Source organism: Equus quagga, chromosome 1, assembly GCF_021613505.1.
Source record: "Equus quagga isolate Etosha38 chromosome 1, UCLA_HA_Equagga_1.0, whole genome shotgun sequence".
Lineage (NCBI taxonomy): Eukaryota > Metazoa > Chordata > Mammalia > Perissodactyla > Equidae > Equus > Equus quagga.
Window position 1 is genome coordinate 152,546,833 of NC_060267.1, and position 144,179 is coordinate 152,691,011.

The window sequence follows — 144,179 nt, forward strand, 5'->3', positions numbered from 1 at the left end:
TTGGAAAAATTGCAGGGAAAAAGAGAAAGGCATTACTGAATCTAGGGATATGATTTGGTTTTAAAACACCTCATGGGCTAACAATGGGAGCTACTGAACAGGCCAGAGGGCACTGGAGTGGAATTTAGCAAATGGAAGAGTTATTTCAGGAAGAAGGAAACAGGGTCCAAAGTTTGGGCTAGGAAAATTCATTACAAACATGTCACTCATTATAAATGAAGAGAAACCTTGCAATCCTCTACCAGCCAAGCCCAAAGCAGGCTTATCTCTCACCTCTGTTCACACGCACATAAGGTACATGCCCAGATTTTTTTTTTATGCCAAACAGACCTCCTCTTTTCATCATATCCCCTGAAGACTTATTTTATAGACCTTTATTTACTGCCCACAATTATATTGTATTTAAGGAGGCAGAGAAGAATCCAAGTTTTGAACGATGTACAACTGCCCCTCCTATAAGCTCCTCACCTCCATCTGAAAGGAGCCTCAGAAAACTAGATGAAGCCAGAAAGACCTCTACCCTTCCCACTTCTCTACCATTCACAGCCTCAGGAGACCACCAGAAACAATACAAATGTGCCCTCTGTACCAGTTTCCTTCAAGCAGCGTAAGATTCCCAGGACCCCCAGGCCAACTGTCAGGTTCAGGCCTAAATGCTAAAGGGCTCTGTGGGTAGGGAAGCATCTCAGCTCCTGGCCTCCAGCATTTTCTACCACCTTCCATGCCTCACTGTTTCCAAAGCACTTATCACCAACTGTCATACATATTTTACTAAGTTTTATTTACTGAACTTTGTGTTTAATGTGTTTATTTTCTCTCCCTGTGAGAATATAAGCTCAATGAAGATTGGGATGTCCATTTTGGTTTTTGCTATATTCCTAGTGGCTCATAGGAGGCACTCAATACATATTTCTTGAGCCAGCAAATATCAGTGTGCCCCTGTGTATATTTAGAGTCTGGGCGAAAAACACCTATGAGGCACACCGTAATATTAATATGGACATATTATACAACTATGAATGCTGGAAGATAGATAATGGGTATTGGAGTCAGAAGTGGGTTCCAATCCTGATAATAAAATGTGAGTGAAAATGATTTGTGTCACTTCTAGATGAAGCACATTATAGATAGTAGGAGATGCTGCCATAGTCTTTCCAATTTATGGTGGTCAAAATGGATCCCCTGGCAGCTTGGGTCTCTGAGTGACTACAGAAGGCAGAGACCACTGCTGACCCACACTGAACATGTAACATGAACAAGAAATAAACAAATGTTGTGTTAAGTCATTGGGATGTGGGAGTTGTTTGTTACTGAAGCATAACCTAGCCTCTGACTGACTCATACACTGTGTGGCTTAGGAAGTTACTATGAAGATAACAATGCTATATGATAGAAATAATGAGGCTTCCTGCACAAAACTGTAATCAAATTAAATAATGTGTATAAAGCACTTAGTGTGACCCTTTAGTTCGTAGTATGTTTTCAATAAAATTTGAAATGGTAACAATTACATACAACAGAGATCAAATATCTGCCACCAAGTTTTTCAGACATCAGAGGTAAGGTGTGTCTTGCTGTGTCTACCAGAAATCTTGTGATAGTATTAAGCACATGGCAAGCATTCAGTAATTACTTGTTGCTTACTTATTTGTGTGCTACATTCTTTTTTTCACTGAAGTCAGGGGTTAGTAATTTTTTTTTCTATCAAGGGCCAGGAATTAAATATTGTTGACTTTGTGGCCTAACTGCTGTTGTGGTGTGAAAGTGGTCATAGACATTATGTAAACAAGGAGCATGACTATGTTTCAATAAAACTTTATTAAAAACATAAGCAGCTACTGGATTTGGTCCTCAGGTTGTAGTTTACTGACCCCTGATTTAAGTTATTCAATTGCCTTCATCTTACCAGAGAACATGTACATTTAAGACATTTCCAGAGATATTTTCTTCAACTTTCCTGCATATTTCTTTATTCAACAACTTTATAGGCCATCTGCTATGCCCTACCTCTGTGTAACATTCTGACCTTATGAGACAAGTAATCAACAGTCTAGCCCTCTGGGATCTCAGTGCAGGGGGAGAATAGAGATGGAAACACCAATAGAAATACAATTTGGTGTGACAAGCTCTATAAAAAAATGCTCTTTCTCAAGACACAGAAACACGGGTATTGTCCTGGAGAGTTTGTGCTACTCTTCAAAGCTCTTGGCAAAACTGACACACGTCAGGCTGCTGGTCTCACAAGGATATTCCCTCTGGCAGGAATTCTGGAAGCTATCATTTCTGTCTTAGGTAGAAACTGAGATTTTTTTTTCTTTTAATTACTTTTAATTTCTTACCTTAGAAAAACAGGAAGTAAAAAGAATCAAGAAATATTTCCAAACAGAATTCCTTTCAATACTTAGAGGCTACATTTAAGTGACAAAACCTAGGGATGGAAGTATCTCTCAGAAATTATGGCTGTGATATGAGATTTAAGCAGACCAGTGTCAGCCCTGAGTGATCCATGCAGCTATCACACTATTACCTTATTAGAGATTTTAACCTAAGCAATTTATAAACATGAAAGGCTTTTTATAGTACTCCCTCCTTTTATTTCCCATTTGTAGAAACAATAGCAAGCACTTCAAAAGGGTGAAGAAAATGCATACTGTTCTTCATTCTTAGAGAGGCTCTGATAAGCCCTAGGAAGATGTGGAATCAGCTGAGAAGGGAACAAGAACTGGAATCCTGCCAGCCCATGGCATTGCTTCTTGATGATCCTACCAGATGTCGGAACGAACCTCAGCAGAAGGGCCAGGTGTTCTTTTAAATTTGAAATTACAAGCAGAAACATAAGACAGTTCTTCATCTTCTTTGAAGGCAAGGGAATTGAGAAGGAAGGCGTTTAGAGGACAAAGAAGTAGAGGTCATGGACAGACCTGACTCGGATTGAAACTTTTCAGCCAAATCCCCATTAGGAAGCCATTTCCTTTCCTACTCAGAGATAGTAATGGCCCCACAGTCTCAACCTCTGCCCTCTTTTCCTGACTGCAGAGAAGTCCTCAGCAGATCAAAGTGGACAAGCACTCCAAAGAGACAGCTTCGCCTCCCTGAGTAGAGGATGTTTGCACCTCACTGAGGGACTGTTTCTCTTGGGCTTTCTCTAGAGGCATGACAGCATCTTAAAAAACTGTCTGGACTTAAAAAGGCAAAAAGGCAACCTTCAGATTTGTGTTAAGGGAGGAAGAAGACAAGTTAAGCAAAATTATAGCCACTAGACATGCAGTCAGTGGGCCAGCGTGCTCTCCATAAGCCAACAGACGTCAAGAACAAGATGTGATGGTGTCCATTGGCTGGATTAGAAACAGAGTCAGGGCAAAAGGATTTTCCAAAGACAAGTTTGAATGGGTCCGCTCTCCTTCCAACAGATTGCTCTGTCTGTTAAACACATTCTTCAGAGGATCAAGTGTTCTAAGTTTTCTATTATTTTAATGGGCCTTAGGCAGACAAATTCTTTTGGCCCCAGTGAATGTTCTGCAGCTGAAATACTGCAGGGATTGGCAAAAGTCTGTAAAACACACCTCCTGGAAGTGGCACTTCATCATCCACCTGCCTATAACAGTGATTCTGCTTGTGAGTAGAGAATTTCTGTAACCTTATTGCTTTCACCTTCAAGAAGAGATGAGCAGCAGGGAGCTGTACAGAAAGGCTGCCTAGTGACTTAGACCACAGACCTCAGGATGAAGTCACCAAAGAAGTTTGGATTAGTCTTGGCCGTGGATTCCTCTTTGTCCAAATCAGCACAGTGACCTTAACCACCCTCATCCTACCCACAGGCTTGACCTCAAACACTACACAAAAAAACCTTCTTCCCATGTGTCCCGTGGGCTGCCTCCAGCCCCCACCTGCCATTTCTTACTTGTCCTGTGCTGTCAGCCCTGGCTTTTGTCATAATTCTTGCTCTCTGTCCGTATGTTTAGACCTGACCTTTTGGAATCTCTCTTGCTTTCACTGTCCATCAACAGGGTTGTAAAAATTAGTTCCCCTTTCTCCACGCCCCACACATGGTAGTTGGCTCTTTCTACTTGCTTGGCCAGATTGTGATACTGGCGGGAAAAACAGCCCAGCAAGTACAGAGATTCCCACTTGCTCTGCATAAGAGGTGGGGGGTCTATTTGCCACCTTGACAGTTCTGGAGAGTCTAAGGACTGAGTTTGTTGGGTTTGGGTGATTGCAATTACAATAGCACAGAGCGGAGGGTGGGTCCTGAGGCCCAGGAGAAGAGGGTAGACTCCTATCCCAGGGGGTTCAATGCTTACATGGCTGAGAAAGCCATTTCAGTCAGAGACTCGAGAAAAATGAAAGAAAGCAGAGCCACATGGAGATCGAGCAGAAATACCCAGTGCAGGCACACCCCCTAGGAGTATCCACACCTTTACCGGCAGGAGAAACACGGGGCAGTGGTACACAGGATTCCACTGGGTTAAGAGTTGGAAAGTTTAATTTATGTCTACAGAGACAAAGAGCCAGGACAAACCCAGACTGCTCAAATTAGAGCCTGTTTCTATTCTCAGACATAAAATTAGCTGATTTGTCATTTATTTGCTTTTCTCCCAGCCATGTGATGGCCAATTATCACCCATTTTGCATGACTGGGTACTAATTTGAACATAGAGTTACAGAGGCCCAGGGAAAGGAGCTAATAGTATTCTAATTATCTGAGCCAACTTGATACCACGGTCCTGCCAACACCTGGATTTTAGACTTATAACCTCCAGAATGGTGAAAGGATAAATTTCTGTTGTTTTAAGTACTCAGTAATTTGTTACAACAGTCACAGGAAACTAATACACCATTTTAAGGGTCAGGACAAAGAATCTGGAAATAGAAACCAAAAGAATAGGTAATACAAATGGTAAACAAATCTCAATGGCCATTTATAATCCAAGAGGTTAGGTTAAAAAATTGTTAGGCACACCTAGAAAGAGGATGCTGGGGTGAGCCTGATTCTGGACAGAATGTGAAAGACCAGAGAAGGGGACATCTTCTATGTCCTGACAATGCAGGAGTGAGTGAATCTGAACCTTTCAGCATGTGAGAAATGAAAAAGGGAGCTGACTGTGGAAAGAGTTAGGATTCAGCAACTTACAGATGTGTCCTGATTGATGCCTTGAGACCCTTAGAAAAAGGGCTATGAAAACCGAGGGTTTATTACCCCATGGATGACTAAAACATTCCACTTGCAATGCCAAGCAGACTGATTACACAGGAAGAGTAAGGATGGTTGATATAACTCTGAATATTCTGAAAAAATGATTTACCAGACCCATAAACATTTCTCCTAGTTACTACTTTTCTGGATGAGAAGAATCTCTTCAAAAAGAAAATGGAGCTTCCCTCAGCTAGTGAAGGATGTGCCATGACTGGATAGCAAAGGGCAAGCGTCAACAGAGTGAGCACAGGACAAAGGGAAGTTGCACGAACACGGCCGGTGCAGGAGAGCTCTGATTCTAAGGATTTGCTAAACATTTGAAACATCCAGCTCTCTGTTAAAATATTTATTACCATCCCTGGTTGCTCTGAGGTCTTTAATAGGCCTGAATAAATCTGTGAGTACTGAAAATTTGTCAGCAAAGGTACTAGATGGTGGATAGCAAAAACTCAAGTTGTAGAGGTAAATCCATTTACTTTTTTGCAATCTCTTCCTAGCATCACCAGTTTAAATGAGTTTGCCTCTCCATTTAATTAATCAGGGGATCCCTTTTTAATTACATGATAAAATATGTTGCTAAGATGATCCTTCTGTCCACTGAGCAAAGTGCTAGAGAAAGTTTCCATTGCAACCTTTCTTCTTAATTCTTCATGTGTGTTTCGTATCTTTAATTGCTTCAGATGGCAACTTGAAATTAAGATTACAGGTAGCATATTTGGATTTGTGAACCTTCTTACACCAATGAACACAAAATTAACCCTGCAAACAAGCAACATATATAATGCAGTGTGTCTCAGACATCATTCACTCATGTACCACTTTCACAATTGTTGTCATATCTGAGTAGCATCTATATAACTTATTGCTTATTTTTTCTTTGAATCAACTTTTGTTTTGCTTGAAACCATTTATCTAAGAAGGAAACTATATATTAGCAGCATAAATGGAAAGCCAGTGTCCTGGGCCACTAGCATATAGCAACTATAAACATAAATGCATAATTATTGAAATAAAAGTCTTAATCTGTAAAAAATCTCAAATCATTTGACATATTCCCAGTGGTAGAAGGGACGTAATTTTCGAAACAGTGATCAGTTGTAAGTATCCCTAGATTAAAAGCAAAAGGGTTTCTTGCTAGTTACCTGAATGACAGGCGAGTGCCTTCCTACCTCTGGGCCACAGTTTCATCTAAAAAATGAAGGGACTGGGTTAGAATCAGTTATACCCGTTCATCTCTCTCCATTTCGCCTAGTGTCCATGGCAAGAAGGGCCGATTCACCAGAACAGTCTTTCCTGGATGAGAAACAAGGACACTTCTCCATGGTTCTCTCATGGCTCCCTCTCAACTTTGTCCTTTCATTCAATACTCTTCCCTGGGTAAGATTTTGCTCAACTTGCAGGAAAGATATTCTTCTTCAACTCCATATTGTCTTTCAGCTACTGCCCTGTTTCTCTTTTCCCATGACAAGCAAACTGAAAGAAGAGTTTTCTTGTCCGCACTGCGCTGCACTGCCACTGGTATCCTTCCTTCTTTAAACTATTCCAGTCCTGCTTCATCTCTCACCATTACATCTAAGCAGCACTGGCTTAGTTCACCAAGAACCTCCTTTTCTTAAAAATAATGAATACCTCTTAGTACTTACCTTACTTGACCTCTCAGCAGCATTTGAAATATGAACTCATCTGTCTTCTTGACATACTCTTTGCCCTTTGCTTGGAAGGCATTGTGGTTTTTGCTTATATCTCTCTAGCAGGGTGTGCTGGACATTTCCTGCTTGCCCCAGACTCATTTTCCATCCATTTTCATCCTGATTTTGCTCTAGGAGTCTGACTTGTATGGGTTGTGATCTAATCCCTTCCTTTTTGTAGATGAAAGTATGGCCCAGAGGTGGGAAGTCCTTTGCCTGTCATTCAGGTAACTAGTGAGAAGCCTTTTTTCTTGAGTCGAGGGATACTTACAATTGGTCACTATTTCCAAAATTATGTCACTCCCACGGCATCAGTGTGTTTCCTTGCCAAGTGGCTTCCCACCGGTTTGTCCACTGTAAGGCATCTGCTCTCTTTCTCCAGGGTGTCAGTTGACAGTGGCTGTATTCTCTAACAAAGACTATAGCTCTTGTCCAGCAGCGTTCTCCTGAAGCTCTAGTTACAGCCTTAGCTCTCTCCATGTTTTGATAAGCCCTCCCTTCCCTTGTCCTTTCAGCCCTAGGGGTGGTATAATTTCTCCCACTCTTATTATCATTATCCATTTTTGTTTTCACTAAATTCTTCCTTTCATTAATCTCTCTAATTACTCCATTTGATTGCATCATCCATTTCCTCCTAAAAATATGATCATCTCTTCTCCGGTTAGATTCATGAACTTTGTAAATGAGAAGCTTTGAAATACTTCCTTTCGTTATTCATAGAATTTTGAAGTGATGCATGCTTCATTTTGAAACTTGAAATGTGTTATTAAACTTACTCTCTGCTATTGTTTTAATCAATACAATCAAGTGTGTGTTTCCAATACATACAAACGCAAATCAATAATTTTGTCAAATTTAGGGTGGAATTCTTATTTTTAGAACAGCATATTGTGGTAGGCTAACAGATGTCTCCCTATCAGGTTCAAATCCTGGAAATCTGTAAATGTTACCTTGTGTGGAAAAAGGGTCTTTGCAGCTGGGATTGAGTTAAGCATCTTGAGATGAGGAGAGTATGCTGGATTATCCTGGACTCTAAATGTAATCACAAGTGTCCATGTAAGAGAGAGGGAGAAGGAGATTGTTACTACAGACAGAAAAGGAATAGACAATGTGACCTTGGAGACAGAGTTGTGGCCACAAGCCAAGGAAGGCTGGCAGCCACCAGAAACTGGAAGAGGCAAGAAATGAATTCCCCTCTAGAACTTCAGGAGGGAGTCCAGCCCTGTGCATACCTAGTATTTGGCCCAGTGATACTGATTTTGGACTTCTGGCCTCAGAAACTGTGAGAGAATAAATTTATGTTGCTTTAAGCCAGTAAGTTTGTGATAACTTGTTACAGTAACCATAGGAAACTAATACCTGTGCTATTTCTGTAACTATGACACAAATAAGGCTAGTCCAACTTTCTGTATCTGCACAAAGCATATTTGAGTGTTTTATACATTCAAGTGTCTTTTCCTCACTATAAAACACGAGTGTCAGTCTGCCTCAATTGGGGGTAAAGTGTGCCCATGAAGTAGAAGAAAATAAACATTGATTCTTGTGTAAGAAGAGATATTTTATTTCTAAAAAAAAAAAAAACCTGATTATAAATAAAATGTATGGAAGATTATATTGATAATATAAAATAAAGATGAAAACAAAAATAAGACATAATCTCATCTCCCAGAGATAATCTCCATTTTTTGGAATGACATATACCCTTTCAAACTTCTTTCTCTGGCTCCACACACACCCACATACACATATGCATGCATACCTACTCACATGCATATACTCACACTAAATTATGAAAATTAGATCATTGTATATATTTTATTCTTGTTTTTCCTACTTAATATTTTATGGAGTTCTTTTCTAGTTAGTAAATATGTATATAGCATCATTTTTAGTGGCTGTATACTATTCTCTTACATTGTTATATCCTAATTTTTTCAAATAATAACCATTTTCCTTGACATGTAGTTTCCAGATGCTTATTTTCATAAGCATCTTACACATATCTGAACTTATCTCAATATTTTTTCTGGTATAAATTACTAGAAGTAAAATTGCTGAGCCAAATATACAACATTTGTAATACTGATACACATTGACACCTTGGCATTTCAAAATTTGTACCACTTTATACTCCAAACAATATAGCCTTGCCAATAGAGATTTAAGAGTTAAGATTCTTTGGTTGCAAGCAACAGTAAAGAATGCTAACTATAGGAGATAAAGAATGTATTGAGATGATATGGAAGTAGCTCATAAATACAAAGAAAGGACTACATGGCCAAGGCAGGGGCTAGGGCCCTCATAAACTTTCTCTCTGGGGGTCTTCCAGAAGAAGATGCTGATCCATCTTCCTTCTCTTTGTGAGTTAAATTTCCAGAAAACAAAATCTGAATTGGTAGAGCCCAGCACAAATGCCTACTCTCTAGACCAATCATTGCCCACAGAGCAATGCAGTGCTGTATTTTGATTGGCCATTTCTCATCATAGCCTAGAGCAAAGAGAAAACAGCAGGCCTCCATAATGTGCACATCATGCAGAGGCCATCCCATGGATACAGACTACTTTATGTTCAACCTTCCAGTGACCAAGTTAATAACAATAGCTAAATCTGCAGAAAGAGAGTTGTTAAAAATTTACTTCTCAGAATGTAAATCACCTGAGGAGATTAAAAAAAGGACATCAAGATTCCTGAGAAAACCAGCTAATAATGTGGAAGCTGAAGAGTGAAGGCAGATGACCAACGTTTCTCTGAGTCACACCTGTTAGGAGTTTCCCAAACCACATTCTGTGTTCTACGTAGTCTCTTAACGTGATCATGCTTATGTTATATACTGGGCAAACCACATGGACTAGAGATTTCATCACTTGGACGAAAAAGGCACCTCAAATTTTACTGACCCCATCCTTTACAAACCCATCTTTCTATCTCAGTGGATACCAATGTCATCTACCAGGTAACCTAAGCCCAAGTTCTGATCCTTTTTTCACCTCCACATTCTATACATCTCTAGATTCTACTTATTAATAATGGCTAACACATTCACAGCATTTACCATACACTGACTACAGTTCTGTTTGTTACAAACGTTCTTTATTTTTCACTACCTCTCTAGGAAGTGCTATTATTATCTTCATTTTGCAGACAAGAGAACTGAGACACAGCATCCCAAGTCACAAAGCTAATAAGTGGTGGAGCTGAGACACAGCCTCGGGCAGGCTGGCTCCAGAATTGAACTATTTAGAGTTTAGGTTCTAAATATTTATTGAATCTCTCCTTTTTCTCCATTTTTTTGTTCAAGTCCTTATCAAAACTCACTTGGATTTTATCTTGATTGTGGTGGTCATTACAAGAATCTCTATATTATATGATAAACTTGCATACAACTATAGATATGTAAAAGCTGATAACATTTGAGTAAGGTCTATAATCTAGTAAATAGTATTGTGTTAGTGTCAGTTGCCTGATTTTGATAACCCGTTATAGTTATGTAAGTTGTTAGTATTAGAGGAAGCTGACTTAAGGATACATGAGATCTCTTTTTACTATTTTTGCTGTGCCTTTTGAACCTATAATTATTTCAAAATAAAAAGTTAAAAAAATTAATTAGGGTTATTACAGCAGCTCCATGGGAATCTTGTTTTTGATCTCCGTGTCCTGCTCTCCAGCTCCTTACCTCATTGTGGCAGAGAGATTTTTCTGATTTCATCCTGTCATCTATCTGTGGGGGCTTCCACATCCCGCACAGCCTCAAAGGATGAAGTTTACATTCCTTAGCATTTTTCAGGATCTGGTCCCAGGCTAGATCTCCAGTTCCACTCCTGGCCATGCCCTACATTTCACACTGCATTCCCATACTGCAGTATTCGGAGACATCCTTTTTTTCCTGAATGCACCATGAATTCATTGCTCTAGGACTTTGCTCCTGCTTCTCCTCATGCCTGGAGACCCTTCCCTGCACCCTCCATCTTCCCATGCTACTTCATCCTTCAAGATGAGGAGGAGTTCAGCATTACCTTCTCCGGTACTCTTCTCCTGACAACCTTTCCTCTTCACCTGAGTCGAGTTAGATCCCTCTAAGGTCCCCGTAGCATCTGATACAAGCTTCCGTCTTGGCATTTCCTAAACCGTGTCATATCCGTGTATTCAGTCATCTGTTTCCTGGCACATGCCTTGAGGATGGAAATAAATCTACATCGTATATAAAACCCTACCACATGGTGGGCCTTGAATAAATGTGCTTACTGAGTCACACCATAATGGATGGAGCCCTGGGAGGCCCACTTTCTATCTTGTCAAAGCTCTTCATTCACAGAACACTAACTCTAACCTCCTTTTCTTCATCATAAAACAATTAAATCACTTCTATGCTGCCACACTTTAGTTTTTATTTTTAAATGTTTTTAAGTAATGTTTGAGAGAATTCATAAATGTACGGAAATAATTTAAAAGGCTATCAGTTTATGGGAAAATAAAACGTTTATGGCATTGCTTTGATTTTGAACCTTTCCACAGGGAAGTAAGTTGAATTCATATTTATTCTATCATCCCAGGACTGAACACTTTACACTGTTCCATCTCTTACCAAGGCTGCCTTTTATGCCCAACAGAGCAGTGTTTTCAGTTCTCTCAATTCCAATGTAAACTCAAGGTTTTAAATATTTGGAATTTTCAGTTTATTTTGTCATGTTTAAATTTACAGAAATATAAGGCAGCTTCAACTTTCGGGACACTCTCCTTTTGCTCTTTCAAGGATCAGATGGCACAGAGTCTGTCCAGGAAAAGAGAACTCACCAATTTGAGGTTTGCCGTTTTCTTGATACATAAGGGACAGCTTTTTGCTGGTTGGATGTGACTAGAAATCACAGTAATTCATGATGGTCTGAAATTCTTGAATATACAGATGGAGTAATAATTAATGGTGAATAAATCCAGCCAGCCACTTTTCCCTTTCAGCGAGTGTGTCAAACAGCGCGAGACAGTGGCCTGTTCCAGAAGGTTCCAAGCCCTGGTAGAGCACCGCCTACCTTCATTCTGAGCCCAGGTGCCATCCAGGGAGACCGGGGACACATGTTCCAGATGTTTTACACTGAAATAACTAACACTTTGGTTGAGAACGCTTCCTCCAAGACTAGGATCATTCTTGGGGTGAATTCTGAGATGATTTCATAGTATTTGTTTAAAATAGAAAGTACCGATTTCTTTAAAGAGTAAGGAAGAGAACTTGAGGCAAAGAATTTTGGGTTGAAACTTAGAACTTAGAGTTGGCAATTCAAAATTTGGAAATGCCTTGTGGTGTTGTTAAGAGGTTTGAAAAAGAAGTCTGATTTCTGCACCTGTGTGCCCTCAAAAATGCAAATCTAATGCCACATCTCTGAAAAGTCTCTGGGTAGAATTAGTCGTGAATTCATATGGACCCCTGTAGCATTGATAATAAGAACCAACCCTACTAGACACAGGTACTCTTCTAAGCACAATATATATATATATAACATAATTTAATCATCAAAGCAACCCTTGAGGTAGATACAGTATTATCATCATCCTCATTTTTCAGGTGAGGAAACTAAGGCCCAGAGAGGATAAGTAACTTGTTAATGGTCACACAGCTAGTAAGTGACAGAATAGGACTAAACCCAGGCAGCATGGCTCCAGAACACCTGTTCTTAACCACCATATTATGATGCTTCCCACTCCATATGTGCCTCTGTCAGAGTGCTGATCTTGCTGGAATAGTGTTTGAGTCTGTAGATGTGTTCTTTGCTGGCTGTAAAGCCTTCATCTTGTTCATTCCTATATTCTAAATGCTAACAAAGTACTGTCCATTATTGGCTGCATAAATAGTTGTTGAATTCAATCCTTTGAATTATTGGTAAGACTTATATATAGGTACAAGAAAAGAGATAAAGAAAAGATGAACTTGAGTAAAGCATTATTCTGTGCAATAGAGGACAGCGTATGCAAAGACCCTGTGGCAGGAAGGAGCAGGGTGAACAAGAAGAAGGAAGTGAAATAAAGATTCATATTATCCTGGAATTTCACTGGTTGTGGTCTCTCTGTCCCCAGTGTTCACAATTAATTTGGAATTGACTGCAATTGAAAGGTTTTGGGGTGAATATGTTCTTTGGAATAGATTACATTATATTCTCTTCATAATACTAAAATCATGTTCCAAATGATTTCCAGTTTCTCTCCTCAGAAGGAGACTACTCCACATAAGCAGGCAATAGAAGGAATTTGAAAAGTGAAATATCTTGTTTTTCTTTTTTAATTTTCAAAACATTCTGAATTTAACACTTTCAGAAAATTAAGGAATCTGGGAAATATAGTGACCTTACCGATAGTACTCGAGTCTAAGGTTTGACAGCTGTTGCCATCCCTGAGCTACCAAAAGAGAATATTTTTTGAGAGGTAAAGAGTAATTATAGTCATGTCTCTTGTAAATTTAAAAAGCCGAACTTCTGTACCAGGAATCAAGAGAGCTCCTTTACGCTCCGCATGAAACCTCCGCACTGAGAGAATTCCCAGGGAATTACTTAGGAGGGCGAACAGAACTTGTTCTTTCTCTAGCTTTTAAAAATAGGTCAGGATAACAGAATTGCAGTACATGTTCATCGCGGTGTCCCAATTTATCCTTTTCCATTTTATAGTCTTCCTGTTTGTGTGTGTCTCTCTCAGGGAATCGCAAATGTCTAGTGAGCAGTTTTTCCTCAGAAATAAAAATGTAAAGGTAAAACGTATTCCTCAGTAAACCAGTTGCCAGGGGAAATGGAGAAGGGGGGCGACTTGCAAACAGATTTTTCCAGAAACCTAGATAAACTGTGAGGATAATTGGAATTGCCTCTTGAGGGAAGCCATAAAATGCCATGATGTTGAAATGAAGAAAGGATAAGAGCCTTTGCAGGGGGCACACCCACTTCCCCTGCACGTTTTTGTGGGACGCCATGTTTACCATTGCACATGGCCCTGTTCTCAAGGGAGAGTTGTGAGCGCACGGAGGGACACAGGCTGTGCAGGCTGGTAGGTTTCCCAGAGACAACTGAGATGATTAAAATGCCCAATAACTAGAAAAAAAGCACATTGATCATAAGTACGACACGGATGAGATTGCCATGTCATCACAAAGTGGGTTGCTTCTCTTTGGAAATGGTAAGCAAGGATATTTGATATTGGCTGGAATTGTGTTCAAAGCAAAATTTATTTGAAAGCTGTCATATTTTATTTTCTTTGTATTTCATCTTATTTTGCTGGTGGTGGCGACTTGGAAGACCAGTGTTGGATTTTGAAATCACTTTTTTTTTTTCTCTCCAAAAGCCCTGGTGCATGGTTGTATATTCTATTTGTAGGTGCTTCTAGGGATTCTATGTGAGCCACTGCCACAGCATGGCTACTGACAGACAAGTTGTGTTGTTCCATGCCCGGGAACCAAACCCAGGTTGCTGAAGTGGAGCATGCCAAACTTTAACCACTACACCAACAGGGCTGGCTCAGAATTTAAAATTATTTAAATCTTAACCAGGGTTTACTACACTGAGATGAACGTGTTTTAAAGATGACTGAGCTTCAGTGTGGGGTGTTATTGAATGGATTCATATTGAATACTTTATCTGTGAGTCTCATTAGTCACCCCCATTCCTCAAAATCACGCCACATAGTCACTGTCTTAAATGATCATGAGTCACCATTTAAAATCTTACCTGGCTTATTTTTAAAAACTGTTTTTATTTTAAAATAAGTTCAGACTAACAACAAAACTTCAATAATAGTCCAAAGAATTACTATTCACTCTCTACTCAAGTTCCCCCAAATGTTAACCCTTATTAAGTTTACTATTTATTTTCCCTCTCTCACTGAATTACAAATACTCTCTGTTGATATCTCATACCACTTTAATATTAGCTTTTTAAGCTGCTTCTAAAAATCTTAGTTGCCATTTAATTTTTGTGGTTTAAGATATCATGCCAAGAATGAAGTAATTTATCAGTTTTCAGAGAACTAAATATAATGCAATCATCATTGGCTTATACAGCAAATGTAAATAAAAAGCCAGAGTAGACCAAAGAATTTCAGGAGCAGGTCTAATGAGAAACAGGGCTGGGAAAAAATGAACTTAATTCCAGTTGCTTTGTATTTGGGTTCTTAGACATCTTATTTCAAAGGAGAACCTTGACCATATTTGTGGGATGCAGATATATATGTACTCTTAGCCCAGAGAAGTGAGAGGCAGGCAATTAAAGAGGCAGATTGTAAATTTGGTAAGTGTGGGTGAAATCAATACTGATGTAGGAGAATAAATAGAGTTTTGATTAATGTAATTATTTTTTGAAACCCATTTGCAAAATAACTGCTTGTGGAGTTAGGGCTGAAATATGAAGTACCAGCCCCACATCCTACCCCCTTTCTATTTTGTATGCTCTGATACCTGCACACAAGCAGTGTGTGTGTGTGTGTCCCTGTGTATGTGTGTCTGTGAGATAAACTTCTTCATTTTATGGAAAATGAGGGTATGATAAAATATATTTTTAAATAAGAACAGTTGTAATATTTGCTGAAGTATGAAAAGTTAGGTGGACATTTCTATGTGTGTAGTCGATATCCCTTCCTGGATTGAGTATATTTTGCATTTTTTAAGACCAGTTGATGTTCAAGGCACTTCATGAATAGGGACAATTCGTTATATCTTTTCCTATTGTTGAAGATGAGCAGGGAGCTCCTATCCATTGAATTGTCATTATTATTTGGTCATAATTAAGTATTCAAGAAAATGTTACTTAATTATTTGAAATGTTGATATATTGCCACCAATTGTTGAAGTTGTGTAGGGCATGGCTTGATCTGTGTGGTTTTACTCAGATCAAGATAAGCATTCTTCCTATTAAAAAGCCTTCTTATTAAATTTACCATAAAAAGACCCCCAAACTAGGAGCTGGCCCTGTGGCCGAGTGGTTAAGTTTGAGCTCTCCGCCCAGGTGTTCCCTGGTTTGGATCCTGGGTGTGGACATGACACCGCTCATCAGGCCATGCCGATGTCCCACATAGCACAGCCAGAAGGACCTACAACTAGAATACACAACTAGGTACTGGGGGGCTTTGGGGAGGAGGAGAAGGAGCAGAAGAACAAAAGAAGAAGAAGAAGGAAAAAAGAAGATGGGCAACAGATGTTAGCTCAGGTGCCAATCTTAAAACAACAACAACGGCAAAAAACTCAAACTAACTAACCAATATAGCAGTAACTGTCATTTCCCAGGCAACTACTACATACCAAAGAGCGTGCTAGGCACAATCCACATCTCATTTTATTTAATCCTTGCAACAGGTTGCTAATGAAGACACTATCATTTCAATATTGTAGTTGAGGTCATCCAGACTCAGAGAGGAGAGTAAATAATCACAGAACCAGTGGGTGATAAATTCAGGATTTAAATGTAGCTCTCCCTTACGTCAAAGCCCATGTTTTTAATAATTTTGTTAAATTGCCTCTCAAGCTAATTAAAAGAGAATAAATGTGTAAAGAGAGTATCAAGGTACAATAGGGATCCTTCCCAGTCAACTTTATCAATTTATTTAATATCTTGCTAAAGCTGGAAGCAGAGCTACAGCTTACGGTGGGATGGTTTGTGCACTGCACAAAAGTGCCTGCCCAAGGGGGAAGAGCGAGAGTGATGACTATGCACAGTTAACTTCTATGGCTCGTATGTTAAAAAAAAAAAAAAAAAAAAATTAGAACGTATTCTAAAAGATCTTATATCCCTATAGATTTCAACAAGATTTAACCAAATTTGAAAACCAATATTTAAAGTGGTTCCTCCATAGTCACAAAAATGAGTGGCTTATTTCTTTCAGTTATAGAACATTTAAATAAATACTTGATGGGGAATTAAAATCCACCTTTGGAGATAAGGATCAAGAGAAGACAGTAAGAGGAGATTCAGGAGCACATAATGTCGAGGCCTAGAGCTAGTAAGGAATTCAGAGTTGGAATGCTCTTTTGTCTCCTCCATTCCCCATCTCTTCTCCCCTTTTTACCCTTTCATTCATTTGGTAAATATTTATTGAGCACCTATTATGTTCTAAGCAGTGAGAATAAAGCAATGAACAAGAAAGACAGTACAAAACCTCCTGAAATGTACAGACTACTAGGAGGAAACAACATCAAAGAAATAATTAGAAAAATAAATATTTAATTATGGGAATACCACTAATAAGGAAAGTATGGGCTGTGTGGTAGACAGGAAATTGTAGATTGAGGTCAGTTTTCGCCACAGCAGAGTCTTCCTTCCTCTTATCTGCTCACAGGACTCTGGAACATCACCAGGCGTGATTCAGAAACGGTGTGAAAATGTCATTTGTGAGTATGGAAGATTAAAAAGCTGAAATATGTTTGTATTCATCAGAATACACACACACACGCACACACACTCTTCACCTCTGTAAACTATTGAAAATAATGACAGAAGGGCATTGGCTAAAAATGCTAAGATTAAATTGGACTAAGAGTGTGCCCAGAGGCATCACCGCTAACAGTGAGGAGCGCAGCACTCAGAAGCTGTAGGAAGACCTCGAAGATGGCAGGGACTGATAATTGCCCAGACAGAGTAGTTTCAAGGACTGCTTCCCTGCTGTGTCTTCACGAAGGGCACCTCACTCATCTGATTCACAGACTAGCCCAGGAAAGCTGTTGGATTTGTAGGCTCATCTGTGGTGACTCCACCCTGGGAGGCCTTGCCTTCTTCAATTCCTGTTTCCTTGACCTTGTCCTCTGGGGAACCAGGAAGGGAAAAAGAATACAAATAGCATTTAAGGAATCCAAATGTTCCTGCTCTTCTGCTCTTTATTCTTGGTTCCCGCTAGCCTTGGGACAAAACTGTCCATTTCTAAGGGAACAATTATAGGCCCTAATTAGACTTTTAGAAATTTAAACCTAAAACACATAGCCCTTTGAAAATACTCACATGGTCTGGGAGGTCAGGATGAAATGCTGCTTAAGCAGAAATTTATGGGTTGGTGAGAGTTAGCCAGGTGAAAGAGAGGATGGAGCGAGCCTTCCAAGCAGCAGGAGTAGATATAGGAACATATTTTGTGTTAAGTAGTGGGAAGCATGGCGCATTCATTAGAGGAACTGAAGGAGAACTGGGCTGGAGCATGGCAGCAATGGGGGAGAGTGACACAAGATGAGGCCAGGGAGTCAGGCAGAGGCTGGAATCTGCAGGTCCTTGAGGGCAATCTTAAGGAGTTTGGACTATATTCTACAGTAATGGGAAGCTCTTCAAAGGCTTAACTGAAAAGTAATAGGAAGAAAAGGGACTCAAGCCAACTGGAACACAATCAGCAATGCAAGGAAGGAGACTCATGCCTTCCATTTTCACATAAAAGAAATGTTGACATCCAAATGAATGTTCCAGCACCTTTAACACTTGAACGTCCTACACTCACAGTGCAGATCAAAGCTAGGTACCCTTCAGTGCTCACCCACAGTTCACAGCATTCACAGAGAGTTTTCAACCCACTGACAAAAGGACAAGGAACAGTATCTCGTGTTTTAAGCCATGATTAATTGGGGAAGACACCAGTAATTTCAGCTCAAATAATGATGGGCTTATTTTTTATCAGACAAAATATAAAATTCAATTAGAATTTCAAAATCAGAGTCTATTTAGGGAAATGTCTTTAACAGCCATTACAAATCTGTTTTAGAAAGGTAAATGTAAATTGTCATTTGGATTTAAGTGCTTTTCCATCAAAATATGTAATGAGCTTGGCTAAGGTTATTTTAGAACATCAGTGTGAACATAATTAATACATGGAAATGTATGAAAACTGATCATGAGAAGAACAGAATTAAACTCCTAATGCAGGGTAGGTTGTAAGTGCTTAACATTCATAATATTCCTCATTTTCAAGGCAACAATATTATTGAACGTGAAAATGATTTAACATAACCTTGCAACTTTAAGCCAAAAAAATTGATAAAATGTCACTCGTTTGCACCTTTTAGATAAAAGTGAACATTAACAGTCTGAATACCTATTCTCAGATATACTTATTTGTTCAGGACCTAGAGCACTAGTGCAAGCGGTGCTAAATTTGAGTGCAGACTTCCGATGTGATGAAGCTGTAAATCTTTTCAATGATATAAGTTAACAAGTACTTTTTTTTTGGTGAGGAAGAGTGGCCCCAAGCTAACATCTGTTGCCAATCTTCCTCTTTTTGCTTGAGGAAGATTGTCACTGAGCTAACATCTATGCCAGTCTTCTTCTACTTTGTACTTGGGATGTGGTCTCAGCATGGCTTGACGGGCAGTGTGTAGGTCCGTGCTCAGGATCTGAACCTGCAAATCCTCGGCCACTGGAGCAGAGCACACAAACTTAACCACTACACCACCGGGCTGGCCCCAACAAGTACCTTTTAAACAAGTGCTGTTAACACAGGGCTATGCCCAACCCTTTGCTAGGAGTTCTGGGACTACAAAAGATGCAGAAAATACTGTCCTTGCTTTCCAGGAGCTTATAATCTACTTGAACACAGAGCCTGAGGAAAGTAGGCACAGTGAGGGAGTGAGGGGGATGGGGGAAGTTCTGAAATTATAAGTCCACATAAGGAAAATTTAAAGATCAAAGTTATACTAATATTAGAAACTTGCATTTACCCAGCACTTTATTATCCTTCCATTTAGCAACTACTTATTAGCATTGACCACGCTCGGATTTATTACTTCATATCTCACTTACCATTGTGACTCAAATTCAATGCCAAACATCCAGGAAGCAGCAGAATGGAGTTAAAACTTGTTTCTACCCACCTCCAAAGTCCATGTTTTTTCCCGACCTAGAGAGTGGTCATTTGTTGTTTTACCTGGCCCCAAACAACAATTCTTTTCTTTTTGGGCTGTCGCTTCTCCTCCAGTGTTGTGATTCTGCAAGGGGTTTCCAATTCCAATGTCACAGACCCCAGGTCCCAAATGCAGGCACGTGACCCAGCCTGAACCAGTCATTGTAGCCATCTCCACATATACTCTTATTGTTTCCGAAATGGAAAGGCAACTGAACCAGAACAATAATAGCCCTTTCCTAAACAGTGTGAAAAGTTGACATAAGCGGAGCCATTTTAAAATAGAGCCGGAGCAGCCATTTCAGAGGAACTGCCTGTATGTCTTACCCCTTGTACCTCTGGACTGTTTGAACTGGGCCAGACCTTTGGACTGGGTCAAACCAACACGGTCTTCCAAACAACTGTTTGTAAGGCTAACAGGAAAGCAGACATCCTGACCACAAAGATGATGATTATGGACTTTCTTTCTGAAGACAGAATTTGTAACCAGCCATATATAGCTAAAGAATAAACTAGCTTATTAACACCTGTAGAAGACTTTTTTTCCCTCTTCCTCCTCTTTTCATATAATTACCTCTTTCCTTTCCCCATAAAAGTCCTCCTCTTTTACCCTGTAATTGGGACACTATTTGGGTTTCTACCTAAATCTGTGCTCCCTGAGTTGCAATTCTTTGATCTCAAATAAACACTTTGCCTCTTAAACTGGTTTCTGGTTTTGAAGGTTGACTACAGTTTATCTCAGGAGAAGGCAGGGAAGCCTTCCATTTCCCCTGTCATGTAGTTGTAAGATATGACACTGAAGCTGCCTGTGGCCATGGGTTCCAACTGTGGGAAATAGAGAGAGATGGAAGTGAGAGGGAAGAAGGGAGGGGGTGTGGAATGAGGGAGGTAAAGAAGGCGTGCAGGCAAGCCAACGGTGTATATATCCACTGGAACTAGTTATTTCTGGGACTGGTTCTTATGAGAATTAATATATTCCCCATTTTTGCTTAAACTAGTTTGAATTATACATCCTGGCTCATATATCACTTGGAATCAGTCTGTAAAATGGACCACCTTTGGATCCTCCAGATGGGCTTGGAATCTTGGCCGAGACACCAACTAGCTGATTAAACTTGGGGAAGTTACTTAGCTTCTGAGAACCTCAGTTCTCTCATCTGCAAAATGGGGTTAATATGCTTCTGTCCTAAATTATCGAAAGGATTATATAATGTAATGCACATGATATATTTGATAAATGCCTCCCAATAAAAAAAGAGTTAAAGAAATGATTTTTTTTATTTATTTATAACCCTTGGTATCTTTTTTCTGTGTCCCTCACAGCCTTCCATCATCCTTCCCAGCTGGCATTCTTGAGAAATATCTGTTCAACTAGAACTTGCAGAGTGACTTTAAAAGTTCCGGTTTTGGGGTGACTGTGCAGCTTTTCTTAATTCGGACCACAAGCAGCAGGGGTCAGCTGTACACACAAAACCACACCGTGATATTTCCTCCACACCTTCTTTCCTGTTTGCCTCTGTTCTCTGATTACCTGTGAAAATTTTACAGGAAACTCAACCAGGAAAGCCAAGGAGTATAAAAAATATCTCTGACGACGTGAATTAACTAACATAGAACTACAAAGTGGGAAGAAACGTTAGAGAAAATATTGCCAACCGAATTACTTTACAACTGTAGAAGGTAGGACAAGAAGGAAGGGAAAAAAATATTGAGCTGACCCTTTATATATACTTCCTCGCTCAACTCATCACTACCCGTGGAAGTATATATTATTGCCCAATTTGGTAGGTGTGGAAACTGAGGGTCAGAGAGGGTAAGTCATCTGCCCATGAACACAGTGGTAGTAAGCCTTACTCCAGACCATACCTTCAACTAGACTGTTTGTCTTCCAGTAACAAAACAGCGGAAAAATAGGAGTAAACCAGCATCACTGATAAGTCTTAGAAAATCAGTTTTTGTTCACAAAATCTTCCTGGGCAGTAAGGAGTTTTCAGATAAGAATAAAATCTGAAATTTCATTTGGGAGACATTTCTTAGTGAAAGAGTTGAATTCTATTTTGCCTTTATCACCGTTCCCCTCTGTTTCAGAGCCATAATTTAAAAAAATTTATGCCACTTAAGTTTAAGGAGTACCATTCTCTTCCATATTGCTTTTAAAGCCTACAAAATGTGGCTGAATCGTTCAAAGGGACCAGGTGAAATGTTGCCACATGGAAAATGCAATGTCTCCTAGAAATGGAAAAGGTCTGTTCTAATTTAACTCTCTGAGCCATGAACTCACTTTCCACATTTGGGTTTTTCTTTTTCTTTTTTAGTCACTGATGTCCTATTGTGACGCCAACTTCTATGAAAAAAATTGATTGATGCTAGCAATCGGAGTGGGGGGTAGTGGAGGCTCAAAGGCAAAGAACTGAACCTTTTCTTTTAGTCTTTTCCTCCCTACTCTCTCGTCTCCTTTCACCAACCGCCCCCCCCCCACACTTTTCTATAAACAATAACTTCAAACAAGCTTCATTATGCAAATTCTTTAACACATTGCAATATTTTCCTTGGAATCTGTTTTTCAACTTCTGACCTTTGGGGACAGTCAATTTTCCACATATAGAACTGAAACTGGAATGCTGTGCACATATCCCAAGCCAAAATTTCATCTTGCTCTGCAGATTGAAATGTGCTGTCCATTTATTTCATCTTGTTAACAGTAATCATGATCACCATCATTTAGATGCTTTTAGAATGCAGCATTTTATTTATGTATTTTGAAACTTTCTGTTTTGTTTTGTTTTGTACTGGCATCGTGCTTTAAAACCTTAGGCTCTGGAGTCAGATTGTCCTGGGTTTGGATTCTAGCTTTCCCCCTTCTGGCTGTGGGTCCTTGGGAGGATTGCTTCATTGTCTTAATCCTCAGTTTCCTCATCTGTTGTTCAGGAAAACAGTAACACCAGTCTCATAGGACTATTGGGAGAGTTAAATGAGGGTACGGATGGACAATACTTAGCAAAATGGATGGGACATAGTACATGCTCCATAGAGTTGGCTATCTTCCGTCATTATCTTATGCTGCTTCATCATCATTTTAATGCAGGATATTGATAAAAGAGCTACATAAAATAAAAGAATGATATGTACAAATCATTTTAAGGAGAGTTTTCCAATACTGACTTTCAAGTAATCTAAAGCAGTCACAGGGATCTGTGCCGCTGCTACAGAAAGCTACAAATATGGCTGCAAATTGGTACCCAGTACTTCTGAATCAACTAATGTTACAGTGAAAATGCTGTCCTTGACGGAGACATGGTTACCCAGGGGTACACCATGACTTTTGGAGATAGGGCATGTCAAACACCCTCACACGGCTGAGCTTTAAAAGCACCCACTGGATATTTGAACAGGACACATCCCCACTCTATGTTCAAATTTGAGTCAGTCCTTTGGCTATTGCAGATGGAATAAAAATTCATGGAACTTCATCACATCAAATCATAGGTGCTGAAAGAGTGAGAAAGGACCGACGCCTCCTGTATAGAGCACGATGTGTGTAAAAGTCCTGAGCAGGCCTGAGAAGCCACGATCTTGTCAAAGCTGTCATGCAAACATCTCCTTAGTACCTGCTACCGCTACATTCCAGCACTCTGCCTGGTCCTGAGGGGGCAGTGGAGCGCAAGACAGTGTCCCAGCTCTCAAGAGAGTGGGAGGAGGAAGGCCTTTGAAAAAGGGGTATCAGTCAGCCTTTGCTGCAATAATGCCGAGCAGCACACCATCCAAAATCAGTGACTTAAAACAAGCTAAGTAGGATGCTCAGGGGACACAAAGGAGCGTGTAACCCAGGGTTTCTCAAAACTGTTATCATTAATGCTCACTTAAGGAGCCTTTTTACATATTTTCTTCTAATCGCTACCCCCGAAATGAAATTGTCATACTACAGATAAATTGCATGTTTGTTTAGGTACTTTATGTATATCTGTGCTTTATACATTAAAGAAGTAGGATTTTTTACCTTTCAAGAGCCAATTTTCACCCCATTGTGGGCAATATCCCCCATTAAGAATGAGGTAGTTCTAACCTACCTTGGAGGGTTCTCGAGCAGCTTCAAGAGTCTGCAATATTTGGGTTGCACCCTGGCGGTGGCAGGAGGTTCTCAAACAAAGAAGAGGAAAGAACATTCCAGCCAGTGGTACCAATGGGTGGTGAAAGAACCTTCTGTATTTTGGAAACTGCCAGAGTGGTTGGAATGTTGGGCTAAAGTCTGGGTGTAGTGTGAGAGAAAGCTGAAGAGGTAAGCATGCTATGATTCAGAGCCATGGGGAGCACCTCACCACAAAATCAACATTTCAGTTTCTTCTCAACCTCTCTTGCCTGCTTACACTCCAGGCATGGAATTTGTTTCCAAGGGTAACTGCCCCTCGCTTAAGCCTTTCAAATACTCCCACAATTGAAGGGGAGGGCTCTTTGCAGCAATGAGGCTAGCAACTGCAGCTTGAAACCTGCTGTTCCCCTTCTGAATGGGTCAGCTGGGAAATCACGGGAAATGAATCATTGAAAACAGCTGTGTGGGTTGACCATACTTTGGCAGTTGGCCATTGTTTGCCAGTAAAAGTAGCAGAAATCAACCTGCACCGAATGTTACTCACACATTTGGCTCAAGCTATGGTGAATTTCTTAAAAGCTGATTTAAAGATTCTTCCCAAATTTCACTATTAACATGAAAGCCTTCTGCCACAGAGATCCTATTGGATTGCCTCTTGATTTACAGTATTTATATCAGCTTTTCTCTTTTACCTTTGCAGCTTTAGCAATTAAAAAACGATGCTAGGAAGTAAAGTACATATTCTCTTTAGCCAAATTTTTCTGTTTATATTTTCTAAACCAAAGATTTGGTCACCATGATGTGACAAACATAAGCCTCCCTGGGGTAGCTGGAGCAGGGGGTGGGGGGGTGCTGTGCGGGATGAGACAGCAAATTTGAAACCAGGACTGTTCCAAAAAATTCTGGACATAAAGTCACCACAATTTAGACTAATGTGGGACTTAGTAAAAACAATCATGTTACAAAACACTGACATAATTATTCCCTGACTGCCACCTAATTACTTTACTTCAATTTCCACTGAGACATTTTAAACTCCTCAAATAGCAAAAGTCCCTCCACTGAGTATTTACAAAACTGAATTCTAAAGCCTAACTTTAGGCTTGGTTTCTATAATCTAACATTGATTAAATTTGTGACATGCTCTGAGTTATCTATATTTCTGTAACATATGGAAAAACAGGAAGCCCAGAACTGCTACGTGCAGGGCATCATGCAGATATAATGTAATTGTGCTCAGATGTGATATTTGTTCTTCTGGGTCTTATTAGGGGCACTCTAATTAATTAAAGAATGACAGATGTCATTGCTGAATTCTTTGCTCTTTATAGTTAAGGCTTTATTTTCAGAGCATAGTACCATCTGAGTGAAAATGATCCATTAATACCATGTCAAACAGAGACAAATGATAAAAATAAAAAACAGGAAGAACTGAGCCTACCCATGATTCAGAGGTGAAACTAAGTGCAATCTAATTTGCGATGCAGAAGTTTCTCTGTGTTGGAGGCCCCAGTGTGTGTGCGTGGGGGTGGGTGCTCCAGCTTTCCCATCACAGCCACCCCTCCTGAAGCCATCACTACTAGCATGACTTAGACATTAGCCCTGTAGCCAACTTCCCCTTCACCATCAATGCTCTTTTGACAGTGGGAACCTTCCTCCAGTTCAGGTTCAAGTGGATAGCATAGAGTCTCCATCATCCTTTCTGAGACATTGAATGCACTCAAGATATTGTTTTTTAAGTTTTTAATTTTTCCTTTTTCTCCCCGAAGCCCCCCAGTACATAGCTGTGCATTTTTAGTTGTGTGCCGAGATATTTTTTAAGAAGAATCATGGAATCATGGGAACTGGAGAAGACTGGAGGGATAGAATGATCCATATCCTTGCTCTTTCTCTCAGCAAAGATGAAGCCACACAGTGACTACACTTCTTAATCAAGAGTAACTTCAAAATTTATTGAATTCTGAAAATTAGATCTGCTCTGTATAGTACCATGCAGTTCATGTGGGATTTTTTTTCTACCTCAGCTTGTTTTTGTCAAGAACAGAGGTGGCTTTGTGAAGAAACTAATGAAGTTCAAACTTTAAGACTGGTTTTGGAAAAGCCTCATCTTCATAGTCATGTTTTTAAAATTTCAAAAGTACTCTATTTTAACTAAAGTTAGACCACTGTCTCTCTCCACTCTGACATCCCCTCCATCATGCTGCCTCTTATATCAAGTGGCTACAGACATTTTGGGGTTCCAGCTAAAAGGAAGTTTAGTAAAACATATTCATGTAATTTATGACAGTTATATATTTATTGATATTTGTCCCATTGTAGGAATAGCTTCCAGAAATACATCTAATTCAACTCTGCCAACTTCCCCAGGGCTGGGACACACAGATGCACAGGTTCCAGAGGTTACATTATGAAATGAAGGTATCTCACAGCATCTGGCACAAGAAACATGTGATTAGTAGATGAGAAACATGGCTTAAAATGTCCAGAGCCAAAAACTAGTCTATATAAAGAAAAGTTTTCCTAATCTTATAACTCACACAAGAAAGTTCATAGACATTTTCTCAAATTTGACATTCTAAAATGTTATGACATTGCCAATAAAAAGTTGTAAAGCTGAGAAAAAACTTTTCTAACCTATAAAAAATAAAAATAAACAAATTTTAATCAACCATGCTGGATGAAAGATATTATTTTTACATTCTATCTATAAAAAGATATGCTATCAAATTGCTGTCATCAGAAGAAATGATCGAAGACTCTACTGTCAAAAATGTAGGTAAGAGTATTACAGAGACAGGTAAGAGTATTAAGAGTATTGTGACAGACAGTTAATTAATAAAATTCACTTCTTTTTCCAGATTTTGTCATGATTATAGTTGCCCATTTTATTAGATTTGTAGTTTGTGGTAATTTATTTTCTCATTCTAAATAAATACTTTTGTTCCTAATTTGTGTTTGTGATTTTGCATTCTTTTACTTTAAGAGGGCTCCAAATTGTGCTATAAGCTTCAGCAGGTGTGGAGGCTTTGAACCATGAAAGAAGTTGGGCATGATTAACAGCATCCAAAATGGAGCCCGAATGGTTCCTAGACCCTGAGATTCACGTCCCTTCGTAATTTCCTTCTCTGGAATGTGGGCTGGACTTGGTGACTCCCTTCTAACCAATAAGACAGGACAAAGGTGACGGGATGTCATTTCAGAAACGAGGTTATAACATGGAAAAAAGACTCTACCTTCTCTACTGGGGCTCTCGCTCTCACTCTGAAGGAAGCAGCTGCCATGTTGTGATCTGCCAGATGGAGAGGCACACATGGCCAAGAACTGATGTTTGGACTCTAGGCAGTTTGGACCTGAGGCCCGCCAACAACCATGTGGGTGTGCTTGGAATCAGATCCTCCGCCTCCTGTGAGCCTTGAGAGGCAGCCTGACTAACACCTTGGTCATCCAAGCCTCGTGGAAGACTTTGAGCCACAGGCATTCAGGTTAGGCTTGCCCACATTCCTAACCCACAGAAACTGAGATAATAAATGCTTGTGGTTTGGAGTAGCTAAGTTTTAGAACAATTTGTTAGGTGCCAATAGATGATTAATATATTGGGGAAAAGTAAAGATAATCTAATCAACTTGTTAAATCTTTCCTCTAGGATAACATAAAAGGCATATTGTCTTAATGAAATATCATTTCCAAATAATGTTGAACATTCATTTCTTTGTTTCTCTTTATGTTCCAATGTAGGATTCTGGCGATGCTCATGAATTAGCATAATTTTCACAACGGTTACCTTTAGTGATTGAAAACAGTTCATAATATTGAAGAATTTGCATTATTCTTAAATCTGTATGTATGTAGGTTTAGATGGAGCATATATGACATGTGATAAGCCTGTTTTCATTGAAAACTAGACAGATATTGAATGTTAGAATTATGAAGTTTTATTTTTCAAAAACTTTTAAAAAATATTTAGTTATATTTTCACTAAAATTTTTAAAATTCAGCTTCAAATAAATTTCAGTATAAAGTCCATATTCATGAATTATTTTTGTATTTTACTTTTTAAATTAGTATGTAATTTTGAATATTTTAGAATAAAATATCTTTTTGAAAACATATACATAATTTTATTTTTTAATCTTTTGTATTTATTTTGACTTACTTTTCTGATGAAATAATATTTAAATTTGTTTATTTGGAATACAATTACATTTTATTTTTGATCCTGTGGATGATTAGGACAAAATGATGTAAAAAATGTGATTATTTACATAGGGATTTTGCTGAAATAAAAACAGAATAAATTTCATGGAACAAACATATGAAATGTTATGAATTATATATTTGGTTATTCACATGAACGTGGCTGGCCCATCAACACGACACCCAGAAATACACATTAATAGTTAAATTCAGTATGTTTGATGTCTTCTGTCATATAAAAGCCATAGCTTTGTACCAGGTTTTCAAGTTTGTCATTTTGAAGATATATTTCAAAGTAAGAGGATGGAATGTGTTTTAATTTACAGTTTGTTGTTTTGACTTATAACTTTAGAATATTTAGAATATAGTATGCAGGCCCCATTGGTATTCTTGCTCCAGGTCTTGCAAATATTAGGGACAGTTGTGCCTTTTCTGAGAACACTTTTAAAATTTCAACGTCATCCACACCCTCCCTACACGCTTCTTCCCTTTCCCAGATTTGCTTTTCTTTAAAGTCCTTATCAATATTTCACATGCTATACGTTTCGCTGTACATTGTACTTTGGGTTCATTTATTGCCTTTTTCTCTTTATTGGAATGAAAGCTCAACAAGAGCAGGGATCTTTGTTTGTTGTGTTCACTGCCGTATTCTCAGTGCCTAAAACAAGGTCTGGCACATACTTTGTGCTCAATAAATTCATTTATTCATTCATTCTTCAATCACAAATATATTTCTTGAGCATCCTTTATGTTCCAGACACTGTTGAATTCTGTTAATTGGCACTTGAAAGGTAAAGATAAAAAAGGAAATGAGGTCTACTATATTTTTAATGAGAGAAAGGAATTAATAAGGTCGTCTCATCCCAGGTCTATGCAGTTTTCTTAACAGGAAATGATAGAGTCTAAGCCATCAACAATCTTATGTCCCATTGGGGGATCCCATTCAACCACTGGTTTCCATTAAAAAATCACATTATTTTTTTGTCACCTGTTTTAGAATATAAGAAGTGACTCATCAATGCTTTAGTCTCTCCTGGCAGCAACGTTGTCACCGGGTCTACATAGTTAATTGTTGCCTGAGGAATCATCCCAGAGTAAAGATGGATGGAAACCCACGTTAAACGGCAAGTCTCACTGTTTTAGACTGCAAAGACTTTTATGTGGCTAAATTCCTTTTCCCTTCCAAAGGGAATTCACACACACACACTGCAGACATCAAAGGCTATTTGCAATTAAGCAAGGTCTTATTGTAAGGTTGCTATGTACTTTTGTCAAACAATAAAAACTGAACTTGGTTCTGAAGCTAAGCACAATATTGACATCATCACCTCTCTTTGTCGCAATACAAGTAGTGTTACTTTGAGAATAACAAACAGATGACAAACCTGAGTTTTATTTCTGCTCTGCTGCTATTAGCCATGTGACCTTGGGAAAGTGACTAGAAATTATATACACAATCCGGCTCTATAAATGGCAGAGAAGTTTCAAGAGCTCTCAAAATTGAAACATGTATTTATAATTTAATACATTTATAATTTATATTGAATATATTTATAATTTATATTCAATATATTAATTTTACATATATATTTGCTTTTGTGGAGTTTTTATGTGGAGAAAGGAAAGAGGGAGGATACCAAGAAAGCAAAGTCTGCTGAAAAAATGAGAAGCGATTGTTTCATTCACAGTGATTGATAGTAAATCAAATAGATGAGAGGAAACACCAATCTAATTCTGCACTTAATTGGCCATTCAGTTTAGTCAAATAGCATTTGACCCCACGTATGGATACGTAAAAGACCATCTGCCATGAGGTCTGTTGGATTCCCTAATTGCCAGTAGTGCCAAGCAACAGCCCCTGCCTAAGGACGGAAATATGTGCAAAGAAGGGATCTGAGAGTCTGATCGTTAATCAAAGGCCCAGATGGATGTGCAAAGGTTTTTAACATAGATCGCTTATAATTGCAAGAAACAGGAAATAAAGTAAATACCTTAAAGAGAATTAGTTAAATACAATGTGATAATGAGATACATCCATATAGGGTAACTATTAAGAATGAAGTGGTAGAAATAAATTCGTTTACATGGAAGGATGCTTAACCACATAATAGATGAAAAATTAGAATTAGCAGGGGTATGGCTGACTTGATCCCATCTTCATAGTAAAAATCACGATCTATAAATGCATGCGGATATATTTTCTTTCTCTCTTCCTCTCTCTCTTTCTCCAGCCTCCTCTTTGCAGGCGTGTGCACATGCGCATATACAGAGATACGCCAAAATCATTTAGGTGGTGGAATTATGGGTGATTTTCACTTTCTCCCTTATGCCAATGCTTATTTTTCAATTTTTATATTATAAACATTATTATTTCTGCACTAATATTTAGTAGTAATTAAACAATAAAAGCAGTCAATTGCTCTGCCTTCAAGCCTTGAAACTTGAGAAATCTTTAGAGTTTTTCAGATCAAGACTTGCATTCCTAACAGAGAATAGATGACTCACCCTTTCCTGTCAATGGGGTGTGACCACTTAGAGATTCTCCTGGCAGTCCAGTTATTGGAGCTGTTCCATACTGGCTATATAGTAATTATCCCTTGGCTTGATATCTTGCTGAATAGTTCAAAACACTCATTCATGCCTCATTCCTTGAATCAGCTATTTGCTAAATATTTATTATCAAATATTATTAAACACCAAGCATGTATTTTATTTTTATCATTTTGTTATTATTTTCTATCACATATTAATGATATATTGTTTAATTATTATTTTATTATGTATTAAATACCAAGGACTTATTAAACACACGCCTGGCTCTGTGCTAGGCATTAGGGTTACAAGGGTTGAGTAAAAAGAAAAAAGAAGATAGCGAGACAAGGTCCTAATTAAGCTATAGCACAGAAAGTTTCGATGACTTGCTGCTAAGTTGCTGAGCGTCGACTAGATCACAGCTCTTCTAAATCTGGTGCCAGGGCACTTTCTCGTATACCACACTTAAATAAAACAAACACAACCAAGATAAAACCCAAATAGTCAATTGTCTCCTACTGTAAATCAGAACAAAATTAGGAAAGAGAAAAAAGAATTCTCATCCAGAAGATCACCACCCTAAGCCAACTACTGTTAACAAGGTGGCGTGCCAGCAATTTTTCTAACTAGTGGGTTTTATCTTGGTTGTGTTTTAAGTATGGTACACGAGAAAGTACCCTAGTTTCTTAAAGAAAAAAGATGTTTTGCCATGATGTTCTAAGATGTCTGTGAGCAGCACACACACATGGATCTGTGTCAGCTTTCAGTTGACGGTCACTTACACCTTTAATACATAGGGGAAACTGGCTCAAATCCCCTCCATTTCCCTTGGTTAAGGAGGTCCAGGGTCCTCACTGCATCGCTGCTGTGGCTTCTAGGGTGGAGCTTATATTCTTAGGGCCACTACTACCCCTGAGGTCCTTGGACCTCATTTGCTCTCTCTGTCCTCCTCCACATCCATCTTGACTTGAATCCCAGTTTATCTCCTTTTTTTCATCTCAAAGAAAAAATCATACACATCAAGCAATTCATGAGAATAATGGACTTTCCTGAACAGAGGAAGGAGAGCATAATTTAGAACACAAGAGTGAGGATTTGCTTTTTACCAATAAAAACAACTTTTCGAGGAACAAGCAGGCATCACTCCTCCACAGAGGAATTTTACTAGCCACACCCAGTCCCAGTCTCTCTTGTCTTTCCTTCTGCTTCTTTCAGCTTTGCTCTTCAATCTCTCCCTTCTGCATTGCTCAGGAGTTCAAACTGTGTCTGCTATACACTGAGCAACTCCAGCCCCATCCTCCCTCTGCGGTCTTGGTATCTGGCCACACCCACACCGACACCCAGTCTCCTCTTTCACTCAGGGTTATCAACGCATTTCCCAGATGAAGATAATTCTCTGCCGACAGTTTTCTGTTGCATGCTTATAAAAGAAAATTCTTTATCTCTTTGCATAGTTTTTTCCCTCCTTTTTATTCTAAAATGCTCAACTCTCCCCATATTCTAGCATTCCTGAAATCCAGATGATTGGGGAGAGAGATATATATATATATATATAGCAATAGTAATATAGTAATAGTGAACTAATTTGACAATCAAAGTGGGTCTGGGGCTGGAAGGTGGTAATGATGAGCCAAATAATATTTTTCAAAAAGAAAAATAAATTGGCTTTTGTCTTCTCGGTCCTAAATGGCCGATATGCTTTGTAACAGAACCAGGCTGGTTTCCTCTATCCCAGCAAGGCAGTTACTTATTATTTTAGAGGATTGTTAATGGCAATTTTGTCAACTGCTGGGTCTTCAGTTCCAATGAGTCTTTTGTCGCCATCGCATCTGCACACAAGTGCTCAAACACTATGGCTTGATGAAAATATGGGACCACTTGGACTACAGGTTCAGAGTTCCAGCTGCCTAATAACACAGGTTTCGACACTCACCTGAATGTGTCAGTTTCAGAGAATAAAAGTCAATAGGTGAATGAACCTCAGGGCAGTGAAGCTTTGTAAAACAACCAGAAATTAATGGTGCAGAAACTCATTTTGAAAATGCCAAAGTAGAATGTGCAATCCTGTTGGAAGAGGTCGTTGAGAGGACGTTGGCCACGATTGACCCGAGAGCTGGACCTCAGCAGTCGGAAACTTCTCACCCCCTCCCCTGTCCTTAGCATATGTGTTCTGCCCACTGTTCTCACAGTGGGAGCTGGTTTCAAGGATGCAGACTTGAGAGAGTAATGTGTTGTTGAGACATCTGGACTGTATCCGTGACTGAACCTCCTTAAGGTCTCTATATAAACTTCTAAGATTTTGGTGGGCGGATATGAAGATATACTCATCTTGCAGCTGCCCCAAACAAGCTTTGTAAGTAAGTTCCCTTGCTTATTAAACCTGCCACTTACTGGTCTGGAGTGGTCTGCCTCTTTCTTCGATCTCTCGCCCTCAATGTAACAGGGGCCATTTCGTGAACCAACAAATCCAAACATGTCTAGAGCTGCTGCAAAGAGATTTTGAATCTTTGTTGCCAGAAGTAGCTACCAGGCAACTAATGACACTGACTATAATACAGAAAACTAGCAGTGATGTGACCATTTGGAGTAAGGAGATGGAAAACCGAGAGATGAATGCTGTAAGAAAAGTTTATAAATCGTGAGAAGAAAAATTGCTACATTCTATAAGCTGAAGGTGAATGGATTGACTGTGGACCCATTGTGGCAAACACTATCAGCGCTCCAGCCGTATCCCTCAGACCTTTCAGTTTGCTCATGCCGAAGTCCATCAGCCAGTGTCTTCTGCTTCTTTGTGCTTGAGGGCTTATTTTCTCAAAACCACAGAAGACTGCTCTGTCCAGAATCATGAGTAGCAAGTGAAATGCCAGAAAATTAACAATCCCTGGGAGAAGTGCTGAACCAATAACTCTCTGGAGATGTACAAATACCCAGGCTCCCCACCTGTTCCTTGGGATAATTCCAAGGTTCTCCTCTGCTCCCCAAGGTTCTCCCCATGGAATTAAGCTCCAGCTACCCACATGACAGGTGTCTCAATAATTACCCCTTCCCTCTCTCACTTCCTCTGTCACCTGCTATTGTTTCCTGCAGCTCACAGACAACTAATTCATCCTTGTCTCAGGTCTGCTTCTGGGGAGCAAACCTGTAGCACCCACCATTAGATTCGGAAATTTTTAGTTTCCGTACATACAATACCATTTTTTTAAACAAACAAATATTATCATCATTGAGATTCTTAACTGATGATCTTAGCTGATAAAAGTGATTTGTCATTCATCTTTGCAATACCCATGTGCAACCCCAGACGGCCATGTTATGAAGAAGTGAAGTAGAAATTAGCTGATGATGGCAAATTTTTTTTTTGTCACTTTATTTGTACTTGGCATTTGGGTCGGTCTGTGAACATTGTTGAGAGACTTCAGAATTTAAAACATACTCATTTTTGTTTATTTCAGTGTTTGTGAATTTACAACTTTGGCAAGTGATTTGTGTTTATTTTTAATGGCAAATGTCCATCTTCATGTAAAAATTTTAAATTGTTGACACATCACATTGTGTGGAACATGATCATTAACTTGTAACTAAGGTATGATCTCATATTATTACTTCTCCCTTTTATTTAAAAAATACCTAAGTTTATTATTTTCCTCAAAGAACAAGGCAGATATTTGGTTGAGATAAAAAAAATATACGTAATAAAGTAATAATGAATTTTTTAAACTGAGAAGCTGTTAGTTCTGTGGTGTTCTTATAATCAATGAATGATGTCTTTTTTTTTTTTTAAGATCGGCCCTGAGCTAACATCTGTTGTCAATTTTTCTCTTCTTTTTCTTCTTCTGCTCTCCAAAGCTCCCCAGTACATAGCTGTATACACTCGTTGTAGGTCCTTCTGGCTCTGCTATGTGGGACGCCGCCTCAGCATGGCCTGATGAGCGATGCTAGGTCCTCGCCCAGGATCCGAACCGGTAAAACCCTGGGCCACCGAAGCTCAGCATGCAAACCTAACCACTAAGCCATGGGGCCAGCCCCCTGAACGGTGTCTTAAAATTGGAGAAATGCATGCATACATTATACTAGTAATATGTGTTTATTATGAAGTTTCCTAAAAAAAAGTATATAAAAACAATCAAGCTTAATCACAACGCTCAAATATAAATACTATTAACATTCAAAAAATATATTTATACACATCTCTTTCTCTGTGTTTTTACCTACATATATTGGCATAAATAGGATAATATGATACATACTCTTTTATAGACTATTTTTACTCGATAATGCTTCATGATATGTTTTCCACATTGCCTCCTCTTATTCAAAATGCCAGCATCTTCCTTGACTAGAACAGATGCTATGCAGAGGTTGAGTGTATAGTACTGATTGAAAGTATTTCTGCTTTGAAGTAGCATCTTCTGCCAACAACATCTGAAACGTCCATCATAATATTAATTATTTTTAGTCACTACCTTTTTGGAAAAGGAGAATATCCAAGGATGTTTATGCAAATAGTCCCAAAAAGGTGTATGAAATTGACTCTCTAACACATCTACTCTGATAAACAGAGCAGGATTGTAGAAAGGTGAAAAAAAAAAAAGAACTTGTTCTGAACTTTGGGATTTGTCTAAGCACGACAGGCTCAGGCAGGTCCCCAAAAGTGGAGCAGCTAGAACAATTAGGGAGAATTAAAGAAACAAAGGTGGTACCACCCTTCCCCTAACTTCCTGTGCGAGCCTGGGCAAGTTTCTTAGGTTCTCTGTGCATGTTTCATTCACTGCCCTGAGAAGAGGTTGCATCTTCTTTCTGATCATTTTGCTTGGCAAGAGCTTATAATTTGACCAGTCTATGGGTTCTGGCACACCGTAATGGCCGTGCATGGTTTTTCACTGCCCAGCTTTCCTTCTCCTATTAACACAACTCATCTCTTCCTTTTGGGGAAACCATGTCTTCCCCATTGTCCACCATGCAGCCTGTGTGGGGCTGACCTCACCTCTGGCTCCAGGGCTGGGCCTGTCAACAGGCCTGGCCAATCAGAATACCAAATCCCTTTGATCACCATGATTGGTTTGGGGTTGACATGTGATTCAAATCAGCCAATGAGACCCCTGCCTGGGAGAAAATCTCTCTCCACTCAGGTTGCAAATCTGGTAGAAGATAAGCCTGGAGCTGCTGCCTGGCTATCTTTGTCATTGCTTAGGGAAAGTCAATGGAGAATAAAGTGAAAATAAGGTAAACATACAGGTAAGTAGAGCCCCGTACATTCAGGTCCCTTCTGTCTGTCCTTATTTCTGAAAATTTTTCAAGGGAAAAAGATCTAAGAGTTCCAAGAACAACAGAGACTCATGACCCACACCGTGGCAGTTATACCAGGAGGTAACCAGTCTTCAGGGAGGTAGGACTCCGGGCGTGAAGTTTCCAGCTTCAGCGGTGTTTCCCATATTTCAAGCCTGTCATGGAAGCAGAGATCCACACTGTGGGCTTGGACAACGAGGCTGTCAGTGCATTTGAGAAGCGGCTATTGGAAGTCCTGCTCCTGCTTTCCAGTCACCACATAAACCTCCTGGATTCTAGTGTGAGCCTGAGAGGAAGGGAAGGCTCTAAAATGACTGCGTTTACATTTCCTCCCAACCCAGCTCAGTGAACGCATGACGTTAGAATTCAATTAAAATTTTAAAACTACAAAAATACAGAAATGTGACTTTTTTGTGTACCTGAATCATTTCACTGAGAACCATGCCAACTGCAGTGCATACTCTTTGCTCTTTTCCCTGCATTGCTTTGTCAACTCCACATGGCCCGACACATTGTCCTACGTAAAGTAAGTATCAGAGTAGGTTGTGGGGTTTTTTTTAAGGAAACTAGACGAGCTTTGCTATTAGGAGCAAATTGCTAAGAGATTAGAGCAATGAGTGTGACAAAACCAGGTTTTCTGCCAGGGAGGAAAAGAGAGGTGATGCTTGATCTGTTTCTTAAAACATTTCTAGGACTCAACTCAGGCAAGGGGAGGTGGAAGAAGACACTGCAAGGGAAGAGTCACAACACTGAAAAGTCACAACGTTCTGGGGAATCGCGGCAGCCTCGTAAGCGAGTGTGAGGGGAACTGAGGAAGGAGTGACGGGAAATGGGTCCATTTTGAATGGTCTTGAAAGTCAGGCTAAGATTACGAACTTTCTTCAGCAGGTAGCTGGGGTCCATGGAAGGTTCCTAAGAAGGGAGTCACATGAATATCTTTGGTTTAAAATGACTCTGATCATACTATTTATGATAATGTTCTTAAAGAGTGATCCTAGACCAGCAGCGTCAGCAGCACCTGCGAACTTGTCTGAAATATAAATTCCTGGCCACACCCCAGACCAACTAAACGAGAAACACAGCAATGTGTGTGTGTAATAAGCTCTCTGGGTGAGTATGATGCTCACTCAAGAACCAGTGGAAGAGAAGGGGAAAGTGCCTTTCCTATGAGTCACCTGATGAAACTTGAATTTATGGCCTTCAGATGGTTTAAGCCAAAGGTAATTTGGCCAGCAGTGTGTTAACAGGTTGCCCACCCCATAAACAGAGAAAGTAGAATTTATTCCTTCGTGCAAGGAACATATTAAAGTGCTGCTTTTTTTCCTTCTTTGCTGAATTCCACAAGAACTACAAAACATACCCTCAACCTCAACTATTTTCCAGAGAAATAAAGGAGGGGAAGGTGGCGTTGGGCTAAAATGAAACCACAGGCTCCTCCCATCCCTCAAACTGTTCTCATTTCTTACTGGTAAAAGACTTTCATTGTATGAGCTCCCGCCCCAGAGACAGGCAGGTACCTTTGCGATAGTGTTTTTCATGGGAATGTCACATACTGAGAGACATCAACTTTACTTTGGATTTCTTTGGGGCTGGTTTTGAAGCTATTTCTCAAAACATTCTTGATTTAATGCCCATGTGATATTGGCAAGGAGGTAGAGTGGTGTGTTCAGGAATGCTGGGGGCTCAGGTAGGCAGACAGGCAGGGTTAGCAGAAAACCCTTCTCTGAGTCCTGCCAAGCCTTAAACATGCTCGGTGGTGCACAGCGCTGCAGCTTTAGACCCAGAAGCCCAGAAGTTTCCTGTACTAGGATAGCATCCTATGCTGGGAGGGCAGGACTGAGGAAGAGAGGGCCTCTATTCCCCCAGCAAGAGTGAACCAACACTCTGGTCTCAGTAAAAAGCAGTGCCTCTGACCACTGGTTTTCCAGCTCACTGGAACATGCACGTTTTGTTTCATAGACTTCTTGTGAGCGCAGTCAGATACTCCTGGAATTTGGAGGGGGCTCCCCAGGCCATGAAGAACTCCCCTCACTTTCTTCCCCGATAGATGCTCCTGTGGTCTCTAAACTCCCAGAGACGGGCCACGCTTTATTTTGAAGATTGTAAAGCATCCGAGTGTGATTGTGTCAAATACTCCTATATTCTAAGTATGGTGTTAGACCACCAAAGCAGGACTGCAAAGGGGTTACCTGCGAGCCAGTTTTGAGACTCTTAACAGATCACCCACCTCACCCTATCAGAGGGGTCAGAGATGGCAAGAATGAGGTTAGAATGATGGAGAGCATTTCTGTGGAGAGAATTGGTGTGCGGGGCTATGAGTCCCACCTCCGTCTGTGAAACAACATAAAACAGTGTCCTTGTGGGTAGGGATTCTTTGCAGAGTCACTTATATACATCTAGGCCAGAGCTTCTGCACCTCAGCCCTAGTGACATTTTGGGCTGCACAGTTCTTTGTTGTGGAGGCCTATGTGTGCATTGTAGGATATCTAGCAGCATCCTTGGCCTCTACTGACTAGATGCCAATAGCACACTGCCCCCAGTTGTTACACTCAGAAACGTCTCTGGACATTGTCCATGTCCCTTGGTGGGCAAAACGACCCTTGTTCGAGAACCATTGGTCTAGACTCTATTGTCTCTGAAAATTATTGTGTGCATATGTGCAAGTGCATGTGTGTTTGTTACAATAGTTACCTGCTCACAGACCGGGAAAGTGAAGAGACCTATCTTGACCTCACATGATTGCAAGAACTTGAAAAACTAGTTGTTGGAATGGAATGTCAAAGGTCACTTTGCTTTGTCTTCTGTGATGCCCTCTTTGCCTCAAGCCCCACCCTCTACCCATGTGTTGTTCTAGCCTTAACTCAGATATTCAGAACCACTCTGTGGGGTGGAGGGTGGCTTTGTGATCTGTAGATTAGACTGGTGGGAGTGGGGGAGGGAAGGAGACAGATCATAGAGCCAGACTATTTCTGGTGGCGGGGACTGATTTTCTCTAAAGTGAGGACTGAGATTCACATTACAGAAATTTTTGTTTGTTTTTGGTAAGAGAGATTGTCCCTGAGCCAACATCTGAGCCAATCTTCCTCCATTTTTCATATGTGGGATACCGCCACAGCCTGGCCTGATGAGCCATGTGTCAGTGAGCACTGGAAACTAGAACCCACAAACCCTGGGCAGCCGAAGCAGAGCATGTGAACCCAACTACTATGCCACCAGGCTGGCCCTATGGAACTTTTTAAAAGGAGACATTCCATGAGGACAGAGTTGAAGGTTGGGCCCCTATTCTAGGACCAGGTATAGTAACCGGGGCCCTGGTGAAGAATTTAATTTTACTTGTTGCTGAATTACCAGGACTGTCAAATTCAATGTAAATAGTAAATGTTCTCTATACTTTAATTTTTGCTGATTACTTCATTCTCTTAGCTCGATTACCCTTGTATGGCCTGTGCGGTGGTGCTGTGGGGAATTAAGCAATGGAGCAGAAAGGGGTATGCTGGTTAGTGAAGCCATCATCTCTCAGCTCCGTACCCTCCCATCCTCTGTGACACTGGGCTGGGACACCTTATTTCTGCTTTGCCAGCTAGTTCCTTGTTAGGCTCTGACATTGGAGGGTCATAGAGGGAGTTAGGGACTGCAAGCTTGGAGGAGGAAGGAAAGGCTTGTTTCTTCCTGCTTTGCTCCCATTCCTCTGTGTCACCTGGGCAGTGGTTGGCCATCGGTGACAGTTGGTTTAAGCAGCGGCAGTTGGTTCCAGTCCATAATTTTTTCCTTCTTCCTCAACCCAGCCTTATGGTGAAAACCCCCTACCCCAGCCGAGCCATCAGTACCAGCTGCTGGTGCTGCCCCCTTGGAGATCTGTGCTTTGATTCTGTAGGGGACCTCTTCCAAGTTCCTAAGGCATTGGTGGCATCTGGCAGTGCCCCTCTTCAGAGCTCTGAGTCCCAGCTCAGCCAGCCCCAAGCTTCTAATAACCCAGCTCCCTCTCTTTATCCCTCACAATCCTAGGGGTGGCAGCTGCTTCCTACAGTTACCGTATCTGTATTACTTCAGTTTCCCTTTTGGCTTTTTAGTCCTTTAATACGTATGTAATCAACTCCCTATTTTACATTCTCTTTACTAAAATCACTGGTATAGTTTCTGTTTTGCTGGCTGGACCTCAACAGGAACCAGGAAATGGGTTTGTCTACAGCATCTCTCTGATGAGACCGGCATAGCGATAGGCGTTCTGCCTTGAGGCATTTGGTGACCCTGAGTGTTTCCAGCAAGACCAGCAGCAAAGCTAGCAAAGGACTTCTGAGAGGCTGGCACTGGCAAGAAGAAGCATGTGATGCCAAGAACCAACCGCCATGTGGACAAACTGGGAGCACCCATGAGAAAAACCCCCTTCCATGCCAAGTCTATGGATAATTATTCTTCTATTTTCTTCATAGCAAAATACAATCTAACCAGGTAGAGAAGAAAATAGAGTAAATCGCATATAGTAAGGAAAGATATTGTCTTACAAAACTTGGTTCAGTTTTATGCATGTGTTTGCACATGTATACTGGTATATAATATAAAATGCCTTTTTTACTGTGGGTCTGGAACAAAAGAAAAGAGACCAGGAGAAGGAAGGCTGAAATTTAGGATTCCTATAAAATCATGAGACTTCTGTGCTTTTCCTTAATTCCAAGAAGGTTAACCTGGGCCAATGGCTGTATAATCATTCTGTCTTAAGGGCTGTTCATTCACTGAGAGGGCTCTTAGTGGACTCCCCCAAACGTGGGAACTGGAGAGCCCAGGGAGGCCGGAGGGCCCATGGCCAGGCCTTGGCCCCCCAGCCCTGCTTACCATTTCTTGTGGGAGCTACTGGCTCTGTTGTTCTCTTCCCATCCTTGCTCGACATGTGAACCATCATGTGTTCCTGCTCATCATGGTGACCCCTCAGACACCAGCACCAGCCAGGCAGCACTCCCTCCCTCAGGAGTCTGGGTCTCATCTAAAATGACTGGCTACATTTGAGCAGGAAACTGAAAAGGAAGCCTCAGACCTGATTCAGAATGGTAGGACCTAGACACACCGTAAAAACTGAGAGTGAACCATTCTTCTGGAGCTTGTTTTAAATGAATACTCCTGACAAAAAGACTAGTGGTAAATTTATCTACTTCTCAGGATCCAGGTTTCTGCTGATGTGTAATTTTTAACAACAAGCTCCTCCCCCAGCCCACCTACTTCAGCTGACCAGCGTCTGACCCTGTGATTACACTGTGAATTCCTTGGAGTGCTTCACCAACTCCTTCGCATTCAATCACACATACCTCATGTTGGGGCTGAGCTGGACTGCATTGTTGAGATTTTAGAAGCTCTTTCATGCTCGGGATAAGAAAGGAACAGTTACCTTAAGTGAAATTAATGAAGGGCGCAGAGGATTCCATTCGTGAAAGAATACAGGAGGAAAGATAGTATTGGGTTGTGAATTCACTTTGTTCCTCCAGATTCTATAAGCTTTACAAAGTTTTAAAATTCCAGCTCTGTACTCAAACTTGGATGACATGCACAAAGAATACCTGATCTAACATTGTTGGCAAGAAAAATAAGAACCAAGGAATTTAAATGACTTATCTGAGCTCATTTACCTGGTTATCAGCAAAGCTATTGGACATAGCATTGATTTCCAATAGATAATTTGTCTTAGGAACATCAAATATAATCCATTGTTAGGCAGCACACCATATGGTGGGAAGGCTGCTATTTCACAAGCACTTACTCGACATTGAACATTTAATTTAAAAGTTTGCATCAACTAGAAAGCTCTTAATGGGATATCTGGCTCCAGCTTTAGATGGTTTACCCCCACAATCCACCATGCTAAAGTAAAGGGACATTGTTACCCACCAGGTAGAGACATACAGCATCATTTCCTTATTCAGGTTGGTGTATGTGCAATTGTGGATACAGTTGTATTTGTATCAAAAATGGTATTTTCAAGGGGCTGGCCTGGTGGCATAGTGGTTAAGTTCCTGCACTCTACTTTGGCAGCCCAGAGTTCACAAATTCAGATCCCAGGCACAGACCTACATACCACTCATCAAGCCATGCTGTGGCAGCATCCCACAAACAAAATAGAGGAAGATTGCCACAGATGATAGTTCAGGGACAATCTTCCTCAAACAAAAATAGGAAGATTGGCAACAGATGTTAGCTTAGGACCAATCTTCCTCACCAAAAATAAATAAATAAATAAAAAGGATTTTCAAGAAGTGAAGGTGAAATTATAGACCTTTAAGCCTCTGGAATATCTTAAGAAGTAGCATGGTCTCAGCTGCCTTGTTGGTATTTAATAGATAATTTCAAATGCCATTGCATGTTAGCATATTATTTAGCTGGAGAAAAGAGATACTATACTTGTGAATCACTAGTAGAATGCTCATCAAACTTTAATGTTGATTGGAGATCTTGTTAAAAACTCAGGTTCAGGAGCTGGCCCGTGGCTGAGTGGTAAAGTTTGCATACTCTGCTTCGGCGGCCCAGGTTTTCACCGGTTTGGATCCTGGGCATGTACCTTGCCCCGCTCATTGAGCCATACTGAGGCAGTGTCCCACATCATAGAGCCAGAAGAACCTACAACTAGAATATACAACTATGTACTTGGGGGCTTTGCGGAGAAGAAGAGGAAGAAAAAAGGAAGATTGACAACAGATGCTAGCTCAGGGCCAATCTTAAAAAGAAAAAAAAAAAAAAATGCTGGTTCAGATTCAGTAGGTCTGGGTGAGGACTGAGATTCTGCCTTTGTAACAAATACCCAGGAGATGGAGGTGCTGCTCCTCCACGGACCACACTTTGAGTAGCAAAGATGTAGTAGATGTGAATGTGAATATGAGTAGTGGGAAGATTACGGCCCTGGAGGCAGAACTGCGGGCACCTATGCCTTGTTTGACCACTCGCTAGATGAATAATCTTAGGAAAATCCTTCACCCATTTTGAGCAGGAGTTTCTAAAGAGTAAAATGAGGTAATAAGAATGATACTAGTTCTAAGCAAATGAGTAGATACATGGGCAAGTGTTTTTGAAAAGCCAGGCTGTATAAATAACTGCTAGCTATGGATATCATCATACTATGTACCTAATCTGAACTCTTAAGTAAAAATACTTTATGGTTACTAGTTAGCGAAAAGTTCCCCAATAACATTCAGAGGGTGAATTTCTCTCTGTCTGCACATTATAATCAAATTTCCAATAGTTTGATGGAAAGAAAGTGTCCTGCCGGAGGTGGCTAATGTGTTGACAAACACAAGAACGTGTTTAGCTATCATGCTTTGTGTTTGGTCTTGTTGAAATTTAACTCGACTGGAGACATTCATAGGCTGCACCATAAAAACAGAGCGTGACAGTAATGACTCTGCACAGTGTTTACTTTATAGACTCAGGACTTTGGAAGGGTCTCCAGACAACAGTGGGTCTTGAAAAGATGCCACTGCGGGCTGTGCAAGGCCGCACTGTACCCAGGCGAACTTCTGTTTGGTTAATGGAAATCTCACAGCTGAGCAAACCAAAGAGCTCTGTCTGTCGGATCTTCCTTCCCTTTCGTGGCAAACCAAACGGGAAAGTGAATTCCTGTGGGGTAGCCCTCAAGATGTCTCTCTTAGGTAAATAGCAGATTTGTAAAAAGCTGTCTGTCCACTCTTTCCCTATTTACATCACAGATGGTTTTTCGGGAGCATGTTCAGCTGTCAATGAATGTTGATGTAAGGGATAGATTTATCTGTTAGACTATAGCCCCTTTGTCCCTGCTCTCCTTCCCCGCCCCACTCCGTACTCCTGATTAAAAACTGGGATACCATCTAAATAGAGTCAATAAGATCACTCCAACTAACAGTCTGTCCTATTTAAATGGAGCAGGAAAAGTTTCACAGTAACAGCCTTCAACAATTCATATAACTAATGGAATGGAGGCAGACTTTCTTCTGAGTATCCAGACAAAAATTTTTCACTCACAAGACAGTATCTCAGTGACGTGAGCTAATATTCAGTGTTTGTTTTGTAGAACTACGTTAAGACTAAAAGCAAGAATAGCAATCTCTCTTGAATTAATAAAGAGATATTACCTCTAGCGAGGGCTACAAATATCTGCTCTTACACCTCACTGGGGAAGAAGGCAGCCGGAGTTAGCACTTCGTTCAAATCCTAGCTCCACCTCTTTCTGGTTGTGTGATCTTGGGCAACTAACTTATCATACCTCAGTCTCTTCATCTGTAAAAGGAGGGTGACTGTGGCACTCACGGAGTCATTTTGAGGCTTAAATAAGACGTTGCGCCTGTATAATGCTTAGCACAGGACTTGGTACATAGTAAATGCTCCAAAACTACTAATAATTCTTCCTCTTATTGTCTCCATGCTAACCTACATGTCACAGTTTTACCTACAGTCTAGTAGCACACTTTCTGGGCCCAGGAGTTTATAAAAGTGATTTCTAGGGTCTTTTAGACACCTGGTTTAGTTGGTATTGATGTTCATAATCTTAGAAGCTACCATTAATTGGGCGAGAGAGACCTAAGTGTTTTACATGTGTGAATTCTCAGGGCAGCCCTCAGACGTATTATCTTCCTACACAAAGGAGGAAACCAGGGTTTAGAGACCTACCTGGTTGTAGAACTGGGATTTGAACCCCTGGATGTCTCATCTTTGTGCCCCATAATCTGAGCCCAGGTGGCTCATACCTGCTTAGACCTACTCACATCTAACAGCTGTACACTGCTAGAGTATTTGGGACTTTCTGGGAAAGGCACATTTTTCCTCTAGAAAACAATAGAATTGGGGGAGATTACAATATTTGCATATATGCAAATAATTCCTTCTTTCTAAAAGGGAGGCTTCTAATAGTCTCTCAGATATGCTTTGACTTGTAAGGAGAAAGGTCCACAGACAGGTTTCATTTTGACGGGGAAGACGTCCGTGTTATTCTCAAATATTTATCTGTGAATCTTAGCTTCCTGTATCAGGGAAAGTACCTGTGATCTCAGAAGTCTCCAGTGGCCACCCAGATCGTATCACCTGTACATGCTCACCAATGCCAGAGTCACTTCAAGGCAGTGCAAACCCATTCTGTTATTGTAGGTTATGTTAAACACAAATACCCCTGGGAAATGCAGCAAAATGACATGTCATAGAGGCAGCATTTGTGAAATGAAAAGAATCATAGCTTTTGAGTTCAATAGACCTGAATGTGCAATCTGGATCAGCATGGGCAAGTTTCTCTCAACTTCCCTAAGCCTCTTTAAAATGTCTAATAATAATTACTTTGTGGACCATTGCAAAGATCGAATGGAAAAACATTTCTGAAGCACTTAACTCAGCCCTTGGAATGTAATAAAGGCAATAACAGTAGCTATTGTTATTGCTAGTTACTTCCCAGAGAGTAATTTGGAGTAAAGTATAAGGGCCCTGGATACCTGTGAGATGTATGGGATGCTCTGCAGGAGGAGAAGATGAGAAGTGGAGAGAAGGATAGTAATAGTAGAGGCAAGCTTTTCAAAATAGTTCACTGCCTCCCAAGGCCACTCATAGTGAGCCCGGCTGTTTATGATCCTCGACGTTGATTGGGGGCGGTTTCTGACTGTGCAGACCTGATCCCCCTTAAGCAGCTTCTCTAAATGACGGAGGAATATCAACCTGCTCCCTACTGAATTGACTTCGGTTAGGCTTTCATCTACAACCTTCCAGTCAATGAGCCCTTGAAAGGTCATCAATGATGTCCACATTGCTTAATCTCATGGCCCTTGATGGATTTTCAACTTAACAAACCAACGGCATTTGAAACCTTGATTCTATTGGCTTCCAATTGAATCTGTCCTGAATTACCTCCTTCCTCTCTGGTCACACATTTTTAGTATTTTTTGCTGATTCTTCCTCATCTCTTTCACACAAGCGAATGCTTGCTTTAGGGCTTGTACTTGCTGCCTCTTCTGTCTAGAATTCTCTTTCCCTGGGTGTTCTCACTTCCTTCAGGTTTCTGCTCAAATATCACCTTATCAGAGAGGCCCTAACAACTCCATCGAATATATCCCCCATTAACTCTCTATCCTGTACACTGCTTTATTCTTCTGTATGGTACCTGCTGTATTCTATATTTATGTTTATTTGTTTGTTTGTTTCCTATCTCTCTCCGTTAGAGAGAAACTCTCCAAAGGTAGAGATTTTATCCAATTTGTTCACGACTATATCTCCAGTGCCTAAAACAGTGCCAGGCGTATGATTGAGTGAACGGATGAGTAAAATGAGAGCATGTGGCAGGAACTGGCTAGAGACCCACGCAACCTATTTCTTATTTCTGGAGCTATGATTAATTTAACATTCACTAGTACCTTGAGTCTAAGCACAAACCAGGATTAGTTCTTACCAATGTGGGGTGTACTTCACTGTTTAATTTTATTGAGATCATATTTTGAAAATGGCAAAGCCAGAAAACAAAAGAGCCATGTCTCTGAGCCACCATGTGGAAGGCAGCCTATTGAACCCCACTGGATGGGATATGAGCAAGAAAGATACAGCATGTTGTTTAAGCCACTAAGAAGAGAGGAGCACTTGTTATAGCAGTTGGCCTTTCCTAACCTTAAAAAACCCTATTAAAGCTAGAGTATTTAGATAAAAACAAATCTAATATGAAAATACTGAGGCTCAGAAAGATTAAGTATATGATTTCTCTAAGGAAGGATTGCCAGATAAAATACAGGATACCCAGTTAAATTTTAATTTCAGATAAACAATGAATAATTTTTAGTATAATATTGCATGGAAGCTATTTATACTAAAAAAGCATTTGCTGTTTGTCTGAAATTAAAAGTTAACTGGGCATCCTATATTTTCATTTGCTAAATGCGGCAACCTTAGTCCAAGGGGATTTTGTAACAGAGACTAGAACCTAATTTTAATTACCAATTCAACTTCCTTTTCACTACTCTACCCAGAAAATCTCTAGTTCAGACAAGTCAGGAGGCAAAAACTCTTAAATTTACATTTTCTATCTTCCATTTACAAAAATACCTAACAACATTCAGAAACCTTGAGAAGCCATTGTTCCAGCTCTGTTTCCCCAGAGAGGATTGTGGTTTGAACATAGGATATGGCCTATGACTATGTCTAATTCTGTGTTCCACACAGCTCAGCTTTAGTATTAATATCCAACAACTTTTCATTACCAGCAGAAGTAATTATAACTAGATAATTCCTCTGATAATATGACAGGGTCAGTTTAAAGGTTAGTTCTAAAATTTAAAAGTGCTATAAAAAATTCATTTGTTCTTGATGCTCATTTCCCATCAGAAATCACAAACCTCAATGGAGCTTTGGTAATCATCTCCATGGCAACTAGTTACCACCTTCATCATGGAATGATGACTGTGAAATTCTCAAGAAAAGATCCAGTATTTAAACAAGGCTCGCTTTCCAATCCAAAAAAAAAAAAAAAAATGAAAGAAATATTCACAAAATGGAAAAATATCTAAGTATAAATTTGAAACTGAATGGCTTTCAAAATATTTGGTATTTTTATGAGGCCATCATGACAAGAACTAATGGATTGCTTTATGAAATTCAAGGATCCTGAATTTTCTTTCACAGTAACCTGTACTCAATAATGGCAATTTTAATTCATTAAAAGTAAAACAGCTTAAAAAAATGATGCATAAATTAACTTATAGTCAGATGAGTAGAAGTTTGACATGACCAAATAGTTGCTAAAAAATGCATTATTTATTGTGGAACTTTTCATATACACATTTGAAATGTAAATATTTTACTTTAGATTTTAAAAGATTTTAAAAGTATTGGGCCGTGCTTTAGACCAGGGCTTGGCAAACTCCAGTCCAGAAGCCAAATCTTGCCTACTACCTATTTTTAAAAACAAAGTTTTTTGGAACACAACCACACCCATTCATTTCTGCATTTTCTCGAGCTGCTTTTGCTCCACAACAGCAGAGCTGAGTAATTGTTCGAGAAACCAGACGGCCTGCAAAGCCTAAAATATTTACTACCTGGCCCTGTACAGAAAAAGTTTACCGACACTTGCTGCAGACCTTACAGGAGCTGTTGCAGGACACTCACTTTTTAAAAGTATTTTCACTTCAACATTAAGCCTTGTATTTTTAAGTACATGTTAGATGTGACAAAATGCCCAAAAAAGCTGTTCTGAATCTACAAAAGTTACAGAAACTGATGACACAATCAAATCCTGTTACGAACTCCCGTGCTAAAATGAGGAAGGGACTTTTTGCACTAAAATTCTGAAAATAATAATTCTGAATAATAATAATTCTGAAATTCAAGATGTAGGACTCACCAAGGGAGGCTGGAAAGACACAAGAGTGGCAAATGGGGAAACAGAACACAAAGGACTGCAGTGAACTCGGCTCATCTAGGCAATGGTTCACACTTGCATTGAATTGGCTAACATTTCATAGGCTAAAGCAAGTTTCATGGTTAAGCCTAAAGCGAGGTACTGGGAAGAAGTGCAAAGGCACATTGCAAAAGGCACGAATACTGGGAGGAGAGAAGAAATGAGGCTATTAACTCAGTCTACCAATCTAACACAACCAGTTTGCCGGTGAGTTCCATAGATATATTTCTTCCTCATCTCTCTCTTCCAAAACCTCTTAGAGCTGGAAAGGTCCACTCTTGCCCACCTACCTCTCTGTTTCCCCAATTGAGGATACAGTTTGTGAGAAATACTCTGCCTGTTCATTGGAAGATGAGTATTTCCACTTAACTTTCTTAACAGGATGGAGGTAACAACTCTCCTATTATAAAATAAGAATTTATCAACTCAGTGCAAGCAAACTTGCAAAAGGAAAGTGTTAAAGTTTTTTTGACTTATTATTTTTTAAGTCTGAAACTAAAAGCCTTATAAAGTTTTTAATTTATTCCACCTTTGTCAAAGCTTTGGGAATTCAAAAAGTATGTCACATGCCTCTCTCTTATAAGCACATTCCTTCATCCTTAAGTTTTTAGAGTTGATGTGCTAGTGAAGGTTACTGTGGAAAACATTTCAGATTTGAAAATAAAGTCTATTCACATGGCCTGTTCTATGTATTTGTGAAAATGCCATGCCGCATGTGGGGGCCAGGAGAGGAAGAGAGGAAAGTAAAGGAAGACCTTCATTTAGCTGGGTGAAAATGCTAAGTTTTACATGCCTCCCTGGCAGCGGCAGTCTTACAATCATGATTGATTGTGGGGCTCTGCTGGCCTGGCCTAGTGCCAAATGACTGCAAAATTATGTAGTTATCTTATCAATTTATCTCTACCTTGTACAGTCCCTTTCCATCAGCTGCCATGCTGCACTGATTGTCATTTGGAATCAAACCAAAGGCCATCATCTGTCTGTTGGGTTTGTCCAAGTTTTTGTCCTTTCTTGAGCTTAGAGCTTTGTGGTCTAAATTGTAAGTATTCTGTCTGCCTAGCCAGGAGGCATGACACGACCCACCAGGTTCCACACAGAACAAAGGGCAGGAAGACGCTTGAGTGACCTTGGCAAAGTGAATGTGAGGACTAAGAAGCCAGGCTACATGATTCCTCTGCCTGCTGTCAAGGAAAATGAGCCTTTTGTTGTCATTTTAAATTACCCATGTAGTTCAAGTTCAATAAGCCTTTCACTGTCTCTGTATAACCACAATATTCCTTGATATTATTGGCCCTGTGGCTGGAATTTAATCAATTTAACTCGCTCTGTTCTTGAATGGTCTTTTGGCAAAAGCACTACTGTTCAACTGAGCTCCAGGTGAGGACGTTGCTGTATGCTGACATGAGACTTCCTTAAAGTTGAAACAGAATTAACTATTTTTTTCACCACCCCTGTTATCAGAATCTTTGTGATTCAACCATTGAGGCTGATAGGTTACATACTAGAGGTGAATGAGGTTAGATTCACTTAGTTCTTTACTGATTCATTCAAAAACCCTCTCCTAGGTGTGGTGAGGGGTGAAATGAACCTAGTGCCCTTGCCTCCAGGAAGCTCATATTCTCCGAAAGGATATTAAATGCACACACAGAAAGAGAACCACTATTCCAGAGGCTGTCCATGGTGAGAACAAATTAATACTCTGGGAAATAACTTTTGGAAAAGTTGATTGTGTCATATTTTTCACATACTTTTAATTCTATAACCATGTTTTTCAAACGTAATCTTATAAAAAAGCACTACATATAATGTGGATAAAAGCAGTTCTCCTTGAAATATCTTCAACCTTGCCCTTCAAAGTGTGAATTATTGAGATGCTCCCCCTTCCAGGCTCCAGGACCACTTTGTTATGCTATTTTAGTTGGTTATCCGCAAGTGTCATCACTACATTATGAGCTCCAAGAAGACCAGTGTTTTCACTCATCCTGTACTCCTAGGGCAGAGATACAGCAAACACGAGGCAGATGAACTCCAACACCCTCCTCCCCCGTCAGGGACAGACATTGCTTATTTATCACAGAACTCTTCTAGTCTGAGCCTAGATTTAGCTTGAAAACCCTCATCCCATTGTCCCAGGCAGCCATCACCAATTTATTGTGTTGACAAAGGAGAATAAATTGACTTGCCTTTCCTGTCCTATCATTTAACACAGGAAAATGGTAGGTAGTGCTGGAAGATGGGCTGCCCAGCAAATGTTGGATGAAGTGATTTTTAAGTAATAGAACTTATTTTCATAGAATGGTAAGTAAAATATAGCCACAAATTTCCAAGAGATCTAAGATGGTAACATTCCTGTGTCTCGACAGTTACTCTGCCCCTGAAATCTTCCATATCCTTCAAATGGTTTCCCCTAATGCTGGCAACTGAAATCCTCCAGCTGCACTGAAAGCAGCCTGCCCACGAATGGTTGTTCACATAAATGTTCCCAGCAGCTATTATGAGGCTGCCTCGCATAGCTGCAATTGTGAACAACCTTTTTTTTTCACTATTAAATCCGAAACCCTGTCAAAATAACAAAGCAGTGGGCTCCTATCTGCCTTGGATAACAAACAACGCTTGAGCATTTGAATTACTCTTCAGTTTGTAAAAGCTAGCTAAGAACTCAGACCCAACCAATACCAATTTATTGAGCAAGTATTAAGTGCCAGGCACTTTGCAAGTTTTTACTGAATGAAGGAAAGAAAGAATAAATTATACCAAGCTGCATGATATCTCTTCCTCTTTTAAAAGAACTCATAATCAAATATGGAAAACAGATGATTAAACATCTAATATCTATAAAGGACTTTTCCACCTCTTTTCCTTCATTCATGCCACTCTCTTGATCTTGTTTGCCTTTTCTCACCTCCCTGACCTACCTGGCATAATGCTTTTCATTCTTTGAAGCCTGGTTCAATGCTATCTTCTCTATGGAAAATTCCAAACCCATGTCCACTAGCAGAATTTAATGTCATCATATCTGTGTTTCTTTAGCATTTTGTTCATAGCTCAGTTACTGCAGAGGACATCTTTAATTATGGTTAATAATTTATGTTTCCTTTCCCCAATTAGATCCTTCAGGGTGGGAACTATATTTTTCTTCACGTTTTTATTCCTCTCCTTGAGAGTTGGCACATATTATGTTGTAGTCTGAGTTTTCCCAGCAATCAAAGCCTATGGCAAAAACTTATGTGCATTTTTATTAGGAAGTAAAATTTCAAAGAGCATGAGGGAAAGGGATATTGGGATGTTGAAAGGAAAAAAGAATTTATTATGGAGCCGGTTACTGCCTGCTATCAAATGTGAATGATTCCTTGATCTCACAAGACAGTCTTTTGGGAGGTCGTCTGAATGATACTTTTTAGAACAGTCTATCCTTGAGGAAAAGGATAGAAAAATGCATTTACCGGTTTTTGCCTTCCTTTGGTGTATTTTGCCCCATTTGGCCTGAAGTGGCTCACAGTTCTGGATTGTGCACGTGTGGAAGCTCTGTGAATTCCTACAGTATTTAATGCTGCAGCATCTATAAGGAAGACCCAGTGCAGGAGGAGAAAGTGGCAAAACGGGAAGTTAGGTGCTAGGGGTGTCACCTGCTGGTGTGTGTCTGAAGACGCAGAGCTGGTCTACACAGCAGTGACAAGACCAAGGGACAAGTGAGGCTTAGAGGATCTGAAATGCCTCATAAGCAACGTGTAATTCATATCATGTATGCAATAGTATTTACAATTGATTTGAATACAAGGTAGCCTATGGTGCTAACTGTAATAGAAGTACATGTATACTGTGTCATGGGAACGATTAGCACTGGAGAAAGGGCCCATGGCACGGCATTTCAGGCAAAAGAAATTTCACAAGAAAAATAATTTGAAAAGCACATGGAGAGTTCAGGAAATGGAGAAAACCTGATCGAACTCAGATTATAAGAAGGAATGAAGTTAGAAAGTTTATAAAATCTCTGAATTAATGGATTCTACAAATATTTTACTGAGTACCTACTATGTTCTAGGCACTTTTCTAGTCACTGAAAAAACAGTACTGGACAGATCCCAGGCTAGAGGATTTGGATTTAATTCAGGAGAAAGTAGAGAGCCAGAGGAGGTTTTCCTTTCAAGCTAGGAAATTAAAACCTGCATACTCTAGGGCACAAAGCAATGAAATGGTAACGCTCCTTCCTGTGCTTCACCTGAAGATGGAACAGCTAATTATGTTACACAGGAAATGCTACGAAGGGGGAAATGTATTTTCAGATCAGATGCTAGACAGGATGCGCCTTTTCCTGCCAGGGAGCATATATGACCCTTCCAACCTCTACTGCTTGGCAGAAAGTGCTTTTTACTGCAGATAATGGAGACAAAAGGCAGAGCACTCCTCTTAGCAAGTGAGTTGCACAAAGGATAAGCAAACAACATTTGAAATAAGGCCAAACATTTAAAAAGCATCACTTGCCTTTGGCAAAAGATATTGAAGATGCAATCTTCCATATAAGATCGTTGATAAATAAAATGTTTGTGTTTAAAATAAATTTTGAGCAGATACAAATGTAAGCACTGTTTCTCCAAACATTCAATAATGACCTTTAAACCAAAAGCTAATGAATTCTAGACCAGATAGAATGATGAAAACAATGCAGACTACAGGAAAAGGAAAGTGGCACATTAAGACAGAAGAAGCTACCCTGGACCAGAATATGTAAATAGCTCTTACAACTCAACAATTAAAAAGGACAAGTCACCCAGTTTAAAAGCAGGGAAAAGGTTTGGATACACATTTCCCCAAAGAAAATATATTAATGGCCAATAAATAAAGGGAAAGATAGTCAACATCATCAGTCACTAGGGAAATGCAAATCAAAATCACAATGAGACACCACTTCACACCCACTACGATGATTATAATAATAACAGTAAAAGTGGAAAATAAGTGTTGGCAAGGATGTGAAGAAACTGGCACGCTCATACATTGCTCGTGAGAAAGTAAAGTAGTGCAGACACTTTGGAAAACAGTTTGGCAGTCCCTTGACACGTTAAACACAGAGTTATCATATGCTTCCATACTTCCACTCTTAGATCCATACCTAGGAGAATTGAAATCACAGATCCACAGAAAAACTTGAACACAAATGTTCATAGCAGCATTAATCATAGCAGCCAAAAAATGGAAATCAAAAGAACTGAAAAGTGGAAACTCTACACCAACTGATAAAGACAATCAAACATTATTCAAATATAAAAAGGAATGAAGTACTGATTCATGCTACAACATGGATGAACCTTGAACACTACGCTTTGTGAATGAAGCCAGATACCAAAGGGCACATACTGTGTGATCTCATATATATATGAAATATCCAGAATGGCAAATTCAAAGAGACAGAAAATAGATCAGTGGTTGCTAGGAGCCGTGGGCCAGGGGTGGGGGAAAGGATGGGGAGTGATGGCTAATGAGTACGGGGTTATTTTGGGGTGCCATAAAATGTTCTGGAATTTCATAGTGGTGATTGATATGCAACGCCTTGAATCTACTAAAAACCGGTGAATTGTACACCTTAAAAGGGTGAATTTTATGGTGTGTAAGTTATATCTCAGTGAGACTGTTATTAAAATATATCATTCTTATTACAGAATGTAAGTTCATTCTTCATGAATCCTTTTATTATATTCACAAAATTTTGAATGAAAAATATTTCAAGTATTTGTTCTAAACCAGCTTTTACTAACTCATATGACTACAGGCCCCAGGCAGGTGACGTACGTGAGTGACGTGGGCTGAGTGTAAGGAAAATCTCGGGGTCTAGGAGAAAATGGGAGCAGTGAAGTCCATGGGCCACTTGTGACTGGATATCTGGTCTATAGAGGAAAGATGCTTCTTAGCGCTGATTGTTGTTAAGATGGATCAGTTTTTGGCGGGTGTTTTTAGGAAGTCTAAAATTCAGAATTTTTAGTAAAGCTGCACCCTGGTTTTTAAAACTTAGGTCAATCTTTAAATTTGTGCCACTCAAAACATGTCCCATTCCTGGATTTGGTCAGTAGAGACGGGTTTATAATTTATTATTTTAAAAAGCGGTCCTCTACCTTTGTCGATAGTAGGATTGGACTAAATATAACTCTATGTTCCCACTGCTTTGATCTGCCATATGAAAGCATAAGAAAGAAGGACTTGGAATTATAGGTTTATGTTGCTGTACATTTTGATGCTTTTTTTCTAAGAATCCCTTTCATCAGTGTCCTGTAATCTAGAATATTTGAAAAGGAGGTAACATAATGGAGACTGAGAAAGCCAGAGACTACTCAACTTTTCCTTAATTTTTTCCATAGGTTTTCTTTCTTTTCAGAATTCATACCAATTTCTCTTTCCAGAATGCAAGAAGCTTATCATTTTCAGAATCAACAGTAGTTATATGTGCCCAAGGTTGACTCATGGAGAAATTCTTAATTGTGGCCTAGTTTACTTTTCATACCCTCTCCTTTCTATTCATGAATCCACAGCTGAGGATCTTTTCCAGGATCAAGGCTGACTACTCAGTCCCCAGAGTTCCCCACCGTAATGCATACCTAGGCTATATTTAACCTCATTAACATGCCAGCACATGCTATTACCCATTAACCTTCTCAGGTTACAGAATCTTTGCATCACATCAAAATCCATTATCAGTGCTTTTTCAAACTTAATTCACGTGTGGATCAATTTTAAAGAAAAAAATATGCGTGTGTGTGTGTGTGTATATACATATACATATATATATATATATGTCTTCCTTTGCTTATTCCTCTTAAATAAAAACTTTACAAATTAAAGTCAAATGCAAGTACATAAGTAGGACATAAATTAAAATTAGTATTAACTTTGTTCATATAATAGGTATGCTATTTTTTTGAAACCACATTGCTCCCCTCTCTACATGGGCATGATACCATTTTCTAAAGTAGATGGTTTTTTATGTTTGCATGCCCACATAGCTGTGTACATTACCTTGCATAGTCCAAGTCTCCCATCCAATTCTCTGTTTTAGTTACTCTAAAACAGTGGCGCTCAGTTCCAACGGCACAGTGGAATTACCTGGGGACTTCTAGAGTATATTCATGCTTAGGTCTCACCTCCATGGAGTCTGGTTTAATAGGTGTTGGATAGGACTGGCACTAGCATGTTTGAAAAGCTTCCTGGACTCTAATGTCTAATCGGAGTAGTAGAACAGTGCTTTGAAGCCTTTGCTCCTGAGGCCTGTGAAATCATTTTGTCTTCATTTGGCCTTTATTTGGCCCAAACTCATCATTGCTTTTGTTCTTTAGTTCTTAGCTGAGGAGTATTAAGGTGATATTTTTTGGTTCCTGTGCCCTTACAAGCATAAAATCAAATGTGGACACTAAAATCAAGTTGCTAATGATCAAGGCGATCATTCAAATGATCCAAACTATGATTTTTAGGGGGTTTTTTTATCCTCAAAATGCAAACACAGTATTAAGATAAAAATCCAATGGACATTTCAGGAACCCCAAAGAGACAGTGAAGCCTAGTTTGAGAAACACTGTTACGTATCGTGTCTAATTATGGCTCCCCAGTTACTACTGCCTTTAGAATCTGAATGCGTACTGTTTTGTCTTGCAACAACAGACTTTCGTAACAGAAAACTGATTCAGTAATTTTTTTCAAGGGTGTACAAGAAGCTCTCAGTTAAAATGATTTTATAAATAAAGTTGACTTGAGGAATGATAGCTATTCAGTGTGATCAATTTGCTAAACTTAAACTTTGGGTTTGGTGTGTCCCAGGGGGCAATGTTCTATCTGAACCCATCTACGCATCCATCATACAAACAAGCACCAAAAGGTGTTGTTTCATGGTATCTCACTAGAGACAACGAGCAATATTGGAGTGAAAGGGGTATGCAAAGCCAAAAGTTGTGAAGAAAAACCAACTACCCAAGTCTGAGAGGAGAATCAGAAAAAGCTCCAAGTGCAGGGCTGACCAAAAGGAAGGAATGTAAGTGGAGGAATAGAGTAAAGAAATATTTGGAAACATGCATCCAAGACTAAGCAAAAACATGGGCTGGAGATAGGATACAGCATTGAGATCACAATGCCCACTGCATTGGAAGTTGGCTTAACAGGCTGACAGGGATGTGTTGTCCAACTGAGATGACTTTTATAGGCAAGAGTGTGGCCCATGTGTCCTACCTCTTGGAAATTTTGACTAACTACTAGATCTTTTTTGACTTTTATCATAGTCCCTGTCTTTTTAAAACCAAGTTGAGCAGTCTATCTCTCAATTCTGTTTTCTTCCTTTCTCAAATTAGCGTCTATGTGATTATGTGTGTATCATAGCAACAATAACGATGATAGATAATGATTATGTAATGCAAGACACTATAGTAGAAAGGTTAGAAACATCATCTCATTTCACATCCTTCTGAAACAAGCTAATATTCCAATATTACTCATGGGTGTATTTTATGATGACTAAACTGAGACAGAGAGAGTATGTGCTCCTCACCCAAAGTTACTCAGATGAAAGTGATGAAGCTAGGATCTAAATTGGATCTATTCGATGCGAGAAGACCAAGTTCTTTCTAGTTCTTTATGCTTCTCTCAGATATACAATTTATGTATCTTGTCTTGTCCTGGAAAGAATGAAGTGGCTTACTATGAACTAAAATAAGAGTGGAACCTAGTATCAGGACGACGTAAAATACAGTAAGGGCAGAAAGTCATGGCTAGGGAGGAAAATACTTCAAAAGTGCAGGTCCTATGACCTGGTATTATGTGTTTTAAGAAATACTGGTTTGAATAAAGAATCTCTTCTAAAATTTATGAATGACAACACCACGGACCAGGGCAAAAGTTCAGCTACTCTGCCTACCATGAGGATGTAGGCTTAGGAATTGTGTCGAGGGTCACATTGGACATATAAACAGATGGACTTAGGAAAGAGCCATTTAGAATTGAACTTCTTAGCAAATAGGGGATCTAATTTACTGCAGAAAAGAATTCCTTCAGCTCTTGTTGCGTGCTTCAGATGAACTAGGATGGGAACAGTAAACATTATTCCAGCGTAATCTGTTTTTGTAGTATTTACAATGAAAGAAAAATTAACATAGCCTCAAATTTCTTAATTTTCATTTGAAGACATATTATGAAGACGAGGTAGCAGATGCTTGAGTCCTCTATCTCTTTTGGGTCCATTTTCAGCATCTATCAGGAATATAATCAACTCTCAGTTATAATGGATTTTTTTTAAGGAGTTAATAATTGATGGGCTGATATTGTGGAGTGAGTTTTGGATTCATTGACAATATAAAGCTATTTCTAATGATGATGACTTTGTTCAGAGATGCCCAAATTAAGACTTGTTTATTTTAAATCGTGAAATAAATGGAAACAATTCCCAGAACTCCTTAAATATTAACAATGAGAATGCTTTGGTGGTTTTAAATTACTTTATACTTGACAACACCAAAGGCACTTTCTGAACATGATGTCAGATCATCCTGACCTCCAGGTCCATCCGTTTATACTAAAATTCTGAAATTTTACAACTTAAATAAACTTGAAAGAGTGTTAAATTCAATTCACTTATTCTAATGAATTCCTGACTAAAACAAAATATTGCAAATCAATTAGGTGTAGCAATCACTAAAATGAATAGTGGTTAGTGGGGAAAGTCCTCTTGAATATTTTTCTTTCTGGTACTTTGATTCACTCATCAAATATTTGCTGAGCGCTTACTATGTGCCAGGCTCTGCTTTTGTTTGTTTGCTTTGTCTTTTTATTTAAAATTAATTGCGAAGGTGAAATGTTTGCCCCACCATCAAATTGCTTTATCTTCCTCTTTTTCATGAGACCAATATTCTGCTGTTTGTTCATGATGACTTTAATATACAAACACACTATTTTAGTCTGGTGAGATTTTTTGTTTTGTTTTGTTTTTGTTTTGGTACAAGCAACACCACCGATTGAATTAGAATACCAAATCAAAATCAAAATGAGATTTTTAAAATTCTAAAGGAATAAGTAAGAAACTTACTAAGGATTCCACCCATGGAGTTAATGAACACATCCACCACCTCACATATTCACTTTTTTATGTGTGCATGAGAACATTTAAGTTCTACACTCTTAGAAAATTTCAATCATACAATAGTGCTAATAAGTACAGTCACCATGTTATACACTAAATCTGTGGAGTTTGTTCATCTTATAACTGAGAGTCTGTACCCTTTTACCAAGCTCTCCCCATTTCCTCCACCACCCAGCCCCTGACAATCACTACTCTACTCTCTGTTTCTATGAGTTTGACTTTTTTTTCCTAAAAGATTCCACATGTAAGAGATACCATGCAGTATTTTTCTTTCTCTGTCTGACTTATTTTACTTCACATAATGCTTTCTAGATTCATCTATGTTGTCTCAAATGACAAGATTTCCTTCTTTTTTAAGGCTGAATAACATTCCATTTTCCTTATCCATTTATTTTCTTTATCCATTTATTTATCAACAGACTGTTAGGTTGTTTCCATACCTTGGCTATTGTGAATAATGTTGCTATGAATATGAGAGTACAGACATCCCTTTGAGATATGATTTTGTTTCCATTGGATATATACTCAGAAGTGGGATTGCTGAAACATATGCTAGTTCTATTTTTAATTTCTTGAAGAACTTCCATACTATTTTCCAGAATGGCTATACCAGTTTATATTCCCAACAACAGCGTACAAGGGTTCCCTTTTCTTCACATCCTTCTCAGTGTTTGTTATGTCTTGTCTTTTTCATAATAGCCATTCTAACAAGTGTGAGGTGATTCTCACTGTGGTTTTGATTTGCATTTCCCTGATGACTGGTGCTGTTGAGCTTCTTTTCACATACCTGTTGGCCACTTACACATCTCTGGAAAAATGTCTATTTAGGTCGTTTGCCCATTTTTTAATTGAGTTATTTGTGGTTTTGCTATTGATATGTACGAGTTCCTTGTATATTTTGGATATTAACTCCTTATCAGATATATGGTTTGCAAATATTTTCTCCCATTGAGTAGCTTGCCTTTTCACTTTGTTGATGGCTCCCTTTGCTGTACAGAGCTTTTTAGTTCGATGTAGTCCCATTTGTTTATTTTTTCTTTTGTTGCTTTGCTTTTGTGTCAAATCCAAAAAATCATCGCCAAGACCAATGTCAAGGAGCTTGCCTCCTATGTTTTCTTCCAGGAGTTTTACAGTTTTAAGTCTTATATTCAAATCTTTAATCCATTTTGAGCTGATTTTTATGACCAGTGTGAGATAGAGGTCCAGTTTCATTCTTTTGCATGTAGTTCTCCAGTTATTCCCAACACCATTTATTGAAGAGACTATCCTTTCCCCATTGAGTACTCTTGGCTCCTTTGTGATAAATTAATTGACCATATATACATGGGTTTATTTCTGGGCTCTTTATTCTGTTTATCTAAGAGTCTGTTTTTGTGTCAGTATCATACCATTTTAATACTGTAGTTTTGTAATATAGTTTGAAATCAGGAAGTGTGATGCCTCTAGCTTTATTCTTTTTTCTTAAGATTGCTTTGGCTATTTAAGGTCTTTTCTGGTTCCATACAAATTTTGGGATTGTTCCTTCTATTTCTGTAAAAAATGCCATTGGAAATTTGATAGGTATTGCATTGAATCTATAGATTGCTTTGGGTAGTGTTAACATTTTAATAATACTAATTCTTGCAAACCATGAAAATGGAATGTCTTTCCCTTTATTTGCATCTTCTTCTATTTCTTTTTTTAATCTCTTAATTCAGTATACAAATCTTTCTCTCCTCGGTTAAATTTATTCCTAAGTATTATATTCTTTTGATGCTATCGTAAATGAGATTATTTTCTTAATTTCTCTTTCTGATAGTTTGTTGTTGGTGTATAGAAATGCAGCTGATTTTTGTACAATGATTTTGTATCCTGCAACTTTGTTGGAAACATTTATTAGTTCTAACCATTTTTTGGTGGTGTCTTTAGGGTTTTCTACATACAGTATCATGTCATCTGCCAATAGTGACAGCTTTAGTTCTTTGTTTCTGATTTGGGCACCTTTTATTTCCTTTTCTTGCCTAATTGCTCTGTCTAGGACTTCTAGTGCAACGTTGAATAAAAGTGCTGAGAGTGAGCATCTTTGTGTTTTTCCTGAACTTAGAGGAAAAGCTTTCAGCATTTCACCATTGAGTATGAAGTTGGTTGTGGGCCTGTCCTATATGGCCTTTATTATGTTGAAGTATGTCCCTTCTATACGCAGTTTGTTGAGAGTTTTTATCATGAAAAGATGTTTAATTTTGTCAAACACTTTTTCTGCATCTATTGAGATGATCATATGATGTTTATCCTTCATTTGTTAATGTGGTGTATCACATTGATTAATTTGCATGTGCTGAACCATCCTTACATCCCTGGAATAAATCTCACCGCTCATAGTGTATGATCCTTTTAATGTGGTGCTGAATTCTATTTGCTAGTATTTTTTGAGGACTTTTGCTATGTTCTATGTTCATCAGAGATATTAGCTTATAATTTTCTTTCTTGCACTGTCCTTGTCTGGCTTTGGTATCAGAGAATGCTACCCTCATAAAATGAGTTTGGCAGCATTCTCTCCTCTTTTATTTTTTGGAAGAGTGTGAGAAGGATTGATATTAGTTCTTTAAATGTTTGATAGAATCCACCTCACATTTCCTTTCAACCATTTTGATAACTGTATCTCAGTATAATTGATTTCCTTTATCGCATGTATTCTATTTTTATTATTTAGAAATTATTTTATAGAAAGATTCATAGGCTTTATCAGATTGCTCAAGAGGTCCGTTCAAAAAAATAAATAAATAACACACACTACACTAGAATGAGACAACACCCAAAAGCATACGATTACAAGTCTAAAAGGAACAGTCCACTTGGTTACCTTTGCCCCAAATGCCTGCCATATGAGACTTTCCAATGTGGCTAGCAAAGGGACTACACAGGAATCCCCTCGGGAATCTTGTTAAAATGCTGATTCTGAGTCAGCAGGTCTGAGGCGGTGCCCAGAAATTTGCATTTCTAAGCTCCCAGGTGAAGCTGATCTGCTGGTCCATAAATCATTTTGAGCAGTAAGGTTGTAAGACTTACCAGGGTTTAGCTTCTTCTCTTTTGGAATGTTTATCTATTTTCTTTCACTCATCTAGTACTAAGCCACAGATGGTATTTGTAAAAGCTGATATAAGTTTATGTCATCAAATTTTAGAGATAGTGTTTTCTGGCTGGCTAGCCAGATTACAAGCATTTTTCATCATCAGAAGAGTAAATACCTCTAAGAAGCTTCAAAGCAAAAAGCAGTGCCATTGGCCCAAATAATTAGCAGGAGGATTGTTAGCACCCTCTTCTTGTCAGGGTGGTGAGACGGATTTTCCTGGTGAGGAATTTCAACCAGAATATGAGGCTGGTGTTATTTAGCAGGAAAGGTTTTAAAATCAAATTGGATAACCACATGCCTTCTCCCCCATCCCCTCCTGGGAAGGTCAGAGAATCACAACAGAGACTTTAAAAATGCTGTGTGCATTGTTCCCAACTTTGCAAGTATGGGCTTGAGTAGGCAAATGGCCTTTACGTCTCCACATTTCCCATCATTGGAAACGTCTGTGGAGAGGAAAGATCGTTATCAAGGCAATGACCATTGTCACAGGTTAGTGGTGCCTGGTGGCTTTTTCCAAAGCTTTCTCTAGGGCTTTGCTTTCCCAAAGCAAGCTGGGAAACATCTGGTCTATCCAACTAATCTCATACTGCACTCACAATCACGCTTCATTTTTGGCCTCAGCTAATCACGAATTTGTTTTTGCAGCAGTCCTTAAAGAGAGAGTCCCACGGCACCTCTTTCTGCCCCATCTCTGGATGTCTCATCCCTCTCGTCATTCATTAATTCTTTCCAAACTCACACAACAGCCCAGTCTCAGGTGAAAGCAACTTGCCTCAACCACAAAATATGAGGCACATTCAGATTTGAAAACAAGATGGAATTAAATCCCAGAAATTTAAGGATGGGGCAAGGATGATGATTTTCAAGAATTAAAATGAGTCATCCATACCTCCTCCTCTCATCCAGTTACCAGTCCTTAGTAACTCAAATCTCTGTTACCACTCTCTCAGTCCAAGTATCATGTCCTGCCACCCTCTATGTAAGCCCGAAGTCTTCTGTACTATATTCTCTGATTGTGCCAGAACCTTGCTAAAATCTTTCATGGTCCTCCATGACCTGCAGTTAAACATCCTCCCTTAATGGAGCATCTAAGACCCTTGATAATCTGGCCTTTCTCATCATTTCTTGCACTCTCCAAATACAGTCAACTTGCACTGCTCACAGTTCCCCAGATGCCCTGTGTTCTTACAATCATTTCTACCTCTGCCTAGACCATTCCCTTTGCCTGGAATGCCACCTACCCCCTTATCTGCCTAAAAAAATCTGAATCTCTGAGTTAAGGGATTCTTGGTAAAAAGTTTTTGTTCCTTTTGCAAAAGAAAATTGTTTTTTTCCTCATACCAATGTCTTGTTCATAACATCTCTGTAATTCTTATGGTGCTTCACAGGTTGTTCCCTGTCTATAGGACTACCCTGTTAAACTTTGAGCCATGGAGCATCTGGGTTGGATTTTCTTCTTCTTCTTCTCTTTTTTTTCCTGAGGAAGATTAGCCCTGAGCTAACATCTCCCAATCCTCCTCTTTTTGCTGAAGAAGACTGGCCCTGCGCTAACAGCTGTGCCCATCTTCCTCTACTTTATATGTGGGACACCTACGACAGCATGACTTGCCATGCGGTACCATGTCCGCACCCAGGATCCAAACCAGCGAACCCCTGGCCACCAAAGTGGAATGTGTGCACTTAACTGCTGCACCACCTGGCTGGCCCCTGGATTTTATTCTTCTTATTCCCAGATTCTAGCACAGTGCCTGGTACACAGGAGGCACCTCATCAATTATTGGGCTTATTTTCTCTCTCTTTTAAACTAACTGAAAAAGATAGCTCAGAATATAATGAAACAATGTCAGCATGCTCATAGTTATGTGAAATAAAGATGTGAGTCATTGTTAACATAATGAAAAGTTGTAGAAATGTTTGTCTGTAAAAGGACATCTGAGCAGTGATTTTTCATTCTCTGCCTGACATTGCTAGATAGAAAAATTCCACTTGACTTTCAAACATTATTTATTTTTCCCAAAGATGCCTGGGCTCCTATGCAGATAGGCATGTAGAATTTTGGAGAAGGGAATATGATCAAATTATTATTACTTGGATGGTTTTGCTTATTACTTTTCTCTGTACTCACGATAAGAGTCCCATAGAGGAGGGATGGACCGACTGAAGGCAAAGAAACTAAAGTACTTTTTCTGGATTTACGATGTCCTGCATTTGTTGCAAATTTGCTCTCCTGTAGAGACAGCTCACGGAATTTCCATGTTTGAGGTCCCTCACTACTAGTTAAAGTCATTATTTATTTTGTCATTAATTTCTTCATTACTAAAGTCTCCAAGGGGCCTTGTGAAGAAGAAAACAAAACTGAATAAGGAGTGTCCCTTCCTATTGCATCTTTAGCTCTGAAGGAAAGCTCAAAAATTTTATAAGAAAGTGTTTTGATATGAAAACTTCACCCTATTTACTAATCTGCAGACATCTGGATTTCAAGAGGTTACTTGACCCATATCAAACCCATCCCTACACATATGACCTTCTGGGCTTTGCCTGCATTGGCTATTTCTTTCCTTCTCTGCTCCTGTTCATATATTTCCATCAACCAATTCTCTATAGTATATCATAGATATAGTGATATAGTATATCACTTAACTGTCACAATCAAATTACTGCATGGCAGTAATAAAAAGCCACCTGTACAACAAGAGAAATATGTTACAAAGCCAACTATTCTAAGGAGTTTTCTCCGGGGGTGATTTTGCAAATACCCTAAAGATTTTGAACCTCTGTGGACCGAGCACTAACTGTGTTACTCAATAGATTTTTAAAGAATGGTACCTGCATACAAACTCCCACTATGTTTTCTCCTGAGGGTTGAAATATTGTCTGGTTGGAGGACAGGAGCGACTATTAAGTTATCACTTGATCATCTCCTCAGTAAGGTAACATTTGCTTTTGTTGGCATTGACTCATCCTCCGTGAGTCAGACCAACATCAAACTTAGCAATCGCTTATATTCAGAACAGAAATATTAGAGAGGGTACAGGAGAGAGGCAATGATGACTATGAAAGCACTAGAAAGTAGGACTTCAAAATGAAGATCAAGCTACAGGAGTGTCTTTATCTGATCAGGAGACATGGGAGAACAGGAAGTCCTTTGAAAGAAGTAGCTAAATAGACTTCTTGGGAAATTAGAATTATGGGAGAAGAAAATAGTTAACAAATCTAGAATTCTTACCCTGAAGAAAAGCAGCGACTTGACAGATAATTTTTCATTTGCTTAACGGGTGATGCTAAGTTAGAGAGAAATGTAGATCAGCCAGGCTCCATTTTCACAAAGGATCAGATGAGGAGAACATCACCTTGTGCCGCAGTGTGACGGATTTAGGCCAACTCTTGGGATGTTTTCAGACCACAGAGGTTTTTAAGCATTGGATGAAGGAGGTGAATTAGAGTTTACTATTATTTGCAGAGAACCGTGCAGGAAAAGGATGAAAACACTCTCTGAAGTTTGAGGAAAAAGTAATGTTCTCTTTGTCTGAATTGATGGAATGTGTCCTACTCAACGATCATAGGTGGGAAGAAAAGATATGATAGGTGTTCTTTCTTCTTGATCATTCTAGGTAGTTGGTGAAAGCAGATGGTGGGAAGGGAGGCTTCCAAATGAAACCTAAGCTTTGTGCATAATTGGGTTTCACATGTCTCTGGAAATATCTAGAAGTTTGGTTGGAAGGACCTCCAAAATTATATTTGCCTCTGGGAAATTAGGAGACAGAGAGAGAGAGAGAGAGAGAAGTAGACAAATTTGGTTGATTAGCCAAAATTCAGTTAATGGAAATGAAGAGAAGATTCCATAAAAGGATAACAATTACCTCTTCTAACTGTTTCTAGGCCCAGGCCCCAAAGGACTTAAGTTTAGAAAAGTGAGATAACATGTATAGGGTTAGCGGGCACAGAAAGGCCAAAAATAAAGGCCTGAAAATTTATTTTCATTGAGATTCCTTTAAGAAGTTGAGCGTTTGGTAGGACTACCTTGAGATCCATATGCCTAACATGTCAGAAAATAGGGCAACACATGATCTCCATTTCTGCACAAAACAGTCCACAGCTTTAGCATCCTGAGGGATCTAGCATACACCACTTTGGCATGTTGCCTGGCCCAGTGTCTTCAGACACCACAGGTATCTGGTGGAGGTGGGACCACCACTGAAGGTGGCAGTGCCAAGAGGGAGGTGACCATAGTGGGTAGCAGTAACAACCATTTCCAGGCTGCTCATCCAGCAGCTGACATCCTCACAGCTGATACTGAGGAAGGTCAGAACTCTTAAGGAAGCTCTTGTGAGACACTCTGGAAAATGTCCCAAATAATTGGAAAATTGCTGCCGATTTTATCAGGAGGTAGGATAAGAGTGAAATCAAAAGAGTTTAGATACCCAATTTGTGCTCTGGGCTTTTGTGGCAGAAGAAACATTGGTTCATGAAAAGAAAAACAAATTCTACTAATGTCAACTGCATGAAATTTTAAGACAGAGATAATCCTGACCAGTTGCAATAAGGTCAGAGATACAATAGAGCCAGTATTCAAGGGGGAAGGAAATGGTTGGACTTGAGAAATAGTTTTTTGTTACAAATATTATCCACTATTTAACTATATTTATATACGTCAAACATTATGTTTTAATGCCTTCTCTTTTTTAACCCTCACAATAACATATAGCTAATTATTATTGTATCTTTTATGATCATTTTAGCTGTAATTATAGAAGACACAGCTAAAACGAGTGTAACAGTAAGGACAGTTGTTGTCTCTTATAACAGATGACTGAGAGATGGCAGATCACTGGAGGAAGGGAGGGGCCAAAGCTGGTGCACTGATTTACAAATATCATTAGGGATTCAGGGTCTTTTCATCTCTCCACTGTGTTGTCCTTTGCATATTTGCTTCTTTCTCAGCCTTGTCTGTCATAGTTACAAGATAGCTGCCATACTGGCATCACCATATAGGTACAATTACTGACAAAGAAAAGGAGAATTTCCTCCCTTGCATCTGAGAGGTCTCTAGGCAGGCTTTCCCTAAGATCCCACTGGATTCACTGGATTGAATCACATGTTCAGGTGTTAGGTGCAAAGAAAGCTGGAAAAGTTAATATTGGCATTTTCAATCTGTACTGTGGGAGCAAGTCTCTGCCAAAGACAGGAAATTGGAATGGCAATAAAATAGGCAGCAAAAAAACTTGCCCCACTTCACAGAGCTTATAAGTGGCTAAGCGGGGTCTAAAGTCCATGCTCTTTACAACCATGCTATAATGTACTCATTACAGAGAGTGAGTCTGGGATCCAGTCATCTCTTGGAATATCTTGGGAATATAAGATGACCAAAGTACGGCCTGAGGCTCAGTTCTGCCTACTGGAGTTTCTTCCGTTACTTTCTGCCCCTCCAGCCCGGCATCAGCCAGGCAGAGAAGTCAGAGAGTGAGTTTGCTGCCTGCTCTAATTTCTCCTCCCAGCTTCCCATTTGACATTGAAATATCTCATTTCCTTTGAGTCACTGGAAAAGTCCATCATTGCCATTCTAAGAACACATTTTATATGATAAGTTCCTATCAAACATCAAGGAAGCCTCTTTGATTTTAATACTACTTTAAGTCTCTCAAAGGCTACAAGAAGGACATTTTGCTAAAGCACTAAAAACTTCAAAAACTATCAGAAGAATTTTCTTTGTGGTTGCCATTTCAGATTCCTGAAATCCTCATCATTGCACTTGAAGCCTCCCTTCAGTTTCCAAATGCTTCTTTTGAGCACTGATGATTTGCCAAGACATATCTGAGAGCTGAAAGAAAAAGAGATGGAAAATATGGTATCAGTGATATGGTGCGTATCATGGAGTCCTGAAGCATATTCCAAAATCCAGTCTGCATGTAATTAGCAGCATTGTACTCACACCTCAACTTTCCCAACATTGCTATCATCACAGGGCTGAGCATACTGACACAGACTAATAACCAGGCGAATAAGGCTTCCAACTTAGTCTTTGGTGCCATAAACACCCTGGCCATGAAATAACATATTGATAATCGGTCAAAAGAATCAAATTTTTCTATTTTTTAACTGTCAGGCTGTATGTGCCATTTTAGCCCAGTCAAGAAAAGACACTCATATAGTAAAATGAGCATGTGAAGACTTTGGAGTCCAAAAGAAATTAGTTTCACTCACTGATAACTATATGATCTTGGACCTACCACTTACCATCTCTGAGGATCAGTTTCCTCAGTTGATAACTGAAAACGCTTATGTACATTCACAGGATTTTGTAAGAATTTAAATAAGATAAACAAGAAAATATGCTTTTACATTACAAGAACATAGTAAAACTTACTTCACTTTCCCCTTCCACTTTCCCCAGAACACTTTTCCTTCTCTAAAAATTCAACCATTCATTCATTCATTTATGATTCCTCATTCATTCATTCATTGGATATTTATTAAACACCTATTCTTGCCAGATTCAAGGCTAATCTATGGAAATGCCACTACAAATAACACATAGTCAGTGTATCAAAAGACATTTGGTATAGTCTGGAAACTGGATAAGTAAACCAGGGGTTGCAAATTAGCAATCAGGTTAATAGAGATTTTTCTTTTGCCATAGACACTGTTTTGTAACGTTTTAGATTTGAGTGCCTTTAGGAAGGCTATTTGACCTTCAATTAGCCATAAACCCACTCTTTTCTATGTTTTATACCCTGATTCATCTCCCATTTATTTTACTTTTCTGAACCCTAATGAGGTTAGTGTGTGTAATCTGGATCAAGCTAATAATTATCATAGAGTATTAATGGACACAGGTTCAACTTGTTAAAAGAATATCAAGATATTGTTGCTAGATTTAGAGCAAATAAAATAGTAGAAATAGTCCTAAATGTGTCTCATTGATGCGATCTGCTTTGGCGTCCTGACGTCTAGTCCTGATACTAACCGTACAGGAGAAGAAAGCAATCACCTTCTACCATCTCTATGAGAAACATCTACCTGTAGTATGAGCGTACAAGAAAACTTGGCTTGAAATCCCATTTCAAGATGAATAATTCAGGTATAGAATTTTTTGAATTATTTTAACAAGAAAATTCATTAACTGGAAAACAATTTTAAAATCAATTTAATAAAGGGCATTTCAACCATCCAATAGCTTTTGTTGGCATTTTAATTTCATTTTCTTTCTTCTGTCATATATTTCATTTGGGCAACATAGTGATTTTTTTTAAGCCCTAAAACAGATCAGAATTGCCTGGGTGTGGGAAGAGATGGAATAGGAGTCCAAATGCAAGACCAAAATCCATCCCTATCCTGAGCACCAGTGAGTGTTGTCTGTTCTGGCTTAAATGTCAATGGCAACAGTTCTGGGTCTTGCAGCTGACTGGCACATCCAGGACAGTGACAGCAATGTCACAGATTCCCCATTTAGTAGTTCCCCATCCTCAGCTGGAAGAATACTTGGGATGCAGGAATCCCCTGCATTTCCATACTTGCCAAACCATCTCTCTGCCTAGCTTTGCCTGCCTCCCCATGTCCACTTTTGCTCAGCCCCACATATGAGTATAGGTGCTACTTGGAGAAAGCAGACCAGTCATCCATCATGTTCTATAAAAATTCTTGTCATTATGGGGTATTATCACTGGGTTTTGCTATATATATTTCATTTTCCTTTAAAAGTTAGGTAGGCCTTTGTATGCTTGTCTTCCTGACAAGACTACAAGGTTTCTGACATCAGGGACTCTGTCTTATGTCTCTTCTTCTCCAATGCATTAAATATAGCATTAAATATAATAGATAGTCAATGTTGGTTTATAAACCAATAAAGTTGATGAATGATAAACATAGAATTAACATGAGCAATCCTACATTTTAATTATAGCTTCATCCATGACTATCTTTATGAGCTGGGGAAGTCACTAAATGCCCAGATTCTTTGTTTAAAAAGTAGGGATTGAAAAACAGTAGGGGTCATAATGCCTACCCCATCTACCAGACAGGGCTGTTGAAAGATCAAATCAGACAGTTGATGTGAAAGTACAGCTACATTAATAACACTACAGAAATGTCATGTGGACTAATTATTCTAATAATTATTGACAAAAATGAATTTTTGTCAGACTTGGGGCAGAAAGTGAAGAGAGAATATCCTCTTTCACTGGGGCCATTCCATAGGCATGATGTTTATGTAATGGCTTCTGGGTGATTTGTACTTCTAGGGATAAATCATATAGATGGTCGCCACAGTGGGGTCAGCCCTTCAATATATGTTTTATTTTATTTTAAAATTTTAAAGCTAAAATTATTCCTGGAGGGATTATCCATAATAATACACAAATACCATCTGTGGCCCAGAGCCCAGATAGGCCAGGAGGGAAGAAAGCCTCATGGGACAGACAGAGGTGATGTGCCTGCAGGCAGGATTCCTCTGAGGATGAATGAGTGACTGTGAACATTTGCCCTGAAACTCCAACATGAGCCTCCTGCAGTTGTCTGCTCATCTACTACTGCGCCTTGGTTCTCCTGAGTCTCTGAGGGTCCCACCTCCCACCAGCTCAAGAGGTTCCTTACCCTCCCACTCACTCTCTATCGCTCTTACTTGATCTCTTTCTCTCATATTCTTTCACTCTTTCCTGCCTTTGGGATCTAGGAGTAGAGAAGGTGTTGTTAGAGTAGAGTACCTTGTGTCTTACTCTTTACTTTTGGATCCTTCTTAATAAGCTACCAGCTAAAACTTCTATACTAGGCGTATCAGTTTCCTAGGCCTGCCATGGCAAATTACCACAAACTGAGTAGCTTAAAACAACAGAGATTTATTCTCTTACAATTCTGGAAGCCAGAAGTCCAAAATCAAGGTGTCAGCAGGGCTGCACTCCCTCTGGGGCCCTGGTGGAGAATCTGTTCTTTGTCTCTACTTCCGGTGGCTCCAGACATTCCTTGGCTTGTGGCTGCATAACTCCAAATTCTGTCTCTGTCTTCAAATGCCTTTTCTCTCTCTTTTTCTTCTTTACTTCTGGCTCTTAGGACACTTATTGGATTTAGAGGCCACTCGGTAATCCAAGAAGATTTCATCTTAAAATCTTTAACTTAATTATATCTGCAAAGACCCCTTTTCCAAATAAGGTCAGATTCATAGATTCCAGGGGTTAGGATGTGGACATATCTTCTAGGGGCCACCATTCAGCCCACTAGAATAGGCAAAGAACTTAAAAGTGGATTGGAATTTCTCAAAGCCAAGATAAGCCTGCTAATTCTGCTATTGCATGTAATAGATAAGGTGCTCTGAACATAAATATGGCAGAAAATTCCTAACTTTCTCTTAATGAGTATAGATAATCCTTTACCCAATCCCTTTGATGATCTTATTTAAGGGATATTGTCAAAATCCAGACTATATTCCAAATACTTTTGGGACAATTAGAAGGATAGACCCTTGAGTCTTCATGATCCCCATTGACATTAATAAGCTATTTAAAGAAGACAGAAGATTCATTCACTAAAATGAATGCTATTACAGTGCAAGAAACAGGACTGTTTTTCTCTTTTCCAAATTCCATTAAGTAGACAGCATATTGTAGGCAGTAGGAAGGCTGAAAATCTTTATACTCAGGCTAACCAGAGCTCAGAGTCTTATGCTGCCAATTACTCAGTGTGGACTCCCAAGGCAAGTTATTAAACCTCCCTGAATCTCAATTTCCTTGACCATGAAAGTAATAATATTAATAGATAATATTTATAGAATGGACACTATGTGCCAGACACTATTTTAAATGTTTTCACATATGTTCATTCTAAATCTCCATAACAACATTACGAAGTAGTGGGGCAAACTTCTAGCTGCCCACCCAATATCTCTCCTTCATTCCTCCCTGGTAATAAAGTTTTAAATGGACTAATGGCCACCCAGACAGCGGCTAGATTGCCTAGCCTCCTTTACAGAAATAGGTGGCCATGGGAATAAATTCCCTCCAAAGGAATTAAAGCTGAAGTGTTATGTGTAAACTCTGTCACTTCCCTAAGAGATAATCACTGGCTTTAGATTTTCACCAACATAGCAGTGACTCCACTTCCACTGTGTAGATAGGGACGATACTCAATGGGATGGCAGAAGACCAAAGTGGAAGGAACTTTTGTCCATGGATGAACACGAGGAGCACGATTAGTCAGGAGTGACCACATCAAGAATGTTATGAGAGGCAAATTAATATACATTGTATTTAAGTCATATTTTAGAGTACCTTTTATAGCTGTTTAGCCTATATCCTAATTAATACAGGTGGGTGTTATTATTCTCATTTTGCAGATGAGAAATCAGGAGCACAGAGTAGCGAGGTGACTTGTCCAATGCTATACAGCTGACAAGTGCCTTCCAACCCAGCTATATGTCAAACACAGTCGGTCTGGCTCTCAAGTCATGTTCCTAACTTATCTGAAGTACTTCTCTAACAATACTTTAAATGTCTGTTGTCAGGATTAGATAAAATAATATAAATAAACCATCTAGTTTGCTGTCTTCCTCACCTATACTTAATAAATGTATTCATTCATTCATCCATCTGTTCAAAATGTTTGTAAGCAAATCCCACTGACTGAGCACTAGGGATGACTGAAAAACAGTCCCTATTCTCAAGGAAGTTTGTTGTAGGGATATTAGATATGTAACAAATAAATCACAAAATAACATGTTATATGGAACATGTATCAAGTACTCCTATAACATAGAGCATAGTTGGGGAAATAATTCTTAAAGGAAGTTTTTCAGATAGATATCAGTGAGAAAGGGGATTTTAAGCAGAAAAATATGACCAGCTCATGAAAATATGAAAGCATGAAACAGCCTGGGGAGATGATGAAGATATAGAAATAACCCAGTAGAGCATGATGCACAAACTGTGTGTGTTGGGGGTGTGTGTGCGTGTGTGTGTGTGTGTGTGTAGTAGGGAGGGTTAGGAGATGAAGCTGGAGATGTAGGGAGGCAAGATCACGAAGGGCTTTGTATGCCATACTAAATGGTTTGGACATTACCTTGTAAGTGATAAAGACCCACTAAAGATTTCCAGGTAAAGGAGATATGTTATCAGTCTTAGGCTGTACAGTAAGTCCTCTGGGTACAATTTGGAAGATGGCTCAGAGTACCATGAGACCAGAGACAAAGAGTTTGGTCCGTTGTGTAAAGAGGCCACAATTACCATATTTATTCTACTGCTGATGGGCATTTAGGTTGTTTCCTGATTGGGACTATTGCAAACAATGTTGCTATGAACACTCTTGTGCATAGAGTCTGTGGCTTGTGTGCATGATCACCAAATTTGCTAAATCCTGGAAATCTTTTTTCCAAAGTTGTTTGACCAATTTTCACTCCCACCTGCGGTATATGAAGACACCTATTATATAAGATGTTGCATGACTAAACACACATAAATTACAAGGGATTTTGATTGGATTGAATCAAATTTATATACTAGTTTTTGGATAATATCTTGTGGACAATCTCGGTTTTGTTTTATATTTATGTTAGAGGAAAAAAATATGTATATATGATAGGAGTACTTTTATTTCTATTGTTGAAATGAGCTTGAAAAAGGAGGGAAAATAACCAGAAGTACTTAACCACGACAGGAAGAAAGCAGCAAGTTTTGATGAAGAAAGTGCAGAGGTTGAGACCGATGAAGCTATGAGTGCTGCTAATGCAGGAGAGAACAAAGGAAAGGGATCAAAGAACCCAAGGCCAATCTGAAGATAAAAGTTCAAAGGGAACAGAGAGAGAGAAGAAGGAAGGATTCAAAATTGTTCCCCAAGCAAAGGGAGCATGAGAGAATGAAAATGGAACAAAATGGATGCGGAGGTCATGAGGTACAGATCTAGTGTTGAATGGAAGAGACATGAGTGTTTCCCAGAAAGGTAGCCAGAGACAAGCACAGGAAATACAGGCGGAGAGAGCCATACATCATGAATGTGTGAAGGAGCAGCAGAGCAGAAAATGCATCTTGACTGTTGATTCCACCACACACTGGCTGTTGCACAGCCCACTAAACCTTCTGCCCTGCCCTGTAGTTATTCATTTTCAGTATAAGGCTTAAACTTCATGACGATGACTGTGTCAATGAACAATTACTTGCTTTGTAGCTTTTACAAAATAACATTTTGGGTCCATTCAAAGAAAATGTTTAACAGCTTTGTGGAGATATACTTTGACATCGTAAACTGCAGATATTTAACGTGTACAACTTGACAAATTTTGACACATGTTCACACCAATGAAACCATCAACACAATCAAGAAGAAGTGCAAGTTTCCCCATTCTTCTTTGTAATCTTTCCCTTTCGGCCCTTCTTGCCTCCTCCCCAGCACAGGCAAGCACTGGTTTGCCTTCTGTTACTATAGAATAGTTGACATTTCCTAGAGTTTTATATAAATGGGATCCTACAGTATGTACTTTTTTGTGTCTGGCTATTTTCACTCAAAATAGAGATTCATCCTTGTTAAGTATCACCATTCATTCCTTTTTATTAATTGGTTCTAGTATGTTATATAGATATGCCATAATTTGTTTATCCACTCACCTGTTGGTGAATATTTGGAGAATTTCCAGTTTGGAGCTATTACAAATAAAGTTGCTATGAACATTTGTGTACAAATGTGGACATAGACTTTCATTTCTTATGGATAAATACCTAACAGTGGAAAGACTGGGTTATTTGGTAGGTGTATGTTTAACTTTTTAAGAAACTTCCAAATTGTTTTCCAAAATGATTGTACCATTTTACATTCCTACCAACAATCTATGAGAGTTCCAGTTGTTCCACATAGTCACTAACACTTAGTAGATCCATCTTTTTAATTTTAGACATTTTGATAGTTGTGTGATATCTCATATGGTCTTACTTGCATTTTCCTATTGAGAAATGGTGTTGAGCACATTTTTATATATTTATATATGTTTGTATATTGGTGAAGTGTCTATTCAAACTGTCCATTTTCTATTAGGCTGTTTGGTTTTTTAATTGGTAATTTTTGACAGATATTTATGTTCCGGATACAAACCCGTTGCTAGATACGTGATTTGTCAATATACTTTCTCAGTATGCAGCTTTTCTTTCATTACTTAATAGAGTTTTTTGAGTAGAAATTCTTAATTTTGATGAAGTCCAATTTATCTTTTTAAATAGATCATGCTTTTGGTGTTGTGTCTAAGAAAGCTTTGCCTAATCCAAGGTCACAACGTCTTTCTTCTCCTATGTTTTCTTCTGAAAGTTTTATAGTTTTAAGTTTTATTTCTATTCCTATAAGCCATTTTGAGTTAATTTCTGTATTTGGAGCAAGGTATCTATGATTCTGTGACCAATTACAATGTATAGGTGTTTTTCTACACACCACCAAGCACTTCTGACACCAGCTGAGAGTCCTACAATTCAACTGGATTTTGACACTATCTACCCAGAGATAGCAGGAGATGTAGAATTGAAATTTCCAACCCCTTAATCAGATGGTTGGTCCACTGGCAACCAGCCGCCATCCTTAGGTAAGATCCAAAGGTCACCTCTTTAACATAACACAGGAAATCTGTGCCAAGAACAGGACAAAAACCAAATACATATTTCTTATTATAAATCACAACATCACAGTACCAAACAAGTTTGTTTGTTTGTTTTTTTGCTGATGGATATCCAGTTATTCCAGCACCATTTGTTGAAAATATTATGCTTTCTCCACTGACTTGCCTTTGCTACTGAAGTCAGCTACCTGAGGGTTACTGCAAATATTTAATAAGAACATGATTACCTTTTTACCTTATTCCCAACACAGACATAGATGAAAAGAAGTTAATCTTGTCAATTTACTGTTTTGTTCTTTAAGCAGAGGGGTGATTTGAGGGTCACAAGGATTATGAGCTTGTTTTGCAGAAGAAAAAGAATGCCTTCAAGGATCACCAGGTAACAAGCACCCAGCTGCCATTTACACCCAGAAGTCAGATTGCCCGGGGGCTTATCAGAAGTGAAAGAGCATGGATTACCCTTTTTTTTCTCTGAAACTCCTCCTGCCAACCTCCTTAGCTCTATAAAACCTTCTGCTTTCTTCTCTTGCTAAGGTGGATTTGAGAGAACCTATCCTCCCACCTCCTCATTTTGGCCAGTTCCAATAAGCCTTTCTCCATCTCCAAGCTCAGTGATTGGTTTACTGAGAATTGAGCACACAAACTTGAGATTAAGAGGTTCAATATCATAACTTTGATGAAAATCAATTAATCATATATATGTAGGTCTATTTCTGGACTCCCATTCATTTGTTTGTCAGTGTGGACACAAATATGACACTGTATTGATTACTATAGCTATATATATAAAATAAGTCTTGAAGTCAGGTAGTATCAGTTCTCCAAATTTATTTTGTTCAAGGTTTTAATTATTATTATTATTATGCTATTCCAGATCCTTTATATTTTCACATGACTTTTAGAATCAGCTTGTAAATTTCTACAAAAAAATGCTTATTATGATTTTGATTGGAAATGAGTTAGGTCTATAGATCAATTTGGAGAATTAACATCTTAAAGATAATGAGTCTTTTTATCCATGAACATGGTATATCTCTCTATTTATTTTAGTCTTCCTTAATTTCTCTTAACAAATTTTTTATAGTTTTCGATGCACAGGTGTTGCATATTTTTATCAAATTTATTCCCAAGTATTTCGTATTTTGGTGTTATTGTAATGATAGTTTTTTATTCCAATATCCAATTGTTTGTTGTTAGTATACAGAAATGCAGTTGATTATTTACATTGATATTAAACTCTGCAACATCAAAAACTCATTTGTTAGTTTTTGTAGTGATTTTGTAGATTCCATTAAATTTTCTACATGGATGATCATGCTATCTTGCAAATAAGACAGTGTTACTTCTTTTTTCCAATCTGGGTGCCTTTTATTTTTCCTCCTCTTCCTTCTCCCTTTTGTCCACTGGCTAGAGATTCCAGTACAATGTTGAATAGAAGTGGTGACAGCAGGCATCTTTTCCTTGTTTCTGATTTTTAGAGAGAACACCTTCAGTCTTTTACTATTTAGAATGATGTTACCTATAGGGTTTTTTAAATATATCAGGTTGAGGAATGTCTCTTCTATTCCTAGTGTACTGTGGGTTTTTTCAATAATGGATTTTGTCAAATACATTTTGTGCATCTAATGAGATGGTCATATGTTTTTCTTTTATATGGATAATATGGTGAATTACTTTCAAGTGTTAAATCAAGCTTACATTCCTGGGATCAATCACATTTAGTCGTTGTAAAATGGAGAACAGTCCACAGACCACCCTCAATTCTGACATCAATTGTAGATTTGGGGATCCTCCAGACCACCTTCAGTTTTAATAATTTACTAGAACAACTGACAGAACTCACTGAAAGCTGTTATTCTCATGATTGTTGTTTATTAAGAGGAAAGGATGTAGATTAAAATCAGCAAAGGGAAGAGACACACAAGGCAGAGTGGAGGAAAGTTTCAAGGATGGACCTTCTACTCATCCTCTCCTAGTAGAGTCATAAAAAGCACTACTCTCTCAGCAATGATGTGTAACAATATTCTTGGAGTATTGCTAACTGGTGAAGCTCACTCAAGCCTTGATGTCCAGAGTCTTTATTGGGACTCTGTCACAAAGACATGGTGAACTGCCCACATGGTTAACCTTAGTTTCCAGCTTCTCCAGACATTGAACTAACACCACATAACCAAAAGCCTCCACCTCAGATCATATTGTCAGATTGTTTTGCATGGCTTACAACCCTCAAGTAAACAAAGACACTTTATCAGGTAGTAAATTCCAAGGGCTTAGAGATTATCTCCTAGGAATCAAGGGTAAAACCCCAACCTCTCTTTGGGCAAGGATAAGTTCTTTCCTACAGAGTTATGATATATTACATCTTTTATATTGCTAAATTTGATTTGCAAAATTGTTGCTAACAATCACTGTATCTATGATAACTAGGGTTATTTGTCTATATTTTTCTTTTCTTGTAGTATCTTTGCCTAATTTAGATATCAGAGTAATATTGCTGCCTCACAAAGTTAGTTGGAAAGAATTCTCAACTCCCCAATTTTCTGGAGGAATTTCTGTACTATTAATACTATTCTTCCTTAAATGTTTGGAAATATTCTCTGGTAAGGCCATTTGGGCCAGGGATTTTCTTTGTGGGAAGATTTTTAAATATAAATTCAATTCTATAATGCATATAGGGCTATTTAAATTATTTATTTCTTCTTAAGTGAGTTTTGGTAGTTTGTGTCTTTTGAGGAATTTGTCCATTTCATCTAAGTTGTTGAATGTCTTGTCATAAAGTTGCCCATAATATTCTTTTATTATCCTTTTTAATAGTTGTAGACTCTATAGAGTAATTTTACCCCTCTCATTCCTGATACTGGTAAGTTATGTTTCTTTTCTTTTTTTTCCTATAATCAGTTTGGCCAGAATTTTATCAATGTTTTCAGAGAACCTGCTTTTGGTTTCATTGATTTACTCTATTATTTTTCTTTTTTCTATTTCAGTGCTATATTCCCTGCTCTTTATTATTTCCTTTCTTCTCCTTACTTTATTTTTTTTATTTTTTTTAGATTTAATTTATTTTATTAAAATAACATAATTAAGGAACCATTGGACAACTGTATTGTTGTCAGGCACAATAAAAACAAAATTAAACCCCAAATCATCAAGAAAACCTGTATTCCTGGCTTTCTTGTATACACATGATGTGACTGTAGAAAGACAAGTCTGGCCTGGTGGCCCCACCCCATAGGGGCAGCTCCTGGAAGACTAATAAATTCAGCATGATGGAAGACTGCTCCCTGAGAGGGCAGAGACTGGGAGGGGCAGGCCGAGTGCCTCTTCTGGAAAACCATCTCAATGCACTGGAGCCCTCCAAGAAAAGGAAGTGTCCCCAAAGTCAAGTTCCATAGTACCAAAGCAGGCTCCTTCAGGTGGCCACGGTCTTGATAGTCCTGGGCTGTTTGGTGCATTATGTGCAAAACTACCTGTTTGGCGCCACACCACTATCTCTGAAGAAAAGTCCTTCCTGTGATAAGCATTCCTCATAGGAGCTGATTTCCTAAATCCACATGTCCCCACGTCAGGGCTGGTTTGCTTACCTTCATTTCCCCTCCGAGTGCTTTTTCTTGCCCTAAAAATACTCATTTAACCAATAGCTGGGGCCCCAGATCATGTATTGCCATCAGCAGCCACTGGTACATCTGGAGAAGGCTCGGCTCTTGAGCATGGGGGATGCAGGGAGGGAGTAGGACAAACCAGCATTGCAAATGGCTTCCTTCTCCCAAGGCCAGAAAGGGTAGAAAAGAAGGCAACATGAAGTTAAGGCCCTGTGAGTAGTCTAGAAGGTCCTTAGCAGCAGCTTCTCTGAAACAAGCTCTCTGTCCCCATAGAAAGGGAGCAGAAATGTGCCTACTGGCTTCCCTTCCTCCCCTGGTGGCCTGAGTGCAGGTGTGAAGTCAGCTAGAAGACAGGCAGTCTAGGGGACGTGGTCAACGTGCAGGCATCGATGTCCTCGGTGTGGGGCACCCGATGCAGGTATGGCTCAGAAGCACTCCGGTTGATTTTCGGTAGAGAGTGTTGGAGCAACTCAATGGGAGACAAGATCTGGGGAAAAAGAGGCCTCTCCTCCTTAACTTTCTTCACGCAGTCAGCCACAAGCCTCTTCACTGCTTTGGGGCAGTTCTTGTATAGCTTACTAAGGTCTGGGGAGGCATACACTCGGCCCACCATGAAGAGGATCTGATCTCAGGTGTTGATGTGGGAGTAAGGCAGTTCCCCTGTCATGAGCTCATACAGTACAATGCCATAGGAGTAGACATCGGACTGGAAGCTGAATGGGTTATTATCCTGCATTCGGATCACCTCTGGGGCCAACCACAGGACAGAGCCAGTGGGTTGTTCAACCTGCTGAGAACCACTCCAGCGCGACTTGACTGTTGCCAAACCAAAGTCTCCAATTTTCACTGTCAGGCCTTCGTGGAGAAATATATTGTTGGACTTCATATCTCTGTGGATGATGTTTTTTGCATGCAAATAGTCCATTCCCTGAGCTGTCTGCCGGGTGATGTCAATCAACTGGAACATCTGGAACTTGGTCTCCTGGACATGCAAGTGTTTGTAGAGGCTGCTGCCCTCACACCACTGGGTCACAATTGCCAGGTTATCCTTCGTTATGTACCCCATGAAGAGCAGGACGTTCACGTGCCGTGTTTTACGCAGGACAGCCACCTTGTTCCTGAACGCCTGGAAGTGCTCTGGTGTGGGGTCAACAACCTTTAAGATTTTCACTGCAACATCTCCGTGCCATTTGCCCTTATACACAGTTCCAAAGAAGCCTGACCCAATCCGAGTGGAGAGCATCACTTCACTGGCTTCTATTTCCCAGTAACAGTTTGAATCTCTCTGTCCACGAGGTCTAATTTTGTTTTTCTCCTGGGTCCCAGATCCTGGTGCCCGCTCTCTCTGTGCTGGCACAGGGGTTTTAGGCTGTGACCAGCCCGTTGGGCTCAGATTGTTGGGGCTGCTGGACAAGGCTGAAGGTGAAGCTGATTCACTGTGACTTCGAATTGCATCCTCAATCACCCTGCTGTCCACAGGCAGGGTGGTGCTGACCATGTGGACATTAGGTGTGGACGTTGACCTCTGCCTCTGGGAGAGGGAACCTTCAGAGGAGGGACTGGAGATGTTGAGTGTGAAGGCGTGGGGCGTGGAGTATCTGTGCTGGGAACTAACAGGCATCCGGGAAACAGACTCTCGCATCCGACGCATTGTCAAGGAAGGCAGTGCTGGGACTCCACTATCACCAGTAGTGGAATTTGGAAACAGTAAGAGTTGTCTGATATTACTCCAGTCCACACACATAGTAGGTACTTTGGTGCTACAGTGCTCATGAAATTTGTAGCCACAAGTCTGACATCGAAATCCATTTAGCAAGAACTTCTGACAGATGTCACAAAAGGCAAGCTTCAGAAAGGTCTTCCGAGCAAAGCTGTGTGTTGTGAGAGGAACATGATCCAGGAAATCTACTTGAAGTTCTTCTCCAATCAATGAGGCAGCATCAGTATTCCAATCTAAACGTGCTTTTTTTACCTTTGTGTTCGTGAAGTCTGAACACTGCACAGCACTCCGGTTGCAGGCCCCTCACCTTGAGTGCTTTCATAAGGCAGTCATGCAAGCTCATTCCATTTCGCACATTGACCACCGTTCTTTGCTTATTTGGCAAGAAAACACGGATAGTGTTGCTTGTCTTAGAAGAGTCCGTAAGTCTGCCATCATCTGACGCCCGACGCTGATAGCCAAACTGCTGAACTACTTTAGGGGAGATACAGCTGGGGTCATCAAACACCGCGTCTTTGAATCCAAAACCATTGCTGATCGTTTTCCAGGCCCCCGGTATGTGCTCCATTGATGCAGCTTACCAATACTTAAACCCGAGGGAGCCGGGCCGCCTCCGTGTCCCGCCGGCCGGCTGCAGCGTCTGGTCCGCTCCTCCTCCCCGTGGCGGGTGAGGGAGCGGGAGGCGGTCACATTCGGCGCGTCCCCAGCCCAGGGGACGGGGCCCCGGGCAGCCCCCGCATCGCTGCACTCGCGCTCCGCGCCTCAGGGCACACGCCCTAAAGCCCGGCCAGCTGGCCCTCTTCGGGGCCCAAAGAGAGCGGCAGGGCGGCCTTCCAGTCCGCTCGCTCTCGTCTTACTCCCGCCATCTAAGATGGCGGCCCAGCGCCCGCGGTGAAGAGACTCTCAGGCGGCCAAGGCAGGCGAGCGCTCCACTCGGTGCTCCTCCTCCTTACTTTAGATCTAATCTGTTTTTATTATTCCAGTTTCTTAAGGTAGAAGATGATGTGATTGATTTGAGACTTTGTTCTTTTCAAATATAGGCTTTTAGTGCCATAAATTTCTTTCAGTTACTGCCTTCACTGCAGCCCACAAATTTTGAAATGCCTTATTTTCATTTTCATTCAGTTCATTTATCTTCTAAGTTCCTTTTTGATTCCCTATTTGACCTATGGGTTACTTAGAAATTTGTTATTTAGTTTCAAGATATTTGAGGATTTTCCAGAGATTATCCATAGTTAATTTTTAACTTAATTCTATTGTAGTCAAAAAGCATACTTGTATGTTTGGAAATCTTTGAAAGTTATTGAAACTCTTTTTTATGGTCCAGAATATGGTCTATCATGGTAAATATTTGATGTGCACTTCCAAAGAATATGTATTCTGTGGTTTTGAGGGGTGGAGTGGTCTGTAAATATCAAATAGGTCATGATACTTAGTTGATAGTTTTGTTAACATCTTCTATACTCTTACTGATTTTCTGACTACTTGTTCAATCTCTTATTGAGAAAGTATATTTGAAGTCTGCAACTATAATTGTGGATTTATCTATTTCTCCTTGCAGTTTTATGAGTTGTTGTTTCATGTATTCTGAAGCTCTGTTATTAGTTGCATCAACATCTAAGGTTCTTATGTTCTCTTGATGAATTGATACCTTTATCATTATGAATTGACTCTCTTTATCCCTCATAACTTTCTTTGCTCTGATGTCTTCTTTGATTTTAATATAGCCACTCCAAGTTTCTTTTAATTAGTGTTAGCATGGTCTATCTTTTTTCCATCTTTTTATTATACTATTGAGTCTTTTTATTTAAAGTGAATTTCTTCATGTTTCTTGTCCTTTGAGTTCATTGAGCTTCACAGATGTGTGGATTTATGATTTTTATCAAATTTAGAAAGTTTTCAACTTCTGTATCTTTAAATATTTTTTCTATTCCCCCTCCCATTGTGAGCTCCAATTATATGTATTTTAGGCCATAAAGTGAAGTTTTGAAGTTGTCTCATAGTTCACTGATACTCCTCTCATTCTTTTTTTTAGTATCTATTTCTTTCTTTCTTTCTTCTTTTTTTTTTTTGAGGAAGATTAGCCCTGAGCTAACATCTGCTGCCAATCCTCCTCTTTTTGCCAAGGAAGACCGGCCCTGAGCTAACATCCATGCCCATCTTCCTCTACTTTATACGTGGGATGCCTGCCACAGCATGGCCTGCCAAGCAGTGCCATGTCCACACCCGGGATCCAAACCAGTGAACCCCGGACCACCGAAGCGGAATGTGCACACTTAACTGCTGCACCACCAGGCTGGCCCTCTTTGTTTCATTTTTGATAGTTTCTATTGCTAGGTTTTCACATTCACTAATCTTTTATTCTGCAATTTCTAATCTGCCCTTAATGTAATTTTTATCTTTAGGAGTTCGATTTGGATTTTTTTTTTTTTAAGATTGGCACCTGAGCTAACAACTGTTGCCAATCTTCCTTTTTTTTTTTTTCCTGGTTTATCTCCCCAAACCCCACCGTACATAGTTGTATATCTTAGTTGCAGGTCCTTCTAGTTGTGATATGTGGGATGCCACCACAATGTGGCCTGATGAGCGGTGCCATGTCCGCGCCCAGGATCCGAACCCTGGGCTGCCCAGCAGAGTGCACGAACTTAACCACTCGGCCACAGAGCCAGCCCTGAATCGTTTTAAGAATATATATCCTCATATCTCTACTTCACATCTTTTTTCTAGTTTCTTGAACATATGAACTATGGTTATAATAACTGCTTGAATGTTCTTTGATTAACTATCATCTCTGTCATTTTGAGTCAACTTTAATTGATTATGATTGTAATTATCCTATTTCTTCACACACGTGGTAAATTTTGGATGCAGACATTGTGAATTTTACCTTTTTGGCTGTTGGATATTTTTGTATTCCTATAAATATTCCAGAACTTTCTCTCGGATGTAGTTAAGTTATTTAAAAATAGTTTGATCTATTCATGTCTTGTTTTCAAGCTTTGCTAGGTGAAATAAGTAAAACTCTTCTGAGTATTCTCCCTGATGCCTCAAGAATTATGACGTTCTACACTCGTTTGTGGCAACAGGAAGTATTCCTGGCCCTTTATGAGCTCTGGGGATTGTTTCTTCTAATTCTTTTCGGTGTTGGTTTCTTCACAAAAATGTTCTGATCAATACTCAGCTGAAGACTCAAGGGGAACTCCCTGGAGGTCTGTGGAGATCTCTCTGTGCAGCTCTCTCTCAGTTGGTACTCTGTCCTGCAAACTCTAGACATATTGGCCTTCCTGTATTCTCAGCTCCATTTCCTCAACTCACAAGTACTCCTGGGTCTTACTTGGTCTCCTCTTCCCTGAGCCGCATCCTGGGCACTCTTTTCTTTCCTGTCTCTCAAGAGTTGTTGTCTGTTGCCTGATGTCAAAGCTCTTGAGAATCATTGTTTTGTCCATTTTTTCCATTTTTTTTTTTTTGTTTTTTTTTTTTTTGGAGGAAGATTAGCCCTCAGCTAACTACTGCCAGTCCTCCTCTTTTTGCTGAGGAAGCCTGGCTCTGAGCTAACATCCGTGCCCATCTTCCTCTAGTTTATACGTGGGACACCTACCACAGCATGGCTGCCAAGCAGTGCCATGTCCGCACCCGGGATCCGAACCAGCGAACCCCGGGCCGCCGAGAAGCGGAACGTGCGAACTTAACCTCTGCGCCACCGGGCTGGCCCCCATTTTTTCCATTTTTTTAAGTCATTTCAGGTAGAATAAATCCAGCCTCTGTTACTCCATCTTGGCCAGAAGTTAAAGTCCCGTTCAAAATTTTAACAACAATGGGAATGTAATATTGTTATGATAGATTAATAGGACACCCTCTAAGACATATGATAATATGTCAATCTTTTGCTTATTTTGTTTACTTTTTTTAAAAGTATGTGTTATCTTTGGGTATGATAAAGGTGAAAGGTTCTGTCATAAACAGCTGCTAAATTTTAGCAAAATTCATTCAAATCTAGTTAAATTTTGTCACAAAATCTGAAGCAGATTTCTGCTAGTTATTGGGTCTAAGTATTTTTGTTTTCTCATGTCCTACAGGAGTGATTTTAACTCTATATTGTGTCAATTTCTACTATAATAAATGATATATCCTGATCTAGAATCTGAACTGTTAAAGAAATTGTGCTACTTCCTTAGAGGTGAACTGATATGGACACTTAGGGATCTGAGAAACAATTTTATCTCCTCTAATGCTAGATTTTCACCCATTTAAAACTTTCCCTTTTTCTTTGGTTCAGCTCAGCAACAAAGAAGCACCATGTTAGATCCTGGGCATTTAAAGGTACTTAAGTTATTGTCACTGCCTTTAGTAAGCTCATGTTCCAATGGCCTGATATATTATCAAGACTGAAATTTGAAATGTTCCACCCCAAGAAAACATGCAGAATCAGGTTGCTGTTCCACTTCCCTAATCATCAGACCTACTTGGAGGATCCAAGGGTATTGATCTTAGGCCATCCTGTCTGTAGACACTGTCAACACCCACAGCTTGAGAACTCTATAGAGGTGGAGGGACTAGACTATCGGAAAACAAATAGATAATGAGGACCAATCATTTCAAGACAGAGAGAGATGGATTAAATTTTTTTCTAATTAAGAACTCTCATGGAAGGGAAATAGCTACCTTGTGAAGCAATGAACTTTCCATCACTGAAAGTATTTAAGTCAGACTTGAATGTGTGTATATATATATTTCTATAAAGTTTCTTGGATTGAATGTTCCATAGGACTAAGTAATCACTTTATTCCAGTTTTCCAACCAAGAATCTGTATCACTCAGAATTCATTCCAGGTATTTTACATAGGAAGAAATTTACTACAGAAAAACTTACACAATTACATTACAGCTGAATGGTAGCTCATCCATGAACCCATCCACCCATGCATCCAACCATTCAATGTTTACTCCTCCTACAAGCATGATATGAGAATTCAGTGGTTGTCAAGCCCTGGTGTACAGTCCACAGATAGTGAGTGCATAGGACAGTGCATTCAAACTTTTTCTAAAAAACAATACACATGACAATCAGGATGATGATGCAGATGATATCATCTGTTATGTCCGGTGAGTAGAGTACTGGTAGGGGCTAAAATTGTACCTATTACATGCTTTATGTTCCACCACCGATTTTGGTGTATCAGAGCATCACCACATTGCAAAGGAGTTCAGCTAGTATAGAGGACATAAAAATTCTTCCCTGCTCTCCAACTGTTTGTATACTTAGGATGCAGAAGAGACAGACCTTGAGAGAGATTACTATGGACACCATTCCTGGCTAATCTTTGCATTTCTTTTATTTAGCACAGTGATCAATTCATGCTTAATCTTTAGTGAACATTTGTGGAACAGTGCATGTTAAGAATTCGAACTGTTACAAAGATCTATCAGGGTCTTTATATTAGGAAACTCATGGTCTATGTAAGAAAAACTAATATGCTAGTGGAGTTACAATATGATGAGCTTCATGCTCTAATACACATAAGCAATCAGGAAGCAGAGTACAAACACACTGGGAAGAGAAGCTCCCTGCCTGGAAACTTTAGAGAAGGCTCCTTAGGGGCAGTGATAATGGAAATGGACCTTGAAGGATGAATAGGAATTTGCCCAGTGATGGGAGTGAAGGACTTGACAGGCTGGAGGCATTGACTGTAAACAGACAGAGATGCCCAAGTCAGCCAGTATGCGGCAAAAGGGAGCTGAATTTTTAGGGGAACTGGAAGTGTTGAGGCAGGAAATAAGGTTGGACAGGCAATTTGAGCCAAATTAAAAAGTTTTATCTGCCATGCTAAGAAGCTTGGATTTTGTCCCTGCTCAATGGTTTCAAGCAGGGAGATGATATGACTCAATTTGCATTTTACATAGATAAAGCTGGTGACAGTGTAGAAAATGGATTTGAAGGGAAGGAGGTTAGTTAGGAGGCAGTTACAGTGCAAGATGTCACTTGTGCTGAGGAGGGATAGTGGGGATGGAGAGGGAAAGGCAGATTCAGAAATATTTTGGAAAGGGTACAATTGGTGGAGGTTAAAGGAGATGGAAGATTATTGACAACCTTCAGCCTTCTGCTTTGGGCAGTGGAGTGAAGGGGGAATTAGATTGGAGATCCATCCACGTTTCCAATAAAAAGGTCCTTAAGACCACTTTGGAGGCATTAAGGCAGCATTCAACTGATCCAGTTTGATGCAATCTGCTTTCCTTTCCTCCCTAAAGCCTCCACTACTCATCACCATGTACCCTCCAAAGTGACCCGGAAGCAAAACTTAGTCTCTCAAGTTCTCTCTCTCCTTGCTGCTTTCAGGAGGGGAGAGTAAGCATTGTTTCTCTTTAAGGAATGTGCTGCTAATCACTAACTTTTTTTTAAATAAAAAATAGAGGTAAATTTCTTTAATTTTGGAAAACTATGAAGTTCTAAAAATTATTGTTCCTGGTAGATATTTTCTGACTTCTGTCCAAGATGGCGCTCACAAGCCCTCCTGGACTCCTGCGATCTTCCTTTATCACCAAGGTTGGCACTCACTAAACTTTTTCCTTGACACACCTTGCTTGTGCTATGACTACCAGTTTCTCAACTAAGTTTCCATCCCCTTTGGATAGGCCTGAAGATGCGATCAGGATAGGAGAGCAGGTTGGGAATTTTCTCTGCATTAGCTTTCAGTTGATCAAGTGAGCAATCGGCATTTCAGGGAAACACAACCTGGGAGCCCTTTGTCTTAAGGGAACCCCGGCCCCTCCTTGGGCACAATAAACTAGGTGGAAAAAAAAATGAATGACCTACTGAGAAGGATAAGGAAGGAGAAGAAAAGAAGTTGTTCTTTGTCAAGTTTTGATCCTGTAAGCATCATAACAGCTGGTGAAAGTTTTTGATAAGTAGCTAGAGAAAGAGGTTATTACTGAAATTCCTTCCTGAATGGTGTGAATTTACATAAGTAATACTGTGAGAAATGGCTTTGGTTCTCAATAGCATTCTATTAAAATTAGAGGATATTAAGATCTCTTAGAGTGTATTTTCTTTAAAGAAAGTTATCCAGAAAGAACCTTGAATAAACATCTGAAGAAGTGAGTTCTAGTCCCGGCACCCACCCTCCTGAGCTCTGTGGCTATGGAATATATAATGTCCTAGCATCTTGGTTTTTTCATCTTTACAGCGAAGAGATTATGCGATTATTTTTTCATTTTTCTCTAGTGCTTCACTAAAAGTGAATGAAAATCAGCAGTTACTGTATAGCTGTCCAGAATTAAGTTGCACCACCCATTTTCTATGAAGACGTTTTTCCCTCTCAACTATAGGTGAGTATAAGTTAAATCTGACCTTCATATAGCCTGCCCCCTTCTTTTTGAGTTTGAAGATAAGCTCTGTTTCTCTTATGAAAGTTTAGGACTCTGTGGTGATTATTAACACAGCAACCAACAGGTGGCGCTGCAGCTCTGTGCAACTCAACTCTACAGTCAACGACTTTTCTGCTTTTTTTACGGTAATAGAACATCTGCACCTCTGCATTTTTTCAATTCGAAATACAAAGGGTTCAGTGAAATAGCCTAATAGGTCTCCAATGGATATAAACCCCAAGGATCAGAAATATGTGTTAGCTGCTTTCAAATGAATCTGGTTGTGGTAGAGAAGACATTCCCCACTCTCCACTCCCATAAAAATGTGCTACCAGAAAAGTTTGACTCTTACATTGCTAGTGTATATTGAAAGGGGAAATCCATGTGCGTGAAAAGGCAGTCTGCCAGCCCAGGAACATACAGCATGATTCCATCCACGTCATGCTAGAGACCAGGAAAGATCTTAATAAAGATTTAGTTCTCACTGTGAATAGCCAAATTTGCAGAGCTACCATTTTTAATCAAAGAATCACAGTGTTCAGATCTGGCAATGTCCCTGGTAATAACTGAATAACTCATGTTACAGATGGAGTAGCAAAGAGCTAGAAATGCTGCGTGCCCTCCAGGAAACCATGACTATTAAATAGCAGATCCCAAATTATAATTGAGGTCTGGCTCAAGTTCACACTGTCTCTGGAGAACATTAGTTCATTCAGAGTAAATTCTGGACTCAAGCAAATCCCCAAGCCTCAGTTTCCCCGCTCATTGAAAGCAATCGATCTATCCATCATCTATCTATCATCTTTGTAATTTACTTGACTCTTGCATTTCATATTCTCTAGGCTAGTTTACAAGTGTTAAAACAGCTTATTCTATGGTTGTCATGATAAGAAATCAGCTTGGTTTATAATTCAGTGAAACAATTTGGCAGACATCTTTTTATGACATATTTCTATACCTCCTGGACAAGTTGTACCAAATAAAGATCTTGTCTAGAGTTCTTTTATTCAAGATCAATAGACTAACAAAGAGTACAGCTGTTCAAGCCTTTAATCTACAGAAGAGCAGAGGAGCTAGCGGTGCAGGAGGAGGGTGAGTAAACATCTGCTTTTCCTCTCCGTGTCATTAAGAATAGGGCCTCTTTAGGGAACTCCTGGGCTCTTACTTGCCCCAATGAATCTGTAGCCCAGACTTCCAAAAGAGACTGGTTCTGACCTCCCCTCCACCTCTGACTTTCAGCCTTGCCAACACCTTGGACTCTGGAGAGAGGATAACAAAGATCATCTTCACTCCGATGAATCTGTCTGTTTTCTAAATCGCTCTTGGGCAAAATGGCTTCAACAGCTGCCCAGGAATGTTGAGGATCATGGACTGAAGATGGAGTAGTGGTTCAGTTTATTATCCTTCTCCTGTGTCATCACGAAAAAGTGACTCTGTGGGAAGTTCCTGTAAAATGTAATGCAGAAGGAGAGGATATTTATCTGCCAAGTGCTAATTAAATAATGATAATAACTGGTATTATATATCAGGTATATTTCTCCACTTCTTACCACAACCTTCATGACAGGTATTAGTAATTTCTCTTCCAGCTGAGAACACTGAGATTCAGAGAGACTGAACTACTTGCCCAAAGTTATAATCTTAATAAGTAACCAGTGTGCTAGCTGCAAGTGCCTCATATCACTGTAATGGCAGAACTAGGATTCAATTTCAAGTTTGTTTGACTCCACTGCTGATGTTCTTTGCTTGTGAGCTAACTCAAATATAAATACATATAACACATAAATGTAATAATGAATCATATAAATCGAAAATATATATGCGTATATCTATATAGCCTGGAAGCATAATGATCTAGAAAAATATGAAATTTTTTAATGTTAGCCCATCTGTCCTAGGCTAAACCATAACTCTTTAAGATGCATTATTTCATTAACGTATTTATTTTTGGGTAAATCTGTTATACTCTTAATGAAGACATATGTAATAATTTAAATACATAAAAGAGATACAGCACCTAACTGCCTTGCTGCAATATAAAGTAGCTTTTCAAAATCACACATCTGGGTTTCTAAGACCTGCGTGGGGAGCCCAGCTTCAGCGCTTGGGGCGCTGGACACAGAGAAAAGTCAGACACTTGAAATTGGAATCCCAGCTTTTTCTTCTCTATGGAGAACCATTTTTCTGTATTTGTCCCTGAACTCACAAGTGGAAAACCAGAGCAGCTTTACTTTCCATCTTCCCTGTCTCGTGCACCTGGGGAAAGTGTCACGCAGATGCAGATTGTAAATGTTTATATTGCAAAAAGAAAAATGGTGATTATTTTTCAACTCAGATGTGAATTTCCATTTGGGTGATTTAGATTCAAGATTTTTCTCCGATTCCTTACCAGATGAGTTCTGTAACAGTCAAGAATGTTAATGGTTTCATGTAACTGAAAACTCCTATTAGCTTAAGGTACTGGGGCTTATTTTTGTCACACGGCAATAAGGTTAGATGTAGGCAGTTGCTGGTATTGGTTCAGTGGCTTGAAGGTCTCAGTGTTGACATCTGTGACTCTCTCAGCCTTACTTTCATATTTGGGCATAAGATGGCTGCCCAAGTGTTAGACAAATGTCTGCATTTCAGCCAGGAAGAAGACGGAGGGGTAGCATGACTTAAGTCTGTCGTTTTTATTGTTAGAGTACTGAATTTTCAGAAACATGAGAGCAGACTCCACTTATCTCTCATTGGCTGTGACCAAGTTACATGGCCACCCCTGGGCAAGGTAGGCTGGGGAAGGGAGATTTTAGCTTTCATGACATCTAAGTAAAAGGTGGCAAGGAAGAAAGAGCCTTGTTAGAAAGTCTGCCGTACTTTCCACCATGTGAGAGACGACCCAGGTGGTATGTGCCTGCAAATAAGAGCAGGGATATGTGTTCCTCAGGTCAGTGGTTCTTAAAGAATGGGCAAGTGATGCAGGTTAACATTCATGCATTTAATTCAATAAATACTTATCAAGCACTATGTTGTACACTGAAAACTAGAGATATAGTTTCGTGATAAAGAGGTTAAACTGTCCCACCAGTGATGTCCCGCCACCTAGGTGTTAATTGGTTGGCCAGCTGGTGTAATGATGTCAGTAGCCTAGGGCTGGTCAAGTAGAGAGAGTACAAGAAGAATGTGTGTGTGTCTTGATGCCAGCAGCATGCTCAGTGCCCTTCTCTCTCATAGCTCTTCTTCTGCCTTTCTAATCAAATGCTTGGAACTCTGGTAGAGAGAAAAGAAATTTCAGCCCCTTCTCTAGGGGCTCACTGCTCACTTCTTTCCTACTTCCTTGCAATGGGAGAAGAATTACCAGTATAACTGTTCAGCGCTTAGAATGTTAAGGGATCACAACTTCGAGTGGGAAAAGAAAATATATCTTAATAGGTTCTGCAAATGGTGCATTTGGCTGTGTGGGGGATTTTCAGCCAGGTATTTGGTGTAGATATGGCCATATTGTTCTCTCCATATATTCCGTTTCCTTCCTCTGTGTGACCAAACAAATAGTACACAATCCCAGGATGTAGACTTAGAAAGAGGTAGAAGACCCTCAACCTAAATTGTATGTGCCAGTCCAGCTTTTAATGTGGAATTTTCCACTATAGGTATTAGATTCTTACACAGCTATTAATAAAGCAAGCTTCGTTCCCTTTCTTGTATTATGCATTACAGATATTCCTCCTTTGGGAGTCCCATGGAAGGGAAATTGATACACAGAGCAGGAGTAGGAATTCCTAGGTCTCTTGGAAAATATCATCAGATAGCCCCAAACCCACATCCTCACCAGAAGTAAATTTGTACAGAGGACAAAAATAGGAGAATGTAGGGGTGAGAAACTTAGCAGTATCCTGTTCCCTTTTCATGCCCCTGCCTACCACTTTCTTAGCTCTTCCCCAGACCATGGGAGTAGTTAACCTGGCTGGTCAGAGTTTCAAGACATTGATTAGATCACAATTGCCAGAGGGCAGTCACTGTGCTCTAAACAAACAAACAAACAAACAAACAAACAAAAGGAACTCAGATTCGTGTGCTGCTTTTGCCTAATTTCCTCTTCAGGTGGAAAGACAAAAATGTCAGTGAGGGTTTCCAGCAGGGGTTTTGCAAACTCTAGTTCTCTCCTCTGAGACTATGTACCTAAGTAGGTAAATAAACTTAATTCGTCTCACTATTTTCCATTTTTTCTTCTTTTCATAGAATGACCTAAGCTTCACCTCCAAATTAACTTTTAAACAGAGAGACCTGTATTGGTTCATCAAGTGCATAATCAGCTATTAATAAAATTGTGATTCACTTCATTATTGTTCTTTGTGTCCACAGGATTCAACCATCCCTGCATGCCTGATTACAGTACCATCAAAATCTCTGCATGCAATTTAGTAACACTATCAACTACTATTTATTGAATGCTTGTTGTGTGCAAGATACTGTGTTAAGTGATTTACTCACTGCTTTTTTTTTTTTAAAGATTTTATTTTTCCTTTTTCTCCCCAAAGCCCCTAGGTACATAGTTGTGTATTTTTAGTTGTGGGTCCTTCCAGTTGTGGCATGTGGGATGCCGCCTCAGCATGGCCTGAGGAGCAGTGCCATGTCCATGCCCAGGATCCAAACTGGCGAAACCCTGGGACACCGCAGTGGAGCGCATGAACTTAACCACTGGGCCATGGGGCCGGTCCCTTTACCGCTTTTCTTAATTGGACCACCGGAGTCATCCCCAACCCTGTCCCTGCAACATGGCACTCTCTCACTGTGATCTGGGGTCTATTTGAAAGCATGCAAGTGATGGGATTCAGTGAGCTTAGAGGTTCTTGGGAAGTCCTAATGATAAATATGTAAATAGAGATATGGCATACAAAGCCCATCATAATCTGACTTTAAGCTACTCACTAAAACTAAAAAATATAGACCTTCTCATTTTTCTTCGCCAGTGTCATCATTCACACGTCTGCTCATATTCTCTTTTCTTCCTAATTGTCTTCCTGCTTTTTTCTATTTTTCTATATCCTGTTCATTTTTCAAGGCTTACTTGAAGACGTCATCTCCTCTGAAAATCAGTCTCTGATACCCCATTACACAGAGATATCTCCTGGAATTTCTGAAGTGTTTGGGGAGTATAACTTGCAAAGTATGAGTCAGAGTTTGGGTCTAAGTAGGTGAGGTCTGAGAACTTCTATGTCAATACGACTTGCATAAGACTTTTGATCACCTATGTCAACATGACTTAGTGGTTTTTTCCAGGAAAACTTTGCCCAGGCAGCTAAAACTGTAAACTAATAAATAACTTCACTGTTTGCTTGAGGAAATTTCTACAGATCAATTTATCAGAGACAACAGTCTTTTCACCTCAGCAAACAGCTTGCTTAGCAAACAAAAATGTGTCTATCGACACATACTTCAAGAGTCTTGCCTGACTGACAACCAATGCTAAACTATTATAGCATGAATTGTGCCCAGTTCTAGTCAGTTACGCACCTTGAAAGGCCCACCTCAGACTCCTTATGCCCAGACCTCAAAGTGCTATGACTATCCCACTTCCAACTTCCCCTCTGAGTTGCTTTTGAAATCCTATCAAAGTGGTCTTCTCTCCAACTACAGTAAGTTCCAGTGAGTTTAGTTTTACTTTATTAACGGGTTTCTGATGATATTTTGAGGAACTCAACACTGGAATTGTACATATCTGAGTATATATGACAAACTGAGAAGGGCTGTATACTAGAAGCCCATGTGAATGAGAACCAAGGAGATTTTTCTTAGAATTTGTAGCAAAGGACGAAGGAGCTTTGCATGACAAGTGTAACCTAGTGATGAAGCCTTCATCAGCAGGGGAGAACAATTCTAAGCCTCTGAGAATAATCCTTAAGCTTCTGACAACCCACTCTGCAGACTTTGTCCCAGAAAAGAATGGTACTACCAGATAATATAGGGATTTGAGAGCAGAAGAGAGACTGGAAAACAGCACTATTGCGGAGATTCATACATATCCTCACATAGTTTGGAAATGGGGCATGAGAAATAGTTTCTTGACTCATTCCAGATGGATCTGAGACAGACCTAATGAGACCTACCGAGACAGCCAACCTCAGAAGAGAAAAAAGAGAGAAAAATAATGTTTTTCATGACACATGTCACTGATAGTGGCGGACCTGAAGATGGTGCAAAGAGGACTCAGAGTGAGCTGCGTGGGCTGACAGCTGGAGACCAGATGGGAAAACATGAATCTCAGCAGGTGTCAGCATACCAAAGACCAGACTCCTCCTTCTCGAGACTGTTACTGCTGTGTGCACATACACCCTATGGAAATTAAATGCAAGCCTAAGTAAAGCGAACAAACAAAAAAGGAGGTGGGGAGGTGATGGAACAGAACCTTTAACTGTGAATGTGTTGACTAAATTTAAGTTTCTTCTACTAGGTGAAATGTGAGCTCAATCAGACATTGATTTCAGTTGTAGAAGCTTACCGCTACAAAAAAAAACTTTGTAAACTTAAATTTATGACCTCAAATTGAATACCTACAAGCTAAGGAGGGGGAAAACACAACTGGGAAAGTTATTTATTAGATTTCTTTTTTCTTTCTTTCTTTCTTTTTTTAAATATTGGCACCTGTGCTACTAACTGTTGCCAATCTTTTTTTTTTTTTTCTGCTTTTTTTCCCCCCCCCCCCCCCCCCCCCCACCACCACCACCACCACCGTACACAGTTGTATATCTTAGTTGCAGGTCCTTCTAGTTGTGGGATATGGGACGCCGCCTCAACGTGGCCTGATGAGCAGTGCCATGTCCGTGCCCAGAATCCTACCCTGGGCCGCCGCAGCGGAGCGCGCCAACTTAACCACTCGGCCACGGAACCGGCCCCTGTTTATTAGATTTATGTGAGCAGCTTAGTTTTAGAATCCCTCAAGCAGACTCTAATGCGTTCACATTCACAGTGGAGTTTCATCCAGTTTGGTCATCTTGGGATCTCCAGTGATTCAACTGTGCTGAGCAACTGCCCTATGGAACACTAGGAACATCTGATAGAATTGTAGAAGATGTTTAACAGAAATGGAAATGTTCATGAGCTCATTGAAGGCACCCTCTGAAGACACCCAGAAATGGATAGAGAAAGAGAGAGGTAAAGAGTTTGGAATCACTTTATGAGTCAGTAAAGATGAAAGCCAGATTCATCTGTGTAATTAATGTTAATGTGACTCCCCTCTATCCTAAAAATTTGAGACCTGGGAAATCTAGATTAATATTATATCTTTTCTGAAAAGGTAAGCAAATTGTAATATATCCATACAGTGGAATACTACTCAGGAATAGAAAAGGAAGAAGTTATTGATTCATGAAACAAGACAGCTGGATTTCAAAATCATTATGCTGAGTGAAAAGCCAGACTTCCTCCCCACAAAAAAAACGAATAGATACTGTATCATTCCATCTATATAAAATCCTTAAAAATGCAAACTAATCTATACAAATTCCATAAAATGCAAATTAAGCAGGTTAATGACTGCCCAGGGAGCGGTGAAGGGAAGGATGGAAGGAAGAGGCACGAGGAAACCTTTAGGGGTGATGAAAATGCTAACCTTGAGTGTGGTATTTGTTCCACGAATGTAGACATATGTCAAAATACATGAAATTTTACACATTAAACGTGTAATTTGTTGTACATCAATTATAACCAATAAAGTTGTTTAAAAAATTAATATTTTTTGCACTTGAATTGTCCTCACAGTTCGGTCCCTTATTACCATTTTTGATTGTTTTATGGAGTCCCCTTACCTGTGGTCCCTGAGACAAAGATTGGTATAATACTTGATCCCTTACTATGTTTAAAACAGAATTATGGGTGTTGCTTTAGAAGGTCTTTGTTTGTTGATTGAATAAAAAATTGAAACTGTCTTTTAACTTTGATTCTGTCTAATGTAGAAAAAGAAATTAAGGATATTAATTATAAGAACTAAACAATTCATTGAAGACTGGCCTTGAGAAAGCGGAAGGGTCATGATGCTCAGCAAGGTGAAAAGGTGAGATAGCCAAGTGCATAGAATGTTGGGAAAGCTTTGGTGAGGACTTATCCTCCGGGGAATTTTTAGAACAAAGTTACGCCGAAAGGGCAAACACCAAGGGAACGCCTTTTAAAATAAATATTCCAAATCTTGGGTATTGTTGTCCTCTCTAAATAACCTTTACTTATCTATTTATAGCTTGGGTAACAGGAACCAAGCTCCTCATGTGTTAACACAGGCCAGTTAATTCTGAATGTCACTTGGAAATGAAATTTAATCAATTCAGTCCAGTTTCCTAGTTTACAAAGATATCAGAAAGTTTGACAGCATGATTTGCTTTCTTTGTTTTTTGTATTTTTAAATAGATCATTTAGATAAAAGTACATATAACATAAGTATAATTTACAGAATAATAATAAAATGAACACTGTGAACCAATCATCCACTTTAAGAGAACATAGCCTTAAATCTCCCTGCGTATCTGTACCTGATTGGTTCCTCCTACTCTCTCCTTCTAGAGATAATTAATATCCTGAAAGTTGCCAATCATTCTTGTGTTTTTCTCGGAGTTTCCTATTGATGTAGTTACTTGTAAACAATATATCATTTCGTTTTACATGTTTTTAACATTTTAAAAAGTATTAAATCATAGTGACTGTATTCTTCCTTGTCTTTTTTAATACAGTACTAAGTATTTGAGGTTCCTTTGTATTGTATGAATACGTATAACTCCTTTATTTCCACTGCTCTATAATCAATGTATAAACAATGCATTTATTCATACTAAAGTCTAAAGAGATTTAAGTTGGTTTCATGGGGTTTTTTGTCACAAGCAATGCTATCATGCGTATTTGTACATGTCTCTTTGTAAAGTGTGACAAAGTTATCTCTAGAAGGAGAATTGCTGGGGTTATAGGATCTGCAGATGCCCTAATTTACTAGATTAGGTTAAATTGTTTTCCAAAGTGATTTCTGCATTTACATTCCACCATCAGTGTACAATATTTCCCATTCACTCACTGTCTTGTCAACACTTGGTATCATCCGACTTTACCCTTTTTCAATCAAGTGGTTTAAATTGGTGTATTGTTTTGAGTTTAATTTTGCATTTTCTGATTACTAATAAAATTTAGCACCTTATTTTCGTTGGTCATTTGTGTTATCTTTTCTTTGAAATGTTTGTTCCTATCTTTGGCCCATTGTATAGTAAGATGTTTATCTTTTTCTTCTTGATTTTAGGGATTCTTAATGTATTTTTAATTATTAAGTTTTGTGAATTATACTTCTTGCAAATATCTTCTCCTATCTTGTGGCTTCTGTTTTTTTCCTAAGGTGTCAGTTTTAAGGTAATAGAATTAGTCAATTTTTCCCTTAAATTTTGTGCTTTGTGTATCCTTTTATGAAATCCTTTTCTACCCTGAGGTGATAAACTTTTTCATCTGTATTTGTCTATAAGTTTAAAGTTTGCCCTTCACTTTTAAGTAGTTAACCGATTTGAAATTAATTTTGGGGTATTAATTAATTGTATGAGATATGAACCCAATTTCTTTTTTGTTTGTTTGTTTTGGATAACCCATTGTCCCAACATAATTAACATTTTATCCTTTCCCCAGTGATCCACAGCATCGGTTATGCCATATATCCAGTTTACAGATAATATATCTGTTTGGGGGCTGTCTGTTTTGTTAGTCTGCTTGTCCATCCTTGCACCAATATCAAGTTGTCTCAATTTAGAATAATATTAAGTTTTCATTTCTGGTTGGGCTAGCATTCCCATATTTTTTCTCCTACCTTTTTATTCTTCATTCAGCCTGTTTCTACACTTCAAAATAATTCTTGCTTTATGAAACTTTATTTCTCGAGAAAGCTGTCACCAATTGCTATCGCTGTTTCCCAAGAAAAGGGATTATTTCTTAACTCTGAGAGATCATGGCCTTAGAAGAAATTATCTCACATTATTGTGAATTATTTCACTAGCACCAATAAATCTTAAGGACTACTTTCATCTATAAGATAGCGTTTTGCTCCCAAGTGTAATTAACTCGTTGTATACCACATCTAAGATTCCATAAATCACAAACACTTGGCCTGGAGTCCCTTGATGAGTTTATATGACACATATTCTGCTTTATGGAGGACAGCCAACACAAAGAATGGTGCTTTTTCTCACAAAAACATATGGCTGATTATGAAGAGATTTGGCTGGTTCACAAACAGAACTAGGGTCTGGAAAATAATGTTCATAGCGCTGCATCCCAGGATGGTCTTTAAGGACATGTCAAAGTTACTTTGTTTTTCACTTTTTCATCCATACATAATGATTCATTAGACATGAAATTGTGTGAAGAAAAGGAGATAATTGAAGTTGAGATTTAAGTAGTTCAGTGAAGTTCATGTATCAAAGAGAGACTATTTCACTGCTAAGTACTGAAAGGGTAGGATTCCTTACAGTGATGAATTTACCACGCTTTAATTTCTGGCCCTTTTAGACTTAGAAGTCCAGTAAGTTCAGCTATAAACAGTAGATTTATCTCTGAGGAACTGATTCACATTTAACTTGTCCACAAAGACTGATGTATAATACTGAATGTCCATTTATTAATTGACAGTTGTTACAAGGTTTGTGATATTTGCCAAGCCAGATCTGGAGCTTCCTTCTGAGCATAGAAGATTATTCTATTTAATCTATTCAATCAATTCAATTCAATTCTATTAATTCAATCAATTATTAACTAAGTAATTATTGAAAGTCTATTGTGAACCAAGTATGATCACAAGAAGTTAACTTCGTTGTATAATTCAAAAGCTTAATGATGCCAGGTGTATCAGTCATCTACTACTAAGTAACAAAGCACCTCAAACTTAGTGGTTTAAAACATCAATGGTCATTATTTTGCCCACAAATCTGTAATTTGGGAAGGATTCAGCAGGCACTGCATGTCTGTGTTCTACATGGTATCAGCTGGAACAGCCTGAATGCTGGAGGGAATTCGACGCCTGGGGGCTGGAATCATCTGTGGGTTCACTCATTCACATGTCTGACAGCTGATGCTGGCTGTCTATCATGACGGCAGCTGGGGCTTTTGGCTGGGGCACCTGGACGTGGTCCCTTCCCATGGCTACTTGGCTTTCTCATAGTGTGATGGCTCTGTTCCAAGAGAGAACATCCAAGAGTAAAAAGGCAGAAATGCATGGCATTTTTATGAAGTGAGCTAGGAAGTCACACACATCACTTACACTGTGCTCTATTGGATAAGGCAGTTGAGAAGTTCTTCCCAGGTTCAAGGGGAGGGGATGCAGACCTTATCACTCTTTGGGAGCAGTGTTACAGTCACATTGTAAAAAGAATTTGTAGGATGGGATATCAATGGCAGTCATTTCTGGAAAATACAATCTGTTACATCAGGCTGTCAGAATCTAATGCCTCCATCTCTCCACATTGAGATATAACTGTCCTTGAGTAAACAGATGACATTCTTAGCCCTATTCGGGGAATAACCCAAAAGAGTCATTAATTTTTAAATGGCTAAACTTGACACTACTGAATTGGATCTTTGGCTGTGTATAGACTAGTAGAAAGGGCAGTGGGTAAACCGTCAAGAGATGTGAGTATCAGTCCCAATTTAGTTGTTATCCGTGAGACTTCAGCCAATATCAACTTCTCTGAACTGCCGTTTGACAATGAGGTTTTTTTTACTCTAAAATCATGTGACTTATACATACATGTTGATGACTATCTTGTGCATTGAATAAATTTTCCTTTCTACTTTCTTTTAAGAAAATATTTATTTAGGGGAAGGTTGTCAAGAAAGATGTTGTCAAAACTGCTAGGAGATGTAAATTTTAAAATCTGCCATCCACTGCAAGTCTGAAAACCCTCTAAGGGTGTTGCAATGTCTCTGTACTGGTGTTGGGAGAAGAAACCAATTTCCTGTTAGCCAACTGAAGACTAGATTTGTAGAAATCTGGTCACCCGCACCTTCACTAAATGTCCCTTCTCCCAGAGTGAAGGAGGATATGAAGATGATTCAAAAAATCGACAGCATCCTTTACCAATCAGTCTAAAAAGAGATGCACTAAGCTTCCTTTGACCTTTTGGGAGCTTTGAATTTCAGCTCAGTAGAGCTTACAGACAGAGTCCTGGCAAAAGGGGAAAGTCACCTTCTTTTAGGGCAAGTTTTCGAAACCTCAATTGGCAATTTGGCCTAGAAAACTCTTTGTTGTAGGAGGCTGTTGTGAGCATTGTAGGCTACTTAGCATCTCTGCCCTCTTCCCACTGGATGCCAGTAGCATCCCCTTCCCGTCTTGTGACAACTAAAAGTCTGCAGCAAAAGCATACCTGGTGGAAATGCTTTCGAATGTCATGCTGGGATTTGCAGATTTGTTCTGCTTATTCATCTTGATAAATACCCTAGTGTTTGAAAACACAGTTAGTCCTGTGCTCTGTGACTCTTTATAACCATAGAGCAGTGGATTTCAGAAGTCCTGGGCTCGGTCACCAAGATTCTGACTTAACTGAGCTAGGAGGTCACCTAGGCAGGGTTTTATTGTTCTTTTGTTACTGTTGTTTCTTGACTTGTTTTTAGCTCCCAAGGTGATTCTAATATTCCACCCGGGATAAGAAACACTGCTTCAGAGAAAAGAGAACATGTCACTCTGAGTCTGCCTAGGTGTGTGGGCATGTGATTGCCACCAAAGCACTGAGCAAAAGCTTTGACAGAGTTCCAGTCTTTTCATATCAGCAATAGTCACTCCTGGCCCATCTTAGGAGTCATCTGATCAATGTCCCTGACAGGGAAGGGTACAATTACAAAGACAGAATTATCTGTGGCTTCAGAGATCAACCCTAGATCTCTGAAGCAAAAATGGAAAGAGATCTTTATAATTAATCTGACAAAAAGAGCTAATGGAGGAATTGAAATGCACAACAAACAAATGACAAAGATAAATACTTATGATGATTGTTTTTCGTGTGAGAAGATGCTATTACTGACAGTGACGTTGACATCTATTGTTATGGTTAAAGTTAGAAAGGCAGAAATAATGTGTGCTTAGTAACAGGGATTACTTTCAGTGGTGCTATTAATAACGCTGTGCATTTGTATGCCCATTATAATCAAGAAAGAAGACTAAGATGGATTTAATAAAAAGTGGAAACCTCATAGCTTTCCCAGTATTTAAACTTTCAAAACAAGCATTTTATTTGTCATAGATACTTGTAAGAATTTTTCAAGTGCAAATCAACAGAAGGACATGTTTTTCACCATGATATAAGCTAGCACATGCCAGTTCTCCAACCAGGTGGAAATCTCTAAGAACTAGCTGGATTCTGGCCCCCACGAGTCACTAAGAATGGGAAACTTTTGACATTTAAAATTTCAGAAACTTTTGTTTGAGAATTAGAATGTTTAACACAGGTTTCGGAGATAAACAGCACAGTGGCAGGAGCAGCAGCATTTCAGGGGAAGAAAGGAGCAAAGGCTTTCTTAAGAATAATGCAGAAATAGCTTCATATTTGTGCTTAGGCTTCCTGAATTTCAAGGGCGTAAGTCTGCCCTAAATAGGGAATTCCACGTTTTCCTCAATATCCTCCCTGTCCTCTCACTGCGTCAGTCCCTGCATGGTAATACCAACACTAGATATATTTCTTCAGAAAAGCTCGAAATTCATAAATTTCTCAAAGAAACAGAAGTTTATGTGAAAATGAAGCAAACAGAAATGCTTCACCCTGTTCCAGACCTCCGCAAAGGCAAAACCTGACTCACAAACCACCATCATCCCTGCCAGGAGCGAATTAGGGACTTTCGCATGTGCTTCAGTGGGGAGACCAAGCAAGGTGAAAGAAGACAAACCCTGAAGTGAGGATTCTAAAAATTACTGCAATTATTGTAAATAGTATCATTTTCGTTATTATTAGGTAGTTATCAAAGATTTAAGGGCATGAAAGAATGAAGACCCAAGTTGTATTGAGTTCAAGTTTCTCCTCCAGAAATTACACGGTCACAAGTTTTGCATCAAAGTGAAGGAGTGCTCTATTGGTGAAAGAAATCCCACAGACCTGATGCTCTTGTCTCTGAGGAGGAGATTCTCTACTCTGTATCAACTTGTTTTTGCTATATTGCCCTTCTCGCTCCCCTGAGATGGAGAAAAGTGTGTGATCCTTCAACATTGTGGGCTGGAAAGCAGAAAACCCACAATCCTTGTCCTTCCTTGGCTCTGCTTGTCTGTGTGCTATTATCTAATTAGCTTCATCTCAATGCCCTTCAGTTACTAAACTGGGATTGGCAAGTCCCTTACAGATGTGTTGTCACTAAAGGTTCTGAGTTCCTAAGACTGAAAGGAGTATTTTGAAAATCCAAGGGCTGTGCATCCAGATTATAATGAGAATGTAAAATCCTGATGGCAGTAAATCTGTTCCAAGGAATTTTTGCTACAATATGTGTGATTCCACTATTCTAATCAGACTGTAGTGTCAAAAGATGCTTTAGATAGCAACCAGTGACATTTCTGATTGGGCATTTTAATAATAATTACTAATATCAGATGGTCATTTCTGTACACAAAGTACTGTTAGAGATATCTAATCCTTGCAGTCACATGGTGTGGGGTGGGCAGCAACAGATTTTATGGTGACATCTGTGGCTTTTGCCAGTTTGGGACCCCTACCTAAGAATAAGGCCTCAGAGGGGAAAATTAGAGCCAAGAGATGAAGAGACTGACATGATTTGTTTACCCATATCCAGCTGTACCTGAAGATCTACTTACTTTGCTGCTCTTTAAATTAGATGAGACTAAAAAGTCCTTTTTTATTTAACCCAAATTAAATTGGAGTTCTGTGCCTTGCAACCCAAAGTATCATGACCAACCTGTTATTGTCCCTATCTAAAATAAAAAGAGGAAACTGGTCAGAAAGGTGAAGTAATTTCAACAGCGCCACCAAGAGGAAGAGACAAGACTTGAATCTACTGACTCTTGTCTTCCTTTTACATGTACCCAACTGAGCTAATAATATTTGATAATGTCCAACAAACATGTAACACATCTGTTCGGGAAGCTCTTCCATTAATAGCCTCCAAGCATTTCCTGAGCTTCCTTCCAGGATGATGATATAAGCATTTTTGCTAAATTCAAGTTACTCGCAAGTCACACAATCTAATTAGAGAACAAAGCCTATGCAAAAGAAGCCATTAGTTTGCAAAGGGATAAGGCAAATGATGAGGCCATATAAAAATTGAGAAGGTCTGTGGAAAGGGGCTAGTGGATGCCAGGACTCTTGTTTATGAGGAAGACTCAACCTTAATTAGTGTAAGGAAAAGAGTTTCTTTAGTTAAACTATTAGAAGGGTGGGAATAAAGTTGGCCTCAAGAATGACTCTGCGTCTTATCTGGCTTCTCTCTTCTCTCTGCTTCTCAGTTCTATCTTCTTCTCCTGTAGTTGATTTTCTCTACAAAGCAGATTGACTTCCTCCAGTTAGTCTCTGGCGACTAGAATGGGCTCATCCACATAGCACGTGACCAGGAAGGAAAAGGTTCGTCACAGCAGCTCCAGTTCACAATTCTTAGGGAAGAGATTGGCCCGTTGGCTAATCACTGTGATGAGGAGTGTGCAGAAGTTCCATATGCTTCCAGCTTAATCAAGTATCATTCACTGTGGTCATGGAGATGGAATCTTATTAGATCGCATTGGTAACAGCTGATGGGAGGCAGGAGGTGGGAAAAGAAGGAGTTCCCCAAAAAGGAGAAGAGAGCTGTTCCCATAAAAAGAGAAGAGTGGTGGGTATATAGAATAATAATTGTCTACCACAGCTAGAGAAGAGAGGGAGTGCCCCGGGGAGGACTGAGGTGGGCTTTAAAGATGCAGAACATTTGGACATGTACAAAAAAGAGACTATCTGGCAGTTCCACAATCCCATGTTCTGTGACTTAGAAGAATCAAAAATCAGAAGCAAAGGGATAGGAAGGATGGAACCTGGGGAACCAGCCTTGAGGGGAGCAAGAGTTTCCTATAGAGAAGTGCCAGTTGTTTCTAGTTACTAATTCCTCCATATAAGAACAACCACATACACTCCCTGACAGAGGCCGGGGGCGGGGGGTGGGGGGGGGGGGGAGGATTCAAACGAGCAGTGCTTTATTTCTTAGTCACACAGCAAATGATTAGATTTAAATGACACCTTCATTTTTGCAGCCAGAACGGTATAGAAACGTGTTCTTATTTGTGACTTTTTGTGTGAGATATAAAGTTACACTTGCCTAGGAAAGGCCTCTGCCTTACCCGATCTAAACTCAAGTCAAATCCACTTTTTAATGTCACAGCGTCCAGGAGCACTATGGCCACCTAGATGGTGTTGATGAGGAGTGAGGGATGTATTCTTTGCAATTTCCTTTTGAGTTAGAAAATTTGGATTGATTTGTAACATTGCTTTTAATCTTACCTCCATCTCTCAAGAAGTAATCCTAGTGAGTAAGAAATTCACTTAGCAATCCATGTGAGAACTCTTGCTGACATTTGCTCACTGTAAGGGGAGGTGGTGGGGCAGAGGATGGAATATGTTGTGGATATAGTATGAGAACTGTTAATACCTTATAGGTTAATTGGCTTCTTGCAGCCTGGTTTTGGCATCTCAGCACCTTGTAAAATATTCCTTCTATGAGAAAATGCAATCTGAGTGGCCTATTGGCTGAACCACAATTCTATAAGTAAAGGACTCTCTGAAGGAAGTTATTAGATTGCCCAGATGGGACTGTTTATGAAACAGCCTCTAGGCCAGGCAGAGGAGTTGATGCAGGAGGAAGACGGAGCCATTGGAAGTGTCCAGGGATGGAAGTGACAGAATGAAATCAGTTTTTTGGACCTCTCAGAAAGGTTGCATCATGAGGACAACTGGACAACGGAGAGGCTGGTATCAGAATCAGCAGTCCCCAAGCAGTGACTGTTAATCTGACGGCTTTTTTTTAGGAAGAGGGAAGATAAATGTACGGGAATTCCCTAGGATTCTTCACAGAAGCCATTAGAGGTCTCTGAGGAAACAAAGGCCTTTATTCTCTATGGCATGATAACATCACGTTCTTTCTAGCTTACAGATAGTAACTCTGTACTTGAAAAGAGACAGTCTTCCCCTTGGAGTGGGGAAAACACAGGCATAAACAGTGGCATTCTGTTGGGGTCATGCTTCAGTCAAAAGCCTTAAAAGCTGAGTGGGCACTTGCTCATGCAGAAATGGAATCAGTGGTGGTTTATGAAACCTGTCCCTTCAATACAGTCCAGCAGGAAATGGTTATTAATAATTCTTGTGTCCCTTAAAATTGTTTTCTACCGGCTCCTGAAAAATAATGTACGCACCTGAAGAAAAAGTTCTTATTCCTTCAGAAATGTTTCTCTCATAATTAATAATAGGTGACGGTCTCCTTCCTATAACTTCTCAGGGACCCTGGATTTTGCTGTATGACACTAGATTTACTATTTGCCTCAGAGTTCCCACAGTAGCCGTGCTTTATTCCTCTGAGATCAGCATGTCAACAATTTCGTCATGAATGTATACGTTTGTATTAGTTTCCTATTGCTGTTATAACAAATTACTAAAGTGATTACTTAAAACCACACTCATTTATTATCTTACAGCTCAGGAGGTCAGAATTCTGAAATGTGTCAGCAGGGATGCATTCCTTCTGGGAGGATCCATTTCCTTGTCTTTTCTAGCTTCTAGAGGCTGTCTGTATTCCTTGGCTCATGGGACCTTCCTCTACTTTCAAAGCCAGCAGTGTAGCATCTTAAAATCTCCCTCTCTGACCTCGGCTTCTATCGTCACACCACCTCCTCTGAGACTGGTCTCCTGTCTCCCTCTTCCCTTTATAAGGACCCTTGTCATTACATTGGGCCCAACTGGAGAACCCAGGAGAATCTCCCCATCTCAAGATCCTTCATTTAATAACATCTACAAAGTCCCTTTTGCCATATAGGTGAAATACTCACAGGTTCTGAGGGTTAGGATATGAACATCTTTGGGACTGGGGGGCATTATTCTGTCTACCACACCCATTTTTTAAGTGCCTCTTCTACTTATTCCAATGAAGGGATACTGGCAAAGAGTATCTAAAGTCTCATTGGTAAAACAATCCACATGATTAAAGAAAATGTACTGTGAAAGTCAAAGGGTGCAGTATTCCCATAAACAGTTCGTTTGGGGTCATGACTTTGAGGAGAGGGTGGAGCAGGAGGGGCCTGTCTCGAGGCCTTGATTCTATTTTGCTGGGTTTTCCCAGCTCAGAATGAATGGGGAAGGGACTCCTTTGTCTTCCTCCCACATTGGAGGGCCCCTGACAACCCCTTGCCTTTCTCCATCCCCATGCAACAAAGTTGAACATTTAGAGCTATTTCTTTGCATATTTTCAATCAACTCCTAAAATTTGCTAGGGCAGGAATCAGTTGGGTTTCTGCTTTTATGACTGAAAGTATGTGCTGAATTTTTTAAGAGACACAAACTTGGCAGTTTCTAAGCTGGTACAATTCCACAGTGAAAGAAGGGAATGTATTAGCCAACAGAAGGGGGGAAAAATGCCCAAACCTCTGTGCACACTAGTGTCTGATCATCCATGGGAGACTGATTACTCGATGCTGGAAGTCCACACTGCGTGGCTCCCCGCCTCAGGTTCTGCATAGTCAGGAGGTAAGTGTGTGATTGTTGTTTAATATTTCCTGCCTAAGGAACATTTAAAAGGCATAGTGTTCAGGCTAACAGGAGCTCAAATGCTGCCTCTATAGCAGTTTGACCTTGAGCAAGATACTGCAATTGTGCATCTGCTTTCCTGTTTGCAGAAAAGGGCAATGTGCACTGATAGTGCCGCTTGGGCCTTTTAATAACCTTCCACTTAAATTGCCAGTATTTTTGTTGCTATAAGAATAAATAGAATCATCTTGGAGTGCCAACATTCTGTGTTAGGTCTTATACCAACAAATATCAACGAACAACTGATTTGCATAGTTAGTTTTCACCAGCATACATAGGATAGTTCTGTGGGTTTTTTTTAATGTTTTGTTATTAGTTGGTGAAACCCAGTACCTCTGGAAGTGTGATGAAGACTACAAAGCTATCATTCAGCAGCTCTGGCAGAATTAAAACCTAATTGATGAGGACTTATAGGTAATTATGGCATATTGAGGTCAGATCAGAAACTCCCTCACCCAAAATTATCTAATGAAATGAAGCAAAATAAATGATTAGGAAAAGCAAAAATTCAACCATGGTCACAGGTCAGTAGTAAAAATATCAAAAAGTTTTGGGACGGAAAGTTCTTAAAGAAGATTCTGAAATGATTCAGCATCGTTGCTAACCTCCACTTGAAACAGTGCTAGTGAGCCAGACAAACCTTCGAAGTATCACTAATGCCTAATGAAAAGGATATAAGGCAATATCCATATATTTTCTGTATTATATGAGAATTGACAGAAGAAGTTGTAATTCTACCGGATAAAAATGAAATAAAATTAGAAAACATCTAACCACAGTGGACTCTGACATGAGTACAGACTCTAAGATTCCATGCTCAATTGGTAGAATAATCTGAATCTTAGGATAACTGTCAACTATGGAAATAAGAGAACTTTTACTTCCCTCACCACTACTACTAGGTAGAAAATTGATAACTTTTTATTAAAGGAGACTAGTTGCTGCTGATCTTACGTTATTACCCCCGTATCTTCAGAGTAGGAAAAATGAATCAAACCTAAAACCCAACTCACAAACTGTAGATTAAAGGGAAGACAAACATGTCTTGGATAAGGTGAGAGTAAAGGAGGGCCAAGAAAATCTGAGCACACTATATACAAACGAGTAAAGCAGCTGGAGAGTAGGGCCTGCATTAAACAGGAGCAAGATGAAAAGTAGCCTTATAGAAACTGTTTAAGTATTTAGCAGAAAAATAGAAGAAAGAACAGGGGAAAAAAAGGAATAAATGGAGGAAGAAACCATTTTAGAAAAAAAAGAATCTATAAAAGAGAGGTAATTTCCCATGAATGTTTTATGGTTTAGAATAATAAGAACGTGAGCTCAACAAAAACCCGGATGACGAAACAATGGAATGAAATCAAAATGGAGCTTGGAGAATTGAGGCAAGAAATTGAGAAGAAAAATGATTCCATTATAGACACAATAAATTAATTGAACATAACAGGAAACACAATAACACGACTGAGAAGAGAATTACTTACTTAAGGAAAGTCTTGAGATATTCGCAAGGGAAAACGACAGAATGCTCAAACCAATTCTGGAAAAAAAAATATTGTGGAAGATGGAGAAACTGATTGAACATAAGGAAAATTGCTACCCCTGAATGTTCCTGATAAGGTAAGGAAGATCATAAATGAAACGGAAAGGCATTCAAAGAGATGCCCTGAAAAGTGAGGACTTGATCTGCAAGTTGAAAAACCTCAATTTGTTTTAGAAGAAAAAATAGATTCACAGTGATTGACACTCGGACAAACCTGGCTAAGCTTTTAAAATTTACTGAAAAAAAGACATTCTTCAGGCATTCAGACAGCAAGAAAGGGAGATGTTAGTATGGCTTTAAACTTTCCACGTTGACATTCAAAGCTAGAATACAGGAGCAAATTCTATACAATTCGTAGAGAAAAAAGTATGACCCATGAATACCATGCCCAATCAAGTTGTCTTCACGGAATAAAGTTCATATACACTCTTAAAGATGCAAGAACTATAGCCATACAGTCCTCACACAGTCGTTATGGAATAAAAGTACCTTGTAAGTTCCCAATAACAAAGACATTGTTTTTAAATTAACTTGGAAGTGCAGAAGATGAAGAAAAAGACTGTTGGTGAACATTAAATTCATAGAGAAATGGAATCAAGAAACAGTGGAAATTGTGGTCACAGAATAGAATATGTATGTTATTCTGACTGTGAGAATGTGTGCCTCCATGCACACAAATGCACATAATGAAAATTAAGTAATGAGAGGAGAAATTAGGAGGAATGATAAGAACCTAATCCCATCATCATTTATAGTAAGGAATCTAAAACAGAAACTTTTCAAAAATACAAAAATGACATCAAAATCTTAATTGTTTTCGTAATCTTTTAAAAGAAAATTTAAGAAATTTCTGAGGAGATAATATGTGTTGAGTTTAAGAAATATTGCTCCTAAGCTTTAAATGAGTTTTATTGCATTTCAGCTTTTTTCTGCTACATTAAGTATAGTATAATTGCATCATTTAATTTATGGATGCTGCAGAACTTCACACCTTTGTATAATCCCACTCCATTAGACCAGTGCCTGGGGCATAAGGGTGACAGTTATTCAACAGAACTTCAACACAAAATGCCAAATTGGGAAGACAGGTGGCCAATCTTTTCTGGTTTTTCAAAAAACAGAATGTTTGTGGCTCTGATTAAGATTTAGATTCTAATGCAGCAAATGTTTATGGAGCATCCACTATGAACAGCTATTAGGGTTCTACGCTAGATGGTGTCACTTACATTGTCTGGTTTAGTAATCAAAACAATAAATCAACTTATAAACTTATACAGACTGTATTAAAACAGACAGAAATGCTCCTTGTGAGCAACTAGGAGCCCTTCCTAATTTTCCACCCTTTCTTTTACGTCTATTGAATGGTTTAGATGACTAGACATACACACACAGATTTTCCTTCTTTTCTTTCCTGTAGTCTAGCTTAGAGGGTCTCATGTATAATGTTCATAAGAATTAGTGAACAACATTTATACATGAAAACAAATATTCCCTACAGTATGGGTGATTTAAAAATCTTTAGGAAAAATAGTAACTTTATACATTGGTTTTACAATCAACTGCAAATTAAAATATTACATAACTAACAATTCAAGTTATTTACTTAAAAAGTCATTTATATACTATGAATTCATTTACATGGATTGAAATCTATTCATCCTGTTCACTGTCTATCAAGCTAGTGATTTATCCAAATGGTTGGAGAGATATGTGAAATGACCTTCACCTAAGGCTAAAATTGTTATTTCTGAGTGGTAGGAAGTTAGACGATTTTTGAAAATTTACTATCTTTTTCATACTTTGATATTTTGTTAGAATGCTCTGTAATGATCATGCATCATTATGGACTGAACTATGTCCTCCCAAAATTTGTATGTTGAAGCCTTCAACCCCCAGTGTGACTGCATTTGAAGATAGAGCCTTTGGAAAAGTAAGTAAGGTTAAATGGGGTCATGAGAATAGGACCCTAATCCTATAGGACTGGTGACCTATAAGAAAAGGAAGAGACACCATGAGTGTGTGCGCACAGAGGACAGGCTGTGTGAGGACACAGAAAGAAGGCAGCCACCTGCTAGCCAACGAGAGAGGCCTCAGGAGAAACCAGCCCTACTGGCACCTTGGTCATGGAATTTCAGCCCCCAGAACTGCTGTTTAAGCCACCCAGTTTGTGGTATTTTGTTATGGCAGCCCAAGTCGACTAATACAAAAACTTCATTTTATACAAGCTCCTTCTCTCTCTCTCTCTCCTTCTCTCCCACTCTCTCTCATTGTTGATAAAATGCCTGAAGGCCTTTTGAGAAAAAATGTTCCATAAATGTAGAGACATAATCACACTAAAACCCTAAAGAGTGTGCAAGGGACCTGACTTTATCCACACTTACCAAGACTGCAAAATTGTTCTCAGAGTTTCTGAAGAACAGGCTCTCTCCTGAGAACATTCTGAACTGTCCATTTCCAGTCACATCACAGATCACCAAAAGAGCTACTGCTTTTACAATAGGTCGGCACTTTAGCTCTGGGTCCTCTCAGGACCCAGAAAGTACAATGGTCTATTTCCTACTTTTCAAGCTTAAAAATGTCTTGGGCTATGTGAAGGTAATGGTTCAACTTCATATTTAACCATCTTTCCCCAGAATCTTGAGAAAACAAACCGTAGGCTAGGCTCTTTCTCCATTTGGCCATTCTAGCATAGAGAAGAGACAAAATGGACCAAATTTACCTCTTTCATGAATCCAATATTTTCCAAAGTTTATTTCCACTGGATTCTCCACAAATACATGGTTTCAAAGTCAAATGCATTTGAAAAATATTGTCTATCAACTCTTTTCAAATGGATTTCTCAGGATCCTTGGACATAATTTCAGAGCTCTGGGAGTCCTCTATAAGAATTTTTAAACTTTATGTTTTTATTTTAAAAATCATCAAAAATTTATATTTTCTAGACTATGTATACCATTTCTTTATGATGCAACTGTCCCAAGATTTTGGTGTCGATGTTTCCATTTGTGTTTATTAATTCAGGCCTATGCCAAGATGGCATGATACTCTGGGATCGAAACAAAATACAGTTTAGCAGCATTTCCAAAACAGAAAAATGATCAGAGAATTGAGATATTATAAGACACATGGTAGTGGATGATGCTAACCTCAGAAGAACCTGCGTTGTAGCAAGTGTGCAGTATTGACCCTGAGAGGGGAGTCAGTGGGGGCTTCTCATTTTAGTACTTTTGAAGAGGGGCTTCTCATTTCCCACCTTTGAACAGTTGATTAGCAGTATAAATATGGCTTTGTAAATATTAAATATGTCATGTAGTAATAGTGTTAAATATACCATGAAGAGATTTCTGTTTCTGATTCCAGCAATAATTGGATTGGATACCCAGAAAAGAAATAAGTAACTAATGACTTACATTTTGAGAATTTCCGTGTCAATTTTCCCCTGTAAAATCATTTATTTTTTTAAGATATCTGTTATTTCTGCAGCTCCCAGATGTCCTCATTTTCTTTGGCAATCTTATTTTATTTTTTCTTTTCTGGGCCTTATAAACATTGAAAATGCAGAAATGTGATAAACCTGTAGCTATCTTTGAAACTTAAGGCCTTTGTGCTTCAGAAGAGAAAGATGAACTTTTAGAGAGGACACTATCTGGCAATTGTTTCATGCTTCTGTTTCTGGCAATTGCTTAGTTCTTTGCGTGCTATGAAGCTCAAAAGCTAATGTAATGAAATTATAAGGCAGGGAGACCGTTTGTACCCATCCAGGGTTTGCTTGGTTCCTCATCGATATCTCTTTCCATTGATAATTTCTTTTTCATCAGCATCTAGGGGAAATATAAATATCTTCTGCTGGGATAAATGATCTGCCACATTCCTTGGGATTCCAGGATTAATACATAGATTAACTAAAGGTGTGTTACCACTTTTGTTGTTGTTCCTAAGATCTTCTAAGACCTTCTTTCTCAAAACAGCTTCTTATCTTTGTGAAAGTCATCTCTTTCACTGAAAACGTGGGCTCCTATCTTCTGTTTATTTATTGCTATATGTCCTTTTAGGCTAGAGGTTGGCAGACTTTTTCTTTAAATAGCCAGATAGTAAATATCTCCAACTTTGTAGGCCACATGGCCTCAGTCACAGCTACTTAACTCAGATATTGTAGCATAAAAACAGATATAGATAATATATAAATGAATGGACATGACTGTATTTCAGTAAAACTTTGTTTATAAAGATGAGTGGAGGAAGATTTGGCCAAAGGGCTATAGTTTTAAATCCCTGTTCTAAACTTAAGAAAGTAATGAAGAAAATGTTAATAAGCAGACTAAACTTACAAGTATGCTGTGTCTTTAGCTGTTACATTATCAATAACACAAAAACTTAGTAAATATTCTTCCAGTATTTGAGAACTATAATCCAATGTGGCAAAGAGTTTACTCACATGATTGATGAATGAGTGAAGTTCCCGTCATCTTTGTTGTTTCACTTCCATCTCAGTGGTTAACGAAATAAAAATGTCAACTAGTATTCAGATCAAAACTACACTTGTTTGTCAATTACAACTGTAGGCTGGCTATGAATACAAAAGTTTGGCAAAAATCAAAGAAAGCAATCTATGGGAATCAATTGGCTATGTAGAATTTACTATAAAGAGTATTGTGTATTTATTATTTGAAAATTGTGTGCTACTCTTCTTTTTACCAATAAAATTTATAGTAAGTGTATATGTATATATATAGATTAAATATAGATATGCATATATTGTCCTTTTTTGAGAAGCCATAATAGTCATATGAGATCTACCTGTACTAGAAATCTATAGTAATCCAATGATTGACCTCATGTGACCATTATGCTCAGGATTTTGGTCTAGGCACTAGGAAAATCTTGGTAAAAATCAATCCTTACAGAATCCTCTGGGGGCCACATTGCAAGATGATTAAGCTCACGGTTCTAATGAAGAAAACTAATCTGAGTTCAAATCTTAGCTCCACCTCATAGCTGTATAATCTAGTATAATTAATTTTATCCATTTTTGTCTACATTTCCCCATTTATCAAATACAGAATAATGATAATATCTAACTCACAGGTTTTTGGAAGGATTAAATGAAAAAATTTACATGAAGGATTTGGCACAGTTCTTGATAAATAAAGGCAGCCCAACAATATTATCTTTAAATTTATAACAATTATAATTATCTAAATGTTTTAGAGAGTGCTAGTTGTTCCCCAATATTCACTCCTTATTTCTTAATTAGTAATAAACTCTCCTATATTTAGTTGGGCACTTGACTTCTAGGAATAAAGACTATGTTTCCCAGCCTCTCCTAATAGGTAGGTATGGCCACATGTCAGAAGAAGTGCTTTGTGTAACTTTAAGGAAGAATCATTGGGCCGGCTCCATGGCCGAGTGGTTAAGTTCCTGTGCTCCACTGCGGTGGCCCAGGGTTCAGACCCTGGGCACAGACATGGCACCGCTTGTCAGGCCACGTTGAGGCAGCGTCCCACATCCCATGACTAGAAGGACCTGCAACTAAGATATACAACTATGTATTGGGGGGGTTTGGGAAATAAAGCAGGAAAAAAAAAAAAAAGAAGAATCATTAAAGGACAAAGATGCTCCCCTTTTCATCTCTTCTTCCTTCCTCTTGACTGTATCGTAGCTGTGATGACTGGAGTTTAAGCAGCCATCTTGGTCCAGAAGGTGGTGGAAACATTTTGAGGATGATAATACAATCGTGTAGAAGGAGTCTAAGTCGCTGATGATTACGGAGCTGCCCTACAAGTCCTGAACTACTGACTCCCCATCTTTGTTAATATGAAAGAGAAATAAACTTTTATTTAAGTCACTTTCTTTCTGCATTTTCTGTCACTCATGGTTGAACTTAATTCTGACTGACATACTGGGCACGTTCCATATTTCATCAGTCAAACTTACCATGTGGACTTTGACCATGAGGGCTTTTCAAAGTGTTCCTACTTGATCTCATCTCCAAATTGGGCTTTATTTCTTTGTTCTCTAGTTTCTCTCATGACTTTGCTCTGGCCACTGTACATACTAGGGTGATCAACTGTCCCAGTTTGCACAGGGCTGGAAGATTTCCTAGAACACAGGATATTTAGTGCTAGAACCAAGAGAGTTCTGGACAAACCAGGGTAAGTTGGTCATACCAGCACATACTGAGTAAGCCAGCTAATTCTCCTTTATTCTCGGTAGTTTTATAAGCCTTGGATCCAGATTTTTCTCACAAATAGTGTTAGCCCATCTAAAATAACTAAGAGTATCTTCCTCTAGAACAGGCTGGCAAAGTTTTTCTGTAAAGGATTAGGTAGTAAATATTGCAGGCTTGCGGACCATTTGGTCTCTGTAGCAGCTAGTCAGCTCTGCTACTGAAGTGAGGAGGCAGCCAGAGACAATATGTAAACTAATGGGCATGCTTGTGTTCCAATAAAGCTTTATTTACAAAAATAGGCAGTGGGCCAGATTAGCCACAGGCCACACTTCACTGGTTTCCGCCCTAGAATCTTCCATGCAGTGCTAATCGCTGTAGTTCTAGAATTAACTCTAGTTTCTGGCATGCAGCTTTGAAAAATTAAAACTGATTCATCATGTTAGACTAAAATCTGTCCATTATAACTTCTCCTTCTGAAACTCAGCTTTTAGCCTCTGCAACAATACAGACATCTGTTGCCTCTTCACCCTTACATCTTTCCCATTTTTAGATATAGTTATCATAAAATCCTCAGTTTCCTGGGTCTTCACACGATATAGTTCCAGACTTCTCCATTTCTTAGTCTTTCTCTTTGTGAAGCATTTTTTGAACCAAATTAAATTCTTGATATTTGACCCTTTTGGACCTACAAAAAATGAAATTTCAGGCGAGTCAACTGAATATAAGTATCCTTAAAAAGTAGCAGTTAGAATTCAGCATGATATTTCACACATGATCTGCCCATCTCAGAGAGAAATATTTATTATTCAACCTTTAAAAAAATAAAATAAAGAGGGAAAGTAAGAGCTGTCACCTTTTTCCTTAGTGTGGCTTTATTTTATTTCAAGACAGGAAAAAAAATAGAGATTCATTCTCATTCTGAGAGAAGGAAACTGTTGGAAGAAAGAAATCCTAGGCACAGTAGAACCAAAGAAAGCACATGCTGGCATCAGAAGGACCAGAAGAGGAATAAACGGGGATGCTGTGGCTCCTCGGGAGCGACCAAAAGTCTCAGACTCTCCGGAGTTTTAGAGAAACAAAGCATTGTGGGTGTTCAGAGACACCATTTTTAAAAGTGTACCTGAAACCTTAGGAATTTTGAGAAAGGGACTCAGGGCGTTGTGGGAAAAGACTTCATAATGTCTGTGTAAAATGTACAAAGTCAGACAGAAATTAGAGAGAATGTTTCTAACAGGCAGATAATTCAAAAGAGGTATATGGGCTTTCATCAAGGAGTTTTCAAGGATATTAGGACACGGAATGAAGCAGCAGTCTGAGACGGAATGGCTTTCTCATCTTTATGGTGATCATGAAGAGGTTTGGGGTGTGAGAACAACCCTCAAACTCAGCAGAGTCCCCCAACCCTGCCTCACTTCACCTTTTCCCAACACATAGCACTTTTTTGGCTTCATAAACAGTTCGGGAGCTATGGGAAAATACTGCTTATAAGAATGGATTGTTATATGTGAAAACTGTTAGATTGAACCACGTGAAATTTCCTTTTTTATAGGTCAAAACATTTTTAGTGGAAATTTAGCAATTTCACGTCGTCTAACTTACTGTAAGCTAGGAATCATTTCTATTATTCAGAATCACATAAGTTTATAACGTGGACTATCTAAGATGGTAACAAGTAAGGGTGCTAGCTAATAAATGTTAGCTTTAATTTGGGGACTGAGCTAGTTCTTAAAGGAAAAAATATATGTATTTGCAATGTTAAGAGCCCAGAACTTTATGTTTACTCTCTCTTTGTCTTTAAGTAGCCACAGGGCAAAAATAACTGAGAAAGAAAAACTGAAGGAAACTCAACTAAGATTTTTAAAACTCAAAATCAGTACAATAGCAAAGAGTATTTTAGGGATAAAGACAATTCTCAAAAGTGATGTGAGATAAACAATAGATCGTGCAATACAAAATGTTGTTAAAATCTGGACACGCTACTTCCACATGGACCCAGAGCCAAAAAAAAAAAAAAAAATTGCCTTCAAAATAACTGGCCTCCGCAAAGTGTATTGGTGGGAGTGTCTTAGTAAGTTCAGGCTGCTGTAACAAGCACCATACATTGCATGGTGTAAACAATAGAAATTTTTTCTTGAAGTTCTGGAGGCGGGAAGTCTCAGATGGAAGCCGAGTACCTGAGGGTTACTCTAAATATTAAACCAGTTTGCTGTTTTTCCTGTTTAACTTGAGGGGTAACTCAGGGGTCTTGAGGATTTGTGAGCTTTTTTCCCAGAGGATTTGTGAGCTTGCTTTGCAGAAGACAGAGAATGCCTTCAGGAGATTGTGATCACCGCATGGCTGGCCCCCAGCAGCCCGTGAAGCCCAGAAGTCAGAGTGTCCAGGGGCTTATCAGGAGTGACCCCTTTGTTTCCCGGAAGCCCCTCCTGCCAATCCCTGTAGCTCTATAAAACCCCCTTGCTTTCTATTCTTGGGGAGGCGAAGTTAAGTGAACCCAGCATACTTGTTTTGGCCAATTCAAATAAACCTTTCTCCATTTCTAAGCACTGATGTCTCAAAATTGGCTTTCTGTGCATTGGGCACACGAATTTGAGATTAAGAGGTTTGATATCAAGATCAGGGTGTCAGGATGGTTGGGTTCTGGTGAGAGCCCACTCCCTGGTTTATAGAGGACCTGCTCTTTGCTGAATCCTCACATGGTGGAGGGGGAACGAACTCTGGTCCCTTCGTCCCCTTATTAGGGCATCAGTCTTGTCATGGTGGCTCCACCCTCATGACCTCATCTAAACCTAATCACTTCTCAAAGGCCCAACCTCTAAGTAACATCACATTGGGGAGTAGGGCTTCAACATACAGGTTTTGGGGGGAACACAAGCATTCATCCCATAGTGGTATCTTTGGTTTGATATACAGAGACTGAAGGCACAGAGTGAAATACTATCTTTATACATCAGATAAGGCCTCAATCAATCTCTGTAATATTCAAAGAGAATGGTGACTGTTGTACACAGTGAGGGGTGGATAGAAGTGGTGATACTTCCTAGAAAACAAAGATATCAAAGAAAGAAAGATCATCATCTTAGAATCAAACATTACCATCAATCCCTAGGGGTCAAAGGAGAAGTGTGTGAAGACATCTTAAAGGAGTAGAATAACTTCCAGCCCTGGAGAACTCTGACAGAAGGTATTACATCCATCAGAAAAGAAAGACATGTGGTTAAAAAAGAGGTTTCTTTACCCCAGTGGCCAATAAAGGATGCATGGATACAGATGTTTGCAACGTCCACCCAAACATTGCCCAAGGCAGAGGAGTCCCTGGCACAGCAACCTTATTTCCAGGCACAAGCCTGAAGCTATCAACCTTTCAAGTCCTTTAATCCTAGAGCCACTTTCCCTGCTCCGTTACTTACTCTCTGGCCGCTTCCTGATTGCAATTTGGCGCCCAGGGTGATGAAAGGGCAGGGAGAAAAAGTACTGAGCTTAATTATCTCGTCCCCTCTGTGGTGAGACCCCGAATTTTAGTTTAATCTATTGATATTTTTTGTTCTAGATACTAAGTTAGGTTTTCTATATTCATCTTGGTTAATGTGAGTCTACCCCAAGTGAACTAACTTACACCCGATGTGCAGAAAAAAATTCTGGTTTCTGAAATTACAAAGTTTGGAGCTAGACTCTTGACTGATAGAAACATTAACGTGGCTTTACTCTCTGAGGTTTTCTAGAATGATTTCCAGACCTGGCTTTCCTAAGAAAGCAAATCTCTAAGCAAGCAAACAAGCAAAAAAGGAACAGACATAGGATTGCCTGCTTTTATTTTTCTTGGTAAGAACATTAGGAACAAAATAAAACAAACAAAAACATCTACTCTATCACTATCACTATCATCGCACACATGTGAAGTGCATTTTAACATGAAAAAAGTAGGACATGATCTTGGAATAAAGGAGAATCTCTCTCACGAAAGATTGTTGATTACCTCACACCTCATATAAAAAACAGAAACAAAGATATGTTAATAAAAATGGAAGACAAAACAATTGCAACGCAAAAGTTTATTTTACGATATGGCACTACAGAGAATCCTGTTTTAAAGCAAAGATGTCAATTTGTATGTTCATATTTGACAGTATAAAATACAGTTGAGTTTGACTAACCAATTTATTCGTGTAATTTATCTGTATTATAATCAGAACCAAAAATCCAGTCCCACAAATTGTAAATTGATAAAATTGAAAACAACACACCTGGCATGATTTCACTCAATTTAGCAAATTTTGGGTGAAGTGCAAGAAGATGAAAAACAGTAATCCCCTGGCCGCTAGCCCCCCACTCCAGCCCTCTCCTGAGCCATTTCCACAGCCTTGAACTGAGGCCACCCTTGGCCTCTTGCTAACAAGGTGGCTGTGCTGAAATCACATGGATGGAGTCAGGGGAAAGGGGGAGTTGCCAGAAAAATCTGAATGGTCAGCAGGCAAAACAATATGTGTCCCACAAAGAAAAATTATCCAAAGCTTGGAAATAAAACAAAAAGATTATTGTGACTTGTGATGTCATGCTGGGGCATCCAACTTGCCTAAGGATTGTCTGATTCTCCAGAGGAATGTAGCCTACTCCTACTATTAATTAGGACAGATACATATTCTAACTCCGTAAAGATGTTAACTTTTAAAAATGGAAGCAAATTATTTCTATCTCATAGATATGCAAAGAGTTTTCTTCCTGATGGCAATGCAAATGACTTTTGTCTATTAGAGAAGATAACCACAAAGGCTGTTTTATTGTTTTGTAGAACACAACTCAGTTTCGTATTTAACATAGAAATATTACCTGAGCTTTTTTAATTCAATGACTGTACATTTGTTTCCTCTTTTGAAACAGTGAATGAATATACATTCATTTCCTCTTATCTGCCTTTGAACTGGCTTTGTCATCCTGCTGGTTCCCTCATTAAAATTTTGACATATGCTCACTATCTATTTGAAAAATTGTGTGGGCTTTTAAAAAGTTTTGAAAATTACGCCTTTGAGAATCCACAACAGGTGTGTACCTCTCTTGGTGACTACTCAACCCAGAGATATGAAGGTTAGTGTTCTGAGTTCTTACCAAAGGAACATGACTTTGTCTGAACAAGATGATATAAATTAATAAAAAAGTCATCTTGGCATGGAATTTGGGGACCAGTTTTCCCAGAAGACTTCTTTCACCCGTATGAACCACTGTTCATATTTTCAATTCTTACAGTCACCCAGACACCTAAGTTTAACTTATTTTTATCTCCCCCATTTCCCTATGATCGAGCAGTCAACAAGTCACTACAATCTGTCCTTTTAGGTTTAATTATTTTTCTCCCATCTATTTCTTTTCCATTATCCTCGCCACTTGCTTTCTGTTTAGACTTCCTTCTCTTTACCTCTTTCCAACTTCAAATTCTTTCAATAACTGCTTCCAGATCCATCTTTCTAAAGCCTAGCTGGAATTAAATCACTAATCTACAAAGAAAAATGTTTGATGACTCACCCACTAACTAAAATAAAGCATATCGGTCTCAGATAAATCACATGTATCTTCCCAGATTACCTTCTTCATCATTCTCATTGTCTGATGTTGTACTAAATTGAACGTCTTACATTCTTAAACATACCGTGGACATCCATAACTCTGCACGTGGGAAGTAAACTTGGCTGTGGGAAGAGCATGGACTTTGGCAGCAGACAGACTTCAGTCGGAACATTAGTTCCTCTGTTTGTAAGTGGACAGACCTTGAGAAATTTGCTTAACCTCTCTAGATATCAGTTTTCTAATCTATAAACTGGTGATAATATCTCACAGGGTTGTGGTGAGGATTAAATGGGGTCCCTGATAGATTCATGTATTTACTCATGCAGTTATTTATTAGCTAATTCAACAAATAGGAAATGGGTATCCACTGTGTGACACAGCACAAATCACTGGGGTTACAAAGTGCAATTAACCAAGATCCCTGTAGCCAGGTTCAGGGTAGGTATAATTTTCTTGAAAATAGTTTAGCATGGAAAGAATGATATTCTTTGAATGTTAGATAAAGTTACCACCCAGGTACAGTCTGCATTCTACTCAAAACTGGTTACTCCAGCGTTGCTCAGTTAGCAGGCTCAACTAATAGCCAGTTCTCAGATCCCATTATTACAAATGTTTCTGTTATCTTTACCTCAACCAACATCAAATGTTTCTAAATGAGCATGCTAACTATCAGGAGTTAGTTTTTATTTGTGAAATTAGTATTTCGATGCCATGGTGAATGTTAAGAACATGTTTGCATGGTGAAATAAAAAGATTCAGGATCTATGGACTGGCTGTTTTGAGCTATTTCCAAACCTTGCATGAACAGGGTATAGGAATACAGTGAGGTGTGTAGTCTTTAAACACTGATGCCAAGAGTTAACCTCTACATGGTTCTGTGAAATTGGAGGATTCTAGTGGCCTGCTGAAAGGGTAATAGCACCCTGCATTTGACACACTGGCAGGGCTGCTTCAGTTGGATGTTCCCCATGCAAGGCGATGGTTAGAACACCTAAAAAGACTAAAAGCGAGATTCGATTGAGCCTTTGGAATGGTTTATGTGGATTGTTCTTGTGATTACTTATTTATCCATAGATGTCTCGTTAATAAAAATCTGCCTATTACAATCTTATGATAATCATAAAATCTTATGAGAAGAGGGGGAAGATGACGTAGCTGAATCTTACCCATTTCAGACTTTTAGATGCCTGCCTTTATTTACCAAAAAGCATCTATGAAATTGACTGGATCATTTTGCATCATCAGGATACTCATAGTTAAGAGGAGGAGACAGCTGAGTAAGTCAATAATTACAGTGAAGTGTTACAGGTGTATATACCAGAAGACATGAAAGCATAGAGAAGGAATATTTGAATCAAAGAAGGAAGGATCTTGTTAAGAACCAATTCAAGCCTGTTTGGTTATTCACAATTATTAAGTTCTTTAGGGGAAATATTTGTAGGCTCTGATAGTCAGAGTAGGTGAAAGCTGTAGGTTTCTTTGCCTTCAATCTTACTATCCAGTGGTGTGCTTAAAAGACAGCAAGTCTGAGATCTAATTCTGCCAAATGTTTGGCCATTTATTAGAAAGGCAGCACCAAAAAGTGGTCATACAAGTGTTTTACAAGCTCTGTGATGTCCCTGGCCCTCTGACAAGCACCTTTGTATGAAGAAATCACTCAACAACATTCCAATAGTGGGATTCAGCTGACCTTAATCTGTTCAGGCAACAGAATTCCCCCAAAATGGTGACATACACGACCATGCTTATAGGCCTAGCAGGGTGTAATTTTCTAGATCCATGCAAAGTCAGAGTTGCTTGTGTAATATTTCTAATCAATCCACATATATAGAAAACCTACTCTTTCACTGATGAAAAATTATTTCTGACATTCATTAAGCAGATTAACAATCCCCAATCTCCACGATATTGATCCAAAGTAAATAGTTGATAACAGAAGTCCTTGAAAAACATGTTTCTGACTACAGCCTTTAAATACTAACCACCCACCTCTCAAGTCTGCTTTCCTGATGAGAGCACTTTAACTGATAAATAAGCAAAATTAATAGCAATATTTATTTGCTGGTCAGATTAAGCTAACTAACAAATAAATACTGCACCAGTTATGATAAGGATTTAAAATAAAATATGAGCAATATAACAAAGTTAAAGGATAGAAAAGTGGGGATGGGACATTTTAAGAGGAGGCTTCACTTAAACTGAATTTTAAATGCCAAAAGATCACTCTGAAGTACTCCATGTGGTACCTGGAACTTGGGGAGGGTGCTCAATAAATGTTGCTTTCCTTCCATTTCCTCTTTGCTCCTGAGTGTTCTTTCAGTCCAAGACATCCTTCTCATGCCTACTGTTCCAAATCCTGTCCATCTCTGACAGCCCAGCACAAATACTATTCTTTCAGTTGAACCTCCCATAATCATCCATCAGAACAACTACCTAAACGCCCTACTTCTCTGTTCCTCTCTCCACACTCCGGATTCACCTCTCTTCTACTGTGGGTCCCACTAGTGCACCATTCACTTCATGTTAGATTTGTTGTCCAGGGTCTTTTCAGATAAGGACCTTATGTTATATTTTCCAGGTGCCTCCCATGTAGTGGGTGCTCCACAAACGTTTGTACAGAGAATAAATAGGTGCATTTATTGTTGTAACCCGGAAAGATTTTTCTCCTTCAACATTTTCCCCTATGTCTTTCAAACTTGCCAAGCAAATCCTTTTAAAAGCAGCAAAGAGTGCAAAAGAAACTCAGAAGCGTACCCGAAAATAGCCTCCCACAAGCAAAGATGTTTTCTGCCGGTTCTTGTTACATCTGAAAAAGTCATGCGACTTTTGCATTCTATTTAATATTTTAAAATAAAAATCCCTAATGGTACCAAGTTAAACTACTTTAAAAGGGAAGAAAAATGGAGCGATGTTCCACGTTTATTCTGTGGCTGCTCCACCTGGGGAAACAAGAAGCTAGGTTTGTGAAACATGAAGTAGGGAAGTCTTTGTTGATATATGTCGTAATTCTCATGAGATCTTCTTTTAATATCAGCTGAGGAAACCTGTTTAAAATTAAACTTCCAGGCAGGGCCCTACCTTTGAAATTCTAACTCTGGATGTCTGGAGGGAGTGCCCCCAGTTAGCACTTTCAATACACAATTTAGGAGATTCTGATACAGGTTTATGGTTTTACATATGTCTCTCCACAAAGGGAGACTTTTAGTTGATTAACACTCAAATTACCTGACATACATAGAATGATACTTTTCTATGTGTCCCGCTCTTTGAGAACCAGAGCCCAAGGGTATAATTTGCAATGAGCTTCAAGTAATTTTGCACTGACTCAAGCCTTCTTGGAAACATATGGGTCTTAAAATTTTGATAAAATCAAACATGTACTCTGAGCTTGTGTAGATTACAAATCTTGTGGCTTGAATTTCTCTACAGATTCTAAATAATTGTCCATTTAAGTCACTTTCTTCTCTCTTTTGATGGTGAAAATAAATGACTCCCAGAAGTTGTGACATTTGCCCTGTGTTACAATGTGGGTCAGGGGGAGAGTGAGAATGGGTCAGAGAACTTATGATACTCATCCGGGAGTTCCCTCACTACCTTCTCACCAAAGGATTGTCATATATACCATTTCAATGACTCACTGACCTAGAAGCTACCCCTCTGTGGCCAGTTGAGCTCCTTTATCCTTGCACTTCATTCAACCTTGGCTTTGACACTGCAAATCCCTTAGGATGGCACTGGGACTGTGGCAAGCCTTCTACTTAAAATCACCGAGACCACAAGCTCATTTCTCGACTGTCAGCAACTGACTGTCATTCTTCTCTACTGGTTTGAAACTAACTGCAAGTGAGCTGAAGTTGCACCTCCTGCTTATTACAAATCTCCTAAACCACTCAGCAGGCAAAGCCCTGGCAAGAAATCAAGCAGAGGCTTTTGTTCCATTTATAGAACAATATGGGCTTCCTCTAGGGCCAAAGTCACACCTGTGTATTCACTTAATGAAAATGGCTTATAACCAAAGAGTCAATTGTGCCCAAAAAAAAGGAATTGTAATTTCACGTGTTTTCTTCATTATGTTGAAAAGTAAGTCAAGAGAGACATAATTAGCCTTATAAGATGATTAACAGATCAAGGCATAAAGAGATCAAGAGATTTGCAAAGGTCATGTAGTATATTCCAAGGAAATGATTAGAGTGTAAATATTCTACCTCCCCATCCACTATTCTTTGCATTATTTATGATCTTTCTCCTTTCGTATCTCTGCCTATTTTCAGAAGATATTTGTGAATTTTACAACAAAAGCACAAAGAGAATTAAGGCAGATACACGTGAAGATTTAAAAAGAGTTTATAATTCTGCAGAGTGAGGAGAAAATGCAAGGAACCTGGAATATCATGGTTGTCTCAATACAATTGACTTTGAGCTTCCTGGTTACCAGCATGAAAAGGAATCAAGATGAATTATAGATTTCTAATTGTCTGATAAAATCAACTATACTGTTTTTTAGAAAACAGAGTATGAATGTTTGGTCTAAATTCTAAGAAGATTTTCTAGTGAGGCTCCTCATAATAGGAGCACTAAGTAAAATAAAAAACAAATCCTCAACAGTGATAATGTAGAAAAAGCAAAAATGATCTTCATGTCACCATTTCTCCTTACCATCCATAAAGACATAGGGGCATTCTATTAAGCTGTAAATCAGTAAAGAGCCTTCTGTTAGCCTGGATTATTGTTCCAACACTTCATTTCCACATATAGTTCTTCCCACTAGAGATGTTTCCTTTCCAACCCCTTGAATCTGGGCTAAGTCATATGACTTCCTTTTGCCAAAGGGATTTTAGCAGGTGGAATGCAAGCAAATGCTTGAAATATTCTTCTGTGGTCGGACTTGCTTTGTTGTGTCTCTACAATCAGCACGAGAACATGTTCCAGCCATCCTGCAGGTGCAAGAAAGGTGAGAGACTTGTAGCTCAGACCCAGACCTGTAGATCTCCAGCAAGAAGAGCTGCCACAGCTCTGTCCAGCCAAGTCAACTGCCCACCATCACACTGCCAACCCACAGGGCCTTGACAACAAGTAGTATTTCTTTTTTTTTAGATTTAATTTTTTTATTGAGTTCATAATAGTTTACATCATTGTGAAATTTCAGCTGGACATTATTACTTATCTGTCACCATGTAAGTGCTCCCCTTCACCCCCTGTGCCCACTCCCCACCCCCTTCTCCTGGTAACCACTGAACTGTTTTCTTTGTCCATGTTTTTGTTTATATTCCACATATGAGTGAAGTCATATGGTGTTTGTCTTTCTCAGTCTGGCTTATTTCACTTAGCATAATTCCCTCCAGGTCCTTCCATGTTGTTGCAAATGGGATGAATTTGTCTCTTTTTATGGCTGAGTAGTAGTCCATTGTGTATCTATATATTCACCACATCTTCTTTATCCAATCATTAGTCGATGGGCACTTAGATTGTTTCCATGTCTTGGCTATTGTGAATAGTGATGCAATGAACATACGGGTACATATGTTACTTTGGATTGTTGATTTCAAGTTGTTTGGGTAGATATCCAGTAGTGGGATAGCTGGGTCATATAGTATTTCTATTTTTAGGGTTTTTTGGGGGGTTTTTTTGAGGACGATTAGCCCTAAGCTAACTGCTGCCAATCCTCCTCTTTTTGCTGTGGAAGACCGGCCCTAAGCTAACATCCATGCTCTTCTTCCTCTACTTTATATGTGGGACGCCTACCACAGCATGGCATGCCAAGCAGTGCCATGTCTGCACCTGGGATCCGAACTGGCAAACTCTGGGCCACCGAAGCGGAACATGTGCATTTAACCACTGCGCCACCAGACCGCCCTCTATTTTCAGTTTTTTAAAGGAATCTCCATCTGTTTCCCATAGTGGCTGCACCAGTTTGCATTCCCACCAGTAGTGTATGAGGGTTCCCTTTTTCTCCGCACTCTCTCCTACATTCGTTATTTTTAGTCTTAGTGATTATATGATTTAACAGGCGTAAGGTGGTGTCTTAGTGTAGTTTTGATTTGCATTTCCCTGATAATTAGTGATGTTGAACATCTTTTCATGAGTTTATTAGCCATCTGTATATCTTCTTTGGAAAATGTCTGTTCATATCCTCTGCCCATTTTTTGATCAGGCTGTTTGTTTTTTTGTTGTTCAGTTGTGTGAGTTTCTTATATATTATGGTGATTAACCCCTTCTCGGATATATGATTTGCAAAAATTTTCTCCCAATTGGTGGGTTATCTTTTCGTTTTGATCCTAGTTTCTTTTGCCTTGCAGAAGCTCTTTAGTCTGATGGAGTCCCACTTGTTTATTTTTTGTTTCCCTTGTCTGAGAAGACATGGTATTCACAAAGATCCTTTAAGGTTCGATGTCAAAGAATGTACTACCTATATTATCTTGCAGGAGTTTTATGGTTTCAGGACTTATCTTCAATTCTTTGACCCATTTTGTGTATGGCGTGAGATAACGGTCTACTTACATCCTTTTGCATGTGGCTGCCCACTTCTCCCAACACCGTTTATTGAAGAGACTACATTTTCTCCATTGTATGTTCTTGGCACCTTTGTAGAAGATTAGCTGTCCGTAGATGTGCCGTTCTATTTCTGGGCTTTCAGTTCTGTTCCACTGATCTCTGTGCCTGTTTTTGTAATTAAGTGGTATTTTTAAGCCACTGAGTTTTGATGTGGTTTGTCATGTAGCACTTTTTAAATGGATTTTTATTAAGATATGATTCCCAGGCAATACGATTCACCCTTTTTAGGTATACCATTTTATGAATTCTGAAAAATGCATACAGGCATGAAACTACCACCACAATCAAGACATAAAACATTTTCATCACGTCAAAAAGCGCCTTCATTCCCCATGACAGTCATTCCCCTCCACTGCTCCCAGCCCCTGTCAATCACTGATCTGTTCTGTCTCTATAGTTTTGCTTTTTCCAAATCGTCATAGAAATAGAGTCATAGCGTATGTAGTATTTTACGTCTATCTCTACTTAGCATAAAGCATTTGAGATCAATCCGTGTTGTTACATGTATCAATAATTCGTCCTTATTACTGAGCAGAATTACGGTGCATGGCTACACCTCAGTTTGTTTATCCATTCCACAGCTGGTAGATACTGGGGTGTTTCCAGTTTTGGTGATTATGAATAAAAGTGCTGCAATCATTCATGCAGAAGTTTTGTGATGGATGTATGTTTTCACTTAAGTTGGAGCAAATACCTGGGAGTGGCATCACTGGGTCATGTGGAAGTATGTGTTTATAAGAAACTGCCAAACTGTTCCCCAAAGTGGCATTACCTCCAAGATTTTATGAGAGTTCTGGTTGCTCCACATCCCCACCAGGACTTGATATTGTCAGATTTTATTTTAGCCATTTAAATAGATGCAATGGTATCTAATTGTAATTTTAGCAACATTTTTGTGGCAACGTTTAAGTGATACAAAAAAATTAAGCCAATATGATCCAGGTACAATGTTTCCAGGTGTTTCACAGTTACTACTGCTTTTAAATAAAAATGGCAAAAGTTAACCCATGCCCGAATTATCTCTGATTCAGTCTTTCAGAAAAATTTGAAAATCTACTAGGGCTTCCAGAATGTCAGGTGGTACTTCCTGTAGCCTCCAATATTACAGGGACAATGCATCAGTCCTTTGAAATACAGTAACTGCTATAGGTTATTGTTCTTTCTCTTTTTTTTCATTTTTAAAGCTGTAACTAAGGCCTATCTGTTTCACTGACTGTATTTTTTTTTTCAAGACCAACTACAGTTGTTTCATTACTTCCGCTTTCCAAACAGGAATGAAATCCCAGCTAGAATCAAACCTGCAGGACCAGAGGCATGAAACCTGAGGTGGGGAGAAGAAACGGCTTCTTTCTTCTAGGGTTTAACTTCCCCCTCACAGTTCCAGGGAAATGAGGTTTCAAAAATGAGTTCTTTTCATTTAAAACTATTGCAAAGGGAAGGTAGGTAGTGTTTCAACAGGCTCCCTGTGGCCTATGTTGTTTGAAATGTGATCTCTAATTACCAATGATAGGGTACCATTTAGCATCATACCTGTTTTAATTATTGTCAGTTCTAAAGGAAATCAACCTATGAAAGAATAAAGTGGGATTTACGTATTACCAGTTAGTTTCTGATTTAGTAGTTGCAAAAGTCAGGTCACCAGTACCTGGTTCTGGGCCTATGATCATTTCTTTTTTTCACTTAGTGATATGCTCTAATCAGTGTTGCCACATTTTATTACTGTATTGGTCTGACTTTAAGCAAACATTCTTCCCACCAACCCTGTTGACACTCAAGTATCCTAAAGTTTACCTCTCTATACTATTTTATGGAATGTTTCTGGTAGGGATGTTTGTCCCAAGGAAGAAAAGACTTATGAGAAAATAAAAACTGTGTTCAAATATTGTAATCCTCTCGTATGAATAAGAAAGAAACTTACAATTTTCCAGAGAGAAGGAATAGGAATGACGGGGGGACTTTGCTAAGTCAGATTTGCTTCAATATGAGGAATAGCTATCTTCATCGTTGCAGCTATTGATCGCTTCTGAAGAAAGGGCTTCCCTGTGCTCAGTAATGTTTAGGCAAAGTCTGAAATCATCATCTGAATGAAATCTGGAAGGTAATTCTCAGCTCTGGGACTCTGTGAGTCTGTGATTTGCATGCTTGGGCTATAGAAATAACCCTAGGATTATATCTCCTCAGGTATCTTTTTCAAATGACTCTCCACCTTCCCCATACCCCATGATCTCAATCTGTATTTCTATCTCTATCTCTATCTCTGTCTCTATCTCTACCTCTATCTCGTTGGCACAAGTTGGAGAGGGGGAGGGCAGGAACAGAGGGAGCTGTATTTTTCAGTAAATGTTGGTCTTTTTCCAGTGAGTTTTGTTGTTGTTATGACAGAAACCCAATTTGAACTGATTATGCCCTTCTTCCTGTCCCAGAAAGGGGAGTGTCCTGATTCATGTAAACAGACTTCAGAAAGGGCAGGGTTATGGCTAGCTTAGAAACCAGTGAAAACAAGAAATGAAACACTGCCTAGGACTCTCCATCTCTTGTCTCTGCTTCCCTCTGTGCTGGATTCATCTCTCCTATTGATAATCAGCTTTTTCTACAGAGTAGGTCACATGGCTTCGGGAAGCATCTGGCTTTATAACTCCTAGCCTTACCCTTAAGAGAGAGACTGGCCATCTTTCCTTTGTAACCACTCAAAACATTCTAAGGAAGAACTTGGATTGGATAATGTATCTACTTCTGCGACCTGAGGTCCAGGGAAGTTCCCATGCTTGGCGGTACCACTGAACCATATGGAAAGGCAAACCAATTAATTTCCATTGCCAGTTTGAGTTTCTTTATATAAAAAATAGTTACAGCTCTTGTTACGTGATAGGTACTGTTGTAAGTGCTTTGCAAATATCAATTCATTTAATCCTCATGTCAATCCTATGGTAACCTATTATTATTTTCATTTTAGAGGTGAGGAGACTGAGGCGCAGAGTATCTAAGGAATTCACAGAGAAGAACTGAACAGAACAGGCAGATGTTCATACAGCACAGCCTGCTCAGCATTCACAGTCTGAGAACATTCCACTCTGCGATTCTCTAAATCCTTTTCCCATCTCTCTCTTTTTCTTCGTGGATTTTTATCCTTTTACTGTGTACTTTCCCATATAACGTCCAGCACGGCAATCTTTTTGCCTGTTTCTTTGTCCTTCTCCCCCAATTGGCAGAGGAATAATCTCTATCTGGCTGAGATGTCAAGCGCTGAAAAATATTGGCATTCCTTAAAGAAGCAATTTGTTTTCTTTTCTCAAATGTATCACGTGCAGTTAAGTGGCACTGACTTGTGCCCCAGCTGACCAAATTTCACAGAGATGGCCTGTCTGAGGCTAGAGGATCTTTTGAGGAATGGGTATCTTCTCTATGGAAATATCCCAATTACCATTTCTTGCGGGAAACACAGCATCACCCCAGAGATCTGTGGCCATCAGGAAAAGTAACCAAGCTGAAGGGACATCCATCTCCATTTCCAGTGGGGACACCACCATCTTCTCTAACTTGTTCATCTTGAGCGATAGAAAACTTTAACTAAATAAATGAAAAAGGATGGCAGAAAATAATCCACAGTGACTTATGTATCTTTCTCCATCCATAAATAACTTTATATTTCACTTCTGGCAGCAGAGCTGAGCCAGAAGGTAATGAGCCATTGTGGAAAACCCATCTGTTGCTCATAAGGGGAAAGACCGGATTTATTGAGGAAGAATCTGGAGCGTAAGTCCTGTTATTGTTAATGGGAATTGCACATCTAATTGGTCATGCTGAAAATATGCCCTATTATATTCTTTCACTGGCCAGATGGATGTGCTCAGCTGCAATGCTGAGAAGAAAAATGTACCTAAAGAATTTGAGAGTGGGAGTGGACACCACAGTCAGTAGGGAACTGACAGTACTAATGAGGATGGACAGTACTTGCCAATGGGCCTGATTTAAAGATGTTTTCAAAAGAACCCAAAAGGCCCAATACAGGTATTTCTAAATGGGGTCATGTAGTCCAGTCCCCTGGAGTGGATAGTGTTGAATCATTTCAAATAGGCCCCACCAGCCCCTAATTTGAAATACCTCTACTTCTCATGCCTTTGTAAGTTGGCCCGTCGGTACTTAATAATTGCTTTGAGACTTCCTTAAAATGGTGTTGGATAACGGCAATTGAAAGCCATTCCTCCCAGTGTCCTCTTTACCACTGGGGTGGAAAGAAAGCTAGAGAACTCAAGGGCAGATAATGCTTCACACCCTGACTTTCCCCCTAATCGTGTCTGAATTAGATTTGGGGCTGTAGGCTCCTGAGGACCTATGTCTTCATATAATTTTTGGTACGTTGCAGGTGCTTAATACATGTTGAACGAAGAAGAATAAAATAAACTAACAATGATTAATAAAATCTTAGCACATTGTGGCTGAAAGTGACCTGAGAGATTTTATTAGTCAGGTACACTAACTGCTGTAACAAACAACCCTTAATTCTCAGCAATGTAATGAAGGTTTAGTGCTTTCATGTCACGGTCCAATGGAGTAGATGTGAAGAAGGGGTATATGACGGTGGGAAGAGCACGATGCTCTGTACAGTCGTTCTTCATCTTGTAATGCCACCGCCTTCCACACCTGGCCTCCAGAGTCACCACAAGAGGACAAAAGTGAGGAGGATGGATTATGACCAAGTCTTGGTGTGAGATGCATTACTTACAACCCTTCCACTGGCCCAGTCTCAGTCATCTGGTCTGAAATTACAGAGCTCAGGCTGTAAAATGTAGTCTTCCCATACGCCCAGAAGGAAAACGAGCTGGATTTGGTGAGCACAAGGCATTGTCACTGTCACTGAGACACTTTAATCCAATCCTTCATTGTACAGATGGGCAAATTGAAGGCCTAAGACTGTGATTCTCAGCAAGTCACAAGGCTTTGTGGTGACAGTAAGGACAAAGAACTCTGGTTTCCTGCTTTCTGACACCATTGTATGGGGGGAGAGGGAAGGAAAGAGAGGAGAGAAGATGGGGGAAGCCAGTGGGAAATCCTATAACGAGCCCAAGAGATGAGTCAGAATATCTGAATTCGTGCTCTCGGCTCTGTCATCAGCTTGGCTAGTCTCTCACACGCCTCAGTTCCCCCTTCTATAAAGTGAGATATTGAACAAGATGATTGCTGAAACCCTTTCAAGCTGTAATAATCTCTGCTTCTATTGAGACATTAGGAAGAAGAAATAAAACTTATAAGAAAAGAAAGGCTATCAAAGTCAAGGAAGTCAGCATGAGATGATGGGTGGCAATAAAGCAGAACAAAGACAGGTAGGTGCTGCCTGCCGGACATCACAGCTGGTGAGGACCGCAGACAGGCTCGTCACCCTGCAGAGACCAGAGATCACGAGCATCTTCCTGGAGTCCATTTCTCCCTCCCATTGCCTCTCCCCACCCCTACCCAATCCAGGCCAATCGCCATCCCGTCAGAGCCCACAGTGTGAGCACCCACTGCCTGATTGTCAGAGGCTTGAGAACACCCTGATTGAAGGCAGGCCAGGGGGCTTGACAGTGTGCAGCTGGGCAACTGCCCCTTTTCCCTCCTTCTCGGGAGCTTATCTCTCTCCCCTCTGCTTAAGTGTGCAAGCTGTAGGAGGAAAGAGATTAAGGTGACTCTACAGGAGCCTTCATTAACTGCTTGAGGCCAGCCAAGCCCAGGAGACTGTCCCCATGCCCCATGCAGGGGTGACAACAGGCCTCCACAACAAAGCCGACAGCAGCAGTCTTAAATCCCTTTTCAATTCTGCCCACTTTGGCTCATTCAAAGGGTAAAGGGATCAATTTCTGAAATCAGCCTCTCGCTTAAACACAAGCAAGTGGCAGCCAAAGCATAAACAGAGGTAATCCTTCAAGGAGTGGCGCTTCAGCTTCACCAAGCGCTTACATCTCAGCTTCTAAGGTCCATTTCAATCATTAATCACTTTCTTTCAGCCCCTGCTCTCAGAATCAGGCAGAAGCAATGTGGAGGCCGTGCAAGCAAAGGCAAGAGTAGGGCTCCAAAGGCACCAAGGGTGCACTCTTGCATTTCCATCTTCCACTAGGTTTCCAGAAATATCACGAAATAAAATATTGCTTGAAATAATGGATATCATATTGAAACAGCATTTTTTAAACCTGGACAGGGAGCAATTATAAGCTAGGAAATCTAGAGTTATGGATTTCGCTCACCTAAACCCCACTGATGGTGGTGCTGTGGCTGGATCAATCGCTTAATATCTCTGAGGGTCTCTCTGTCTTCACCTTTGACCAGGTTAACATGGCAACGCGTCTAATCATTATGAAAGACCTGGATGCTATGACCTTAGACTGAAAACTCTCAGATGGGTTTATATTTGTGGAAGGTATAAATTTACAGCTACAAAATCAGGTGTGGTGGAAATAATCACAATTCCTTATTTTTTAATGATCAACCTAAATCAGACTCTGGCCTTTATCTCACCAGGCTGATAGAAAATTTGTTCTCAGCCCTTATGGATGCCGCCCCCTATCAGAGTGGAAGAATTCCCAGGGTCTTTTGCAGTGCTGAAGGGACCTGCCAGTCACTGTCCAGGGTCACTTGTTCTTGCCGATTCACAGTGAAATGCCCATTGGCAGAGCTTGCTTCGTTCCTCCAGGCCTGCTGACTAATGCTTGTGCTCATGGTAATATTGGCTGATTTTGGAAACCTCAGTTCCTCAGCTTCCCTATGTCCACCAAGCAGCCCCCTCTGAGGTCTCGTTGTCTCCCCAGGGCCGCTCTCAGCAAAGCGAGTGGTACGTCCTCCCTGCTCATAAGATGCATGCTTTCTAACCCCTTCGTGGTATGGGAAAAATCTTTCTTCTTTCTTTTATTACCTTCAAAGTCATTTCACTATTTCCCTTCCTCCTTCACTTTATCTTTTGCTCAGGAAAAGTCTAAGGAAAAGAAATGTGTAAGCCTTGGCTCCTGGTTTGAAAAGGAGAAAGGAAAATTATAGAATGAATAGACTATCTTAAAACTTATTCTAATAAATCATCATCCTAGATGCTGTCACTAAGAAAACCCACACAGACCATCACCATCTCAAATTACAGAGGAAACGAGGCTCAGCCAAAAAAATGGCCAGAGCAGACTCATGAATAGGACCTATGAGTCTGTGTTGCATCTTCCCATCACTGCTGTTTGCTGTCAACAAGGTTAGCGGATCCTGAGAGTTACTAAAAATTGCTTGTGGCTTAAACGTTTTCGAAGGAACTTTCTGAAAGACTGTGTGAATATTTTCTTGGTTCCATGATAGCTAAGGAATTAAGGGTCAAATAGTTCACCCGGCCATCCCTTTTCTGCATTACTTGGCCAACTTCCACCATGAGCCAGCACTTTCTCCTGAGGAAGCTCATTCCCTTAATGGTTTTTGGACCAAAGCTAAACTTCCTCTGGTCAATCACAATTCCATCCTCTAGTCCAGAGTCACAGAGGTTGTTGAGAAGGAAATTAACCTCTGCAAGGTTTCCATTATGAGCCAGACATTTTTAGTGCACTTTTTACATGGGCTTCATACAAATTCTGAAAGGTTGCAATTATTGTCTCCATCGTGGAGCTGCAGAAAAAGATTTGAGGTGGTTATATGATTTGCCAAAAGTCAGTTATAAAAAGAAATGACAGTGCCCCGTCTCCAAAGCAATGCCCTTCCCACCACACCTTGCTGTCTGCTATTTTACACATAACCACCCACAAGAATGTTATTTCTAAGACTGCAGCTGTGTCCTCACTAAATTCTCCAGGTTAATCATTCTTTCACCATTACTGTCAACCGTAATAGCAGCCAACATTTATTGAGGGCTTTCTTATGGTCAAGACCTCTGGTCAGCACTTTACATGGATCATCTCTCTTAAATAGCTCAGGAACCCTACGAGACAGGTATGATTGTACTCCTACTGTATAGTGATGGAGTTCTTCAACTACAGGGCATTTGGTTTGGTGCTTATGAGCACTGGCCCTAGAGTCAGACTTAAGATTCAAAGCCAGTTCTACCACCTCTGTGATCTTTGACCTACTCAGTCTAAGTCTCAGTTTCTTGTGCATCAAAATACTGGCATAATAATAATAATCATCTTGGGAGTGAATGGAAGGTTTAAATACCATCATCCATGAAGAAGATCTGGCATGCCATAAGTGCATAATAAATGTTAGTGACCATTATTGGGCATCTCAAGGCCTCTCACTATTGTGGTTAATTACTCACGAAGTTACTCAGTTTTGTTAGTAACTGTCTTACAGTGGGGCATCAACAATTAAATACAGTATACCAGGGGCATAAAAAGGAGCAATTCAATCCCCTCCTTGTCTTCCAACCTCCTTTAGTAAGCCAGCCAAAGAGCACTCTAGCTTTTCAGAACATCACATCATACTTTATATACGTACAGAGGCTACAGTTAGCTGGTATTTCCTTGCAAAGAGGAATTTGGGAATACAAAGAAACAATGAAATGTGGCCAGAGCCACCCAGCCCTGCTCTTCCCAGGCTGTAATTAAACTAAGGTCTTGCTTGCATCTCTCTGGCAGGTGATCGCCCACTTCTCCTGAGACAGTCCACTTCCTACAGGAACTGCCTTAGCAATTTCAATTGTCTGCACACCTTAAGACAGTTTATTTCTCCTGTAGAGGTAGGCTCAACCCAGCCTGTTGCTACTTTCTGAGCAAGGAAGATGAAGGTTTTCTGCAATTTTACCACAGTGTGGCAGAATTTACTACTAAAATTACTAAATTAAAATTATCTTTCTGCATCAACTTTTTTAAAGAGGCACTGACATGTTTAATATAGGAAGGAGCTTCCCCAGTCATCCTTGGCCCAAAATTCCCAGCCCTAACAGAGATGTGAACCTGAACTACGATAATGCAAGCAAATAAACATCACTGGAGGTACTTTGAATTTAAACTCTAGCTTTTATATTTCTAATATGGAGTCATACACAGAGACCACATAACAGCATTAATCCTACTATCCGATGGGAATTGTTCAGCCTCAAATTAAGAACATCTGAGGACAAAGTCCTCTGAATGACTAATACGATCCTCTTCCTACGCCCTTGTCTAACTTCCGGAGGAAACACTAAGTGTAATGCAGTGCGTTTCAGAAAGTTGTTTTCTCTTTTTCTTCTAATAAAGGCTTTCCTCAGTTGCGAGCAGAATGTCAGGATGTCAGATGATAACTAGGAACCTCCTGTTTTTTGCCAGTGAAAGAAAAATTTAATAAATAACAGTTAAAATCAAACAATCAAAATAAACAACTACACACAAGATAGATGAATCTCACTACAGCAATACGGAGAAAAGAAGGGAGCCCCAAAGGAGCACACACAGTATGGTTCCATCTATCTAGCGCTGAAAGCAGGAAATGCTAATCCATGGGGAGAAACCAGGATAGTAGTTACTATTGCGGAGATGGGGTTTGAAGTGAGCACAGGAGTTTCTAGGGTGCTGGTCATGATCTAATTATTCATCTGGGTGTTGGTGACATTAACGTGAGCAATTTGTAAAAAGTCATTGAGCTAAAATGATTCCCTGAATGTTATACTTTAACAAAAAGTTTCCTAAGAATTAAGAAATAAAAAACACAAGAAAATTTATTCACACAAAGATATACACACAGAAGCGTTTCTTCAGCATTGTGGAAATTGCTAGAAATATTGGGGATATGGGGGGGTCAGAATTTCAGTTAAAGAAAGCGGTACTTAACAAAGTGCTCACATTCAGATAAAAAGCCAGAGGATAATGACTTTTTTCTATTTCTCTTTCTCTATCTTCAAATTTTGGAAAATATACCTTCTTGAATTAAGCAGAAATTTACAGACTATCAATATGAAAGAGCATATTCTCTTCACTTACCAAAACAGCAGAAGTATCCCTCCCTATCTTAAGGATAGGCAAGTCATTAAATCGATTTTGCACAGGCTGAGACGTTGTTCTCTTGCAAAAGGAAGCCAATGGTGATCACACGTTTAATAGCAACCTACCAGGCCTTCATTTTTAGGCCAACATAATGCTATCCTAAAACCAGATGTCTCTGTAAAGATTTTCCCCCAAAAATGTTTGGCACATTGGAAAGGTTACCAATTTTTAGCCACGGAGGCTAAAGCACTCACTTAATTGTTCTTCTGGAAAATCTTCTGCCCTGAGGTCGTGGGTAGGAGGCTCTCCTTTGAGCTGCCAGAGCGCTCTATGCTAACTCTATCACTGGGTTTAGCATATTTCTGCTTGTCAGTATACACGTTTATCTTTCAACCTGTAATGTATGCAATTTGACCAGAGGTGAGGTAGATGTGGCATTGCTCTGGCCCTCTGCCCTCAGTCCTCCTCTGTGCTCATCTGTAGCTGCAAGGGGCAGGGACTGTGCCCCATGATGGCTTCCCACTTTGAGTGCCTAAATCTCTGTCATTCTTGACCTGTGGGCTTTCTTCAAAGGCTGCAGGAACTGGCTTTGCAAAGCAGCCTGAATGTGCTGGGGATTTAATACTTCACAGACAACAAGGGCTGGATATTGGTGGATAAATGCCCCAGTGTCTGGTTATCTACTGCTGCATAACTAGCCACTCCAAACTTAGAATCATATGACAACACTAATCTACCTGGGAGCCTACCAGTTTTGGCAATCAAGGATTTGGAAAGAGCACAGTGAGGGCAGATTGTCTCTGCTCCGTGGTGTTTGGGCCTCATTTGAAAAGATGCAAAGGCTCAGAGTGACTTGATGATCAAAGGTGGGAATCATCAGAAGGCTTGTTCACTCACATTTCTGGCAGTCACTGCTGGCTGTAGCTGGGTGCTCAGCTAGGTCTGATGGCTGAATACCTGCATGTCACTCCCATGTCATTTCTCTGCCAGGGCTAGTTTGGGCTTCCTCATGACATGGATATTCGGCTTTAAGAGAACATCCTAAGAGAAACAAGAAGAAGTTGTATTGCCCTCTGTGTTCCAGTCTCTGAAGTCATATAGTACCACTTCCACCAACGTAGCAAGTCTACCCAGGGAATATAGACACAAGCTCTTGAATAAATGAGCCTCAGGGTCACATTGCAAGAAGAGCACGTGGGATGGGAGATGCTATTGTGGTCATATTTGGAAGGAAAATATGCCACACTCAGCTCCCTCATCCCTCACTAGGATAATTCTGAGGTACGTCCTACATTATTCTTTCAAGTGTCCCCAGTAGGAGTGAGTCCCAACTCACCACAGCTATAACCCATTCATAAATATACACATGGCTGGCTTTGCTAACTTCCTTGTCTCACTTTCCCCACTCCTCTACTTGTGCCTCCTGGGAACCCTTCCAAACGTTGCCTGCATCCAAGTCCTTTCCTAGTGCACTGCTTCCAGGAAAATTCAAATAAGAAGAATTGAATCTTTTTATTCTGTATAGCCAGAGTCTAACATGGTGGCTATGACATAGTTAGTGCTTAGTAAAAGCCAATTGGATGAATGGATATTCTCACTTCATGGATAAGATTAGTGATGCAAGGAAAACATTGACAGGGCGGCTGTTTTTAGAGCTAAATTTAAAGCTGATATTGACATTATTTCAATATTTTTCTTCTATCCATAAGCCCAGAACTAAGTTCTTTAGGGACTGTTGAAACATCCCTCAGATTTTCTGGAAAATAGGATCATAATTGGTCCATATAATTTGACACCTACTTTGTTATCAGCTGATTCCTATCAACCAATAGGTAATTGATGTGTACTTTTTACAGGTAGTATTTCTATATATGATCAGCCAATGAATTCCACAGCACGCCATAGGGGATACATGCCACTCTGATCAATTAGAGAAATTGAATATATTTTTCTCTTTATAGTTGTTTTGCAGGATTATTCTATCACTTTCTGTATTGTTAAGTTCTTCCTTCGAGTAGTCTTAAAGATGAGCTAATTTGGTTCCAAATTCACAATTTCAGCTGCTGTTTCTCTATATCTGCAAAGCAGCATGACCCAAAATTTTAAAGCAGAGGAAAACTTCGCGAATCTAAGCCAATCTCCTCTATATACTGAAGAACCCTGAGCAAAGAGTAGCTCAAAGAGGTGACTTGTTCGAAAATATAGCCAGTTAGTGGGAGAAGGTGGGACTAGAATTGTGCTCTCTCAAAACCAATTCAGGGTTCCTTTCAATAGATGGTGTTGAGTTTATGAAGTATTGTTAATTAGACCCTCAGTCTTAGCTAAGAGGATGAGATTGAACTGAGATGGAGAAGCTTAATGCCTGGTCAAATAATGAACATTCTGGCTGCAATCTCTGAGGTCATAGATAATCATATTTTAAAGGAGAACTTATTTCAGAGGCTATCTATTCTAGACTACAGTGTTATAAGAGCTGACATTTAGAGAGACTAAGTGAATTCATTCATTCATTCATTCATTTTATTCGTTCAATATTTATTGAGCACCTGTATTTGATGCCAACCACTCTTCAGTGCGCTGATAATTGAGAGGTAAACAAAGCTCTCAGGGAGCTTATAAAATAGGATCTTATTCAACCTTTAACATTGTCGTCACTATACTTTGCCTCTCAAATATTTGAACTTTGAACATCTAAACACCGTATTGAGCACCTGGTTACAAAATACAGGTGTCTCACATAGACTTTACTGGTGAAATGTATCATGTAATTTCCAATTGGCAAGCATGAGAGGCACTTCTGAGTATAGAAATCTGTGAGATGGTGTCAGCAAAGTACCCCGGATCTTGTTGTCCAACTTAGAGAAGTGAGAATAATAGGGTGAGTTATGGCAAGAGAAGATAGAGAAAGACCAAGAAGTTCAAAATGGTAACTTTTTCATCTAAAAGAAAAGTGGCTGAGGGCTGGCCCAGTGGCGCTAGCGGTTAAGTGCGCACGTTCTGCTTTGGTGGCCTGGGGTTTGCTGGTTCAGATCCCGGGTGCAGACATGGTACCGATTGGCACACCATGCTGTGGTAGACGTCCCACATATAAAAAAGTAGAGGAAGATGGGCATGGATGTTGGCTCAGGGCCAGCCTTCCTCAGCAAAAATAAAAGGAGGATTGGCAGCAGTTAGCTCAGGGCTAATCTTCCTAAAAAAAAAAAAAAAAAAGAAAAGTGGCTGAAAGATGGAGATCCCCATTGAGAATCATCTTACAGAATCTGATTCCCTCCTCTGAAGGACAAGAAAGTCTTTTATTTTGGTTTTAAACAATCTCAAACCACAGAAAATTTGTGGAGACGTTATCAAGAATGTTTTCTTCTGAACCATTTGAGGTAAGTTGCCAACAGGAGTAAACTCTCTCCCCACATCCCACCACCACTAAGTTGGTGTGTATTTCCTACAAACAAGGATCTCCTATGTAACCATAATGCAACCATCAAAGTCAGGAAATTATCACTGATACCTTACTACCTTCCAGTCTTCAGGTCATGTTCAAGTTTTGTCAATTGTCCCAATAATGACTTTTATGGCAAAAGGATTCAGTCTAGAACACAGGCATTTAAGCATTTAGTTCCCATGTCACTTTATTCTCCTCCATTCAAGAATGGTTCTTCAGTCTTTGCTTGATGATTTTTGGTGATTACAGGCAAGCTATTTCATAGAATATCCCTCAATGTGGGTTTATCTGATGTTTCCTTATGATTGGATTTAGGATATGCCTCTTTGAGAAGAATATCACAGAAGTGTTGCTGTCTTCTTTTCATTGTATATTATCAGTTGGTACACAATTTCAATTTGTACCTTTATTGATGAGATTAACTGTGATCTTTTGATTAAGGTGATATCTGCCAGATTCCCTATTGTAAAGTTACTTTTTTTCTCTTTGAAAGCAATAAGGATTTTGTGGGGAAGTGCATTGAGACCATATAAATATCCTGTTCTTCAGTAGACTCATAATTTATTTGCTTATTTACATTCTATGAACTCATGGTTTCCTTTTATTCCAAGGAAAGTTTTCTCAGATCGGGCCAGGGGAATCTCTTGCAATCTGGTTTCTAATGTCCTGTTCACATAACGCATCATTCTTTGAGCATTTCCTTATGTTCTGGCACAAGATGTTCTAGGTTCTAGTATTTTCCCTGTCCCATCTCTGGAATCAGTCATTTATCCCATGATTCTTGTTTCATTTTATTTGAGAATGATATTAGGAAACAAAATCTGGGCACTAAGTGCCCTTATTATTTGGATATTGCTGCTCTTAGTGGACAGAGCTAGAGAATGTGTGTGTGTGTGTGTGTGTGTGTGTGTGTATGTGCAGACATCTGTCATCTATCCGTCAATCTATATATTACAAATCATTATGTACTCCAATATTTCCAATTCCAAGTCAACACCACAATGATCGTTATAGTTTTCCCCCTTTCTATATTTGTAACTTTCTTCTCTGACAGTAATCAGCTTGGCTCTTATTAAGTCTTAATATATTTACTTATTTTATCAGTCCCCTGTACGTAACCAACCTCTCCTTACCACCACTGCCTCATCCCTTTCACAGTGTCCTCCTCACATTTCTCGGGCTTCAAAATCCCTTGGTGGTCTCTGTCTCCATGAACACGCTCCTCACTCTAATCGGGCTGTGACACCAGACACTAGTCCACTCATCCATGGGATGCTCTCCTTACCCCAAGTGGCCTCTAACACTTCATGCTCTGGCCATATCTTCTCTCCCCCTGGCCACGTGGACTTCTTCCTAATTCTATGTGGGCTCTGACACCTCCACTGGGCCATGTTCCACCCCTTACCCTATGTAAATGTTCTCCTTATCATGCTTGGGCTCCAACCTCCTGCTCTGGGCACTTATGGCTCCCCGCCCCCTCAAAGATGCCAACCTAGCTTGTTTGCTTCTAATTGCTTTTGGACTAAATAATTTAAGAAGTAATAAAACAGAAAGCAAAGGAAAGGAGACCCGAAAGGACAAACGGAAAAAGATCTTTTAGTATTAGAAGTGATCAGACCTCAGGGAATTGACTCATGTGAAATAGGAGATAGAAGAACCAAGCTGGAGCCACAAACTGTTGATTTATTAACTTATAGTAAGAATTATAACTATCAGAGGGACCAGGAACATTTATTCTGGCATGATTGGCACATACTCTTTTGGTTGTCAACCTTCATGGGAAACCAAGTCATAATCAAATGTCACGTTAGTAATTCATCATGGGAAATAGTCACAGGCCTGGAAATACTTAAAAGTCTTCTGTATCTGTTGATGTGGACAAGCCCCACACAGGAACCAAAGAAATGGTTGTTGGGCAACAGATTAGAACAAGAGTGCTTAGATTAGTGGATCTCAACCCTGGCTGCCCTGGGAATATTTTATAAAATACCAATACCTTTATCCAAAGAATATGAAATGAACAATTCAAAGAGATTTATGCACCCCTAGGTTCATTGCAGTGTTATTCACACCAGGCAAGACATGGAAGCAACCTAAGTGCCCATCAATGGATGAATAGGTAAAGAAGATGTGGTATGTATCTACAATGGAATACTATTCAACCATAAAAATGACAAAATCATGCTATTTGCCACACATGGATGGACCTTGAGAGTATTATGCTAAGCGAAATAAGCCATACAGAGAAAGACAAACACTATATGATTTCACTCATATGTGGAAGAGACACACACACATGGATAAGCAGAACAGATTAGCAGTCACGAGATGGGAAGGGAGTTGAGGGAGGGCAAAAGGGGTAAAGGGGCACATATGTATGGTGATGGATAAAAACCAGACTATTGGTGGAAAACATAGTGCAGTCTATACTGAAACTGAAATATGATAACACCCGAAATTTACACAGTTATAAGCCAATATGACCTCAATAAAAAAATAAATTAAATAAAATACCAATACCCAGGCCTACCCTAGAGCAATCAGTTCAATATCTCTATCAGGTAGGGCCCAGGAATAAATATTTTTTAAAAAATTTCACAGGTGATCATAATGAGCAGCCAAGGCTGAGAACTATTGAGTTAAATGTCTCAAATATTGAAATGTTAATTAACATCAGTTTATGATACCTTAATGCATCCAACTCATTTTGGGGATCTGAAATACCTGAGTTTGGTTAAGGCCTCCTTTTTCCTTCCACCACCCAAAGAAATCCACTGCCAGTGTTTTTTTTTTCTGATACTTTCATTCTTCTATGCTTCCATATCTGATGAACGCCCTCCTACCTGACATAGCCTTTTTCTTAGGTATTGCTGATCCATTCAATCAGGTTATAGCGGTCCAGGCTTATTCAGAAAGACTTCACATATCTGGCTCAGAGTCAATGGGTTGATTTTAACAATATTATCAACAGTTACCATGTAGATAACTTCCATGTTCCTAGCATCATAAGAAGCATTTTTAATATTTATCTCATTTAAAAATCACCATAGGGCTGGCCCCGTGGCCGAGTGGTTAAGCTCCGCTGCAGGCGGCCCAGTGTTTTGCTGGTTTGAATCCTGGGCGCGGACATGGCACTGCTCGTCAGACCACGCTGAGGCAGCGTCCCACATACCACAACTAGAAGAACCCACAACGAGAAATATACAACTATGTACTGGGGGGCTTTGGGGAGAAAAAGGAAAAAATAAAATCTTAAAAAAAAAAAAAAGAAAGAATGGAAAAAAAAACAAACAAACAAACAAAAAAATCACCATAGCCCTTATAAAGAAAACATGTTGCCATTTTACAGATGATGCCGAAAGAGATTAAATTGTCCAAGATCTTTGGACAACCAATTTTGACTCCAAATCTTGTTTTCTTCCAGTGTGTCACACTGCCTCTCATATTTTAACTTTCGAAGACTAATTACTTTTTTTTTCATTTTCATGTTTTCTTGGAGAAATTTCCCATAATTGTGGCATTCAACTGCTAATAACAATCACTGTAATATAATTCACTAAAAACTGGAATGTAATATGAGTTGGGGCAATCTTGGATGCCTGCCAAAGGGATTTACTAGCGGTGATTGAAAAGTCAAAGGGAAGCATTCATAAACAAGATTCATGTGTGGACCCAGATGGACTCCTGAAAGAGTAAAGCACAATATGGTAAATTGGAAGGGAAAGCAGAGGCAATCTTCTAAATGTGGTTTCTTTGCACTAGAAATGTAAATTCTTGAGCAGCTTGAGTACAAAGGCTGAAAAGAAAATCATTTCACCTAGGATTTAGCATTTGGATTTTTCCCAAATGCCATATTCAGGTATATGAAAGCAATAAATTTAAATATTATTTGAAAATGGCTACTTATCTAATCCTCAGGTAGTTCTCAAGTTAAATGTTATTATTAATATCTTTCCAAGAGCCGTTGACTGATTTTTCTTTATTTCTTCTATTAACACAAGTCACCTATAACTTGAAATGTGTGGCAAAGAGGACGGAGAAAAGAGAAAGAAAGGGACATTAGAGACATAGGAAGCAAGAAGGAAAACAAGAAACTGATCTTGGGCCTACGAGGTTGAGTTGAAGCATTACTAATTACATAGAAAGATGTATCTCAGAAATGAGATGTACCTCGGGACGAATTTGCCTGTCTCAAGAGGATGCAACATTTATCAGATCATTAATGACCATGGTATTTGCATTTCATTGTTTACCCAGAAAAAAATAGTGCAATAAAAGGAATTTTAAATGGATAGCTATGACTCCCTTTATCAGTATAAGAAAGGATTATGCAAAATTCTGAATTTGCATTGTTCTTTGTCTCTTGATACTTTTCTAAGCATTGATTTGTGAATCCAACTTGCTTTTGTGTTCCAGGATCAGATATTAAAGGAAAGTCATAAGTCACTTGAGGGTGACAGGTAAAAAAGTTTCCTGGATGACTCTATGAGTATTTTAACTACTTCATAGATGCAGTAATTAGTGATCATGACCTTGGGATAACAGACTAACCCTTAAGGTCACTCGAGAAGATTAGAATATTCTAAGCTTTGTTCTTTCCTCTTTTATTCCTCTCTCCAAGGACTTGCATGTTAGAGTTGCAATCTTC

The 144,179-nt window shown here is 39.4% G+C and overlaps 1 protein-coding gene across 1 annotated transcript; it reads right to left on the minus strand.

Moving 5' to 3' along the window:
• Nucleotides 1-78,906: 78,906 nt before the first annotated feature.
• LOC124248489 (RAF proto-oncogene serine/threonine-protein kinase-like) lies at nt 78,907-80,851 on the minus strand. Its single transcript, XM_046678530.1, is given in 2 exon segments — nt 78,907-80,532; nt 80,534-80,851. Coding segments are annotated over 2 exon segments (1,944 nt in total).
• Nucleotides 80,852-144,179: the final 63,328 nt, after the last annotated feature.